This window comes from Vicia villosa, unplaced genomic scaffold (assembly GCF_029867415.1).
Source record: "Vicia villosa cultivar HV-30 ecotype Madison, WI unplaced genomic scaffold, Vvil1.0 ctg.000287F_1_1, whole genome shotgun sequence".
Lineage (NCBI taxonomy): Eukaryota > Viridiplantae > Streptophyta > Magnoliopsida > Fabales > Fabaceae > Vicia > Vicia villosa.
In genome coordinates, this window is record NW_026705123.1 from 240941 (window position 1) to 356653 (window position 115713).

The 115713-nt window shown below is 34.5% G+C and overlaps 8 protein-coding genes across 10 annotated transcripts; 3 read left to right on the forward strand and 5 right to left on the reverse strand.

The window, feature by feature from the left end:
* Positions 1-8103: 8103 nt before the first annotated feature.
* Positions 8104-10549, reverse strand: LOC131626423 (agamous-like MADS-box protein MADS9). The gene is made up of 7 exons (XM_058897233.1): positions 10172-10549; positions 10007-10073; positions 9601-9662; positions 9409-9508; positions 9285-9314; positions 9030-9074; positions 8104-8433 (listed from the first exon to the last, which is right to left on the reverse strand). The coding sequence occupies exons 1-7, from the start codon at positions 10357-10359 to the stop codon at positions 8380-8382; spliced, it is 546 nt and encodes a 181-aa protein (XP_058753216.1). The 5' UTR covers positions 10360-10549; the 3' UTR covers positions 8104-8379.
* A 29257-nt stretch (positions 10550-39806) lies between these two features.
* On the reverse strand, positions 39807-44045 carry LOC131626435 (PLASTID TRANSCRIPTIONALLY ACTIVE protein 6, chloroplastic-like). Its single transcript, XM_058897249.1, has 6 exons — positions 43494-44045; positions 43338-43406; positions 42435-42539; positions 41749-41868; positions 40194-40283; positions 39807-40118 (listed from the first exon to the last, which is right to left on the reverse strand). The coding sequence occupies exons 1-6, from the start codon at positions 43941-43943 to the stop codon at positions 40002-40004; spliced, it is 951 nt and encodes a 316-aa protein (XP_058753232.1). The 5' UTR covers positions 43944-44045; the 3' UTR covers positions 39807-40001.
* A 6425-nt stretch (positions 44046-50470) lies between these two features.
* On the reverse strand, positions 50471-52759 carry LOC131626446 (zinc finger BED domain-containing protein RICESLEEPER 2-like). Its single transcript, XM_058897265.1, has 3 exons — positions 52747-52759; positions 50946-52127; positions 50471-50817 (listed from the first exon to the last, which is right to left on the reverse strand). The coding sequence occupies exons 1-3, from the start codon at positions 52757-52759 to the stop codon at positions 50471-50473; spliced, it is 1542 nt and encodes a 513-aa protein (XP_058753248.1).
* Positions 52760-55240: 2481 nt separating this feature from the next.
* On the forward strand, positions 55241-63246 carry LOC131626436 (ubinuclein-1-like). Of its 3 annotated transcripts, XM_058897252.1 has the most exons (13): positions 55247-55810; positions 56348-56434; positions 56596-56688; positions 56800-56876; positions 57525-58083; positions 58731-58830; positions 58940-59046; positions 59128-59211; positions 59865-59990; positions 61230-61364; positions 61448-61495; positions 61668-61769; positions 62397-63246. In XM_058897252.1, exons 1-13 carry the CDS (start codon positions 55631-55633, stop codon positions 62841-62843), a joined length of 2145 nt encoding a protein of 714 aa, XP_058753235.1. In that variant the 5' UTR covers positions 55247-55630; the 3' UTR covers positions 62844-63246. The 3 variants fall into 3 exon arrangements, with proteins under 3 accessions (XP_058753234.1, XP_058753233.1, XP_058753235.1); XM_058897251.1 differs by having other exon boundaries at positions 55241-55810; positions 58940-59211; positions 62403-63246; XM_058897250.1 differs by having other exon boundaries at positions 55243-55810; positions 58940-59211.
* Positions 63247-73362: 10116 nt separating this feature from the next.
* On the forward strand, positions 73363-79610 carry LOC131626437 (NAD kinase 2, chloroplastic-like). Its single transcript, XM_058897253.1, has 8 exons — positions 73363-73652; positions 73830-75731; positions 76561-76682; positions 76789-76930; positions 77026-77250; positions 77393-77467; positions 78559-78660; positions 78972-79610. Exons 1-8 carry the CDS (start codon positions 73479-73481, stop codon positions 79173-79175), a joined length of 2946 nt encoding a protein of 981 aa, XP_058753236.1. The 5' UTR covers positions 73363-73478; the 3' UTR covers positions 79176-79610.
* A 1715-nt stretch (positions 79611-81325) lies between these two features.
* Positions 81326-82933, reverse strand: LOC131626438 (1-aminocyclopropane-1-carboxylate oxidase 5-like). The gene is made up of 3 exons (XM_058897254.1): positions 82734-82933; positions 82375-82601; positions 81326-82210 (listed from the first exon to the last, which is right to left on the reverse strand). The coding sequence occupies exons 1-3, from the start codon at positions 82833-82835 to the stop codon at positions 81613-81615; spliced, it is 927 nt and encodes a 308-aa protein (XP_058753237.1). The 5' UTR covers positions 82836-82933; the 3' UTR covers positions 81326-81612.
* A 10748-nt stretch (positions 82934-93681) lies between these two features.
* On the forward strand, positions 93682-94161 carry LOC131626447 (uncharacterized). Its single transcript, XM_058897266.1, has one exon. The coding sequence runs from the start codon at positions 93682-93684 to the stop codon at positions 94159-94161; it is 480 nt and encodes a 159-aa protein (XP_058753249.1).
* A 12712-nt stretch (positions 94162-106873) lies between these two features.
* LOC131626448 (uncharacterized) lies at positions 106874-107611 on the reverse strand. The gene is made up of 3 exons (XM_058897267.1): positions 107488-107611; positions 107264-107353; positions 106874-107169 (listed from the first exon to the last, which is right to left on the reverse strand). Exons 1-3 carry the CDS (start codon positions 107609-107611, stop codon positions 106874-106876), a joined length of 510 nt encoding a protein of 169 aa, XP_058753250.1.
* Positions 107612-115713: the final 8102 nt, after the last annotated feature.

Sequence of the window (115713 nt, forward strand, 5' to 3'; positions counted from 1 at the left end):
ATCTCTCCGTTCGGTCTCGATCGCTCTCACTGTGTTCGTTTTGCTGAAGTTGGTGTGAAGGTGTTGTTAAAGATCGTATGAAGCTGAGTCGATGAAGTTTGAAGGGGAAGATTGAAGCGCGATTGGTGAAGATGATGTCGTTGCGTTCAGAGATTTATGAGCGTTGTGAAGGTTTCCGATTGAGCTCTTGATGATCGGAGACGAATCGTGCGACGATTGTTCAAGGTCGCGAGTGATGATCTCTGAAGAAAAATGCCAAACCAGGATCGATTGACTTCTTCAGGTCTTCTTTTCTGCGATGCTCTTTCTCTGAATTCTATTATTCTTTTCTGTTAGCTTCTTCTTCTTCTACTCTTTCTATTCTGTTTTCTTTGGAATTGAGTGTGAGCGTTGTTGTTTGAATTGAAGCTTATTGAGACGAGAGATTGATGTGTTGTGAGGATGAGGATTGGAGAATCGAGGGAGAAAGTGGTGGTTGTGGTGAAGACGGTTTAGAGATGATGATGAATGTTCCGAAGTAGTGAGGAATGGTATGCGATGAATGGAAGTGAAGGAAGAGAGTGATTGAAGAAGTGAATTATGGAGAGAAGGAAAACAGAGTGAAGGTGATGAAGAAGATGATTGAGAGAGGTGAAGGTGATGATGAGCGTGTGAAAATGGCGTGTGATGATTATGGTGTATGCAGAGGGTGAAGAATGAAAGTGGGGGAGAGTGGCGTGAAGAAGAAAACAAAATGGTGGGAGGTTCTGTTATATAGATGAGTTGTTTGTGAAATCAGTTAGAGGGAGAGAGATTAGAGCCCTTGGATGATGATTTTCGGTTATGAATTGGAGGGTGGATCTGAGGGTTAGTTATTTTCTGTTTTGGTTGTTATAGGATAGTTACTCTAGTTGGTTAGGAAAGGTTAGTTATATGACAGTTAGAAGTTGTTAGCAACTGTTTGGATGAGCTGGAATTAGTTAGGTTGGTTAAGTGAATGTATGTATGTGTAGTTAAACTGTTAAAATGAAGTGACCGGAACTGTCATGAGACTAAGTGTCGGTTATGCTTAGAAACTTTCCAACTGATACACCCTCTCTTGTGCAGGGACTGTTGTGACAAAGCCAACCGATTCAGGATCAGTTTGAGATTGATACAACGCTGCCAGTTTTGCTGCACCCAAGCCTTTTATCAAGTTGCTAGCTTTGATAGTATACTAGCCGATAGGGAAGCGCGTCTGACTGAAATTTCTTCAAGTGGAACAGAAGTACTGAACTGGTATGGACTTACATGCTTGAAATCTCTTTTGTTCTGAATTGGTAGTTAACATGATAAGTACTGCATTGCGCGAATGTCCCCCGATTTTCATTTGCATGCTGAACCGTTTTTTCAGGTGGTTAGTTTGTAGATGAAATGCCTTTTTATATGACAAGAATGGCTGCGGTGAACTAATGATAGGAACTGAGAAGCTATGCGATGTACTGCGTTTTTGTTTGTTGAATGAGTTTAGGATGGTTTAGTTTTTGAAGTGGCTGAACTGTTGGTAAATGTGAATGTATGTAATGAAGTTGTATGGTGAAATGGGACTGAATATATGACTGCAGTGTAGGTTTATTCTGGATTTGTGATAGGGTGCTTGTCTGTATTTAATGTATGTATTGGGAATTAATTTTTGTGAATGGTTTTGCAGGCTTTATTTTGACTTGACGCAGGTTTGGAAATAGCGGGTTTGTGATTAACGAATCAGTTTGGTAAGGGAATGTGGTTTGGATTAGCTAATTCTGTTTTCTTTGTTTTATGTAGGATTGGGACTGGTTTCATTATGCAGGATTTTGGTGAAGGCTTTGTGCAAGTTTGGGCATGGATATGGTGCTGTTTCTTACTGATGCAGAGTTTTGGTGCCAATTTAAAGTTGCGTTACGGTTTACGGTTGGCTTGGAGTGGTATGAATTTCACTGGGTTTGAAAACATATGGGGGAGCTCTATTAGCTAATATGAACTTTGAAAGATGGAATTGTAGTGTAGGAAAAGGCCTAGGACTAGTTTATGATTTTTTGTGTTGTAATTTTGTAATGGAGTTTGAATGATGAATGATGTAATTGTATGTGGATTTTGTGATGGGGATTGGACTTTGGAAATGTAATTTGACCTTTGAACCTTAGAATAGCGGAGTGTTGACTTTTGATTTGAATGTTGATCTTTTCAAATAAACCTTGACTTTTCCTTGTACTTGTAATGAATTTGAATACATGACTTCACTCTTGTACTTTAAGTAGTATATGATTCTTGCATCTTCTCTCATGCTCATTTGAACTTTAAATTCAAAACATATATTTTCTTAGATTTCCATCTTTGCAAACTTAGTGAAGCAATCCAAGTGGAATAGTAACCAAAGATATGGATCAACATGAATTTAGTCGAAAGGTCAACTTTGTTTGATGTAGTCAACAACCTTGCAAAATAATCTCCACATGTCTTTTTTCCTCAATAAATCAACATCTTTGATTGACTTGCAAGACATTCTTAAGCATGTCGAGACCATCAAATGCCTAGGGAAATAAATCCTGGGTCACAACATTCCATGTGAGTAGAATTCCTCTCATCAAGTGCCTTTCAAGATCTGAACTAGTCATAGTCTCGATCATGTGCAAGACGCCATCCTTGAGGAGATAAATAACTTAGCAAAGACCTAAGTGAAACCTCAACTTGCTTTATGACCTTTAATCCCATGCTTTTATATGCTTTATTTAATGAATGAATGCAAAGCCGTGCAAATGCCCTGATGAGGGTATGCAGATGAAATGGGAAGCTTAAGCCAGTTAAAAGTAACGGGGTAGGACAAATTTGGGGTATGACACACCCCATTTGTCCTCCTGAGGAGGAGTTTGGTTTTAAATCCCGGTTCAAACAAGAGTTATTCCTCCACATTCTCATCCTCCATCTTCCACATTGTAAAATAGTTTTATCATTACTCTTAGATAACTGATCATACTTGCAAATTCTCTATCATGTTCATCAAACATAATCATGAAAATTTCGTTTTATATGTGCATGTTTTTTACAAGATTTATTTATATGTGTAGATTTTAGGGTTTCTCACTGTGAAATTATATTTTAGAGAACTTTTCAATTTTTTTATTGTGGGTGATTTTATTGTTGGATTTGGGATTATTTTTATTCATGTATGCAAGTTTTTGATTTTGGAATTGGTGTGTTTCAAAAATATTGTTATGGTTTCATATCTGATTTATGTTATTTGCACTGGTTTTGGTTTTTTTTGTTGTTTTATTATTTTGTTATGTTTCATCTAATGTTTGTCCAACAATTACTTGGCTTCTATAGGCCAACAATTACATCATTTTGCGTCATTATCCTTTCTACCTTGGTTGCGAGGTTGTTTTCTTTTACCAAATCGTATTGCCGCATTTGATGGACCACTTGGTTAGAATCTTGGTTTCGATTGACTACAACGAATGGTGGTCATTCAACTTCTCTAGGCCTTAGTTGTTCGATGACATGGGACACAAATTGTTGGCCCTAGTTAGCCGTGTTTTCCCCAAGGATTATTCCTTCCTTCTGAGTTGGCCTAACCACTGACAAGTTAGGTCGAACTTGTGCCTGAGGGGAGCCGAAAAAATCAACATTTCGTGTCATTTGAGTTGCTAAATGCTGATAACTTTGAGTTGAATTCTGAATCAAAGGGTTAATTATGATACTTATCTGTCGCGTGAGCAAATTAACCATATCATAGTTACTCTCATCCATTTTCTATCTTAACGCCATCACAAAGTTTGTGGTGAGCGCTTACATTGCTTGGGAAGAAAATCTCATGCCTAGGGATTTCCACCACAATTGTTTACGGTTGATCCCGACCCTTCTAGTGGCAAATGTGTAATCATCGCATTGTCAGCGAATGTCGACGTGTTCATATGCAAACCTGTCATAAATGAAGTAGGCATACCGTAAGGCTGTTTGCAACCATTCAAGGGCATCATGAAAATGGGCATATAGAGCCTAATATCACTAGTCGTTGTTGGCTTAGGAATTAAAGGACGACTCTACGTTGTTGTCGGGAATAATATAGGCCCACTTTGCACTGTCGACGGTATGGCTACCGTACTGGCTGTGGAAGTAAATGCTTCAGTCAAACTCACAGTGACTGTATCTTCCCATATTGTATTAGTTGGTTGTTCTCCATTATTGTTGTTTCTTGGATTCACCATTCTAATATATTTTCTTTTTGTTCTATTAGGCTAATCTGTAGAAATCCTGCTACTCCTTAATCTTATGCACACTAAGACACAGAATTTTCACGAACAAAGAATTTTATAAGCAAATACTAAAAAGAAGCTGGAATTTAAACCTTGACACAAAGGGTCCCATTGGACGTGCCAATTTATTCGACGAGAAATTTGGCAAACAAATGCTAGTCTTTCCAAATGGTTACTTGCAGGATCGACTAAATGAGCCTAGGACATATGTGTACGAAGTTTCTAGTATTTTTGTATGGTTTTTTGTGTAAATGAAATAGATTTCGACATAGGCAGAATCTTTAGGATAAAGTGAAAAGAAAATGTAAATGAAGAGAAAGTAAAGACTTCAATAGAAAGTAAAAGTGTCGGAAAATAACTTAATGTAAAAGACTTTGTATAAATAAAATATGGTGTTTGAACACATACATTGCATGCAGTTGAACTTTTTCTCACTTTCGCTCGGATACTTTGAGTATAATGAGTTTTTGTAATAATTGCAACACCCAAAATCTAACACCAGGATTTCCTAATTATAAAGAAATCTAAATAATTTTTGCGAACACTTCTTTCTTCAGCAACATACACGTCTTCGCTTGCATGTTTTTCGCCATTCCCTTGCTTCCACGCGTCTTTTGCATGCAGACAAGGTCAGAAAACAGTTACTTAGGATCTTACATTTCAATTTCCTCAATCGAAAAATCCTCCAAATCAATCAAGAAAACTCACTGAGTCCCCAAGACTAATGAGCGCGTGGGAACTTCGACACGTTCATTTTAACCAATATGCTAAACCATCCATTTAACATCTCGTTGAAGGAATAGCAACAAAATTGGCTGAATTTCTTCAATTGTTTTACCTTTTTCTTGACTTATTGATCATTTGGGATATGTCAAAAAATTCAGCTAACATAACCCTAATTGTTTTAGGAGAGAATGACTACTTTAATTGTGCGTAGCAAAGAATGATAATTAAATTTGGACAGAGTAAGGGAAACAAATGTCTCGTTTATGATTTGGTGGTCCACTTGTTATCAGGTTTCTGCTCTCGAGCCACCCACCATTTATTTCCACGTTTTAGACGTCCAGTCCTGGACGTGAGGGTGAGGGGTGTGTTAAGAATCTCACATCAAACAATATATAACTTAAACACATGCTTATAAGTAAGGACACTTTTCACTAGGGGTGACAAAACGGGTTTGATCCGTCGGACATGCTTGTTTTGACTGCACTTTTTGCGGGACGGACCAAGGTTTTAGATTCGAATCCTCTATTATATTTGTCCCGCTCCCTCATTTTTGTAGGATTTTGCGGGCGCAGACATTAACATGAAAATTTGCAATTTTCAAGTTTAAAAGGTGTAATGCCCGCGAGCCTAACTCGCCCCACACTCAATTATTTGCGGGGCGGGGCAAAATTTTAGCCCACATCTTTAACAAAGTCCGTATATTTTTTAATGATCTTTTGTGGGATGAATCTAAACAAGACAGAGATGTCCGTTTATCATCTCTTATTTTTACCCTACAAATTAGTTATATAGAGTTGAATTAGTTTCGGCCACATTTTTTTAAGTGTTCAAACCCCATGAAATGCTTCTATTTTGAATAAAGTCATTTTTGTAATTGGCCAAAGTATTCCTTATTTTCAATTAATTCATTTTGCTTATTAAAAAAAAAAAACTTTATCCCACGGAAAGACTCCTCAAATCCGTGCCACCCGCAAACCAAAAGAAAATTTCTTTACCCACCTCCCTATGGGTGGTCACCTCCTTCGAAAAACCAAAACTACCCCTGCTTCGGAAGTTCATTTCTGAAAGCGTGTTTTTTTAAAAAAATTGACTTACTTCGGAAGTTCATTTCCGAAACAATTATTTCGGAAGTTCAATTCCGAAATACTGCGATTTCTGCAGATTTATCAAAACACCCCCCCTCCCCCAATCATTTACCCTAAATCAAAACAAAAAGTGGCAGAGGCGAAAATTTGTGCAAACAGAATTCCAAAGCTGCATCAAGGCTCCAATCACACTGCTAAACAACATTCAAAAGCCCTCAATCCTAACACTTTGTAAGTTTTGAAATTTTTAGATCTATTATTCAAATGCATGTTATATAGGGTTTTAATTGCATAAATGATATATGGCTAGGTTGTTAGTAGTATTTAGGTTGTTTAGAAGCATTTTGATTTGGTTTGAAGGTTGATTTAGGGGTCTGCCATGGAAGTTGCAGGAAATTGCATCGCAGGGGTGTTTCGGAAGTTCATTTCCGAAAACACCTCCATCCCAGTTTTCGGAAATGAACTTCCAAAATATATCAGAAGTTCAAATTTTTTTGTTTTTTATTTTGTCTCGCATATTAATCGATTTCAATTGTTTACAGGAACATGTCTTCTAGAGAGGGCGCTAAGGGAAGAAAGGATTCTTCAAAGAAAGAGGTGAAAGAGGTGAAGGAGGTGAAGGAGAAGAAGAAGGTTTCGACCGGCTCTACTTCTCGTTCCCAGGGGGCCCGGGGCCCGGATGCTCAAGCTCAGTCTTCAGGCGTGAGAGTCGTGATCAACGCTGATGGTTCTGAGACTGAGTGGGATGAGGATTGGTATAATTATCTTCATTCGGAGGAGTTCGCTCGTCGGGAAGAATAACGTGTTTTTTTTTTGTTTGATGTGTATTTTGTAACGCTCGTCGGGCAGAATAACATGTTTTTGTTTTGTTTTGTTCTGATTTCGGATTGTATCGCACAGTGTATTTGTATTGGATTTATCATGTTAGTTTTTGGAAGTGGTAACCGGGGTCGGAACATATGACGGATGAGGTGGATGTCTGGAGGAAGTAGAACTGGAGATACGTCCACCACGAGACAAAGTAGCCAATCAATGTAAGCTATAGTTTATGATTATCATCTGGGGAGGTCATTTCTAAAAAATCAAGATTAAAAATAATAAGATTTTTTTTCCAATTTTTTGTAATGACGTCCCCTGATGATAATGATAAATTATAGCTTACATTGATTGGCTCCTTTGTCTCGCGGTGGACGTACCTCCGGGTCTTCTTCCTCCGGACATCCACCTCCTCCGTCATATGTTTCGGCTCCGGTTACACCTCCTCCGTCATTTGTTACTTTCAGTTGTACGTATTTTTATTAAAATAATAAATAAACCTTTTGAAATTTGGAAGCCTTTTTTTCTCCCCACCACTCTCTCATCCCCACCTACCCGTGTTTAACAATATGTAACTTTAATTTTATGTAATATTATCGTTGTAATTTTCACCCGATTAAATAAAGCGAATTGTTCATTTTCTTCTGTCCAGACCTATTTTCGGAAGTGCATTTCCGAATTCCTCCAAGGGGGGTGCGCTCGGAGATGAACTTCCGAAACACCACATTTTCTGAAAAGTGACTTTATTTCGGAGATGCATCTCCGAAATCAATATTTTATATTAAAAAAAAACACGTTTTCGGAAGTTCATTTCCGAAAACACCTTTTTCAAGAAAAAAAGTACAGTTTCGGAAATGAACTTCCGAAACAAGGGGTATTGTGGTAAATTCACCGGAGGTGGCCAAGAAGGTTGGGAGGTGGGTGAAGAAATTCTCAACCAAAATACTTTGTCATGAATAGCAAGCATTCTTATCTCTACTTCTATGTTACGAACATGTCCCTTAAAAGTGTGAAAAAGTTAGTTATCATCCATTTAGAAAGACATTTATGAAACGACAACTAATCACTTTCTATACCCAATAATTTTTTTGACTAACATTAGTCCAAACAATAGTGAATTATAGATATTCTACGGTTGCAAACCATATTCACCTTAAAAACCATATAATATTGATATCATGTGCTATTAGGAAAATTTTCAAATCTCACATTGCTTACAAATAGAATTCAAAAAACACACTTATTTAGTAGTGAAATTCAAAGCCAATAAATTTCACTTCAAAGACAAGTTTTTGGATATTGTTTAGACTCATTGGTCTCCATTGATACATAATTAGCAAACACTACTGAAATCAGAAATGAAAATTACAATTAAGTTCACCACACAAGACTTAGAGCACACTAAATATAATTAGATATAGTAGCAGCCATTAATTCAACATTCATTCGATTAATGGCTATTTAGGCATAATATTGAGCAAACTATCTCCCTTATGATCTAGTTAAATCCATTGTCCATGCATGTTTCCCACACCTTCCAGTGCCAAATGTTGTTGCTGTTGGAAAAAAGAAAAGAGTGCAACATTTAGAAAACATGATCATAGACAAGTTAATCTTAAAAAATAATTAAAAGTTAACATTAACACAAACAAACATAAGTTTTATACATCATTAGCAATATCTTTATTTATAAGCAAAAGAAAATTTACAAGAGATACTCAATCCAAATTTATTACCAACTATACACCAATACAAAGAACGCACAAAGGCAAATTCGGAAAAACATCTCTCCGGATTAATACACCACTCCAACTAGATATGGCCCTTATTATCTATGTTAGCGGCAAGAAATGACTCCGAAAACACTAATTTAATTATCCAAATCATATATACATTTCTCAAATTCGTAATAGCTTTTGTTCCATGCAAGAATAACATGAAATAAAAATTTTGAGGACTAACATTTCTATCAAGTAATTGATGTAGCGAATCCATCATATTTAAATGATCACTTACTAACCATATAGATTTTATCTTGTTGAATGGCGTAACTCAATTGATTTGAGTTAAATAAGTGTAATTAGTTAGTTTAGGATTCAACTCCTGAAAACTCGCGCATCATCAATAAAAATACATAGATTATCACACTTACCAAAAGAAAGTTGAGTTCCTTGTTTTCATCTTCCAGAATCTTTCCCTGAGCATTATCAAAGAAATTAACGAGTTAAAAAAAAGAATTAAACTAGTATTTTATGTTAAAATACATGATTTACTAGTTTTTTTAACCATTATATCAAAAGATTTAAGGTTTGTTTGACATATTATATTAATGTTGCTTATGTATTTATGCTCATACATTAATTCATACATATAAGTTATATGTATTCAACAACAAGAAAACACTTACATTTCTCTTGAACATCCTATGCACTTCCATCTGCATCACAAACAAAAACAAAACTATGAGGCAACATTTTAAAAACAATTAATGATAATAAACTATAATAATAATTCTCAGAAAAAGACTTTGCCTTTTTGTCTCTAACACCAGTCAGGCCATTTTCAAGGGCATCCTCAAGAGACATAAGCTCTTTGTAATTCAGTGAAGTAATGTCCTCTCCCTTCAAGTGCCTAAAAATGTAATAATCAAAGATAATTAAAGTTTATTTTATCATATAATATACAATTAGGGCACTTAATATATATAATAATAAATATAATACCTGAGTTCAATTTGCATGCTGTCATTCTCCTTTTTGATTCTATCAATTTCATTGCTAAGGTTCTATAAGTTCAATCCAAGAAAAAAGAATAATGAATGAAAAAATCTCAACAAATGAAGATTTTTGTATAGATCTAGTTCTAAAGCTGGTTATTACAGTGTCAGTGAAAAACATGAAATATGTTAGCAAAGAAAAGGAAGGTAATGAATATTGTTATATTTCTAGATCTGCTCATACATAAAGACATTCATTCACTTTTTCATCTTTCCTTTCTCAATAACAATGAAATATCTATGTGTTCCAAATGTAGATCTGGTCACAGAATTATTGGTTCTTGTTCCTCATCATATTTTTAGCAAAAACAAATAACTATATATTAATATTTTTTGTATGAAAACAAACCTACCTCATGTTTAGCATCCCAGAGAGTTTTTCCAGAAGCTCTCTGGTATCTGTCAAGAACATCAATCAACCTAAACCAAGAAAAAAGAAAACAAAGTGAGATTAATATTATAAGCTATTTTTGTGCTTTTACTTGAAAGGAAACAGAAGAAAAAGTGCTTAATATTACGTGGTGGAGGGACTGATGTATTCATGCATCTTCCCAGAAGCACCAAAGAGAATAAGAGAAACTTGAGCATCACAGAGAACACTTATTTCCTTTGCCTTCTTGAGGATACCATTCTTTCTCTTTGAATAGGTAACTTGTCTGTTGCTTGAGTTTTCAATCCTCTTGATCTCAATCTTACCTCTTCCCATCTTCTTGTGAAACTGGTTTTGGTTTTGGTTTTGGTTTCTCTATGTGTGATGTTAATTGGTGTTGGTGATTCATAGATGTGTATATAGAAAGCAAGTAAAGTAATAGATGACCATTCTATTTTAGGTTTGTGGATGAGTAACTTTCTGAGTGGCACAGAAAGGATGTGTTTGTTTAAGGGTTTGTGATAAAGCCAATTCAATGCTACTGCTTTTATTATTATTATTATTATTATCTTTTCTTAATTTGCTTTCATTTGAAGCTGTTTGTGTTTCTGTGTTCCATTTTCTTAACCCTTGGTTTTCTTTATGCATCTTTAGCTTAATTAGTTTGATCAATGCTTATATTCAAACACTCAAACTTTGATTAGGTTAGAAGATATTACTATCATTTTTTCTAAGGTTTTTTTAGTTTAATGACTAGAATTTCACTTTTTAAAGGTGAATAAGTAGCATATTTGGATCGTTTCTCAAGTTGACTGAGAGCGAGACTCGCTCAAGACGTTAGGTATTTAGAAGTACGATGAATGATTAATTTCCCTCCTTTTCGTTTGTGTTTTGTGCAGGTGGTTATGTCTTCCTTCCTTCAACTTTCTTTCTCCAGAGGTCCGTATTGTATGAATTTCAATATAGTTCGAATTGTTAGTTTGTCTGACTTGTGTTTTTTTGTCTGACGGATAGTCATTTTTCTTTTTGCTCTATAGTTCGTCTTGGACTTAAGTCAGACTTATTTCTCTTGCGTACATTTCTGATGTTTTTTTTGTTGTCTTTGTATTAATTGCGATTTTTATTTATTTTTATAGTAATAAATTATTAAAAAATATAATTTTTTTAAAGTAAGTTATTGAGTTTTTTGATTGGAAAGTAAAAGATAGTGTTGATTTTTAGGGTATGGTTATATATAGATAGGTAAAACAAGGTTTGAGAGAAAGGATATAACGGTGTTTAACTTGTATTGGTGTCCGTGATTTTGTTTCTAGTGTTGTCTAGGGTTTGAATGAGTGTGATGTGTAACTATAGTTATATCATATGTGTTTCACAGCCGCACAACCATCAAATCAAATCAAATGAAAAATGATTTCATTATTTCATTATTTCATTATTCCTATTTGTGAGAAAAGAATAAAAGGAAAATGAATGCCTAGTAATAGTATTCTACTAGGCTCAACTCAAGGTATAGTATTATCCATGAAATTGGAGAGCATGTTATGATATAGTATGTATTATTTGGAATTTGGCATAAGTACTTGTTTTGTTTTTGTTGTTCTTGTTGTTGGTGAAATATGGTGATGGTGGTGAATGAATCCATTGATATGATTTGAAATGTCTGCGGTTGGTAGAAACCAAAACCACAACCCTCAAATCACTCACTACCTATGTGCTATGGCCGGAAGACTTCATGACATGACAAACTATACTTAAAGATTATGTCTAATCTTCAATTCATAATGTGTCTCTTAAACAAATTCAGAGTCAAATCAACACAATCTAATTACCATGCTTGGGTTAGTAGTAGTATCCTATCAACTTTTTAAAAAGAAATCAAAATTTGAAGGAAAATTAAAGCAAACAAGTTTTGTGATTTTGATTCATTTTAAGATTAAAAACCATTTTTTAAAAAGAAAGTTTACCTCATTTTTTTTTAAAATACAAAAAAAAAAAAAAAATTTAACTTAAAACCTCATAAATTTTATTTTTAAAAATACAAAAAAAAATCATTTTTTAAAACTTAAAACAAATAGACCCAAAATTATACAATATTCATTGATTTGGATGATTCATTAAAAAAAATCGGAAATTTTACTCCATATCCTTACCATTATACTCCATCCCCTATAATTTATTTGATTTAGTCAAAATACTTTTATGTTTCAAATTTTTCATTTTTTTCCTCATTTTAATTTGAAGTTATCTGATCCACTAAAATAAAGTTGAGATAACTTGAGAATTTTGTGTGTCAGAAGTCTTACCTTCAAGTTCTCTCAAGCATAAAACACTATCAAACATCTTACCCTAGGTTCTTCGATTTACAAAACACTCCGAAGTTCTTACTTCCAAGTTTTCCGAACCACATAACACACCTAAAATTCTTACTTCCAAGTTCTCCGAACTACCAAATACAATCGAAAGTCTTACTTCCAAATTTTTTGATCCACAAATTTAACTCTCAAATATCTTACTTCCAAGTTATCTGATCCATAAACTTACTCCCGAAAGTCTTACTTCCAAGTTATCTCGTCCACAAAGTTACTTCCAAAAATCTTTTGAGTAAGTTCTTCAGTCTTGTTTTTTTAGCCACCGAATATCTTGGGTGATAGTCATTTGATTTTGTTTTTTTGCAAAGTTGATTAAAACTATTTTTATTAGTGTCGATGCGTCAAAGACGTAACAATAGAATTATTTCTCGTTGAGGTATAGGACAAAGAGCTCAATCGATGAAAGATGTACAAGAGTTGGTACGTGCACCTCAAGAGCATCCGCTTCAATACCGTGACGGGTCGTATGACACGCCTCTTCTCGTATAGTACGAGTATCATGTTGCTCGTCATTTATGGACTAGTGAGGTAAGTAAATCTGAGACACTTTATATTGAATAATGTTTTATTTTAATTATTATTTATAATTTATATTTAAAATTTAAAATTTTTAGGAAAGAGGTTCGAAGAAAGAACTAAAGTTTGAAGGGCAGGGAAGTAGGTGGATAGACTTGGTTCCCCTATATCTCCCACCAATGATTCAGAGTTGGGTGGATGACTTTGTTTTATCTTCACTCTAGAGAATCAATTTCAGCGGGATTGACTAAAACCTAGTATCAACATTTGTATAGAGATGACATTCAGGGACATCGTCCTTTCATATGTTATTTGATTAGATAACCATTAAGTTGGAAAGTGTTTCTTGTCTACTTGACCTTCCGGTCAAGGGTGATTTCTAGGACCCCCTATCAAGTATCACTGAAGAAAATGTTGTTTCACTTGTCGTTCAGCTGATGAAAGTGACTATAGAGGAGGCAACCCGACATGTCCATATGCTTGTAGTGGTGCATATTATAAGTTGGAATAGATGTACACTTTATTCATGTGTCATCTAGTTGTTGGCCGATTAAACTATATTGCTACAGCCTATATGATAATGCTGATTGGTTGCACTATTTTTGCAATCAATACTTTTACTCCCTCAGAGGCAAGATATATACCTCTTTTTAAGAGTGTGTCCAGATGTGGTAAACATAATTGTGGCACAACTGCATTGGTTACATTATACAGATATTTAGGAGATGATTCCATGTTTATCTATAAGCAACTCGACATATATGCCACTCAGCTATAAATATTTATTTTTATTTATTATTATTTAGACATATTTATTTTTATTTATTATGTTGTAACATTGTTGGATTCATGAGTATTTTCTAACTGTTGGCAAGAAAGGAAAGTCCTGAATTGTGACCTGTAGATTTGGGTGTTTCTTCCCACATAATCAACCATCAAGAAATCTTGAGCAATGCATCTCACAGTAGCTTTTGAATCTGATTCGTAGAGATTCCTATAAAATAGACTAGTGTGCATATGCTTAACCTCATAAAAATTTATTTTTAAATTACACTTTAATGTTGCTCAATTGTAACTTCAAGTTTTTGTTCATAGCCTCCCAACATTTGCACAAGTCAATTATATAGTTTTTCAACACCTGCTTTAATTTCCAATGAGCATACTCCACTCTAAAATGAAAGAAAACATCAATTAAGATAGACTAAAAAAATACAAACTAAAACTACTAAATGTATGTACCTATTAATTGTGGTGTTTACCAAATGTATCACTCGATTGATCCATGCTCTGATAAGTTTATGCCTGTGAGGAATCAACCATGTGCATTTAACATAATTAATGAATCTCATACAATCAACATAGGCTTGTTCAAGTTGTTGCAATTATTGATGATACTCCACCTCATCACTGGCCCATACAAATTCCATCCATAGAGTGTCTATCGCCTCCTACTTATCATTCACAACATATTACTTGCATCTTGATTGAACATTTTTGTTGATGTCATATCGACAAAGCAAATTAATTGTACTTGGAAACACAACTTTATTAAATTGATTTCGTTAAAGTAAGATCTCTATCAGTTATATTCACATGTGGTTCAAACCTTTCCTTCATGAACAATTGTTTCAGCTTCAAATACCCAACATAAGTTCTTTGTTTGCTCTGATTCCATATGAGCAAATGCAACAACAAATATCAACTCAATTGATGTCATACCAACTATTTCAGATAAAGGTTTTATGTACTTTTTTTGTTTTTCTGGTTTGTGTTATCCATAATAAGCACAGTAGGAAAAATATTCAACAACTTTACTAGATATAGGTATGCCCAAAAAATACCTATCACAACATCTGAGTCATATCTTATTCTACTCCAGTAAACATAATTTTCATCATTCATCATCTTAAAAGGATGTTGTATCTTATTTCTATGACATTTGATCTCTTTTTGTAATTTACTCTTATCTTTACATATTTGTGTAATTTGAGTAACATTCTTTGGATCTTGCTCTTGCAATGAAAGCAATATGTGTTTGGGTGGAACATGATGTATGTGTGTGTGTATTATTATTAAATGACAATAATTACTTTATATTTGAAAAATGTTTCGGTACACCAAGAAATTTCACATTGCTTGAGAATACAACATTCACACTTCTCAGTTCAAGGAGATGTCTTTTTTAAATGAAAAAACTATGACGAGCTCCCAAACTTAAAACAGACAATACGTCGTAGACACAATGGACATCAGACTTGAGGTCAGACGAAACATTAATGTTAGACTCGATGTTCTGATCCTTTAGCTCCTTATCCTTAATTAGGAAACAACTGTTTTAATACACCAAAAAGTTCCACATTGCTTGAAAATGAAGAATGAGGATAATTTATATACAACACTCACACTTCTAAATCCATTTATTCGTCTTTTGAGAAGTACAAAACTGTGACAAATTTCTACATTCAAAATGAACAATACCTCAGGTGGGTTATTCTAGAAATGGTTGACAAATTCAATTAGGGGGAAAAACATATGATAAATAGACGATCAATATTGTAAAAGAGCGTTCAGAAGGTCCTTATGACAAGACAGTGCATCACTATTGTCACCTTTCATAGGCCCGTTACAAATATACCAATACAATATCCCTAAGAAACGAAGGCATGGAAATGACTGAGTGATTTAGTATTGTCTTTGTTATCCGAATGAGTCCTTCAAGTGTAGGCGATTCTCTTATGCCAAGGGTTAGTCCATCAAGTGTGAGGTGGATTTCGTATATGGGTGACCTTGGAATGTGTCTCCAAGTGTCAATAAGGTGAATCGTACACTAGTTGGGGGAAATCCCCAAATGACTGTTGCAAGAGAAAAGTGTGTGAGACATTTAATTCTAACAATGATGATTTAACTCTAGGACGTCAATATGCCTTACTCTTTCACATGTGTAAACAACAAGCAGAGCCTTTTCACGTTCGATGGGAAACTTATGAGGCTATTGATTACTCCATTTCTTTTGTCGTTATTAAATAGATTCAATCCTACCCTTTTCGCCTTTCTACATACTTTTTTTCTTCTAAACCCTCCCAAAGCCCATTACATCTCCTCCAACAACTCTTGCATTTTCACGAGTTCAGGCCCATTCTTTTTACATGTACTGGTTTCATTTTTGCTTCCCCCATTTTCCTTTATGGAAATAATTAGGGATTTATCTGATAATGGAAAACTGATAGAGCCCCCGACTCATGATAAACTCATAGCCTTGTAGAACCACCATTATAGGAATGTTAGGCATTCCAATGGGACTATTGACTGTAATTTATTGGAACGGGGCATGTTTAGGAGTTACGAGAGTTCCATTAATTTTGATAGTGATAGTTATTACTTTTGTTGTTCTATTTATTAAGAAACAATCAAATAATGACCACCTCCGACCTTGATTTGAAGGATGTTAGAGAAGTTGAATTTCAAGTCGAATTTCACTACACCATTGGGAATTAAATAGCTTCTCTTCAAAACAAATTAACTTCCCTTATTTAGGTGACGAAGAACATGTTGTCTTAGAGGCGTGTTCTACAGAAAAAAGGCTAATATGGATGCTTCGAAAGATTATCCCACTCCTTCCTCCTACTTTTACCTCCCCAACATCTGATACATTGGGGTCCTCCTTCTTTTTTTCCTCCTTTAAGGTGGAGGTTCTTAAGATGCTCAATGTTACCCCCTCTAAAATCACCCTAAATGGCTAGAGTTTGATTAGGGCGTGTAATATTATATGTTGGCGGCTAGGATTCCTTTCTAAGACATGGATGTTCTTTCCTTTTATAGTACTAAAGCGTATGTTCGCTGAGGCTGGGTAACCCTAGGAACTTTGTGAAGGTTTAAGCACAAGAAATGGGGGATTTGAATTGGATTTTCAGATTAAACCTTTTTCTTGCACCCTAAAACAACACAAATTTAACAATGACAAATGAACACATGTATTTTTATCTTGATTCCCCTTTAACAAGGTTAGTCTAATCCATTCGTCAAGGTGATTTCTCTTTCACAACAAGGACTTAACCCACTGATCAAAAAACTTTATTGCAACCAAAGTGACAGAAGTCAATGTCTTCTCGAGGATCTTAATTATACCTTAGTCCCTTAAGAAAATACAACTCAAGGAAAATTTGGCAATGACTTCTCAAGTAATCTGACTATCATATATGTCATACCCCAAATTTGTCCTACCCTTTCACTTTCATCTGGTTTAGGCTTTACATTCATGTACATACTTCCATTAGGTCATCTAACATAGATCATGCATTCATTAACCAATAAGAAGCATGGGATCAAGGATTATTGAAATTAGGGGTCTCTAATCCCTTGTGCTTGAGCTTGACGTTATTTCAACTGAGGATCTCGTGAATTAGGGGTTTTGCCTCCTGACTTTTTCTCCTCAAGAGTTCAATGGTTTAGATTTGGATAAAGCATCCATTGAGTGCATTTCTCATCAATCAAGAGCACGGTTGGAAGCTTAGGTGAACTAAGGTTGACTCAAGGATCATATGGCTTTCTTCTTGTTAACTCAAGGGTTGCAAGAGGATGTATAAACTTCTTCTTGGTTTTGTATCAAGGATTATCCTATGGTGTATGGAAGTTTCATGGAAATCATCTTTCATCAATTCGAAGAAGCAACTTATTGTTTAGTTCACAAATCATATGGCTATGGTCTTCATATTAAGGAGAGTTACTTTAATCTTATTCACAAATTCGGTGCAAGGTTTTGGTTTATGTATGTTACCAATATTGCAAGAAGTCGTTTGTTCTTGAAAGATTAAAAGAGAAAAGGCGGAATAATCCTCGAGTGACATAGTTCAAGGTTCTCGAGCACAATTCCTCCGTGACACCAAAAGTCGTTTCAAATATGCAATAAAAAAAAAGATTCACTCATGGTGATTGTTTGGAATTCAAGATGCAAACACAAGACTTATTGCAAAGCTAATGTACATTCCTAAAGTCAAAAGTCGTTCATTACAAAAATATCTAATACAGTCCAAATACAAACAAATCCATTACAAAATATCCAAACATTGAGTCTTAGTGCCTTTATCCTAATCTCCAATCTTCAATTCAAGTCCAATAAACACTTGTTTCTTCATCTTCAAGCTCAACACTAGAACTCAGCGTCACTCTCTTTCTTTATGGACCTGTCAACAAAAAAATAAATACAATCAATCCCTACACATACAATTCAAAGGAGAAAAGCCTAACATCTTCTTCTAACTGTTTTTTCTAGCAGTCCATACATCATTAACTGATTACATTCAAGCTTCTCTGCACTTGACAGAACCGAACCGCACCATATTAACACCTGAACCCGCATATAATTCCAAACATCCATACCATACCACAAGTCAGCTTCATACCAAAATCAGAATCCACACATACAGCCCTCAGTCAATCATTTCCTAACCATAAAAACAAAACTCATACAATCCTAACAATTTCCAATCTTCACTAACCTTCACTTTCCTACCTTTAAACTTTTCCTAAACCTAACAGCAAATAACATCTCATAGCAGTTCCAACTAACCATCACTAACAACCTATAACAGAGGCAGAGAAGAAGGATTGGAAGAAGGGGATTATCAGAATAAAAGACTGAGTCATAACAGAAAAAATAAAAACGTAACAAACTTTGGGAAAGGGAGGGTACCTCATAACAGAACCTGTAACAGAATTCTCTGGCCATCATCTTCAATTTCTCAATCTCCTCAATCTATATAAAGCCATTCTTCACTCAGGTTCAGTTTTTTTTTGGGACGCACCATTCTCACTCTCTCTCTTCTTCAATCATCTTCACCATCGTATCCTTCAATCTTCGCTACAAATCATCATCTTCATCAACTCTGAATCTACAGAGGAGAACAAAAGGTTGAGAATCAGAAACATTGAGAAACATCATAAAGGAGAAAGAGAATTCTCAACTAACAGATAACAGCAAGAGGAGTCAGTATAACGGAATCGGAACTCACCTCATAATGTAACAAACTTTATCGTGATTCTTCACTCTCTCGAGTTCTTTCAGGATCTCCTCAGAAAATCATCAACATCACAAGAATCATCACCAGAACGAATCTTCATCTTCACTGTAGAATTCCCACGCGACAGTTCAACGTTCTGCGTCAATCTCCGATGCATCTTCATACGTCCTCAACAATAATACGCATCGTATCAATCTTCGCTTCACATAACAATTTGTTTCGCTGCCATAACCTTCAATACAACAAGAATCCTCAAGAACAGAGCAAAAGATTGAATCGGAGAGAGGCGAGGGCGGAGCGAAGAGTGAGAGAACCCGCGAGACGGAGAGGTTTGGAACGAGAGTTGAGAAGTGAGCTGAGCGAAAACACCGTTTCTCCGATTGCGATTGAAGATCTTGCTCGGAGGTGAGGGAGCTTTCCGATCACCGCCGCACCGTTCATTCGCGAGTGAGAGGAAAAGAGAAGCGAGAAGGAAGCTGACGCAAGAGACCGCCGTTGATCGGAGCAAGACATGTTAAAGATCCACTTGGAGTGATCCCTCCGCCGCCGTCGTTCATTCGTGAGAGAGAGGAAGCTGATAGGTCACATACTGAACCCTAAATCCTCTTTCTATTGAATTTTTTGAATTGAATTAAGTGACGTTTAATCGGGTAATTAGTCTGAATTAATTGGTGTAAATGCATTTTAGCATAAGGTTTAAGGTCTCATTATGTGCTGATTAAGATATGAAAACTATTCATTGGGCCATGTCCACCGAATTCACTAACACACCCCCTGGCCCATGGATTTCTTTCACAAAAAAAAAAACTGATAATAAAAACTTTGTTTGGGCTAATGTATCTGGGCCTGCATATCTGCTGTGTACACCATTATTTTCAGACTGAACCCCCCTGTTTCCATGTTTTTGTAATTAGATTTGATGCTCCTTTTAGTATTTTTCTTTCTAGATTTTTTTAGATATAAAGGACATATAAAAAATAAGATTTTGTTAAGTTTTAGAGATTAGATCATTACTCCTGTCAGACTTTAGGTAATACTAATTTCCCTTGTTAGATTTTAGACTATAGTAAAACTTTTGACATAGAAAATATGCAATAAAAATACTAGTTTAGGCTTATTAGGATTTAAGTTTTTAATACAATTTAGACTTGAATTAGAATTCCCTTAACACCAATAAATCTCATAAAAATAGTAGATCTTTTAGGTTAATTTTGACATTTGAGTTCTTTTATAAAAAACCCATAAAAATAGTAGTTTTTAGTCTCATTTTTGTACTAATGCTTGAATCTTTTTGTACTATTTCATGTTATTTTTGTATGATGTTTGTGTGATTTTATTGCTCTTATTCTTGGCCTTATTTTAAGCCTATTTTTTGTTAGTACCTTTTCATTACTCCCTTTTGAATCCATCCCATGTTAACAGTAGGAATTAGAACAACTTAGATTAGAGAATAGGTTAGTTCCCCTTGCATTCTTTTTTCTTTTCAACTCTTTAAAACATTAATAAACGGAAAATGCGAATCACATTAAGCAAGTGATAGAGAAATGAGTGGGATTCATTCCCTAATCTATTTCTCAATCACTTAGTGGCATAGAAACGAGTGGGATTCATTCCCTAATCTGTTTCTCGGTCACTACTTAATGGGAGAGAAATGAGTGGGATTCATTCCCTAATCTGTTTCTCAAACATTAATTAATGGGAGAGAAATGAGTGGGATTCATTCCCTAATCTGTTTCTCAAACATTACATAATGGGATAGAAGTGAGTGGGATTCATTCCCTAATCTGCTTCTCGATCATTATACATTTTATGTGATTCGAATCGTGAAGTAAATTCCCTTAAAAAATACACAACCAAAAGCACTTTAAAACATCTAACAATGGTTCAGACTAAAGCAAAGTAGAGAAAGTGGTGAGTGGCCCGGTATTGGGAACTGTTCATCACTCATCTACCCTAAAAGACACAAACCAATCTCTTTCTTCTTCTTAAGGGCATCGTTATCTCCGTTCCATTGCATCCTAGGCTGTCCCCTTGTGCAAGAACGCGAGCGTTGACTCCGCCCAATTAAAAAACACAAAAACAAACAGAAAATCTTTAGCCGAGCTACGGTAACTCTGATTCCTGAAAAGGATACGTAGGCAGCGGGGTAGGGCCCGTGCGAGTACAATTCTTTATTTTCCCTACATTTTGCATTCATTTCGCATTTAGACATAGACATAGTACACACCCTTTAGATAGAAACAAACATAGGTGGATACCATCGAGTACGATGGGCGCGAGGGGTGCTAATACCTTCCCCTTGCGTAACCGACTCCCGTACCTTGATTCTCTGGTCGCAAGACCCTGTTCCTTCCTTCGTAGGTTTTCTGATATTCCTTTCCCTTATGGGATAAATATATTGGTGGCGACTCTGTTCTTTTTTTCGCGAGCGTGCGACAGCTGGCGACTCTGCTGGGGATGTTGCTAGACCTGTTGCTGGTCCATCCATAGCGAGTCGATCCTAGCCTGCGTTTGTTTGTTTATTTACTGGGTGTTTATTTGTTTTTATGTCTACACATTGTATATACGTTTGCATATCATGTCTATTTTCCTGCTTGCATATCATGTTTATTTCTGTTTGCACATCATGCATATGGATTATATTCTGTGTTCCTTGGGGTCTTCTGTTCTGTTTTGCAGGTTGGGTGGGATGTTCTATGAGGTAAAAGGCCCAATACCCAGGCCATGAGTGATACCTTAGGAACTAGGAATAAAGTGGCCATGACGGACAGAAGACGTATGTCTGATTGATCCGATCATGTATCCACGGGCAGAGCTTGGTTGAAAGAGGCAATATCGTATGATTACGCCTACTTTCAATCCTCTGTTGGCTTTTTTGACCTACCCTGACCTAGATTCACCTGTGAGTGGGGAGGGATATACATGACAGGTACTGTTGGTGACTATTGGTCTTCCTGGTATTCAAAAGGTGTCGGACCTTTGATTCTGTGATATTTGACCTGTATCAGTTATTCAGAAGTTTGTACAGTGGTTACTAAGATTATATGGACCGAGGATCCCATGCTTTTGCATTGCATAACATCATTGCTTTGTCCACTCCATTTATGAAAGATCCTAAAGTCTATTTCCAAAAAAAAGAGAAAAGAAAAGAAAAGAAAAGATATGTAAAAGAAAAGGAAATAGAAAAGCAAAAAAGAAAGAAAAGATATTCTATACAAAAAAAGGGAAGCTTTAATTCAAAAAAAAGAAGAATGAAAGTGTGTGAAAAGACTTTAGGATCTCTCATAAATGAAACATGCATTCATACTATCATGCATTTCATGGTTCTTTCAAAGACTTATGAGACCATTTCTATCCAGATTTCAAGATCAACAACAGATTTGACTTCTCACTGCCACAACTCCAAGATCAACTATGGAACAACTCCGTGAGGAAATGGATGAGATGAGGGAACAAATGGGTCATCTTATGTTGGAAATGCAAGAATTGGTCCATAATCAGGGTGCACTAAAAGAGGAAAACAGTCAGTTGAAGACTCAAGTGAGTTTGGTCATGGAAGTTCTGAAAAAGGTACTAAGAAAGGAAGGGGATGTTGTTCCTACTGCTGCAACAGAAGTTGTTGATCCCTTCTCTTCAGTAGGATCCTTTCCCACTCATGGAATACCTCAGGAAGTTCCTCCTCAACTCCATGTGCCATTACCTCCATGCCAATCTGTTCTTCAAGGAGGCCAAATGTGTGGGAAAAAGCCTAAGATACCTCATAGAATTCTCAATCCTATCCCGATGCCTTACGCTCAGTTACTTCCCCGTTTGCTGGAGCTTCAGTTGATTGAGCTACGAGAATTGGCTACGCCTGAAAAGCTTCCCCCCACCTTTGATGCCAATGCTCGATGTGAGTTCCATTCTGGGGCACTTGGTCATGATATTGAGAATTGTAGGGCGCTGAAGCAGCAAATTCAAGATCTCATTGATTCAAAAATGATTTTGTTCACCCCCGAGGGTATGTTTGTTCGAGGAAATGGGGTTCCAACTGCGGTGGAAGAAAAGGTTGATTCATACTTCTATGTCAGATCTACTTCAAATCAGAAGCATAATGCACCATCTTGGGTTCCAGATTTCCCACCTCATCAGTCTCCATTTGTTTCACAGCCAAATCAAAAGAGGAAGACACCTGAACAGAATGGGTACTGGAATCATTGCCATCAGCAGGGTCCACAAATGCCAAGGAGACCACCAAGAAGGATTGACCCAATTCCTATGACCTATGGTCAGCTGCTTTCTCATTTGCTCAAGGATTCTTTGGTCCAACTAAGGGAGTTTAAGCCCCCTCCAATACCAATTCCTCAAGGATATGACTTAAATGCAAGGTGTGAGTACCATTCTGGGACGTCTGGACATTCAACTGAGGATTGTAATATTTTGAAACACAAAGTCCAAGATCTCATTGACTCCAAAGTAATGTCATTCACTCCGAATGGCCTGCGCATAAAACGAAGAGTTCATGCATAAGTGAATGCCCGTATTCCAGAAAGTATCACAAAAAAAAAGAAGAATAAGCCCAAATGGAGTCAAGGCTCCTCAACATTGGCAATCATCATTTCATTTCCGTATTCTCACTTCAATATTCCCTATTTTGTTGAAGACTACTTCCTTGTCTGAGTTGGTTGGTATGATAATAATAAAAGCACCACAAATTCTCGAGCAACTTCGTCATAATCTTTTCCAAAAAAAGAAATCAAGAATGTTTTGTAGAAGCATCTCTCATTCTCAAGGTTCTTATGCTCAGTTGTATCCGTGGAGGTTGGTGTTTCAGTTGGTGTTTGAGTTCTCTTTGCAACAAATAGCTTCTCTAAGTTTGGTGACTACGCAAGGTTCCTCCATGTTTGATGGCAAATACTTCTTCAATGACTATGCTTGGGGCTCCCGCACGAGGGATAAGCAAGACGCACTCTTATCTTGAGCATTGCATCATTCGCATTGCTCGAATCCCTAAAAGCATTACAAATTCCTGGATGACTTCGTCAGAATCTTCTTCCGTGTGATAATCAAGAGCGTTCTTCACAATGCTTCTCATTCTCAAGGTTCTACTTCATATATCAGTTGCCTTTTCTCATGATCTCCTTCTCAGTGGCCTTGCTAGTAAACAGAGACAAGAAGAGCATGAGAAACAAATTGATGTGATTCTATTGCCTTGTGCTCATTCGTTTCCTTGTTTGTTGGAATCACAATTGGTTAAGATTCTAGTATTGGGTCTTCTTCACCACAAGTAGCTCTCTTGAGTTGATGATCATACAAGATTCTTCCCGTTTATGATGGCGATTACTACTCTAGCAACTATGCTTGGGGCTCCCGCACGAGGGATAAGCAAGACGTACTCTTATCTTGAGCACCGCACCACCCGCGTTGCTCGAATCCCTAAAGCAAGGCAAAAGTTTACGACTCATGGGTGACTTCGTTGGAGTTCTCTTTTGGAGTAATCTAAAGTATTTGGAAGGAACTGCAGAAAGTATTCAAGCTCAACAAGTCCAGACGGAGTCAAGTCTCCTCAACAACGACACCCATTTAGTTTCTTACTGCATCCTCATTGTAATTTTTCATCTGTGTGTTTAAGCATCAATAGCATGTAAAAACTTGTTAATTTCTGAATGAAAATCATAATACATTGTCTATGTTTGTCTTGAAGTAATCCATTCGTTATCACTCATAAAATGTTTTGGCATTACGATACCAACTTTACTAATTGCTTGCTTATGCAAAAAGCTGAGGGAGAATGATGAAAGATAAAAATGAAAAATCTCTAATCATGTGTTTTCGAATAAAAACCCTACTGAGGATGTACAGGCATTGTTTCAAATCCCCAAACACTGGAGATATAAGGGAGATAGACCCTCGTTAACCCCTTTGAGCCTTGGAGAAGGAGTTTCTTTTCTAATCATAAAAACCCTTATTTTAACCTTGGGGCAGGGTAGTGTTCATTTAACTTGATCGAGTGTTCAGAACTCACCAAAAAGGTATAAATCTAAGGATACAACAAGGGTTATCCTTCAAAGGGCTGAGGAATGTCAAAACCGCAATGATTATCCTTATTCCATCAAGAGGTCAAAAGATGATAATACCGCAATGGTTATCCCTCATCAATCAAAGAATGAGGCAGTCACAATATTTCAAACAAATCGAGAGCAACGCAAGATCACACGACTTGTTCAAAAAGTGAATAAAAAAAAAGAGAGCCCGCTAAGTCAAAAACTTGAAATAAGTGACTTAGGCAAAAGTTAGGGCATCCCGCTGGACTCCAAAATAAAATTCAAGAGAATTTGTCCAGGCAAAAGTTAGGGAAAGCAGAAGCGAAAAATAAGGATTACAAAATAAAAATCCTTATCAAAAGAACAAAGTCGTGTGATCAGACACCAAAAATGCAAGATGAAGTGACTGCCATGTCCAAAAAAAAACCTCATTGACTCCTCAACCATTCCAAATTCCTTGTGAGGAATGAACACTCATGTCGAGTTAATTGAACCTAGGAATGGAGAACATCACGAAGGGGGTGGGTACCAAATAATTTTGAGCCTAAAATCCTTTGTTTTCTGAAAACCGTGAACCCGGCCAAGTTACAACCCTTAAAAGTCCTAATTGAAGTAGGGTTTATTTCGAAAGCACACTCCGATGAGATAGCGTTTAACTGACTCCCAATGAGGCGTGACACATATCCATGTTGGTATCGTATGCTTGCTTTATCTTCCGTATGCAAAAAATCGAGGTTGTGTCAACTAGTGATTCGGTCACGAGAGGTTGCAACCTCATTTCATAAAAAGTTTTAAACAACTTCAAGACTAACATAGGCTTTGCATTAGAATTATCATTCTTAGAATTAACATTCTTTTGCATGCCAAATATGCGCTTAACATCAAGGAAATTTTCAAAGATCAGAATCAGTGAGCAACTTGATCATGTCGAGGTACAAGAGACTTGAGAACTCCGAGGAGTAAAAGCCAACCATCCCAAATGCTGACCACCAAGGGGCAAGTTATCCAAAGAACTCCGTTGGGCATGAACAATTAATACTTTCTTTGATTACCCTGAGGGGAAGACTTTGAAGACTCCGTTGAGCGTGGTAAAATTTGTTTCCATGTTTGTATGACTTCAAAACAAAGAAAGATTGAGGATTCTAGTAAGATGTACCTAATCTGGGGCAATTGAGTCGAGGAATCTCTATCAAGTTCAACATATCTGGGGCAATCAAGTCGAGGAATCTCTCTTGAGTTTGACCAATCTGGGGCAATTACGTCGAGATTCGACAAATCTCTCCAAGGATTCTATAGTGCAAATTCCTTCATGGGTCGTGAAGCTTGGGGCACAATCTCTTGGGTTATTTTGTTCTCTCCCCAGTCATAGGAGTTTATTTCTCCTGGAAACTAGGTCTCTCCCAAGCGTAGGAGTTTATTTCTCCTGAGAGTTTGATCCATTCCCCAATCATAGGAGTTTATTTCTCCTGGAAATTGGTCTCTCCCCAAACACGGAGTTAATTTCTCCCGAGAGTTTGTTTCATTCCTCAAGCACAGGAGTTTATTTCTCCTAGGAGTTGTTCTACTTCCTTAATCAAAGTTCCTTACCTGAATTTCTCGTCCTCGACATGGTGAAGCGAGGGAATCTCCTCGAGCTGAAAAACCTCCAAGCAGTGGCATATGGTGAGGAGTCAGAAATTATTCTTCAAGTCAAAGAAGGTGTATTTTACAAATCAAAGTCCAATATCTGTTGGCACCTCCACATGGTCCTTAACACTAGGGGGATTCTCCCTGGTGTTTACTTCAATAATGCCTTTATTTGGCATCCTGCATATAGTATTCACTGCATATAGCATTGCATCCTCAAAGGCGTAGCATATCCATCAAAATGGAGCATTACGCCATAGAAAAATTCAAACATGCATACAAAGCATAAGCCAGATAATACAAATCAACACTCAATCAAGACGACGACACATCCTCACACAAAAGGTTGTCCTTACAAATTCCGATTGATATCTGCTACCACATTTCAAATCTCTTCCAACCTCGGTGCCGATGCGAGGTATCTTCAATCTCTGATGAGTGTCTGACACAATGTCTTCTTTTGTCCCTCGATGTCGAGTCGATGTTGAGTCATAGATCGCCACGAGGTCTTATTCCTTTCCAAAGTGTGGAAAATCGCACGAGATTTTCTTTCGACGTTGAGTCATGGATCGCCACGAGGTCTTATTCCTTTCCAAAGTGTGGAAAATCGCACGAGATTTTCTTTCGATGTTGAGTCATAGATCGCCACGAGGTCTTATTCCTTTCCAAAGTGTGGAAAATCGCACGAGATTTTCTTTCGATGTTGAGTCATAGATCGCCACGAGGTCTTACTCCTTTCCAAAGTGTGGAAAATCGCACGAGATTTTCTTTCGATGTTGAGTCATAAGATCGCCACGAGATCTTAGTCCCTTTTCTTCTGTTGACGAGTTGATCGCCACGAGATCTTCTTTCGATGTTGAGTCATAAGATCGCCACGAGATCTTATTCCCTTTTCTTCTGTTGACGAGTTGATCGCCACGGGATCTTCTTTCGATGTTGAGTCATAAGATCGCCACGAGATCTTATTCCCTTTCTTCTGTTGACGAGTTGATCGCCACGAGATCTTCTTTCGATGTTGAGTCATAGATCGCCACGAGATCTTGTTCCTTTCAGTCCTGACGTTGAGTCGTAAATCGCACGAGGTCTTTTTCTTTCGATCATTGTTTCATGAAACATTCTCTTTGAAAACCCTGTATTGGCACCGTTACCACGTTACAAGCTATCACCATTCAACCATTACTCACCATAAACTTTTCCACCAGAAAAAAGAAAAAAAATTTCTCTTTCCCCAGCAGATATCAAAACAAAAATAAGAATAACACTTACACCATCTTCTCCCTAGGACAAATTTCTGGTACTTTGGTATTTAATCTTCTTCTACCTCGAATGTTCGAAAGGCTAACGCCAATCTCACCTTCAGGTTTAAGACGATTAAATAGGGGCAGCTGTCATACCCCAAATTTGTCCTACCCTTTCACTTTCATCTGGTTTAGGCTTTACATTCATGTACATACTTCCATTAGGTCATCTAACATAGATCATGCATTCATTAACCAATAAGAAGCATGGGATCAAGGATTATTGAAATTAGGGGTCTCTAATCCCTTGTGCTTGAGCTTGACGTTATTTCAACTGAGGATCTCGTGAATTAGGGGTTTTGCCTCCTGACTTTTTCTCCTCAAGAGTTCAATGGTTTAGATTTGGATAAAGCATCCATTGAGTGCATTTCTCATCAATCAAGAGCATGGTTGGAAGCTTAGGTGAACTAAGGTTGACTCAAGGATCATATGGCTTTCTTCTTGTTAACTCAAGGGTTGCAAGAGGATGTATAAACTTCTTCTTGGTTTTGTATCAAGGATTATCCTATGGTGTATGGAAGTTTCATGGAAATCATCTTTCATCAATTCGAAGAAGCAACTTATTGTTTAGTTCACAAATCATATGGCTATGGTCTTCATATTAAGGAGAGTTACTTTAATCTTATTCACAAATTCGGTGCAAGGTTTTGGTTTATGTATGTTACCAATATTGCAAGAAGTCGTTTGTTCTTGAAAGATTAAAAGAGAAAAGGCGGAATAATCCTCGAGTGACATAGTTCAAGGTTCTCGAGCACAATTCCTCCGTGACACCAAAAGTCGTTTCAAATATGCAATAAAAAAAAAAGATTCACTCATGGTGATTGTTTGGAATTCAAGATGCAAACACAAGACTTATTGCAAAGCTAATGTACATTCCTAAAGTCAAAAGTCGTTCATTACAAAAATATCTAATACAGTCCAAATACAAACAAATCCATTACAAAATATCCAAACATTGAGTCTTAGTGCCTTTATCCTAATCTCCAATCTTCAATTCAAGTCCAATAAACACTTGTTTCTTCATCTTCAAGCTCAGCACTAGAACTCAGCGTCACTCTCTTTCTTTATGGACCTGTCAACAAAAAAATAAATACAATCAATCCCTACACATACAATTCAAAGGAGAAAAGCCTAACATCTTCTTCTAACTGTTTTTTCTAGCAGTCCATACATCATTAACTGATTACATTCAAGCTTCTCTGCACTTGACAGAACCGAACCGCACCATATTAACACCTGAACCCGCATATAATTCCAAACATCCATACCATACCACAAGTCAGCTTCATACCAAAATCAGAATCCACACATACAGCCCTCAGTCAATCATTTCCTAACCATAAAAACAAAACTCATACAATCCTAACAATTTCCAATCTTCACTAACCTTCACTTTCCTACCTTTAAACTTTTCCTAAACCTAACAGCAAATAACATCTCATAGCAGTTCCAACTAACCATCACTAACAACCTATAACAGAGGCAGAGAAGAAGGATTGGAAGAAGGGGATTATCAGAATAAAAGACTGAGTCATAACAGAAAAAATAAAAACGTAACAAACTTTGGGAAAGGGAGGGTACCTCATAACAGAACCTGTAACAGAATTCTCTGGCCATCATCTTCAATTTCTCAATCTCCTCAATCTATATAAAGCCATTCTTCACTCAGGTTCAGTTTTTTTTTGGGACGCACCATTCTCACTCTCTCTCTTCTTCAATCATCTTCACCATCGTATCCTTCAATCTTCGCTACAAATCATCATCTTCATCAACTCTGAATCTACAGAGGAGAACAAAAGGTTGAGAATCAGAAACATTGAGAAACATCATAAAGGAGAAAGAGAATTCTCAACTAACAGATAACAGCAAGAGGAGTCAGTATAACGGAATCGGAACTCACCTCATAATGTAACAAACTTTATCGTGATTCTTCACTCTCTCGAGTTCTTTCAGGATCTCCTCAGAAAATCATCAACATCACAAGAATCATCACCAGAACGAATCTTCATCTTCACTGTAGAATTCCCACGTGACAGTTCAACGTTCTGCGTCAATCTCCGATGCATCTTCATACGTCCTCAACAATAATACGCATCGTATCAATCTTCGCTTCACATAACAATTTGTTTCGCTGCCATAACCTTCAATACAACAAGAATCCTCAAGAACAGAGCAAAAGATTGAATCGGAGAGAGGCGAGGGCGGAGCGAAGAGTGAGAGAACCCGCGAGAGAGACGGAGAGGTTTGGAACGAGAGTTGAGAAGTGAGCTGAGCGAAAACACCGTTTCTCCGATTGCGATTGAAGATCTTGCTCGGAGGTGAGGGAGCTTTCCGATCACCGCCGCACCGTTCATTCGCGAGTGAGAGGAAAAGAGAAGCGAGAAGGAAGCTGACGCAAGAGACCGCCGTTGATCGGAGCAAGACATGTTAAAGATCCACTTGGAGTGATCCCTCCGCCGCCGTCGTTCATTCGTGAGAGAGAGGAAGCTGATAGGTCACATACTGAACCCTAAATCCTCTTTCTATTGAATTTTTTGAATTGAATTAAGTGACGTTTAATCGGGTAATTAGTCTGAATTAATTGGTGTAAATGCATTTTAGCATAAGGTTTAAGGTCTCATTATGTGCTGATTAAGATATGAAAACTATTCATTGGGCCATGTCCACCGAATTCACTAACACACCCCCTGGCCCATGGATTTCTTTCACAAAAAAAAAACTGATAATAAAAACTTTGTTTGGGCTAATGTATCTGGGCCTGCATATCTGCTGTGTACACCATTATTTTCAGACTGAACCCCCCTGTTTCCATGTTTTTGTAATTAGATTTGATGCTCCTTTTAGTATTTTTCTTTCTAGATTTTTTTAGATATAAAGGACATATAAAAAATAAGATTTTGTTAAGTTTTAGAGATTAGATCATTACTCCTGTCAGACTTTAGGTAATACTAATTTCCCTTGTTAGATTTTAGACTATAGTAAAACTTTTGACATAGAAAATATGCAATAAAAATACTAGTTTAGGCTTATTAGGATTTAAGTTTTTAATACAATTTAGACTTGAATTAGAATTCCCTTAACACCAATAAATCTCATAAAAATAGTAGATCTTTTAGGTTAATTTTGACATTTGAGTTCTTTTATAAAAAACCCATAAAAATAGTAGTTTTTAGTCTCATTTTTGTACTAATGCTTGAATCTTTTTGTACTATTTCATGTTATTTTTGTATGATGTTTGTGTGATTTTATTGCTCTTATTCTTGGCCTTATTTTAAGCCTATTTTTTGTTAGTACCTTTTCATTACTCCCTTTTGAATCCATCCCATGTTAACAGTAGGAATTAGAACAACTTAGATTAGAGAATAGGTTAGTTCCCCTTGCATTCTTTTTTCTTTTCAACTCTTTAAAACATTAATAAACGGAAAATGCGAATCACATTAAGCAAGTGATAGAGAAATGAGTGGGATTCATTCCCTAATCTATTTCTCAATCACTTAGTGGCATAGAAACGAGTGGGATTCATTCCCTAATCTGTTTCTCGGTCACTACTTAATGGGAGAGAAATGAGTGGGATTCATTCCCTAATCTGTTTCTCAAACATTAATTAATGGGAGAGAAATGAGTGGGATTCATTCCCTAATCTGTTTCTCAAACATTACATAATGGGATAGAAGTGAGTGGGATTCATTCCCTAATCTGCTTCTCGATCATTATACATTTTATGTGATTCGAATCGTGAAGTAAATTCCCTTAAAAAATACACAACCAAAAGCACTTTAAAACATCTAACAATGGTTCAGACTAAAGCAAAGTAGAGAAAGTGGTGAGTGGCCCGGTATTGGGAACTGTTCATCACTCATCTACCCTAAAAGACACAAACCAATCTCTTTCTTCTTCTTAAGGGCATCGTTATCTCCGTTCCATTGCATCCTAGGCTGTCCCCTTGTGCAAGAACGCGAGCGTTGACTCCGCCCAATTAAAAAACACAAAAACAAACAGAAAATCTTTAGCCGAGCTACGGTAACTCTGATTCTTGAAAAGGATACGTAGGCAGCGGGGTAGGGCCCGTGCGAGTACAATTCTTTATTTTCCCTACATTTTGCATTCATTTCGCATTTAGACATAGACATAGTACACACCCTTTAGATAGAAACAAACATAGGTGGATACCATCGAGTACGATGGGCGCGAGGGGTGCTAATACCTTCCCCTTGCGTAACCGACTCCCGTACCTTGATTCTCTGGTCGCAAGACCCTGTTCCTTCCTTCGTAGGTTTTCTGATATTCCTTTCCCTTATGGGATAAATATATTGGTGGCGACTCTGTTCTTTTTTTCGCGAGCGTGCGATAACATAGTCACTAAAGGGGTTACGGCTCAACGACAATTTATCAATGACTTCTCGAGTAATCTGACTATCACTTAGCCACTCAAGGAAGTTAACCACAAGGTTAAATACAAGAATGTGTGTTTACAAAATCACTTCTACAATAAGCAGATTACACGCAAATAAAGATCAAATATTATACTTAAATAATTTGAAATATAAAGCTATAAGTGTTTCTGTTTCTTTGTTGTTTGTTCTTGAAGATGTCTCACACTTTTCTCTTTTCTTCATGTGATATTCGTTTTTTTATTTATTTACAAAGTGACAATTTTCTTGTTCAACTTATTGTAATAATTCTTTCCTGAAATCTTATTCGTCACCTTTTTCAAACCCCAAGTCCTCCTTCTATAGATAATAACAAATAGATCAGTTGGAGGGTAAAGTTGGAAAATCTACATAAAATATCGTCGTTGAAGGTACTGTCCTTCTTCAAATTTTGTCAAAGTGGTGGAAGGAACATATGATGTTATACTGGTTGTATACTTGCCGCGTATTCTTCTCATTATCTTCTAGTAAGAGGCTTCTAGTATGAGTGGATGAAGCTTGAGTAGAGATCAGAGCTTGTCTTTAGATCTTGGTGAGAATGAAACTTCATAGTCTATAAGTTTAGAGTCCAAGACTTTAGATCATATCTTCGGCATACCTCTGAATCTCAAAATATTAGAGTTTTGAAGTAACAAATTCTATCTCAGAGTCCTTTCAGAAATTCTTCTTGAGCATTTTTTGACTTAACAATCCAGACGCTTGACCTTCATCAAAACCTCCTTTTTCCATTTCTTGATACAAAGTGCGTCTTTAGTTCAGAGTCAGCTTGCTTCAGATTAAGCTAATCTTCAAATTCTGAATAGGTTAGACTTCGGATGCGCCTTGTTAAGATCCTAGTTTGTCCATGTTTGACATCTCCAAAGTCAGAATATGATATTTTCAGATATGTGCACTTAACAAACTATTAGAGTACATAATTGTTCTCTATGCATTGTATGCTTTGTTACCATCCAAACTCAAGGATTAGTTGCAGAACCAAAATTATTCCAACACTTTTCCTGAGATAGACTTGTTCAAAACTAATTCCAACCACTTAAAAGGTTGGAAAGATAAGTTGGTCAGAGTGAGGGGGTGAGGTGGCTCATCATCAACCATTATAGGGACAAATGACACACCTAGGTTTCCTTTGCTTGGGCGGATAATCCCGCGGAAATCACCAATTATAACTTTGATTACCTCGTTGTTGATGAGATTGAAATATTTTGGAACTTTGTTGAGTTTAATGTCATGGAGTCTTGTACCATTATCATTTTGGATCAGGGGGACGATAAAACTATGGATAAATACTTGAGTAATTTTCTCGTATAATGTTCCTTAATTGGGTTTTTTTAACGGTTGAGTGCTTGTTTTTACCATTTTTATTTGGCATAAAAGATGTCGAAAATCACCCTAGATGAGAGATCCATGCAATTGATTGTACCAAGTGCAATAAATCGTAGTTTAGGTCCAACCATATTGTGGGGAATATTTTGTGGTGAAGAGCCCAATCAATTGGCACCAGCATTTTATGCGTATTTTCAAAAGTCAGTGAGTTTGCTACAATATATTGTGGTATTGGTACAACTGATTATTGCCTTACAAAAATTTCCATACAATTAATTGTAAATTTCATACAATTGATTATATCCACACAAAATCATTTTCCCCATTTTTCAAAAAGTGTCATGAATGTAAAAATGCACAAATAGCTTAAGACACTTAAATAATGTTTACATAAAGAGAGATTTGAGCATCTAGTGTATATTCATAAATCGATTATTACCGGTACCTTAAAAGATGATCAATTTCTTAAAACCCATGACTTAGCAATCTTGATACTTGATCCTAATATTTTTCTTCTTTGATATCTCTTCCAATATAATTTTTTCTTCATTAAAACTAATGCTTTACAAAGAAGATTTCTTTAAACTACATGAACAGACAATGTAGTTGAGTGCGTTAATGCCTTATGGAGCTTCATTTTAGCATTGAAGAAAGTTTGGCGCTCAAGTGGGTTCGTCTCTCCATCGTAGTTTTCAATTTTTAGAAGTCATAATTGTCTTGGTGTTAGTTCTTCATTTATCTCGATAGTAAACAGGAGTTCAATGATGTACCCTTTTACTTTCTTTTGTTTCAGTGCATCCACGAATGATACATCACTCTCTGGCTATCAGCTAGCAATGTTTCCTTGAGAGTCGTGTACTTGCCGTTTGCAACTTTAGGGCCTCTTGTTGTTTTCAATTAACTTTAGGCAATTTCTCTTTACACCCTTATACAATGGGGCGCACCTATGAAAACCCAAAAATATCCTCGAGTTTATTCGAAGATACATCTCCGAATGTATTAAATCTCAATTTTTGCTTAAATTTAGTTCGGAGATACATCTTTGAATTAACCTCAATAAATTTCAGAGATATATCTCCGAATTTTTCTCATTCCTATATTACCACCATATACAATTCATTTTTTTATTTGAAACATGAATGTTTTAAAGATATTGTTGGGTTTTATTGTGCATATAATCTCACATTCTCCTTTTTATCAGTTTGAAATTTGAATTGAAAATTAACATTACTAACCATAACATGTTTGATTTATCTACTTTGCAAGATCAATTATACATAAGAATTTTATTTTAATAGTCTGGATTTTTATCTTGAAAAGGTTACTTGTCCTAAAATGCATATCATTAGATTTTGTTTATCATTAATTTTTTGTTCTTGTCATCTATTTGTTTGTGGTATAACTGACTGAATGAGTAATCTTCTCCACCTTTAAATGATTAAGATGTTTTTGTTGTTGTCAGTGTGTGTATAACCTTTAATTGTACCATGTCATACACGTTATTCACTTTGTAGTTGTGAACATTTTTGAATTTCAAATAAAATTAATCAACTTTCATTTGTAGGATGGAACTGAAGAATATCGTAAACTGTGTGGCGGTCATGGTTATCTTACTAGCAGTGTCTACCTAAGTTATTTGTAGTTTATGTTAATGCATGCACATATGAAGGAGAAAATAACGTGCTCCTTTTTAAGGTGTATTTTTGGAGATGCATCTTCGAATTAATCTCAGAAAAATTCTGAGATGTATCTCCGAACTAAATTTTGAAAAAAAAGGATTTGGTGCGTCCAAAGCTATATCTAAAAAAATATAAGACATTTTTTACTTTTTGCCAGAGATCTTAAAAAACGTATAAGGGTGCAATCAGAAATTCCTTTCACTTTATCTTAATTATGAGTTTCTGATATGTGTTTTTATTACCTCAATCATGTTTTTTATGTCTATTCATGGTGCCAAGGTTACAAAGTGTCACATCCCTTAGATTCTTATTGAACAAGAACATGGAGGGGTGAGATTTCTCTCTCTTTTGAGAATATCTCATTACACCCCTTAATTCTCTTATGCACCTAGAAAAATTCCAAATATGCCCACTGCTTCCGTAGATGCACATCCGGAAGCACCTTTTTTTGCCAAAAGCTGATTTTTTTTTCCGCAGGTGCATCTACGGGAGTATTTTAAACTAGTGAACATTGGGGAAAATGGCAAATTAATTAAGTTTAGGGAATATTTCGTAGGTACATCTATGGAATGTCTTAGCGCCATAATGTTTCGTAGATGCACCTACGAAATTATCTGGTATATTTTGAACTAGCACGATCACTCCCCATTGTTATATTTCTTCTTCTACACTTCCTCTCCACAACCTAAAAACCCTACATCATCAATATCATTTTTCACTCAAAAACTCCAACTTTTTGGTGCAACAAATCAAAGAGAGAAAGAGAAGACTCAATTTCAGATAAATAATCATCTTTGTCCATTGCATTGCTCACATTATGCATCAATTTGTTGTAAAAAAAGTAACGTTACTTCCGTAGGTACATCTACGGAACGTGTAAAAGATGAACACATTCCAGATGTGAATCTACAGAACGTTTCTGTGCTGTTTTTTCAGAAGTTTTGTGATTTTGTGTTATTTATGTTATTGTTTACAAATAGATATGGTGCACCCCGATAATATCTCAAGAGAATTAGTTCCTTTAGTCGATGTTTCACTGAAGGTTGAAGGGATAGTCGTAAAGGCAGTTGATGTCGGCAGTGACTTTAATAACAAGCAAGAGTTTGATGATCGTGATAGCATGCTCACATGGATTAGTAGGAATGCAACTAACCTTAGTTTTGGTGCGATAATAGGAAGATCGGATATGGTACGACAAGAAGAAACGCGCTCGTAACAATGTTGTGTGAAATAAGCGGGAAATACCATGTTGGCTACCATGTTTGTAATAGAAAATGCAAGTGTCGATTAAACATTCGTGCTTACATGTTGGCTAGAAAGAAGTGGAAATTTAGTGTTATTTGTGGCTTGCATAACCATGACTTGTGCGCAAAATTACAAGGTCATCCTAGTGTATGTCGACTCAATCCGGAAGAGAAGACATGTATTAGTGACATGTCCTTGAATCTTGTCCAACCGAGAAATATACTTGCCACATTGAAATGAACAGAACCTGACAACGTATCAAATATAAGGCAAATGTATAACATTTGGTACCGCAATAATAAGGTGGTTAGGGGAGATAGAAGTGAAATGCAACAACTGTTGAAATTGTTGGATGATAACAAATACGTGTCGCGGTACAAAACCTGTGATGACGGGGTTACGGTCCGAGATACTTTTTGGACTCATCTGAATTCGATAAAGTTGTTCAACACGTTCCCGACAATGCTCCTTCTCGATTCTACCTACAAGACCAACAAGTACAGACTTCTGTTATTTGAGATGGTAGGTGTTACGTCCACCGAGAAGACATACATCGTTGGTTACACACCGGTGTCAAAATGGATGAAATTCCCGAAAATGAGACATCTTATTGCATGCGCGTATGATAGGGTGTGCATTGACTTGATGCGTTATAGTTTTTCAGAACTATTTTCCCCCTCTGCACCGTACCACCTACAAATCCAAATGATTGCATCATGTGTATTGGATGACTTTCAAAATCGAATCATTTGGTGCAAGTTTACTTGAACCCGGGATGCCCCATACCACCTACGTCACCAGAATGAGCGCTTCATCATTCCGAAGATTTCGAGACGTGGCCGAATCTTTTTGTTGATAGGATGCACGAATTCAAAAGATTAAACAACATCGAGAAGGAAGGGAATAAGGAAAAGTCAAAATTGGAACCACCAATAGATTTAGCCGGCGATAGTTCTTTTGATGTGTTTTGTAGTTTCAAAGAGTAATGTATGCACTCTTTAACATTGCAATATAATCATTTTTTGTCAATTATAAATTCTAATGGAAGGTTTAGTTTGGTGTTTGTCTTTTAAAATTTTGGACTGCATTATAATTCAGTTCTGCTAAATAAACTAACAGGGAAATTTTTGTAGATGTATCTGCGGAAGGATAAAAATTTGCAAAATATGGATATTTTTCGTAGATATACCTACAGAACCAAAATATATGGGTTCCTTCCATGGATATACCTATGGAACATTCTGTGGTAGAAAATGGGTGGTCCATATTCACTTAGGTTTTCTATAAATTTGGAGTTTCTAATGCTGTATTCACACAAACATAAAAATGTCTCAATTTGAGCACAACATTTGTTGGTATGTCGCAAGTGTCTCCTACTCCGACAGTAGAACACCTGGGTGGACATTCAAACTCAGCGAGTACACCTCGCTCGACGTTATCATTGACGAAATTCACTACTGTCTACCTTATGATACAAACGAAAGGTTGTGAAGCTCGAGTATCGTTCACCTTCATTTGACAACGGAGGGAACGTCGTTTACAACCACTTTGAGCTCCAGAACCGAACAGATGTTTTGTCGATGTGGCGAACGTATTTCGGTTTCGAAGAGAAAATCTCGCTCGAGTTCGTAGCTACTGTGCAAAGAACGGTCGAGCAAATCTTAGAGATGTGTTAGCGTCCACCAGGCTATTGAAATGTAATGTTTAATTTGTTGTTGCAATTATCGATATAATGCCGATTTTAAGCTATGAATGTTGTTTTTATCGTTGCAAATGTTATTTTTCTGGTATTCTGCATTTGGTTTATTCTGTAGATATACTTAAGGAAGTTTTCCGTATGTGCATCTACGAAAAGTTTTCACGTAAATGTAAAAAAGTGCTTTCAGATATACATCTACGGAAGAAGAGAGACAAATTTAAAAGCACACATGGTGCCTAAGAATCTCAATGGCTGTAGTAAGAGATTCTCTAAATTTTTATATTTAGGTCGATTGTTCTAGGAGTTATGCCTCATATGGTTGTACTTGCATTCAGAGCGTTTTGGTGGAGTTATAATTCCAGCTTCCTCCATGTCAGATGATCTTTGGGACTTGGAAAATTTTATACCATACCCAATATTTGGTGTCATTGTTCTTATGAACTTGCAAGATGGGTCACCTAAGCAAGTGATGTGTTTTGAATAAAAATAAAATTTGAAATAAGTAAATAAGAGTTAAATATAATGTAAAACCCTAATATAATTAACAACAAAATTAATGTCCTTTAACTTTTCAAAGAAAAACGTTAACATCACTTTTTTAGAGACTCATATTTTTGTGGTCCAAGATACTTGCTTTAGGCCCTTGTGAACATCATTTAGCTAGTCTTGAACACGATGGTTAGATAAGTTGGAATTGTATTCTGCCTTCTGTACAACAAAAAACTGTAACACTTTTGCCATAAATAAATGGTTACAAAAAGTGTCAACACTCAACACATAAGAGTTGAAGTATTTTTCTATGAAATTTTAATATTTGATTGGTGATCCTATCTTTTTTAATCATATGCTCCTAAAATATGCATATGAACAGGTTATGTACAAGAGTCTTGCTTGGCTCGGAGAAGTGACCAGTCAAAGCTGTAAAAACTCAAAGCAAATAATACATCAGAAACTGTAAGTAACAGTGTAACACAATGTTTTGGAGTTGAGGCTGGAACAAGTCCAATCCTAAGATTGTCAATATCCTAAAACCATATCTATCTGTCTATATGTGCATGCATATATATGCATGCAGGCTAGGTAGGAGGTAGGTCAGAGACATTGTATGAACTCAAGGATAGTTGACTACTACCACGAGTGTATGTGAATAATATGAGTGTAGCCTCCACAGTATGACCCCAGGATAAAGGAAATGTTCCTTGCTTCCTTTTTGCATGTCACAGTTTCAATGCATTTCATATGCATCTTATAGTTATATAGGCTAGATTAGATTATGGGCCTCTGTCCATTTATGATTCTGTATGGGTAGACCTAGATTGGTAAGAGCAGGAAACATAGGCAGGTCTTAAATTGGAATTGAAGTGGAGAAAAATTCTTGACAAAAAGAAAAAAAGTGAAAAAATTCTAGTCATACTGTAGTACTCCTCTGGCACTGTTGAATAATATATTAGTTCTTTTTCTTTTTTGACAAATTGAATATTAGAGTTTGTGCTTGTAGATGTGATTTTATATTATTTTTAAATGATTCTTTTTTGAGTAAAATCATTGGTTAGGAAAATATAAAGTTGTGATTAAACAACCACGCCAATATAGATCATTGGATTTCAATAAGCTGCATCTCTAACAAATTACAGCATAATACACACAAGATCCAGAAACTTGTACATAATGTCAAAAATGGAAGGTTGAATCTAATTGCTATGACATGTTAGATCGAGCTACCTATATAGTGTTTGAATAAATAGTTTATCAATTAAAACCAATTTGAGGTGCTGAAGTCTCTTAACTTTCTCAGATGTCTCTCCATTTCTTCTCTGGATTGAACCCACTCTCGTCTTTCTATGACAGTTGTTGGATCATCTTTTTCACTCTGCATATAAAATGGCATATCAGAGGTGTGTTATGTAAGGATAAATAGCAAGTGATTTAGGAAAGAAATAATTACCGCGTGTATTATTTTGAAGGAGTTGCCCTTATCAGCTATAACAAGCAAGTCGCTCTTTCTATCTCTAGTTCTCCCTCCTGGAGCTGTTACCTGCAGAAGGTTTATTGAGGATTAGTTCAAATTAGACTACTCCAGCTTGATTGACAATTTATTCGTAATAACTATGAACATAACAAATATAGCCCTGGATGATTGTGTAAAAGGGATTCCAGTGTTTATGAGAAAGCTATACAAGGCTGTGAAAATGAATCAGGGTGATGAGAAATTGCTAATGAGTTCTAACACATGATCAGCATTCTCCAGTTTCAGATGAACTCCATTTTCTTTTTGACACTATTACCCAAAACAAAAGTAAGGTCATTTGTTAGAAACACTTAAAATAAAAACTAGTTTTCGGGGCTATTTTCAGAAATAGTTTAGGGTGATAGAAACTTTTTAGTGAAAAATCTAAGTTTCATGCAATTACATAGAATAACAGCCACTCATAAACATTGGAAAGATTGTCTGGAGTTATCATGCTAATTGTAGTGTGAGAAATCACGTAGCAATCAATGTCCCAGCAAACAAAGTTGCGTCTAAAAAAATACTATCAACTCCCAAGCAGAGGTAGTGCGAGAGTTAAAGTTCTCTACTGGTATAAACCGATCCCTCCACATACAGAGAGATGGGAGAGGATGGGAGGGGACATTGTTTGTGCATTTGAGAATTATTAGGCGTGGTTCCAGCAAATTCAACTAGAGCGAGGTTGTTTGCGTGAACTAATGGAATCTTCAGACTCAACCGGTAAGCTTTTACTAGATACAAAAATAATGTTATAAAAATCTATCATAGTATCTAAACAAAATGTTCACAATAAATATTCTATAAGGAACTGGATAATTAAAACCAAACCATCAAGGTTCAAAATCACAGGATAGGGTCACAACTCAGCACACAAGCTCAAATAAGGGCCAAAGTCAAATTAACAAATTATGAGTTTCAGAGTTACTTGAGTGAAAGATGGCCAAACAGAGTTACCCTCATTGGAGCTGGATTAAGTTTGGAAAACATGGTTTAAAATCATCAAAGTTGGCTTCATTCAGATCCGTGGCCTGTTGGATGCATGCCAATATAAAGCAATGGGTGTGTTAATGTGTTCTAATTTGATATTATTGATATTGGGAATTACGTGGCTGTGAGACTCGGTAAAACACCATTTACCTCATTGGCATATGGGTTCGTGTTGGGATCTCAGATGCTAAGGAGTGGAGAGTTATATTATAACCGTAAGGTTCATATTTTGAGCTTGGACTTATCATTCAGCTTTTGTATTTTGGGTTTTTAAAAACATTGAACCATTATCATTTTAGACATGGGAAAAATAACCATTATTTAAAACTTGCTCACTTCTGTGAGTTAACTTAAATTTGACACTAGAGTCGTGCACTTCCAAAGATATTGTATAAACAATAAAACAAAAAGTAAATTCAAGGATGAAAATATGACTACCGAAAGAAACAAACAGCAGATATTTTCTAAAAGCAACCAGACTGAGAATTAGCTAACAATTCCTTACCAGAACTTTGGCTCTGGTTATTGACTTAGTTTTGGAATCAATAACATAAATCTCCTCAAAATCTAGGACAAACTCAGGGTCTCCCAGCCTCCGATTTTTGTAGTATTTTGTCAAGAATACCTGTAACAGAAAAACATTAAAAGTTGGTCACTGTTTCATGTAGAAAACATTCAAAACAGAAGCAAAGTGAAAACAATGCGGTATTTTTTAGTTAAATCTGAAAACATAAAATGTTTTATTAAACAAAAATGACCATTACTTTCTTGCAAATCAATAATACCTTATAAATTTTAATATGAAAAATTGTATTGAATGTGAGATATATTATATTATAAGCTCATTTTCCTGAGAATATTTCTAAATCCCGAAGAACAACACAGCCCTACACAGCCCTAGCAGTGTGAAAGATACAAAATACAGCTCAAGTAAAGCTATTTGCCTGGTAGGATTCCATAAGAGAATTGTTCAGTAATATTACACAATTCTTGAGACAAATTCTAAAGCATGTGATCTTTGAAGTAGTTACACTACTTATATACTCGTCCTTTAAACTATCCATTTATATCAATTGTCACAGATTTTCATCAAGACATTAACTAGATAAAGTTGTACAACAAAGTTGTAAAGAAACACAGTAATTCAAAGTTTACTTAAATGCCTCAAATGAGATAGCAACCCATACATACCTTCTCGATTTCCCTCTCATATTTATAAAGAGGATCTCGACGTGCATCAACAGGTGGTTCTGTAACATTGTCGACTCCAAAATCACTTAGAGCGCATCTAATATACTACAGATTCGTAGAAAAAAGAATGCAAACATTAAATTTGGAAGTGATACGTGTAGAGGAGGAAATGGAAAAAGAAATGAATCACTCTAAGTATGCTTAGCATAGCTTCCTAAACCGCCAAGCATAGTCAATATATATAGCAATTTGTAAATATGAATGGATTCCATCATTTTGGGCATATAAGCAAAAGCTTCCCCCAACACCATAGATACGATAAGATACCAATTTTATACTCCTATTTAGGTCCACTTTAGATAAAGAGTTAAATTAAGTACTTAAAGTATATGCACTTATCATACAAGTGTTTTATGTATAAGCTATTTAAATAACAAAAAATATAATAAAGTCAAACTATTTTCATGAAGTTGTTTGCACAGGCTATCCTAGAGATCTTATGAAAATAAGCTGAAAATCACTCGTGAACATGTCATAAGTTGTTTATATAAGCTCTCTCAAACACTTTTAGTAGTGCCTGTATCACTAAGGCCTGTTTGGATTAACTTATTTGAACTTATTTAATGGCACAAGTTTTATGATAATGTTTGGAAGAGCTTATTAGAACAACTTATGACACTTTTCATAAACTTTTTATAGCTTATTTTTATAAGTTCTTTAAAATAGGTTATGAAAACAACTTGTAGCATATATAAAAACCATTTAAAATGTCTTATACAAGCTTATTCATAAACACTTGTGTTATAAGCTGCAAATAAACTTAAAGATAAACTCATGTAAGTAAATCCAAATATGCCGTAATTAAACTAACATTATCAATAATTTGGGGATAATAAAATTTACCTTCTGAGGCATTGGTGCAAGAACCTTGGGGATTGAATACACATCTGTATCTGGAGGAGTAACATACATCTACAACCAAAATTCAACAATTAAAATACCAACAACTAACAACAACAAAAAATGAAGATCAAGATTGATTCAAAGGCTAACACCAACCTCTCTGAAATCATAGACATCATTATCAGGGTCAGGTGGTTTCCTAATGAAGAAATCACAATCCAACAAACTAATCTTATGAAACTCATCTTCATTGATTCTGTAATCAACAAGAGTATCCGGGTCCCAACCCTGCGTAGACACGAAGCTCATGCTCTGCGCTACCGCAATGTCACCGTCGCCGGAAGCCAGCGTGTCGTACTCGATGTCGAAGTCCTTCTTGTTGTCGACTTCATCCATTTCGTCGTCGTCTATCTCGTAGACGTCGGTGCCGGAGGAATCGATGTCGCCGTCGTCGGCGCGGGTTAGGAATGGGTTGCGGCGTGGGGTGGTTTGGAGGGAGAGAGGTTTGAATTTTGAAGCAGGGAAGAAGGAGGGTTGTGTGAAGGTGGAAAGAGGAGGGAGTAGTGGGGGTGAGAGGAAGAAGAAGGAGGTGGTGGAAATGGACATGGTTGTAGCAGGGAAGTCGAGAAGATAGCACTTGGCGAGTGCAGTAATTGAAATTGGATTAGATTACAAAAATAGTACTACTCCTAGTATCTAGTTGATTCAATTTCTTCACTTGTCATTTTTCTTCACCTTTATTTTGGTGGAAAAAGAAATTTGTTTCATTATGTATTAAACTAAACAAAAAAAATAAAAATTAAATCTCTATTCCACTCTCTACCATTTTACTTCTTCCTTAATTTTAAAATATTGAAACACAATATTTAATATTAGATCTAAGATTAGAAATAAAAATATTAACTATAGTTTAGAGGGTAGTGTCTATAGTTTTGAGACTATGAAAAAAATTATTAGAAAATATTTTGAGATTAATACTTCAGATAAAATATTATGGAGAAAGTTATTCATCTAACCGACTTCACTTAATAGGATAAGGTTTTGGTGTTGTGTTATGGTTGTATGAGTCTACGCAGCTCAACCCAAAGATATAATATGAATTATTCACCAAAAAGTTCATGTTTTAAAGTACAGAACATGCCCAATAGTGAGCTTTAAAGTTGCTTTATGAGATGTCCTCCTTAACGACAAAGGATGACATGTGTGATCTTGCACCCTCAAGGTCATTCTAATGAGCTACTATATATATTATTCATGTATTTGTAAGCATCAATGTGTTAACGCCATTTTGAGTTGCATGAAGCACATTTAGATTAGATAGGTTATACCACTTCTCTTATAGTCAATTACACTAACCAAACCACACATATTCCCCAACTATCTCGGAGTTCGCCTCGACGTGCATAGTAATATTCTAGAGCACATTAGAGTTATGTCAGTTTATTAATAGAAGTCTCACCCTCCTTCAAATATGATCACGCAATCGGTTCACTCATCTTCTACTTGCTAACATACTATCTAACTTAGGCATCAGGATGTTTTTTTTTACAAGTACCTTCCTTTTGTATTCAAAGGAGAGGTGAATCTAGAAACATGAAATGAGATCGAAACAATGTGGCCATTAATGCAAAACCTAAATCCACTGCTCATACGGTCTATCCAGTAAGTTAATACAGTAACATTAGTATCCATTGACATATAATCATTATTGTCTCAAATATCCAAAGAAAAGTGTTTAGAAGGAAAGTGCAACCATTAGACACAACACCTAAAACTATGAACCCAAATATGGATATTCACAGTCTTAAAGTCATGTTGGTGGATAATAGGGCCATACACCTTAACGATCTTGTTCAAAAAGTATAAACGAGACGAAAGGATCATAAGATATTAAAAGTGAGAAAACCCCGAGAAATGCTATTGGAATTGTGTTGGTTTTAAAATGTTTTCAATATCTTTTGGCGCAAAGCAGTAATACAATACAAAGTAAAAAAAATGAGGATAAGAACCACACACAAAATTTATATTGGTCCACATCGTTAACTCGATGTTAATCGCACTTGATTGCAAACTAGGCTTGGTTTTTCTTGTCTCACACTATAAGCCATCCTTACCTTACAACTAGTGGAAACTTTCTTGCCTCACACTAGAGGATTTTCTTATCTTAAGGCTTTAAGGAATTTTAGGTAAAGTATAGAGAATAGGCTTTGAGGGTTGTGGTAAGGATGGTGGAGGTTTAGAAGTTATAGAGGGCTCGAGGGTAAATGAATGAACTATACAAGGTTTAGGTGATTATTGGATCACTGGACATTGGTTGAATTTAATGCTGAGTTAAAAAATAATTTTGTGTGGATGGATGGATGAGTTATTTATTAGTAGTAGTGAGAGAAACAATGGTAGATTAGATTGATAAATTAATAATTTTTTCACTAGTAATATTACTAGAAAAGGAAGGTGTAGTTTTTTTAAGGTTAAATTACTCCCAATATCCTTTAAGTTATTTAATTGTAACAGTTTGGTCCTTCAAGTTTTTTTTGTAACAACTTGGTCCTTTTTGGTGATATCTGCCTCCTCTTTCTCTCATTTTAATCATTTAGAAATGTTGATTGTTGTGTTTTTGGAAGCACTTCATCATTTTTACATCCCTCAAAATAATTGCATCCACAATTAGCACATTTTCTCGGTTAAAAAAGGATAATGGTCCACTCATTTGATAACATAAAGGACCTAATTGTAGCGAAAATAACATAAAGGACCAAACTGTTACAATTAAATAACTTAAAGGACCTTGGGAGTAATTTAACCTTTTTTTAACTATAATTTGCCTCCTCTTGTTTAAAAGGACAAGAATTTTAGGGTCTTCTTCTTCTTCAAAATGCATAGAAATTGAATCTTTAACAAGTGTAACATGTTTTCTATTGGTTCATCTTTCATATAAGTTGGAGAGTGTATGAGGAAATTATGGTACTTCAATGGAAAGATTAATAAATTTATCAATTATGTTGAACTTGATGTATTCATGTATAACCTCTTCATTATTTAACTAAGTGGTATCTTGATATTTTGTTTCTTCATCAATAACCATTCTTAATTAAATTCTTTTAATTTAGTTATTGTTACCCTTTAAGTGTTAAATCTTTATTTTCCTCTGAATTTTCATTTAGGCAAGATTGTTGGAGTTGAATACTTGATTGCAACAAACAACTAAATAATCTCGATAATCCATTTTTATAAAATTCTTGATTATATTCATTTTCTTAAGCAGTGCAAAATCAATATTGAGTAAGAGATTTTATTATTCCTTCCTTTACGTGAATCAATAATGGAAAACTTTATGTGCTTAAAAACTAGATAAGGAAGACTATACTTAATCGTCTTAATCAAACACAACATAATATTCTAGTGTTCCCACCTGACGTGGTCTACATAACATTTCTTGTAAACTACACATCCTTTAATTGACTTTAATAGGACATTGTATTATTCCTTTAGATGTTTAGTATTATGAGCAACATTGTAGTCACTTAATAGCGCTTGATTAATATTCTTGAAACCATTTTTTCTCATACTATCGGTTAATTTCTACCTCTTCACTTGCATAACGGGTGATCTCATCAATTAAAGCTTTTGTGATAATAACGCCAACTCAAACAACTATGGAGGTGATTTCATTATATAGAATGTTAGAAAATATATAATTCTTTAACTAACTCGGTTTAGAGAGGCTTATTCATAATAAGGAAATATTTACACATACCCATTTTAACAAACATGGGTAGAAAATAGAAAACCCACATTTTTGGTTCCTTATCTTTTTCTCAGGGTTCATACTGGACTCTTAACTTTATTAAAGTGTTACACGTTAGTCTTTTACGTTCATCGACTAATGTATTGCATCATAAGGTTTTATAATCCAAAGCCGAATTTCTGTTGATCAAAGCGAAAGTACTAATAGAGAAAAACAAGGAAAATCATAGTAGAAGATTAATTGAAGAAACTGGTGGAGTGGGGCGGAAGTCTTGCTCATGTGGGTGGTATTACTGCAAAATCTCTAATTCTGTTTTAAATCAATCACTGAAGTTGTGAAAGTTTTTGCTTAGATTTTAGTTGGTGTTCCTGATAGTTAAGAGACTTGTTAGTTAGTAGTGGTGAGTATAAATGTTTTTTTGTCTGTGAAATTGGAAAAAACTTGTTAGAGATTTGAGAGATGTGTGTACCTGATGATGATGATTCTGTTGGAGAAGACAATGATTCCTGATGATAATGAAATGTAATATACAACTGATTTGTAAATTAAATCATCAAGTATGAAGTGGCTTAGTGGTGAACCATGATGTCCTTCAATCAAGGAGACCTTGGTTTGAATCCTAGCTCAAGGCAAAATTTTGAATTTTTCTTGAAGTTTTGATGTCCTTGATGATGAACAGATGCCACGCGTATGAACATGTGCCACGCCTGATTACACACATTCATAAATAAACGTCGTTTGTGAGAATTAGACGGAAATGACCTAAATGATGTCGTTTGAAGATATAAGGGACTACATTGACACTTTTAAAAGTTAAGAGACCAAAATGAACCCCGAGGTGATGTTAAGGGACTAAAAATGATATTTTTCCTAAATTTTATTTTAGAACAATCAAAGACTTCCAGAATCAAACCAACACGTCAAACATTAGGAATATTTTGTTGTTCGTACAAATCCAAACCAATAACGGAATCTAAACCAAACTATAGTGTATGAGTTGAACATTTGTTCATTTGAGACAAAAATCAAATCAACCCAATAAAATTTAATGTTAATTGATTTGAACAAAAGTTTCCAATACTCTATTCATATGTCCGTCTACTCAAACTAATCATAATTAATCCGTATATTTAGGGGTGGACAACGGGACGGGTTGGGCGGGTTCGGGCCCAAAATACTCACTCAATTCAACCCACGGTTCAATCATATAGGCCCATTTCCGCCCATTTTTTTTGTCGGGTTGGACGGGTTGGGTTATAACGGGTTGTGGGTTAATACGAACGGTTTAATCGGTTTAACTCAACAACATATTTTTTACTACAAATTACTAGAGCTTAAACCCAAAATAAATCCAAATTACCAAGAATTTAAATTCAACATTCAATGTTCTATCATCAACATAAATATAAATTACAACAAATTACTACAGTATAAATATTAATAGCCTTATAACTATTATCAATAGCCTTATAACTACTATCAATAGCCTTCCACGTATAACTCCAATCAAATTTCTCATGGCCTGGGCTCTTGTCTAAAGTAACATCCTTGCACTAGCAAATCTGTATATCAAACATATATATTGTCAGTTAGAGTTGCTCAATTTAGCACTTAGCATATGCAAAGAAATTGAAACAGAATTTAGAACTTAGCATAATACACCATTAGTAATACCATGGACATATATAGAATTTAATCTAAATCTAAGTCACACCAACAGATATTCCAAATTCAATAATATGGCAACACATAAGATTTCAAACTCAGTAACCAAGTTAATTAATAAGGGAAAACAATGAGATTAAGCTACTGTTAGCATTCTCGCTGATTTATAATGCAAATAAGGGATGGAAATATAAGGCAAAACAGTCCCTTACCATACTTACTAAAGATTTCATAATAGAATTTCAGAATAATAATAGTCCCTTAGTCAAAATAGTCCCTTAGTCAAAATAGTCCCATTCCCATTGCAAAATAGTACCTATTGCAAATAAATCAGAATTTCATAATATCAAACAAATTCTTAAATTAACTAAAGATTTACCATACTTACTCATCATTACCCATCATTGTTACAGAATTACAAGTTTGGGTTCTTGGAGATTGGAATGTCAAAGATTCACCACTAAAACACACCTAAGTGCAGCAGCATATGGGACTGTTAGATTCATATCCAGCAGCATCTGATTAATATGGGACCGTTAGATTCACCACTAAACCACTAAAACACACCACTAAAATACTCCTAAGTGCAACAGCAAAATTATAAGTTATGTTAAATTATTAATCAGATGCATAGTAAAACAGATGCAACATTCTAACTTACATAAGAGAATTAAACAGATGCACAGTTAAAGACCTAAGTGCAGCAGCATGTGAGACTGTTAGATTCATATCCATGTACTTCCCCGACAAGAGAAAAGATAGTCCTAGTGCCTGTCATTATAATATCAAGTTCAGATTATAGACATGGTGCCATTTTGTTACATAAATTCAGTCAAGAAAACATCATATTATCTAGTTTGAATCACCTGTAATGTCACTGGTAAAGCAAAATTGAAGCAAAATACGATGGATTCTTTTGCGTAATATAATAGCCCAACTAGCTTCTTCAAAATCCACGCGACAAAATATTTATTCTTTACTAGGCCATTGAGTAGTAATATTTAAGTCATGTATGACTTCAAAAAAATCAAAAAACATAGTTGATCTGAAAAATTGGATAAAAAACATTAGTATCAGTGTTATAGCATAATACTTGAGCAATATATAGCATAATAGAATACCTGAATTTTCAAGCACAACCAGGAGGTTGTGGCTGAGAATGTGATGATGAAACACTTGAATTCCCGGATCCTCCTCTTGCTCTTGCAGACATTTCTTGAAACTCTAAAATAATGACAACCAATTTTTTAGTAAGACACCTGAATTAACATCTTATTTATCTAATATAAAGTTAAATTTTTTACCTGTTATAATATCTTCTGAAAGCTCATAATCTTCCATGAGGTTCATGTCTTTGAAATATGTAAAAGAAGGCCTTAACCAATTCTGGGTGCAAATTAATGCCTCTGCCATTTCAGCTGTTAGAGAGGTCCTGTAGGTTTCTATGACTCTTCCTCCTATGCTGAAAGCACTTTCAGAAGCAACGGTAGACACCGGTGTGGCTAAAATATCTTTAGCCATTGTAGATAAAACAGGATATTGAGCTGAATTGTGTTTCCACCACACAAGAATGTCAAAATTAGGATCCTTTTTGACACACTTAGTAAAATTAAAACCCTCAAGCTCATTTTCTTGATCAATCGAGTCTTGTTCCTCTAAATGTTGCTCAAAAGCTTCGGCTCTAGCCATAACTGAAGAACATACAACAATAGCATTTGTTTCAGAAATTGGATGCTTGTCCACCACTACCAAGAGGCTGTCCAGAATTGAGTTTTTGGTCATAAGCTTGCTTATACCAATCATACAACTTTTGTAAACTCTCTTTTATAGCTTTGAGCAAGTCACTACCAAGCTTGGATCCAACTCCATACATATCCTTAAAAGTCCACTCAATAAATCTCAACTTGTATCTTGGATCAAAAATAATACCAAAATATATCATTTTGTTCATCTTATCAGCACTCCCCCAATACTTATTATACTTTTCCATCATATCCCCACCCACACTTGCAAAAATATAATTTAAGTTCATAGTAGCTTGCTGCAACTCACAATAAATGGAAGACACTTGGTGAAAACAAGTATGCAAACTCACATTTTGAGAGGTGGAAAAAATCTTAGTTGCGTCATAGAATAACTTTAGAAAATCGGAAAAAGCCCTAGCAATGTCCCAATCTTCACTACTAGGGGGTTACCTTTTCCAAAGAACTCCCTGTAGCTCGAGTCTTCATCCTCAAGTTTTTCAAATGCGAGTTGAAACTTCTCCGCAGCCTTTAGCATTAAATATGTCGCGTTCCAACGAGTTGAAACATCGAGACAAACCAACTTTTTACAAGTTATTTCAGCAAATCCAATGCATTCTTTAAACTTGGCTCCCCTTTGAGGTGATGACTTGACAAATCTAACAGCATCCCTAACACTAGTTACAGCTAAATGTTTATCTTTCAATCCCTCATTTACCACCAAGTTCAAAATATGAGCAGAACACCTCATATGAAAACATTCTCCATCCCCCATCAACCCATTCATATTTGCTATTTTTTTCTTCAGATATGTCACAACCACATCATTTGCAGTGGCATTATCAACAGTTATGGTTGACACATTCCTAATCCCCCAATCCTTTAACACTTCTTCAATCTTCCTACCTACAGTGCCACCCTTGTGGTCTGGGATTACGGCAAAGCTTATAATTCTTTTTTGGTACTTCCATTCGTTATCCACAAAGTGTGCCGTAAGGGTCAAGTAGTTGAGATTTTGTAAAGAACTCCAACAATCAGTAGTAAGTGCTACCCTATTGCAGTCAGACTTAAAAAAGGCCTTTAATTTTTCTTTTTCATCCAAGTGTAGCTGAAAACAGTCCCTAGCTACTGTACGCCTAGATGGGATGGAAAATTGGGGCTGCATTACTTTAGAATAAAATTTAAACCCTTCACGTTCCACTGCACTAAATGGCTGCTCATCTAGCACTACAAAAATTGACAAAGCACTCCTGCAAGCTTTCTTGTCAAATCTAAAGCTAACTTGAACCAGGTCACCATCTACAGTTGGGTATGTTAGAATAGTTTGTGTGGGGTCAGTTGACACAGCAAGGGGCATCTTAGGACATTTTTTAATATGATGGTTCAAGTTGGTGGTGCCGTGAGTCCTAGGGTCACACAAGTATTTTTTGTGGCAGTGTTTGCAAGCTGCAGTGGGAGCATCGACTAAGTCATCGGGTAACCTAATAAAATGTTCCCAGCAAGCAGATAATTGTCTAGAACCACTTGCACTAGATTTCCTTTTCTTTGAAGGTTGTGCATTAACTGATTCAGGTGCAACCGTTGCAGTTGAACCGACTTCATTAATTGGTAGATTTTGATTAGGCTGAACCCTCACTGAAAAAATGAAGGAGCCATAATCAACAACTACCAATCAACAACTAACAGATACAATATTTCAGTCAATGTAACTAGCAGGAGTAAAGGACTTTCAGTTGAGAATCAGAACTGTACTGCTAGGTGTGCATCCGAAAGAAGTCTTTAGTAACACATTTTGTAATTCAGAAACATATCCATTTCAATATATCATTTTTTAAGAGAAAAAGTGTTTTCAATTAATAGTGATTTCCAAACAGTGATGATTGAGTGGTTAGTACTAAGATAGTAAACAAATAAAATCTAATCCTTCTTTAAACCTTTACAAATTGCAAAAGAAAAGAGAGTATAATCTAATTCAACCCCAGTTTGCAAATAGTCTCAAAACAGCTAGCATACAGTTAATTCTCATATTAGTTTAAAAAATAACTAGCATACAAGTAGCCTAAGACATGTAGTTGATAATTAGTTTGCAATTTTTCAATTTCCAATTTATCACAATGTGAATTTAACTTAGGACATGTACTTGACAATCACAGTATGCAAAGTAGAATAATGGGTTAGAATTGTTACAATATTTAATACTAATTGTTACAGGATTCCATAATACTATTTATTATTTTATTTTCTTCCAAATTACCCCAAGATTCCATAATGTTTTCAATTATATGCAATGGCCTTTGTCAACTACGTGTGTCCATATTATTTTACTATTACAGTACATATATATATATATATATATATATATATATATATATATATATATCAATAATTAGTTATTATATGTTACTTTGAAATTACTTGGTTAAATTTTTTATTTACATGCTGTAATTATTTTGGGTGTGATTCAAAATGCACGACCTATCCTCTATTCAAATACAAGCCAAATCATTCAAACCAACAAGCCAAATTATCCAGTTTCAACATACATCAGTTTCATTTTAAACAACACAATTAAACATACACAGGTCCATCGATTAAATTGTTTTAAGTTAGTTTTCTCTTTATAGAAAAGTTGGAGTTTTAAATACTGATAATAAAATGGCAATTATTCTCCCAGCCATCAACACTCTTAGTAGTAGAAAACAAAGTAGAATATTTAGCAAATAACATACAACCCCAAATAACATATAGAATTAGAATATTTAGCAGTAGAAAACAAAGAAGAACCAACTGTAATCGAATTATGAACACAATACAAATGAGTGTGTGTTTGTGTACATCACTCAACAAATAACAACTATGAAGTAGAAATAAAACAGAACATTTGGTATGTATTTTCAATTTTGAAATTAGAAAATCAACCTAAGACAAACTTCAAAACACTTACAGTCACATTGTCCTTGCTCTAGGACTCCTTCCCTGCTATGTTGACCTTGATCCATTTACACACAATTGTCTGAAAGCCTGCAATTGGCTGAAATAAATAAAATAACATGCATAAGTTCAACAAACAAATAAGACATGAAAACTATGTGGTAGAGAAACAAAGCAGAACATACTTTTGAACAGGACGACAATATACAATCAGTTATTCCTTTATAAAATGCTTTTGGAAATACCTGCAATTTAAACATTATACCAGGATTAAAACAATAGAAAAGAGAAAAAGAACAAAAAAACAAAACAACAACAAAAAAACAATATCAGAAAACAACAATTTATTAGTCTAAATCAAAACAACATATAACAATATCCAAAAATTACAATTTATTTAGGATAAATGGTTCATGACAAACAGGGTACCAAAGTCTCTTTACCTTGTAGTCAAGAAGAAAAAGGATGAATGAGCGATCGATATCAGAAAATGTTCATGTAGATATGAGATTGTAGATGTCCAAATCGTTGTAATGAAATGAAACAATAACATAAAATATTAGAAAACTAACACACAAAAATGATTTGAAACCCTAAATCAAAAAATCTAAAACTGAACAAAAAGACCAACCTTGGAAACTTTTGAAGATCAAAGATCGGAACTTCAAGAAGATGGTGGTTGAGTTGATGTTCTTCGTGGCGGAATTGATGATGGGGAGCGATGGTTGTGGTCGGCGGTGCTTACGTGAGGCGGTGGGTGACGAGAGAGTAAACAAAAACATACATGTGGCTGAGTGAGTGAGTGAGAGAATTAAGAAATCTCATCCACTAAACATTACTCGGGCGGATCAGGGTACCTGCGGTTCAGTCTTTTCCACCCGGGCCCGCCCATCTAAACCTGTTTAACCCGATTACTACACCCGTGCAACCCAAAGGCCCATTTGAACCCGCCCAACTCAATTTTTTTCACAGTTTTATGCGGTTTGGATTGGGCCGCGGGTCCTTGTCCAGCCCTACGCATATTCATATCGTCATTATCATAAAAATTAATATAAAAAATTCAACTTCAAATTGAAAAAAAATTGAGTTGTTCACATATTATATGAAAATTATGAAGAAAAAAAAATAGAGATTCTACATTAAAGAAAATCTAATTCTAATTATTTTAGCTAATAAGTGATTAATTGTATACTCGAAAGTCTTTCTTTATGTTAAATATTTTTTTGACTATGCTACAGAAAAATTACTAATCTATTTATGAAAAATTGCATAGTTTGTAAGAAATTATCTAATGTAAATAAATTATTTTTTAAATATTATTTTACTGTTGTTTTTAATGTACTTACCAATTTAACTCAAACCGACCAACTATTTTACTAGTTGATTCAATTTGAACTTTATCATAATAATGTATAAATTCAATCAAAATCAATCGCTATATTTTTTATCCGTTTGAATATTAAATTATCTCAAAATCGAACCAGACAAACACAATTTTAAATGCTTCTTAAAATCAAATGTACACTACTAGTAACATTTATTAAAATCAAATGTACACTACTAGTAACATGAAATACAACCATGTGAGATGACACACTTTCCTTGTGCATTCCTTTCCAAATCCTACTTTCATCTTAATCACTTCCAAGTCCAAATCATATGACCAATTATTTTCCAATACAAACATCAAATCCTGTAAAATAAAGTAAAAACGTGTGCACATAACACAAAAATAAAACAGATGCTTGATGAGTCTCTTTCTTCATGCCTTTAACCTTGTCCTCTTTTGCCTATACTTTTTCTCACACTCATTAATTAGCACATATTTGTCTTTTCGATTGATTTAAAACCAAGTACAAAACCCGGTTCCAATTCGGTTCGGGTTTAACCCGGTCCATAAACACTACCCGCCTTGTTTCCTTCCCCCCTCTCGTGATTTCTCGGAAAAGAAAAACCAGGAAATTTTTTACAAACTAGCTCGAATTTCAGTTAAAACCACCAGAGAGAGACAGTGTCAAAAATTTTCAATTTTATTTTATCTTTTTTCCATTTTCTTTTATTTTCCCCGATTATTTTCGCAATCCCGCGCAATTTTTTTTCTCGTTCTCCATCTAGGGCTTATACTCAATGTTCTCCCAATTTTCAATTTCGTCTTTCTACATGTCACCCTAATTCTCGAAATAGCGGTTTCGGAATTTTCGGTTACGATGACCGAAGAGAAGAAACCTTCTTCGTCGTTCGTCAAGATTGGTGACCGGCAATTGTTTACGGTGGAGCTCCGCCCGGGAGAGACCACCATAGTGTCTTGGAAGAAGCTGTTGAAGGATGCTGCCAAGTCGAACGGATCGGCTTCCACATCGCAACAGTCCCGGCCGGAGGCTGTTCCGGTGAGGTTTTTATGATTTTACTGTGGTTCGTTCTGGATTTGATTTCTGTGTGCATTGTTGATTTGTATCAGTAGCTGAAGTGTTTTCGGTTTTTGTTGTTGAGATGTTTTGCATTGGAGTGGAGTGTGGTTTTTGGATCGAGTTTTGGGTTTCTGAGGGTTTTGACCTAATTTTTGTTGTTTTGATCGGTGCTGTGTTTTTAATTATCTGTTTAACTTGATGTATGTTATTATTTTTGTATTATTCTCGTTGCATAGATGTAAAATGATCTTTTAAGAGTACTACACTATGTTCATCTTCTTCGATGCACATTTGCATCTGTGAGCATTGGGATGTTGACAATTGAAAATTTTCTGAGATCAGTTGTATGTATATGTAGATTAGGTGATGATACTACTTGACCATCTGTGAGTGTGATTTTATAGAGTATTTTCGGTATTTGAGAAAGATGTAATGTAAGGTTTAGTAGTCAGTGTATAGCTTTATGTGCGGTCTAATGTTTCACTATTTTGACAAGTTTACGTTCATCTTTCTTAGGGACAACCTGCTGAGATTGAGGAAAATGATGAAGCTCAGCCACACCGTTTCAGTGCTGTTATAGAGAAGATTGAACGGCTTTACATGGTATGTGTGTATTGCTTGCTGAGATTGTTATTATATGCTTTGAATAAGCATGAATTTGTTCTTTAGACCACTGTTTTAAATGAATTAGATTTGTTCTTGAGATTGCTTGTTGACTTTTAGCTTCTTGATTGTTATTGAATTAGATTTGGAATTATTTTCAGGGTAAGGATAGCAGTGACGATGAGGATCTGCCTGATGTGCCTGATGATGATCAGTATGATACTGAAGATTCTTTTATAGACGACGCAGAGCTGGTCGGTATTTATGCTCCTTGACCTTGATATATAGGAATAGCATTTTTCCTTGGGGCATTTTTTCCTGCTTATATATTACTTTTATATGTTATTTAACTGTTCGTTCTGCAGGACGAATATTTTCAGGTTGATCATTCCAAAGTCAAACATGATGGATTCTTTGTAAATAGGGGGAAATTGGAACGCACGTAAGTATAATGTTTCAAAAATCTATTTTGAATATTCCATTTTTTTACTCGTAGAAAGGTTTATTTTCAAATTACTTAATTGTTGATATTGTTTAATTGCTGAGGTTGGTCTATTGCTATCATTTTGTAGTACTTGCTATCAAGTATTCTCTCTTTTTAGTTGTCTCAAATATGTCATCACTTGTAACATTTTGCAAATTTGAGATTCTTATAAAAAAAAATTGTTGGATAATTAACCAATAGGTTAGCTATATTTTTTGGTACCTATAACTTTTCAAATTTGTTTTTAAATCCTAAAAATACATAGTTGTTTGTTTTAGTCACTGATAAATAAGAGGGTGAGGCTAAACACACTAATTTTGTTAAATGTAAAGACTGAAACCGAATAAATTTTTCATAAATACCACCGTCAATTTTTGCCAAATTTATACGGATCAGAATATATTTATTTTAACCCTTAAATACTAATAGCATTTCACGTTCTTTCTTTGTGTTCTTGAATTTTCTTGGCTCATAGCTAGATACTCTTTCCTCGACACTTGTCTACAAATTTTTGTACATATTTAGTTGAAGATTGTAGTAAAAAAATTGAGTCTTACTATTATGAATCATTATTATTGATTCCTGTTGTTTCTTTTATACTACAAGTGATGAACCTCCTGTAATACCCAACCAGCAACCAAAGAAAAGGCGCAGAAAAGATATAGTGAAGAATCCAGGTGAAAATAATAATGACCATGGATCAAATAAACATGTTAAAGTGGGCAAGGCAGCATCTGGGAAAACAACTTTCGTACAGGCAAGGAATGTACCCGATGAACACTATGATGACTTGAAAATTCATAATCATTCCGATATCTATGGAGTTAGTTCCAAAAAGAAAATTGCTGATACTAAACCCATATCGGTCTCTGCCGTCTCTTTGAAAACTTCAAGTGATGATGTCCCTGCTGCCATGTCAGAAGCCAAAGATGCTGATAAGAAGAAGATAGGAACTTTGCAATCTAAAAACACAAGTGAATCATTTGATGCATCTCATCAGAAGTACCATGAAAAAGGTGCTTATGTACAATCCAAATCCCAACCTGGAAGAGGCTCGAAGAGTATTGATAATTTAGAAAATAACAGTCGGGTGAAAGAAAAAAATGGTATGCGGCAACTGCCGGATCTTAACCTGACTGTGGGAAAGTGGGCTACTAAAGCAGCAGTAAGTTTTTATTTCTTTTGCTTTATATGTTTTTTTCTTTCAAATTTGATTTAATAAATACTTAATAATAAATAACAATAAAAGAGGTCCTCTGTATTGTGGTTATTTTATCAATTTCTTTTGGTATTAAACAAAAAATGTTCTCCTACTCTTAGTCTCCGACCATAAGGGCCCCATCATGCTTGTAGGATCTGTCTTCCAAATACTATTTTGTCTTTTGCCGAACCACTTCGTGTTGTCATTGAGATATAGCTCTACTCTGACAGTGAAGGATTACATGCCGTGTGCTAGATGAATTGAATCAGATTCCCCCAGCAATTAGCCAATTAATAAAGAAAAAAAGAATATGCATTGCTGACTTCATTTCCTTTTTGCATTTGCACGAATCACAACAATCACATGATGTTTCTTTTAAAATGATAGGCACTTAATATTAAGGATACTGAACTGAGAGACACTGTACCAGGTGTGTTATATTTAAAAATAATAGAAAGGGCTAAGCAAATTATCCTCATGTTGCGCTCTTGGTAAACTATATATTTACCTGTTCCATCTAATTTGAGCAATGATGATGAAAGTTGTGCATGAAACTATGTTTGTAGTATTAGTTCCTGTCCGAGTAATGGGTTTATTTTAATATCATGCAGAAATCTGAATACATGCACCGGAAAGACGGGTCTAGTGTTAGGCCAAAATCTTCAATGCTTGAGAAGACTCTTGTCGAGTTAGAGAAAATGGTTGCAGAGTGTAAGTTTCAAATTTGATATTTCACTCACAGATAAGTGTAGGAAGTTTGTTGCTAACACTGTATTTTCCTTTCTTTTCTTCTTTTTGTGCATTTTGAATTATATTACAGCAAGGCCCCCTGCAGCGGACGTGGAGGCCGATAATACATCCCAGGCAGTCAAAAGGAGGTTGCCTAGAGAAATAAAGCTAAAGCTTGCTAAAGTTGCTAGAATAGCGGTACTGGCTGTATATATATATATAATTTTTCTCAAGGGATTTGAACTTTATAAGATTAACTGTATGTTTTTGTTGCAACAGGCAAGCCATGGAAAAGTATCAAAAGAGTTGATTAACCGCCTTATGAGTATTCTTGGGCACTTAATGCAACTCAGAACATTAAAGGTATTGCTGCTGTTAAATAATTAGCCCTTCAGTTTCAATTGTGCCCAATTCCAACTTCGGTCTCCCCTTGCCCCTCTTCCAGCTGATATATACTATTGCAGTCCAAAAATGATTGGTGTTAAGATTTGAGCATGTTTGTTTTTCTTTGAAATCCCCTTGTTTTTCTTTGATTGGAACATTCTTGACCTAACCACTTGCATTCTTAGTTTAGATTGTGGATTGGATGATTTTATTGTTAGAACGTGACTTGAAAATAATAGAGATATGTTTTCAATTTAAGTAATATATTCTTGACATAATCAAATGCATGCTTAGTTTAGGTTGTGGATTGAGTGACTTTTTGGAAAGAGTGCTTAGATTTTCCTTCTGTTTTGAGTACTTCAATATGATGTGGCTATGTGGCTATGACTACGACATTATTATCTGATAGTAAGTTGTAACATTTTTTGCGGATTTTCATGTCACTAAAAATGTTCTTTTTAAGGAATAAAAATCCTACCTCTAATGTACCTTGGATATTTTGAATTCTACAGTTATCTTAAGTAGTTTATCCGGCATAATTCATTGTTTCTACTGGTTGTTAGTTTGATATATTTAGGTTCTCTAAATTCCTAAAACTACAAATCTTCTCATACAATGTTTTCATACGGCAGAGAAATTTAAAAATAATGATCAATATGGGCCTGTCAGCAAAGCAGGATGATGACGATAGGTTTCAACGGATAAAAAAGGAAGTTGTTGATATGATTAAGATTCAGGCACCAGCTTCGGAATCCAAGGTTTATTTTAGTTGCTCTTGTTATAACATTTCCTATTAAACATTGGTAGCCAGACTTCAATGCGCTTTCTTTTAATTCATGTTCAATTCTTATGAGCTCATAATACCTCCAAAATTACTGCACGAGATAGCTGATATAAATTGGTTGTTGCATCAGTCAGCATCGTATGATACACTCACATGTTCCATCCCAGTTTAGCTTTGTTGGTTCTTCGTTATTGTTTTTATTCTCCCCATCATAATCATAATTTATACCATGTTTGGCTCGGTGCATTTTGTTGGGAAATAGTAAATCTCTTTCATGAAGCAGGAAAGAAAGTGTTTTTAACTTAGAGATGAAAGTTGAAGACCATATTACGCCTCACGTCACACGGTTTAAATATTTTGGGTCCGTAATAAAGAATGATGGAGAAATAAAAGGGGATGTAAACCATCGAATTCAAGCTGGATGGTTGAAATGGAGAAAGGCATCATATGTTTTATGTGATGCAAAGGTTCCGCTCAAGCTGAAGGGAAAGTTTTATTTGACTACGGTAAGAGCCGCGATTTTGTACGGGACAAAGTGTTGGCCGGTTAAGAATTAACACGAGAACAAAGTAAGTGTAACAAAGATGAGGATGTTGCGGTGGATGTGTGGAAAGACTCGCCACGATAAAATTAGAAATAAAATTATTAGAGAGAGTGTCGGGGTAACGCCTATAGTAGAGAAGATGGTAGAAATAGACATAGGTGGTTTGTGCATGTTGAGAGAAGACATGTAGATTCTGTAGTAAGGAGAGTCAGATGGAGAGAAGACAAACAATTCGAGAAAGAGGAAGACCCAGAAAGACTATAAGAGAAGTTATTAAGAAATATCTCGAGATTAATGATTTGGATAGAAGTATGGTCCTTGATAGAACATTATGGCGAAAGTTGATCCATGTAGCTGACCCCACCTAATGGGATAAGGCTTAGTTGTAGTTGCAGCTGTAGATAAGCTAGTAAAATTGCACTTAATGTTTTCTGCCTTTCCTTCTATTGGGCGCCCAACGCGATTTTGTTTTTGCAGTGCAAACACTACATATGGAAAGCTTAGCAATGAATTATTTCCATTGCTTCTTGTAATTTGATACCCGATCACATTTCCTTTTTTTATCTTTTAATGTTTTCACTATTTGATAACCGTTTTTCAGAAATATTTTTGTTTAATGAATGTTTTGGTTATTTAACCTGGGACGTATGGTGTTTTTCTAAACATCAGCAACAGCAGAAAGCTGGAGCATCAGGTGATGTTCAAGAATTTGGTCCTGATGGAAAAGCAATAACTAAAAGGAGTCTTAGTATGGACGCCGCTTTGGAGGACAAGATTTGTGATCTCTATGATATTTTTGTTGATGTACGTTTTGAGTTACAGATACTTATTGCGAAATTTCTGTTTTGTGATAAAACTTAATTGAACCATGCTTGCAATGGCTGTAGGGCTTGGATGAAAATGCAGGTCCACAGATCAGAAAGTTATATGCCGAGGTAAGTCAAATTTTTAAAACATATTTGCAATTTTGGCCTAGCAGTTCTATGTGGTTGCATGTGCATGCGTGTACTGAATGTGTAGTTTATGATATGTCTAAGTTAATCTGTTTGCATTCCATAAACAGATATATTTATTCTTTTTAACCTTTTTGAATTCTGTCTTTATCAGCTTGCAGAATTATGGCCAACTGGTTACATGGACAACCATGGGATCAAACGTGGAATTTGCAGGGCAAAAGAGAGGCGCAGAGCATCGTACACAAAAAATAAGGTATGTCTTTTGCAGTGAATAAGGATTTTAAATATTAATAAACAATTGTTTGAAGCTTATCTTCTTTCTTTTGAAGAAAAAAACCTTCCCCTGCTCTAAATTTTTTTAAGAAAGTTGAAAAAAGAGTCTCGACACTTGTTTTAGCTCTTGAGTCTGTTTATCTAAATGGGAGGTATTCTAAGTAGCAAAGCTTACCCAAGAACATATGTGGTCCAAGTAGTGAGTGGATTGTAGGATTGATACATGGACCATAAGATCATACCTATTTTGGAATCTTTGGAAAATAAGGTTTTAGTTAGACCTTCCCCTCTGTTTGGAAAATTGTATAGACCTTCCCTCATGGCGCCACCATTGTTGGTTTCAATTTTAGTCTTGCTTCACAATCTCTACTTTGTGCAAGGCAACATGTATGGTTACAAAGGAGTTAAATTATCTTGGTTTTTAAAAATAGAAAATATATTTTGATATTATGTTTTGTCGATAAGATAGCAAATAACGTCGTAAACCTAATTAACAATGGAAGAATGACATTTGACTCTTTTTATGCCCAGATGATAACCAGGATCTGGTATTTGTCAGGGCAAAATTGTTTTTTAGTTGATCTCATTGGTTTACTTGTGTTACTAGGATCAGGAAAAAATTAAGACGAAGAAGTTGCTGGCATCAAGGCAAGAGGATAGCGTTCAACTTGATACTGGCTCAATTACATCACAGCAGAACCAACAAGAGAAATTAGCTCCAGAATTAACCAGTCATGCTTTTACTTCAACAAACAAGCCCATATCTAATACGAGCACTGTCCAGGTCCCCATTCACATGAATGGTGTAAAGCCAGAAAAAGCAAAGGGAAGCTCAAGCAGTTCCCTGGACGATGTCCGTGTTGCGGATGGCATTTTGACAAAGAAGCTGAAGAGAAAGCCAGAACTTGAGTTTGAAGGAGCAAATGGTGGGCCTGAGAGGCTTGTTTCTTTGCAGGGAGAAGAAAGGCCCCGGCCCCAGAAGCCGTCTTCTGGTGTTCCCACCAAATCAAATGTTCAGCCGACATCCCTCCCAGGTCTTGAACTGTCAAGCTAACAAATACGAGTGGGATGTCCACATCAGAATGTCTGTCAAGATTTTTTTATTAGTAATTTCCCCACCCTCTCTGTGTCTATGGATTTGTTTCCTGCTTACTGTTACGGTTTTTGTAAGTAAATGTCCTTCAAGTGTTGGCAGTTAGTCAAGAGTTAGGCAGGCAAGTAGATTTGTTAGTTGTTGTTAGTCACGTTTAATGGTCTTTATGCCGCTTCTCTATGGTTGGTAGCGCCATCTATCACAACCATTAGATATGGTGTTATTTAGTTGAGCAAGTATGTTTTTATTTACTGGAACGAGTATTGTTATTCACGTGTAAGCTGCGACCTGAATTGTAAGGTTCAAAATTAAACATTGTCAAATTTCCATATATAACTAATAAAAATTATGCATCAGATGTCAATCTCAAGCCAACTTGTTGCTTCATTTATGTGTTTTCTATCATCCACTAGTCAGAGACCCGTGCTGTCGCACGGGTGCATTATTTATGGTGTAGTATTTTTTGAATGATACGAAAAAATGTGAAGTAAAAAAGTTTGACCAAATTGTATATATAAAATGGAAATTAACCATTAAAAAAATGTTTTATGAATAAGATTTTCATAGTCAATTTCACAATGTTTTGCAATTCCAACAACATATATTTTGAGGATGGGTAATTTAATTATGATATTGTGTAAATAACTAAAAAAATATCTAATAATTTAGAATCTTCAAATAATAATCATGAAATAAAAAAAAATAATAACAAAATATTTTTTAATGTGATAACACATGAATAATGTAATATCATTTAGATAGTATCATTTTGAGGATGGGTAATTTAATTATGATATTGTGTAAATAATTAAAAAAATATCTAGTAATTTAGAATCTTTAAATAATAATCATGAAATAAAAAAAATAACAAAATATTTGTTAATGTGATAACACATGAATGAGTCTTAATGTAATATCACTTAGATAATATCAAATACAAATGTAAAATTTTAGATATAAATGCAAAATTTGAAATGATTTACTTATTTTAAAAGTAACAGTAATCATATAGATTTAATTATATTAGATAACCATACACAAAGAAGAAAACATATAATTATGAGATGGAGAAAAAATTAATACTTAAAAATAAAGATTTTCTCTCTTGAATTAAAATAATGATTGATTAAACTAAAATAAATATTATCTTGTTAGTGACCCGTGAGATAAATACATTTTTCATGTTATTAAAATTAAAAAAAAAATACATTATACAAATAAATCTAAAATGAATTACTTAATTATTAAATAATTATACAAAGAAAAAAATTGATCCATGAGACAGAAGAGAAAAAAAAGAATTTTAACATTTGAAAAAATAAATAAAATATGTATTATATTGATAGTGACCCGTAAACTACAACATAATATCATGTAAATTTATTTAATATTGTATCAAATATATTTAAAAACATGTAAATTTAAAATGAATGATTCAATTACAAATGAATAATAATCATAAATATGCAACCATATTATATTTTCAATTGAAATTGTACTTTATAAAGAGAAAGAGAATGAGATAGTGTATTATATTTTTAAAATTAAAAAAATACATTTTACAAATAAATTTAAAATAAATTACTTAATTATTAAATAATTAAGTAGAAAAAAAATTGATCCATGAGACGGAAAAAGAATAAAAAGAATTTTAACATTTGAAAAAATAAATAAAATATGTATTATGTTGATAGTGACCCGTAAACTACAGCCTAATATCATGTAAATTTATTTAATATTGTATAAAATATATTTAAAATATGTAAATATAAAAATGAATGATTCAATTATAAATGCATAATAATCATAAATATGCAACTATATTATATTTGTAATTGAAATTGTACTTTATAAGGAGAGAGAAAATGAGGTAGTGTATTATGTTGTAGAAAGTTGGTGGACGAATGAGAGTGGAACACTTGGTGCAAAAGATAAAAAGGTGAAGGGTTATTTTGTTAGTTACCAAAATATTCATTTTGTAATGTAAATTATTTGTAAGGAAAGGGCAATTTAGGGAGTTTGGTCAATCTCTTAATATATGTTAGATAGTAGATAGTAGAAATCATAAATATGCAACTATATTATATTTGTAATTGAAATTGTACTTTATAAGGAGAGAGAAAATGAGGTAGTGTATTATGTTGTAGAAAGTTGGTGGACCAATGAGAGTGGAACACTTGGTGCAAAAGATAAAAAGGTGAAGGGTTATTTTGTTAGTTACCAAAATATCCATTTTGTAATGTAAATTATTTTTAAGGAAAGGGCAATTTAGGGAGTTTGGTCAATCTCTTAATATATGTTAGATAGTAGAAGTAGATTGTATGTGTTGGAGTCGTGACACCGGGTGACTGAAGTTTTTGTTATGATTTCCTTGGTGGATAATGAATCAGCTTAATCTCTAGCCATTAGAAGCACCTGAATGGACGACATTATGAAGATCTATGCGGTTGTATGACACAAGCATTTGTGGGGTGGTGCTGCCAGACGACATTCTAGTTTGTGTGTAGGTAAAACGTCTATTCCAGTTGTTCAATCAATGATGTGGTCACACCATGTTGTTAAGTATTGAATATGTGAGATTTTGGAACAAGTTTATCAGTATGGTGTGGCACATTAGTAACAATACATACTTTGACTCTATTAACATTTGGTAAATGGTTGAATCCCTAGGATGCATTTAAAAAACAGATGATCCTCTACATAGTTCTCTGCTCAATTTCATTCACTTATTGCTCAATCTCATTCACTTAGGTAGGAGAGAATTCATTTCTATATAAAACGCAAGGTTTCTACTCAAAAACTAAGGGTGATAATAAGTTAGACCGACTAAGAAATGCCTACAACCTATCTTACATTAGGCCCAAGCCATATAAGTTTTGAGAAATGCTCTTTTCATCTCTAGGAATTCTCCCACACCATCATGAAAAGATTAAAATGTCCCCTGTGTTTCGAGATGCATCTCCAGACGTATCTTTTTCACACATAACTGAAGTGGAAATGATGAGAAATTCTTATTCTGTAAAAAAAATTGATCCGAATATGCATCTCCGTATGCACAAATGGGTGATTGTGAGTTATCAGGTGATGCATCTCTAGAATATGCTTTGTTAGATCAAAGTTGAAACAGGTTGAAACAACAATGGCAGAATGGAATTGAACAAACTTAAAGTAACTCCAAAAATAAACATTACATAGATAAACATTATATAAATTTAACATTATATGTTACTAAAAACAGATGGTTCAGAATGTTGCAACATTCTTATAATATCTTTGGCTGATCTTTGAATTGTTGCATCCACTTCAATCAGAACCTTTGTTGAGTAACGGGAAAAGGTACTTTGCATCACCTTCAAATCATCATCTGTCTCCACTTCAAGCATTGTAAACTGTATTCTTCCTTTGTTATCTATCGAGGGTGAACAGTACTCGAGTTTGACAACTCTATGATTTTTTGAATATTACAGAGGAGTATTCAATTTGATTTTCATATCAACGAGAAGTATGTCATCGCAGATCTGAAACTGAAGTGAGGGGTCTTATGCCATTGAAATATATAAAAGCAAGACGGGGATATGTAGTCATTCTGGTTTGCGTAAAGAAAATAGATTGAAAGACCTTATTTATAGAAATTGTAGAGCAATAAGGACCTTACATACATGATCATGTATGCATGAAATACTTCATAGATACATCTTCAGATTCGCCTTATTTTTTCAAAAAATAAGGGTCTCTCCAAATATGTATCTCCGAATGATCCCCTGTTTTTTTAAATTAATAAAGGGGTATCCAGAGACGCATCTCCGGATCCCCCCAAAAATTATGCAGAACAGAACCATGCAAATTATGTAGAGCAAAATTTGAAAAACGAAAAAAGTTCAAAAGATACCATCCAATTTTATCATATTATGCATTGCGTTACTTACAAAATATGTGTTACAATGTTAGATTACAACTAAAAGACATAAAAATTAAGTCACAACCTAAATCTATTAGTGGCTGAATCTTCGACCTTTCCTTATTTGCTCCTCGTTCAATGTCACTCAACTTGGTGAACTCTTCCATTCGTTGAAGAAAGTGATCCGACCATGTTTCACCATCTTGTGTGAAATGTACCATCCACTTCGGTGATGTGTTTGGTATAGGACATCACATTTTCAAATAAACCTGAACAAAATGTTATTTTTTTTATAACCAATCAATATATATGATGCATTTAGATGAATTATGAGGTGACTTACTTCGAATTGGAAAAATGTTTCCAAGAAACCATATCGTGTCAAATTAATGCACACCCCATGATAAACATTTGTTATAAGATGTCTCATCTCCGAAAAGCACATCCATTGGTAAATTGGAGCCAAACCACTAAGACAATGAGCACGAGCATTGATAATTGTATCGTATTTTGCTTTGTTCCTGTATGGCTTTGTGTATGATTCCATATGTGTCGACATCTCTTATATAAGATGACGACAAACAAATTGGTGATTATCCTCTCCCTTACCGAGTAAACCCAAAACAACTCAAAAACCACAGTTGTCGTCACTTTCAACATTTATAATCCGCTTGATGTATTAGTGCATAAAAAACGACATCTCTTCAATGAATTTGATTTTTTTGGTAACATCGATGGATGAGATAGTTTACTAATGTGCACACCCTTGAAAACACTTTTTTTTTGGAATTTGGAGTCGCAGAATCCAAAAAATATGAGTCAACATGTTCCAAATATGAAGGAGACTATCTCGTGAAATCGTCATTTTGAGTCGGTTTTACCTTTTTAGGGGCACATTTTGTTTTAACCGATTCCAACGGTGGTTTCAAATTCGTTATTTTCTGGATATGCAATATTCCTAAGTTTCTCTTTGATGTGCAATTTCATGATGTCACCAGCTTTCATGAATCTCTTTTGGACCACTTTCCACTCAGTCATGATAAATATGTTTGATTTATCATCCTTCCTCATACCATCATGATCAAAATGGAGTTGGGTCCAATGAGTGCAAACTTTGTCTATACGTATTGGTTTTTCATGCTTTAGCTTCTTTGAAATTAAACAAGCACATGGAAGACAATAAGTCTTCCTAAGTGTACATCCACACTTTGAGCTATCAAAACCTATTTTATCCGCTCATTTGGCTTCGTGGAAAATAAAATTCAATGCCGCCCGAGATACATTAGCAACCTAGTGTGAATAAAGGATGTTGTCTTTGAATCAGTGTTCTAACACAGTAAAGCTCCAACCAAACAATGTTTGTATCTCAATATGTTGGTTTCAGAGCATTTGGTTCATGATGTCCCAATCTCGACATAAATCACCTTTACTGTTTCCCAACCAATTCTCCAGTCTAGCATGTGCATATCCAACTATGTTAGTTATTATATTGTCAAAGTGTCGAACCTGATCGGTTCATGCACAAACAATCTTCTTTTTAACCTGATCCAAAATCGTGCCCTCAACATATTTCAACAAATCTGGATATATTGCACCCACACTCCTAAAATGTAGAATATATTCGACATATAATTCTTTCGTGGAAGAATTTATTATACCATTCCATGCATCCATTATCTTTTTCACAACCACACCAGGTTTGGCGACTTTACCATCTTCACCTTTGACTTATTTCGTACCAACCACATGTTTTACTCGACTTCTCACATTTTTGGTTATGTGTTACTTACAAAGTAATGCCGAAAAGTAGGGAACACCGTTGCAACCAAATTCACCAGTGCGGTGTCGCAATCAATGATTATGACTTGTGGCATGTTTTCTCGGTCCTTTTACATAGTTTTGCACATTTCCAAAGCCTATGTAACTTTTTTTTAGGATTCCAAAAATGCAATAAGTCATATCTGTAGAAGTGACACCAACAATTTTCAAGAGTGGAATTCTATATTTGTTTGTTTGGTATGTTGAGTCAATTATGAGCACGAAGGGAAAGGAAGTCTATACTTGTTTTCGTTTCAAATACGTGAGTATACTTTTCGGCGTCACCATGTTTAATGTCATGTTCGAAACAAGTTCCCTCTCCTCCGAAACAAGGCGACATATAATGGGATGACAGACTAACTTGTCATCTAAGCCATGATTATGTATACTGGAAATCACATTAAATTTCCATGTCTCATCCTCCATATGGTTTCCACGCAATTTAAATAGACACTCACATTTCCTCGGTCCCATGTCATACTGTTTCCACTTCCTAATCTTTGGTTGGTACATGCTACTTATTTCGCATAACATTGTTACAAATGCTTGTCTTCTATTCGAACTATTGTCGGACCTTTCAATTACAATTTCAAACCTTAATTTTCTGGCCTCCCTACAAACCCATTGTAGCATATGTTCACGAACAAAAAACACTTCTTTATTTGTAAATTGTGCATGAACATTTACCTCTACAACGACAGGTCAAGCACCCGGTTTAACATCATCATTTCCTTGATGAAGTGATGAATTCACAATGAATCTAGCAAAGGAGATTAAAGCTTCAAGGATTGTGAAAAATATGAATCCATGATGAGTCTAGCAAAGGAGCTTGAGCTTGAGTATTTAGAGCATTGTAATATTATTAGATTAATTCGTAAATTACTAAGAAAATGCACACACCCACATAAAAGTGTTTTAGCCTCTCTAAATTTGATAAAACTTATTAAAAGTTTTAGAGGAGCCATTAAGGTGTTTTAGGGATTGATCAAGGATTTTCCTAATCTTTTAGGAAGCTTGTATACACCGCCCAATGATTGAGACCCTTAGCAATCAATTTGAACAAGACATAAATCTTCTTAACCGATTAATAACACTCCTAATCGATTAAGACATTAGCTATTGGAGGTTTTCCTATTCAAGAATTAGGGTTGTAATATATTTGAAGCTGATAATTGATTAAACCCATGGTATAATTGATTATGACATTAAAAGGCTCATATATCATTTTCCTTTTTAAGCCATATTTTTTACCTATAAATAAAGGGCTTCTCCTTACTTTCATAACACACTAGAAACATATGTCATAATAATTTCTCACTCTCCATTCTCCTTTCTCATTTCTTTCTTTTCACTAAATTGCCTTAGTGCTTTAAGAGTAAAAAAATATCAATGAGGATTTTTTTGTTTATTCTGGTGCTGAGGGTGTTATTGTAATTTACTCAAGAATTTTTTTTTATCTTTTGTGTAATATCTCTTGTGACAAGTTGCTATTTTGTTTGTGAACTTAGTAAATAAAAGCTCTCATTTGGTTTATGAGACTGTCTGTTATAATCTCCATTTGTTATAATTTTCATTTGTTATGAGATTGTCCGTCAAAATATTTGTTTGCTTTGTGAGCTTAGCTTGGTGCAAAAGCTCTAGCTTGGTTTCGAGATTAGCCTGGTGTAAAACCTCATGTTTGGTTTGAAGGATAGCTAGTGTAAAACTATGGTTTTATTGTAAGAAGGTTCATGGGATAACATGTGAAAAACTCACATCTATATTGGATAATATCAAGCACAAATTCGTGGGAACAGAAGTAAGCCAAGTGGTTAGGTCAAACCTTTATAAATATATGGTACAATTCTATCAACCATTATCTCTTTATATTTCTTCTATTTATTTATTTACACTGGGCTTACATATTTCCTTTACTATGATTTCCTTTTGTTTACTTATTTTGTTTCCTATTCTTTGGTTGGTTTAAAAATTTGTTTTAAACAATTGCTTTTAATAAAGAATTTTTAATTTGAAGCGGTTTTTTAAACCCAAACATTTCACCCCCTTCTTACGTTTGGAGTCACTTGTCCAATAACAAAAGTTATTCCCACATACATCATGAACTCCTTTTTGATTTCTAAACCCATTTGCAAGAAAATTGAAAATCTTATGTGCAATTTTTGGTGGGTGAAAATGATAAAGATAGGAAGATACATTGGAAAAAGTGGTATGAATTATACAAACCAAAAAGTGAAGGTGGATTAGGGTTCAAATCCATTAGAGATTTCAGTTAATCCTTACCAGCCAATCAATGTTGAAGACTCAATAATCATCCCAGCACCTTAATTTCCAAAATGCTAAAGGCCAAATACTACCCTAAATTTGACATACTGCAAGCCAAGCTGGGAAATAACCTTATCTATACATGGAGAAGCTTCCAACAAAAAAATTAGATAAGAAATAAAGGCATTTTTTGAAATATAGGAAAAAGGAAATAAATTTAATGTTTGGAACGACAATCAGATCCCATATTAATGTGGTTTTAAACTCCTGACATGGAAATCCTTGAGAACAAGGATACACGGAGTCAAGAACCTACTTTATGTGGAAAATAATTGTTAGAATATTAACATTATAACAACCTTTTTCTTCCAATTGAAATTGAGACAATGCTCCAAATTCCACTAATCAACTCTAAGGAAAGGGACTTATCTAGTTGGATGACTTCTAACAATAAACACTACAATGTGAAAATGAGGTACTAATGTTCTAACAACTGGCTCAAGGACACTGAGAGATAAAGCTCAGAGAGGAAAAGGACAATAACACATGGAAAAAGATATGGACATCTAAAGCCACTCCAAAACAACAAATGCTCATTTAGACAATGATTAAAAGTACTAGGCCTACTAGATAAAACCTTTCTTAACAAGGAATCATTGTGATCCTTTATGTCCTAGATGCAACTCTAAACTAGAGTCCATCAACCTTTATTTTATGAGATGCATTTAGGCATCCCGGGTTTGGCTTGGGTCTCAATTGACCCTAAACTTCAACAATAATCAAACTCAGTCCTTTTAAGACTGGTTACTCAACTTTATAACTAAATGAATAACTACAACATATCACTAACCATCAATATAATTGATAATTTATGGATGGTTATGAACTCCATGATATATGAGAACACGAACATAATAGTAGAATAGATAATCAATAGAGGCAACTAAGGGGTCTATAATTACAACAAGGCCAACAATCCTAGCAAACAAGATAAGAACAAAGATAATAAATAGGAAAATTTATTGAAAGAACCCCACATATATGACACATAAGTGATCAACATTGTGAACTACAATATGACAACATCAATAATGAAGTTGGAAAGTTGAAAACTAAAGATAATCACCTAATTTATAACATTGTGTGTAGTTCTGATATGAAGCGTTGTAACTTTAATAACAAGTACAACAAAGCTACGAAAAAAGTAGATACAAATGAGGATATAAATTGGATAACATGGAGATAGTGGACAATAGAAATTACTCTTACCACTATAGCCGGGAAGATAACAATAATTGCAAGCACATCAGAGCAACAATCATAAGGAGCAAAGCACAAAGAATAATGTTGACAAAGGGGATACAACAAATTATCAAAAATCCTAGAAGAATCATTACCTCTAAGTAGACATGCATGATAAGGAAAATAAGAATCTTCAGAAAGATGAAGACACGATGCCTAACGAGAATGATCCCCAAATGAGCAAGGTAATCATGAGAGAAAGATCAACAATCAGAAATATATTAAAAATTAAATCTACTATGAGATTAGAAGCAAATGTACTTATAAGAACATAAATCACACACCCAGTAGCAACAACAAGAAAGATGGAGACGAGCATATCGCGAACCACAACTAGAATATCATCAACCAACATGATAAATCGCAAATCAAAAGGAAGGATATGATAAGTAACATCAAGATCAATGATTTCAACGTAACAGATAAAGGAAAAGCTCATATTACAAAGATACCCGAGATCCATGACGACATGCAAAAAGATCAAACCAACAAGGAAGATAAGCTCAATTGAATGCAAAACAATAAGAATACCTCGCATACAAAATGACAACCTTTTGTAAATGAATCAAGTGTAATATTGATGCTTGCATGAATACGAAAAGCAAACAGGTTCTTGGTGTGATCTTAAGAAATGATAATGGAGAAACGATATATAAGTATTGAGTTCATAAACAGTGATGAAAACCACATATTTGCAGAAACTATAAGCCATTCATGTTGCTATATAATACTGCTACATAGAAGTGATTTTTGAGACGGACAATCAAAGAATCACAAAAATGATGAACAAAGATGAGAAATCGAGAATGACATTGGTATGTTAGGAAACACTAATCGGAAAAAACTTTAGAAGATGAGGAGAGCTAGGGTATGTTGTGATAGAAACCATATAGCTCAAATCATAGCAAAAAATGTAAATGTACCAAAAAAATCTTCATTTGGATTGAAGAGAATCCTACTTATATATAAGCTAAATCTTGAATGGACATGAGACCCAATTAATAAATTTTCTTTTGATTAATAAAAAACCAAAAAGAAAACAAAAGTTAAATTCAGTCTTAAATATAAATAAAAATTAAAATATGTTTAGTCTAAATTTAATTCAAAATATTTCGATTTTAATTATATATAATAAATAATAATAATATATATATTATTTTGAAGTCTCCCAAATAAGAGAAGAAAATGGAACAAGGATCAACAAAAAAAAACAACATAGAGATACTCTTACTAACAACAAGTACATCAAATCACAACAACAACAACAACAACAACAACGTGCATCAAAATCAAATCAAAGAACCCAACAAACCCCCATGTTGGCATGTAGTCTTTGCGCCTGCAACATGGCATTCTCCGCCACCTTCAACAATGCCACAATCTTTCCCTTCCGCTTCAAATTTCACACCAACCTCACTCCACGAACAACACACCTCGCCACCGCTCAACTTTCCAACTCCTTCTCCTTTCATTCCGCTTTCGATTCTCAGGTCAGCTTTCCCCTTCACACTACACTCTTTCCAATACTCAAGTTCCCGTTTTTACCGTTATTCACTAAATCCCTATTTTCATCCTCCAATTCAATAGGATTATTACTACTACGTCAAATTGTTTTTGCTTTCACTTCAAAAGGTTGATTTTTTAATTATTTTATGTTTTGTTTGTAGAATTTGAAGTCCATTGAATCCCATGATGCATCAAGGTTACCTTGGATTGGTCCACTTCCGGGTGATATTGCTGAAGTGGAGGCATATTGTAGAATTTTTAGAAATTCTGAGAGCCTTCATTCTGCGTTAATTGATGCTTTATGTAACCCTTTCACTGGTGAATGTAGTGTTTCAGATGATGTTCCGTCTCATGAGAAACCTGTCCTAGAAGATAAAATAGTTTCTGTACTTGGATGTATGGTTGCGCTTGTCAAGGGTGGGAGAGAGGATGTTCTTTCTGGAAGATATTCTGTTATGTCTCGCTTTCGTGCTTCTGAGGTTAGCGTCGCGGGGGAAACGCTCCCCCCACTTGTGGATTTTAGGAGTGAGATGAAAAGGTGCTGTGAGAGCTTGCATGTTGCGCTTGAGAACTATTTGGTTGCTGGTGATGATCGGGGTTTGGAGGTGTGGAGGAAACTTCAGAGATTGAAGAATGTTTGCTATGATTCTGGTTTTTCTCGCGGAGAGGATTATCCGTGTCCTGCAGTATTTGCTAACTGGTGTCCTGTATATTTGTCCAGTTCTAAAGAGGACTTGGAAGGAAAAGAATCTGAAGCTGATTTTTGGATAGGTAGCCAGGTAACAGAAGAAGGTCTTAAGTGGCTACTGGATAGAGGATATAAAACTATTGTGGATCTCAGAGAAGAGACAGTAAAAGATGATTTTTACCAAGCTGCTATGCAGGATGCTGTTTCCTCTGGAAGTATTGAATTGGTGAAAATCCCGGTTGAAGTTGGGACTGCGCCAAAAATGGAACAGGTTATGAGGTTTGCATCTCTTGTTTCTGATGTTAGCAAAAGACCAATCTATCTGCACAGTAAAGAAGGAGTTTGGAGAACGTCTGCGATGGTTTCCAGATGGAGGGAGTACATGGCTCACTCTGTATTACAACGTGTTTCGAATCAAGCAGTTATTTCCAATGACATGTTATCAGATTATACAAATGAAGCTGGGAAACTGCAGGATTCAAAGCCTGCTGAGAGATCCTCTCTGGAAAAAGATACTGATTTGTTGCAAGAGGGTTTAGGTGCGATTCATAGTTCTGTTGACTCATTTGACCCGAGTACCTCTCCAAATAAGATTAATGAAGAAACACAAAGTAATGGGACCATAGGTGGAAATTTTCCCAACGATAGGACTTCATCACAAGCCATGACTGCTGACGGGGAAAGTTACTCTCCAACTTTCTCCAGCAAAACTAACCCTTTGGAAGCTCAAGTTCCTCCTCATGACATCTTTTCCAAAAAAGAAATGTCCAGATATTTCGAAAGTAAGAAGATTTCAAAACTCTCTTGTTCCAGTAATCAAGTCAAAAGGTTGGAATGCTTGCCAGATTCTAGGAGCATGCATAATAGAAGACTACAGGGGCAAGTGATTATAAACAGTGGTCATAATCCTAAAGTTGTGGGTCCAGCAGGAAGTTCCAATGGGTCAGCTCAGATTGCAGTTGGTAACAAGTTGAAGTTAGTGAATATGAATGCATCCAGTTCTGTAAGGACAACAGTAAATGCTTTTAGTGAAAGAGATATGTATTGCATGCCTGATGCCAACGATATTGATAATACAACTAATTCTCAAAGGATTTTAGCCGATGAAGATAAGGCGGGGGAAGGCTTGGGATTCAGGGAAGGAGACATGTGTGCATCTTCGACAGGAGTTGTAAGGTTGCAATCAAGAAAAAAAGCAGAGATGTTCCTAGTACGAACAGATGGATTTTCTTGTGTACGAGAGAAGGTTACTGAATCTTCTTTGGCCTTCACGCATCCTAGCATTCAGCAACAAATGTTAATGTGGAAATCTACCCCAAAGACTGTTTTATTGTTGAAAAAGCCTGGGAAGCATCTCATGGAAGAAGCTAAAGAGGTAATATTTTTAAGACACCTATATAAGCGCCCAAGTTGTTAAAGTTTCTAACATTATTGTGTAGGAAAACAATTATATTTTAGTACACATGGTGGGATAGGTTCTGTTGTGGTGGCAAGGAGAGGTATTGAGGTCAGGCGGGTGCTAGTTGCCCTATAAAGACGCTGAATAGAAAAATCGGAAATTGATTTAACATCAAATTCGTGAGCTTTGGCACTGTCCATATAGTTTTGTTTATGCGTTTGTAATTATATTTTTAAATACGTTATGTATTTGTTGCTCCATTTAGATGAAGAACCATATAGCTGTAGGGTGAGTCTCATTTACACTCAAGCTCGTTTATACGGGCTTGGTACAATAGATGTGGGAAGGTTGAATAAATTGTACTTCAATTGGTACAAGCTTGCACTGGCTGTTTTGCTCAGCTCGGCATAATTGTAGTGCAATATATTAAATTTGTTGAATGTTTTGCTCTTTTTTTTTGGGTCTGTAGGCGAAGTGGTAATAATTGCTAGAAACTCACACACAACTGTGAGTGTCAAGGTTTGAACCCTGGTGATGGCGTCCAACCTAACAATATTGGCTTCTGCCAGTTGAAAACTTTCTAATTAAAATATTTCAAATAGAACTTTTGATTGATTTTTAGCTCTTCCATGTGTAACACATGAATTGAAATTTGGAATCAAATATATTCTGAACTATAACCGGTAGTCGAACAACACTTTTGGTACTTTTGTAGTTCTTACAGAAAGTGAGTATTTATTTAGAATTTTGCAATTAATTTGGCTAAATTCATTTTCAGCAGAGTTTCTTTATCTAATATATGCAGGTTGCTTCTTTTTTATATTACCAAGAGAAAATGAACGTATTCGTGGAACCGGATGTGCATGATATATTTGCTAGAATTACAGGATTTGGATTCGTCCAGACCTTCTATATACAAGATACTTGGTATTGGAGTTTATAAATTATGTGCAATGACTTCATTTTCCCTTATTTATATAAAATCTTTCCTTCATTAAATGATTGTGTTACTTATATAATCCCTTTGATTCAGTGATCTACACGAGAATGTAGATTTTGTGGCATGTTTGGGGGGAGATGGCGTTATATTGCATGCTTCAAATCTATTTAGAGGTGCTGTTCCACCTGTTGTGTCATTTAACCTTGGTTCTCTTGGTTTTCTGACTACTCATAGTGTATGTTTTTGAAACCCATAATTTATTTCACTATATAGAAATGCAGGTATATTTTTGTCCATTTGTTTGACTTCAATTCTGTTTTCTATTTTCAGTTTGAAGACTACAAGCAGGACTTACGACAAATCATCCATGGAAATAATAAACGAGATGGTGTATACATCACTCTTAGAATGCGTCTCCGATGTGAAATTTTCCGTAAGGGAAAAGCTATGCCAGGGAAAATATTTGATATTCTGAATGAAGTTGTTGTTGATCGGGGTTCTAATCCGTACCTTTCAAAGATTGAATGCTATGAACACGACAGGCTTATAACAAAAGTGAGCTTGACTATGTATTTGTTGTCTGCTCTGCAAATTTATATACATCTTTATTCTATGATGAGAGCTGTCACTATTCTAAATTTTAACACCTTTTTGAAGTAGTGTTGTGCCTTATATACGATGGTTATGTGTCTTTCAGGTACAAGGTGATGGAGTGATCATAGCTACCCCTACCGGAAGCACTGCTTATTCTACAGCTGCTGGAGGTTCCATGGTAAGCTTGTCCCAGAGTTGTATTTGTCCGGAGCCTGGTTGGAGTCTATACTGATTATTGAATTAGTTAGATGGATTGGCTATTTGGCTTATATGTGTCTTGGAATACTTTGAGAAACAATGATTACAAGGTTTAGCTATTATTGTTTATCCAAGCCTTCCTCACCTGTACGTTCTGAAAAAGCAGTTGAAAATTTTCCTATACTCATTATGCATTGCAATACACGTGGCATCTAAAAATAACTTGATAAGATTCTTTATTATGTTCTGAAGAGACTTAAACTAGCGTTTTGGTCCAAGTTGTAGACTAGCCGGCAATCATTTTTCTACTACTTTGCAAATGTAAGTGGTCAACAATGCTGAATGAGTTCCAAATAACTGCCCCTGAACATAGTTCTCCGCCACCCTCTTTTTTGTTTGCCCATTTTGTGAAATAAAGAACCCAAAGTACTCTTTTCCCTTTCTTCTTCCTCTAAAAGAGATTTCATATAACCCATACTCACATTATCTTATCCCTTAAAACAATTAAGTTTTTCTTCTTTTTATTCTAACTGTTAGAATCAAATCCAAATATTTACTATTAGGGTTAGAATTAGCAACTAATATCAATTAGTATTTTTTGTATTTATTCTACATGCTATTATAAATAGAGGTGAGTAGTATGGTTTAAAATCAACCACAACAATCAAGGCTTATCCCACTAAGTGGGGCCGACTATATGGATGACTTTCGCCATAATATTCTATCCAGGGCCATGCTTCTATCTAAATAGTTAATCTCGAGATCTTTCTTAATAACAAAGATCTCTAGAATAATCAGTCACTCAAAATATGTCATACTACAAACTCTTATTCCACTTATGGATTACCGAACAACCATCTTGAGGAACTTCCGTGCAAACTACAATGTTGTAGCAACTATTGTACAAGTCACCTTGCATAATTATTAATTTCTCTATTATGACTTCTTATGTTTTACAATATATACATCTTCCAATGTCATGATATATGCACAGTATCAGTGTTAAGTCGCACCAAATAAATCACTCCTTTCATCTGATGTTTTCTTTCTAACAACAAATGGAAATTGCAGGTCCATCCAAATGTTCCATGCATGCTGTTTACCCCAATCTGTCCACATTCACTCTCATTTCGACCAGTTATACTTCCAGATTCTGCCCAACTTGAATTAAAGGTGAAGTTATCATTCTCTATGCGGCATACATATCATGCTTGATGTTCTTGTTTCCACAATTACATGTTTCATTGTTCATTATGCATCTTCTATGCCAGCAAATGTTTCCTTTCTTTAGCTATATTTTGTTGTCACTCAAACATGTATTGGAAAAGGCTACATGGTTAAAATTTCAGTTATAAAAACCTCTCAATTTAGGGAGTCATTTGTTTCATATGACTTGGAATTTAGAGGTTAAATAATGATTTAATGATTTTGGGATTTATAATTATGATATCCGTATTGAGTAATGTACGATTTATTGTTTGCAGATTCCAGAGGATGCTAGAAGCAATGCCTGGGTTTCATTTGACGGGAAGAAAAGGCAACAGCTTTCAAGAGGAGATTCTGTACGAATATCTATGAGTCAGCATCCTCTTCCAACAGTTAACAAGTTTGACCAAACAGGTGATTGGTTTCATAGCTTGATTCGCTGCCTAAATTGGAACGAAAGACTTGACCAGAAGGCCCTATAAAGCATGCGAGAATGGCAATCAGATATGCGTTATTCTCTTGTATAGACTTGATTGTGTAGTTATAGTACAGATTAGTTATACATTAAGATAGCAGAACTTTAATATACAAATTTCTCACATTGGCTTCCCATGCCAATATAGGGTTTGTTAATGGTTTCCACACGTTATTGTAGCTAGATTTTGTTGTATACTGACATTGAAAGCTATAAATACTAGGTATTTAAAGCAGGTTATTGGCTCATCTCAAAGTTTATCAGTCTGCCAGACTGCAGACTTCCTTATCTCATATACTAGTTAGTAGTAGTTATAGTTTTTGTAGTTTGTATGATAGTTGTACTACTATTGCTATTTGGAATCTGAATCTTTTCTCTCTTTTTCAACCGTGTAATTACTATGCACCATTAGTGCAAAAGAAGTAATATGTGCCTCCAATCATATTTGACCGTTGTGTTGTATCATAATGTTATTTTCTAAAATATATGCAGAAATTCCTAAAATACATGCACATGTATCTATGTAGTGAGATATAAATTATAATTGGATGTCTATAAAACTCTTTTATGCTTTCAGTGCATAGTAATTAAATTGAAAGTGTACATTCAGAATTTGCTTTATTAATTCACTTTAAAAGAGAAAGGTAAAATATCTCAACTATTAATGAGAGGAACAATGATTAGATTTTAATAAATCTATCATCTATTTTTTTTATGCATACATGTAACACCTTACTTTTCTCTCTGTACTAAGGAGTTCACTTTCAAGGAGTCAAATTTTCATTTTCATGCAGCATTTTGTCCTGGTTTGAATAATGTCCACCTTACAGATTGTGTCAATGGACGTGAATCTTAAAACTGCTATCTAAATTTATCATCTTTTCCCAAATTTTTTAAGACTTATTAGTGTATCATTCTTGCTAGGATTTTAAGATTTAGTGTATGGCTATTTGAAGACATCTGTATTTTCTAGAACACAGAAGAGAGTGCCTCAGAAATTGTACAAAATGCTTTAAATTGACCACATCTACTGTAATGGGCAGCGTAGTGCTCGAGACTGTCAAGTGGGGCTTACGGCAGGGAGGGTACTGCAAATTTATTATCTATGCAACTTTGCCCATGCATGCAGAGAGGCAGTTTCAGGATTGGAACCCATAACTTCTGGGTCACAAGGGAGTAACTTTGCAGATCTGTCAACTGTCAAGGTTTGTCCTCTAGTAAGTCTACTATAATACTTCTAAAATAATACTGCCATATTAGTGTGCAGTAGTACCCATGCAGTATTAAATGCTATTCCCTCCGTTTTCGAATATAAGTAAAAAAATCATGTTAGATGGTATAAAAAATGAGCAAATATTCACTAAATATACCATATTTAATGATATCATTTCTGAATTACCCTTTATGTAATTTGAATTTACATTTTAATCATTCTTTTATTCTCATCAAACAAATTTCAATGATGGGCAATTTGGAGAATGCAATTACTTTTTTGATTACTTTTATTAAATGATACTACTAACTATGCTTTTTAAAGGATGTGAGATAGTATTTTTGTGTGCTTATATTCGAGGCTGGAGTAGGAATATTTAAAAAGATACTACAAGGGACTTGACATCTTTGTAGCACCGACACCTCTGAAAAAAAGCGTGTCCGTGTCAATGTCAGACGCAAACACGACACCGACACTTGTGATTACGTTGAATTTATTCATCTTTTCAATTTATTATTGACAGACCCTGAATTCTCTGTTACCGCAACTATTTATCTGCCTTTCTCTGTTACCGCTACTTATTTGTCTGCATTCTCTGTAGTCCTGGTTAATACTGATTCTCTTTCAGTTCTTTCCTAAGATAAGCCTTAGTACCTACCAAGGGTTTCCAATTGGAGTGTAGCTTCAGTTAAATATAATTGCTGTAATGCCTCTAAAGAAAAAAAGAATGTTGGACTTTGATATTTCCCTAACATTGCTGATAGTTAGTAATAGTTTCTTGTCTAAAAACTTCTAGTACTTGATCGTGTTGAAAACGGAAGTATTTGCTCATTCGTAGTGGCTTTTGAAGAGTGTATTTTTCAGAAAATCTTCCATGATTAAAGAGATATATGCATTTATTCTACTTCATGTGAACAGTATACAAGAGGAAGAGAGAAACTCACGAAGGATAACTTTAGAGTAGAATTTATGTAACAGTAGTATTATACAAAGCAAGCCCAGGTAAATGCATACAATCTCCCACCATGACAGCTAAAGATAAAGCCAAACATTCTAGAAAACGAAAATACTAATACCCACAATGGTTCCCATTATAGATAGAATGACAACCATGTGGTATTCTTTGCTATTGTCAACCATGTCTTATAAAACAGAGACCCGTAAATAAAATAAAAGGCAATTTTTTTTCTTCCAGATTTCTATATAAAAGCAAGTTTTTTTTTTTCTTCTTTCAAATGGCTTTAACAGCTCTAAACCTTGGTTCCTTGGGAAGGAACTTCTGCTCAGCATAGATAGACATGTAGTCACCGAAAACAAATTTAGGATAAGCATCGTCGACTTGTTGGTTTTCTTTTTCAGCCAATTGTGGTGCAGGACTTATGGTGGCTTTGAGTGGTGGGTTATAGAAGGAAGCAATTGACCTCCTGTTCCCCTCTGTAGCACTCAGAACCCTATGCCAACAACTCTTGTATCTGCCATTGCTCAGCACCTCAATCTGATCACCAGTGTTGATCACAATGGCATTTGGCAAAGGTTGGACATCAAGCCATTCCCCATCTTTGAGCATTTGAAGGCCTCCTGCCTTGTCATCTTGGAACAGTAGGATGACACCTCCTGCATCAGTGTGAGCTCGTAGTCCATTCACGAGTTCTGGATAGGGACATGGTGGGTAGTGGCTGACCTTAGTGCCAAAGAAAGCATTGTCTCCTTCTCCACCGTTCAGTGCTTTCTTAATGTATCCTTTTGGTAAGCCCAGATTCTCATCCATAACTTCAGTGAGCTTCTCCGCCAGTTTCTTTAACTCAGACCGATATTCTGACATGGTTTCCCTGTCATTTATATAAAAACTCAGACCGATATTCTCGTAAGACTAAAAGCAAGAATAACAGAAGACAGTATGTATGAAATGACAGACAATGTTCTAACTGATATCGATATGCCCGACTAGAGTGACTAGCTTTTACTAGGAAAAAACTATTGATTTGGTCTGTACCTGAAACTTGGTGTATTTTCTGGCCATTCATTATCATCCAGTAGAGTGATAACATCCTCCCAGTCCACATTCTCCAAATTTTCACTGCTTTTCTTTTCAGCTATATCATTCAGAAGCTTAACCGTTGCCGAGTTCTTGAAGTTCTCCTCTCTTTCCACCTTATAGAACTCAGTGGTAACCTTCTTCACTCTTTCAAGAAGTTCCTCAGAAATGCCGTGATTAATCAACTGTAAAACAAACTATAACCATCAACATACATATAAAGTATATCTATATGTAACACCATAAAACTAAACTCACAGAAAGAAGCTAAATCCATTCATCTTTTAAAATGATATTAGGTGCAATGGTTAAAGTACCTGGAAGAATCCCCATTCTTCACAGCCATTAGCAATCTGTTGCATAGTTTTGGCCCTTTCTTCACCATTCAGCTTTGAGAAATCAATGACTGGAACTGCCATTAGATCAGAAAAGTTATTATTATAAGAAAATGAGTATGCAAGTGTGTGAATATGAAAGGTTGTTTGAGATTTGTGTTTGGTGTGATTTGTTAGAGGTGTAGGTTAGGGTATTTATAAGAAAACATATCCTACCATATTGGATGTCAACCAATAAATAGTTATAATAAGTTACCTTTTAAAGAAAGCAGCCGTTAGAGTTAGGTAACGGACGGTAACAGATTTGATTAATTAAATTAAATTATCCAATGTCAATGCTTGCTTTTGTGATTAACTGCTTGTTTGTAGTGTACATGTCCACAACACAAAACCTCACTTTTCAGGAGGTTACATCACATTCATTTTCCCACCATTAATTTATCTCTCCCTCACACACATACACACTTTGCTTCTCTCTTACAACTTTTATTATTAGAAATTACTAATAGTTCTTGAATCAGTCCCTGTCACCCATTACCCTTGACTTCATTTTATTTTTTAAGGCAATATTTTAAAATGAAAGTGAGTCACCCACATCACTAGTCTTGATCTATACTACGATCCTACTTCCGCTCCCCCACCGAGCCTAACCATGACCATGATTCCGCTTGTTGGAGAGTTCGGAAAGCATTGAGAGCTATGTAGCACCGGCATCTTTGAAAAAAGGGGTGTCTGTGTCAGTGTAGGACACCTGTACCGACACTTCTGATTATGTTTAATTAATTAATTTTTTAAAATTGTTATCGGTGTTACTGTGTCAGTGACGGGGTCGTTTTCAGTGTGTCTGTGCTTCATAGATCGAGAGTGTCAATGATCTAAATGTTTAGGATTCAAGAGACATTGACATTACATGTTATCCAAAAACTTTTAAGTATCATATATGTGGCTCATTTCTCTTATAAATTCAACCTTTCTGTCATTTCTAATCGACATCGAGACTTAATCACCCACTTGATATTGGTAATGATTCACTCACATAAAGTATTATTAAGGAAACGGAAAGTTGCTATAAAATTATGAGCTATGCTATATGTCACGAAAAAATTGGTCACGAAATTTCACGAATACGCTTTTTTATATATCGGTGATCTAGCTTTCATATTTTCATAACAAGAAAGGGCTACGTTTATCAAGTTGAAATTCACCGCCATATAGCTCACTCTTATTGCAAGTCTATGAAAAGCTAAAAGCTAGATCACTTTAACTCTTCTCTAATAAGAATTTTAAATATTGATACATTTGTTCTTGAAATGTTTGTTTTGATATGTATCATTTTGAAAACTGAGGTTAATTAATTAAAGAATACAGACGGTGCATGCATATAATACATTCGCGAGAAATTCACGAAATGCTGTTTCGTGACATTAAGCATTTTTCTAAAATTATTATTATTTTTTCTATTTTAGGCAAATTATTATTTTTCTTAATGACACTATAATTAGTCAAAGCACCATTTTTTGTATAGTTTGAAAAATGATAATTTAGCGTATGGTTAAAATCTCTGCCGACTATTATCTAATCATAAGTTGACTGTCCTACATTGCTTTATAACCACTATAAAAAACTTTCACACATGACATGCTCTTCCTTTAAACTCACATTTTCCAATACTATAAACCGTTAATACACAAATTTCCACCCATAGTTATAGGGTCAAAGTTTCAATACTATATAATAATAACACAATAATTACCTCTAATTTAATACTAACATTGTCAACATCTCATTTGACATTAATTTCTTATTTCTATGCATAAGTAACATGGCAGCATTTTAATTAACTACCATTATTGCTTAATGAATACATTAATTAAATGAATTATTGAGTTTTGATTTGATTCCAAATGTCTGAATGTTAGGACACATTACTGAGAAAACATATGATCAAAGACTTGAGTTTTACATTGTTAGCTCATAAATTGCTGTACTTTTAGTACTTGAATTCAAATATATGTCTAAATATCAAAAATTGGTTGAGATTGAGATTGCATTACTGGCATGGCTTTTGTAGATAGAACATATGGGACCATTCTTAAGGGTTATTGCATGTATTATGCCACAGTCCATATATGGCATTATTGTATGAAGACAAATGACTTTTTTTGTGCCAGCTTTGAAGTTATGGTCCCTAACTTCAATCATTTAAGTTATTTTTAATGTGAAATTCAGTTGGTTTTCTTTTTTATCCCTTTGTTTTAAAATGTATGGGGAAGATATAATGGAAATCAAAACCTATTTGGATTGATCCATGACAATTTATTAAAGAAAAATAAATCAGATACACATAATATCAGATATAGAGATGGAGAGATTGCCTTAATTTCTTAATATCATGTATCAAGTGATGATATTGTGGAGATACTCCAGATTTCTTCTATTATGGAGTACCTTGTTGAACAAATTGCCACCTCTAGTACAGTATTCATGAGGCTCAGATTATGTTGATAAGAATAATCAAACACTTAATGTGGTTGTTCAACAGGATATTAACATCATTACACAGACTTGGACTATTCTACTGAAGGACAACAAGGATGGGGAGTTTCTTACTACACCTTATGTATATCTAAGAAGGGCATTACTTCTCTCACCTCTAGTGGTAAAAAAATATCTTACAAAAATTCGAAAATGCTCTTCAAATTTCGGAAGCATATCTTTGGACGTACTCATATACACAAAGTCAAGGTGTAACTGAGCAAAACTCTCATTTTGTCGCAACTTAGACCGGAGATGCATCTTTGTAATAATCTCATGTACACTCCATTTATTTGTAACTGAGCCACACTCATTTTATCATAATTTAGTCCGGAGATGCATATCTGTAACAAATACGGATATACACTTTCATAATCACCATTTAGGTAGTAAGTTTTAACATTTTTTAAAGAAATATACTGATGTAATAGACCATGTATTATAAGTATACTATCATAATAATTATTATCAGTTAAACCATACATTAATGTAATAAGATGAAAATGTCATAGATTAAAATCCATCCATAATCCATAATATTGTCAAAATAATAAATTAAAAACGATAATACTATTCATAATTCCTAATACAAATACTATCTTACTAGGTATATCAGACCCCTTATTCTTTCGCTGCATCCTATATTGCTATGTCGTCTCTGTCTCAGATAGATGACATCCACAATGACCCTCCCAAAAGTGCCTTCTCGCGCAAGATCCATAATACGACGACATGGAGGTAACACATCAATGACATGATTTGCCATGAGCTGCTCCTCCTATAATATTTTCTGATGAGCTGACCTAGGTGGATCTTGTTGAGCATCAGGTGTCATGTAAGGATGTGACACTCTAAAATACCACTGAATGTAGTCGAGTGCACTGCTCCATTTACTAGAGCTACGACACCTCGTGCTTCATCCGGTACCAAATGATTAAGGAAATCATCATACATAACATCTACCTCTCTGCAGACCATAGTAGGAAAAGCATACACAAATGGTTCTCTTGGAACAACCTGCATAAACGCGAACCCGTGCATGACTTGCTCAGGCATAGGTGGATATATCAGACATGATCCAAATGTCTCCCTCATTATTTCTTAGGTTGAAATCAATTGAAGTGTGCTAAAATTGAGCCTCTGACAAAAGTTAGTGCAAGATGGATTGAATCACAAAGTTGTCACTTGAAATTAATATTTTACAAACATGGTTCGAATAATGCAAAAACTTGACTTGAATCATGAGTAAGTAAAAATTTGAATTTGAAGCTAAAAACGTTTAATTCAATTCAAGGTCTCATATGACTTGAATCATAAGGCTAATTGACTCAAATCATAAGGCGCCTTGAAATTTATTTTGGAATTCAATTATGGAAATGTGACTTGAGTTATAGAGTGATTTGACTCGAATCACATGCCTTAAGTCATGACTTGAATTAAACAAGAAAAAATTATGATTTTCTCATCTTGATTCAAATCATTTCTTCACTTGATTTGAATCATCACGTATGCATTTGAATCAAATCAAAGAGCTTGTTTACACCTATTTTGTGCCTTATATCAAGCATACATATAAACCAATTTATTTCTCTCTATAGCATATACCATTATAATCTTTGAATTTTTTTGAATGTTTTGTCAATCACACAAGCTTTCTCTCAAATTAACTTTGAAGAAAAAATTCATTGAGTGTTAATTTCTTGAGTTGTGAACATGTGTTGTGATAAATTCTTTTCTAAAAACTCCATCTTCACTCTCTAACCAAAACCACCATTGTTGATTGTTGCTCAACTTTGAAAAAGACTGTGAGATCTAGTTGTGAAAGGATTCATAAGGTGTTATAATGTTCGTGTGAATTTTATTATGTTTTCAACTTGAAGAAATATAGTGTGGTTGTGTTTTTTAGGAGATTGACATCAAGTAAAGGAAAAGAAGAGTTAATCATTCAAAGGAATTTTGATAATATCAAGTGAAGATCGATGCAGACGACATCCTGGAGTTTCTAACTCCTCCAACAAGTTCAAAGACTCGTATAAGAGAATTTCAGTAAGATCGAGTGAAGATCGTTGCAGACAAAATTTTGAATGCTTTGGTTTTAAAAATACGGTTCCGTTCAAGAATGAAAATCTTGAAGGATTTGTAGCCTAGCAAGTTGTGTACAGCAGAAGAAGAATCAAGATTCATATATGTGTTACTTAGTAATTGACTTTAAGTTTTCAATTTATCTATGATTATCTATTGTATCAAAAGACACTTGTAATTTTCAAATTAGTGGAATACTATCAATTTACTATAGCTTGCCATTGGAGATTGGACTAAGTGCAGGAGAGGACTACACATTGAACCAATATAAATCCTGTGTACACTTTTTCTATCCTAATATTTAAGCTCAGGTCTGTGTTAGATCTAATATGCTAAATATTTCTTTTCGGTGACTATTCTAGAAGTCGGTAATTTTAGACAGTTGTATTAAGTAATCAAATTCCATTTAAACATATTTATTTGAATTTAATTAGCATAATTACCATATTGTTAGTGGATTGATTCACCATTTGTTTGCCATCATTGAATTCACATGTACATCTATTTAATCGCAAAATTCCTTTTAGACCTCCGCTACCGTCCATTTTTAAACTCTGATTTTTGAAAATATTTTGAAAATAAATTTTGAGGAAAGGTCTATCCAACCCTCTTTTTAGACCATTCTACACATATATTCAACCCAATATTTTGAGAAAATAAACTAACGACGAAGAAGAGAGAAAATGTATGTTATGGTTTTGCTGTGAGATACAAAGATACTGTCAAAAAGCGAGAGTTAATTCGCTTATATATCGGTAAATACCATACGTGGTAAAATGTAATACCTTTTACAATAATTGATTATACCAACCTTGGTGATAAGTGTTTTAACTATATATATATATATATATATATATATATATATATATATATATATATATATATATATATATATATATATATATATATATATATATATATATATATATATATATATATATATATATATGTGTGTGTGTGTGTGTGTGTGTGTGTGTGTGTATTGTTGGAGCTGGGATTCGAACCCTATCACTCCATGAATGTATAATCATGATTAATTGTTTTGACCGTAATGCAATGTCTTTTCGTAAATGTAAAAAATAAAATGCGTCCAAAAATGAGGTATTACCACAGTTAACTGTCAGACCATTATAATTTAGTTATACCAAATGTATATTTCGTAGTAGTGTTTAAAATATGAATGTGTGGATGAGAGTTTTATGTTGGGAAAGCAATGCACATAGTAAGGACCATTCTTTATGAAAAGTTAAATTTTCTTTTTAAGCAAGTACAATGAGAATTCTGGGTTGAGTTTAGGGATGGAAATAGGCTGGGCCGAGCTAGGCTTTGTCAAGCCTAAGTCTAACTTGTCAAAAAAAACAAAAGCCTAAGCCAGACCTGTAGTCTGTCGTAGGCTTATTTTTAGGCCTGAGCCTGACCTTTCCGAAGGCCTGGTTAGCCCATATAAAAGCCTATTTGTTTTAGACATATGTAAATAAGCAATTAACATAATGTTTAAATATACTAACTAACTAAAAGACCAAGAGACTAAAAATTTGTTTGCATTGACTTATATTAACTTATCTATTAGCATAAGTTCTGAGAGACTATTTGTTTAAGAGAACTTTTGAAAACAATGTTCATCAGGTGTTTTTATCTTATTTTCACAAGTTCTTCAAGATAACCAAGTTTAATTTATGTATTTTAATTAAAAGTACAAAATATAACATAATGATGATAAAAAATTATTTATATTTATTTAAATAGTTCGGCCTGATAGGTTTAAAAGATTTTTTATGGGGCGGGGCCTCAGGCCTAACCTTTTTAACTAAATAGATTTATAAATGTAGATTATTTTAAATTGGCTGCATTTTGTGGTAAAACATTCCTGTGTGTGTGATGTCTTGACTAATGTCATGACACACTATGTGTGGAATTGTGTAGGATTGTATGGTTGAGCTAATACAGGTTTTTGTTGGATGTCATGCTCGATGTCATGACATCAGTATCTGACAGCAGTAGGTGTTACTTTTTAGTTGTTATGTTTCCTTATTTATCTCAGGCTATAATTTAGGAAACTATATATTTTGTGATGTATGATTTGCGCTAAAATATCTCGTACTACAACATATGTGAATACCTCGATGATGTGGAAATTATGGTAACTTGGTTAACCCTAATTTATGTTTGGAAGGCCCAAGGCCCAAGTGCTGCCTATAAAAAGACTGTTAATCCTACTTTCAGAGGCAGAGTTTGTGAGTGTGAAGATTACTGTGTGTTCTGTATTCACGTGTGTCTTAGTGTTTTTCTTGCACTCCATGCAATTGTCTCTTTGATGATTGTATTGGAATAGGGTGTTTTTGAGTTGTAATTGTTTTGTCACTCTAAGCTTTTAAGCATGAGTGTTGTGTCTCTTGATTGAAGCTTTGAAGCAAGATAAATATTTGTTTGAAGTGTGTCTTCATTATGATTTTATAACTGTCTGTTTGTTATCGCTGCTGTGATTGAGGGGGAGTGAGTAGGAACTCAGGTCTAGCACTAGATTGAAATTGTATTGGATAGGTCTTAAGTGAAGAGTTGTAAACGGGTGAGTTTAGCTCTGAATTAATACTGCTTATAGTGGATTTCCTCCCTGGCTTGGTAGCCCCCAGAGTAGGTAGTTTGACCGAACTGGGTAAACAATTATCTGTGTTCCTTACTGTTTTTGTTTACTTTCTGCATAAATTTTATAATCAGTTCTGAAGTGGATGTCATAACATCCGACACGACATCGATCGTGTGTTACTAGAATTTTCAATTAAAAAGCCTAGGCCTTTTCTATTTCCCCCTAGTTAAGTTTGAAGGTATTGTTAAAGGAGGATGAATTTTCTAGGTTTGTTTAGAGTAAATTTGTAACCCTCGCAGCCTAAGGCGTTTATCAGATTTTTGCTAAGCTGTCTTTCATGTGGCGTGCCACGTCACCTTCTTTCAGACGTTGACAGTAGAGACTAAAATTGTGGATAAAAAACTTTAGAAGCACCATTGTTTGAAGGAATTTTTTAGAGGGATTAAAATTGAATTACGAAATATTTATAGGGACTCATAGATATTTAACCCATAAATTTATTATTGTTATGATATATTTTGTACTTTGAATTAAAATACAATAATAAAGCTTAGTTATCTTGAAAAATTTATAAAAAAATAAACTAAAAAACTTTATGAACAATGTCATAATTTATTTTCATAAATCTCTCAAATAAATATTCTCATAAAACTTATGTTGGTAAGTAGAGGTTTTGATAAGTCAATAAGGAAAAAATTTAGTCTCAGTAGTATTTTAATTTGTTAGTCTATTTAAATATTAATTGAATTGCTTAATTACAAATGTTCTAATAAAATAAGATTTTTAAATAGGTCAGAACGTTAACTAGACATTTGAAAATGTTAGACTCAAGTCTAAAAATAAATTTATGATAAGTTATAAATCAAATATAAACTTTAAATTTTTTAGCAGAATAAACATAAATTTGACAAAGGTTAATTTAAACCAGCCTATTTTCACCCCTCTCTACGACATAGATCTAAAATTGTCAACTTAAAAAAAAGTAAGAGGACAAAAGTGCAATTAAATTTTGTTTATAAAATCAACAAAATTAAATATGTTTAGAAAAAGAGGGAATATACCATTAATGTCCAAAGTAGAGTCAAGAGTTTGCCATTAATGTTTTCAAGTGATTATTTATTTTTGTATGATCCAATCTTTTCCGTTGATTATAGGCATAACTAACTTAGCAACTTGCAATAATTTATTAATGAGAAAATCTAGGAGCTAGCTTTGTTAGAACTAATTATATTATGAAAGTAGAAACTTTGAGACAAAGATTGGAAATCTTCAACCATTAAGAGCCAAAACTGAACTATCACAAATTAAAATAACAACACTCTTCCCTTCCAAATGTCCCAAGTGCATGCATCTTGATCATAATATATTGAAGGTCAACTCAACTAAGCAAAAACTCATGTGTAAGGAATGAGAAAGACTAAATGGAACACAGAAATTCAAGTATAAAACAGTTTAATAAAAAATAACCATAGTCATAATCAACTTATTTTTCTATGAAATGAAAGTGATTTACTTAATAAAACAAAATTAGGGCCGGCCTCCAATTGAGCAACTCAGTATATATAATAAACTAAACTTCTTCTATTTTAAACTAAGAGCCTTGCTATATGTACACCAAAAAACATACACCACTCATGTACACCGTATCAAACATAGCATAGGTAATTGAATTGTTGTGTCAGAACAAAAAAAAAATAATAATTAAATATTTGAAAGAAAGTAAAACCGTATAATACTACGGTGTAAATGTCACTTGTAGTGTACAAATAACATTTCCCTTAAACTAAGTGACGTTCAATATTTGTTCACAAGATTTTATTTTTTAAAAAAATATTTGTATCACGTGCATGCAACTGCAAAAATTAAGCCCTAGAGTCGGAAATGACTATAATAGACCGTAAGATTTTTGAAAAAGTTTAACATGACTATTTGTTTAAGAGGATTAGTTGGTTTATGAATGTATATGAGTTAAAATGTTGCATGCAATAATTTATTAGGGCAAAATGAAAATAATTCATGAGCTAAAATGACAGCTTAATTTAAAGGTAGCGTGTGTGCATATTTCTTCAATATTTTGGTGGTGCAGTAGCTTGATTTGATTAAGTACCAGAAGGCATGTGTGATGGAGACAAACAAAGAAAGTGTAAAAGAAAAAAACTCTTTCTTTCCAAAATAAATAAGAAAAGAAGAAAATCTCAAAACGATTTTAAAATTAAAACAGGAATATTTAAAGATGGTTTGGTGGCAAGTCGGGCTGGAAAATACGAGTTGAATTTGCCTCGGCTCAACTCCTTAAGAATGTGCTCATCTAAAATTTTGATTTAATAAGTTCGACACCATTTTTGTTAAGCTCAAATTCGACTTATTATAAGTTCACGAACAACTTAGTTCAACTCGTTGAATTCATCTCGTTAAAAATAACTTAGTTCAACTAAATTTTTCTCACTTGAGAGTATAAATTTTTAAAAATGAGTTATAACTTAGTTCACGAACAACTAAAGTAAGAATATTCTAAGTCCTACATTGATTTGACATAGAGCTTGAAAATAGTTTATATAGAGTGACACTTCTCACCTTACCAACCAATTTTGTAAGGATGAATTAGGTCAAACTCTAATATAGTATCAGAGCCTATCAATCAAAAAAGTGTTGGGCGTGAAGGGGTGTGTTAGGAAGATTTGAAGTCCCACAGGGTATGATGGTCTATTCCATCACCACTTATTGTTGGCCTTCTTCGTTAATCAAGGAACTGGAAACTTGTTTTAGAAACTTTCTGTGGTCTGGAGACGTCAACAAGCGGAAACTAGTTACGGTGGCATGGCACAAGATTTGTAGACCGACCCTTGAGGTCGGTTTAAATATCAGGTCCCTAGCAACGTTAAATGAAGCGTCAAAGCTGAAAATCTGTTGGGAGATGATGAATTCAAATGAATCTTGGGCTTTAATTCTCAGAGCTCGGGTTTTACGAGGTAACAGTTGTATTAATCACCACATTTCTTCTACTTTATGGAGCGGAATCAAAACAGAATTTTAGATTGTTAAAGAGAACTCATCTATGTTGATTGGTAACGGTCGAAATACTAGCTTCTGGTTTGATATTTGGTGCGGAAACTCAACTTTGGTTGATATTTTCCACATACCTGCAGCTTGGCATGTCCTTTTAAAAGACACAGTTTCAAATTTCATTCATGACCATAATTGGGAAATTCCTCAACAGCTGACAGATTATTGCCCAAATATTTATCTATTGTGAACAAAGTAGTGATACCAATTGAGAACAGAGAGGACTATTTGGTTTGGAAGTTAACTGATACGGGAGATTTGTCCTTAAAACAAGCCAATTCATTCAAATGCAAGATCAGCTCTCATCCACACTGGTCCAGGTTTGTATGGAGCAAAGATATTCCTCATGCTAAATCTTTTGTATCCTGGAGATTAATGCACAATAAGCTCCCCACGGATGAAAATCTTAAACTGCGAGGTTGCGCCATGCCGTCAATATGCAGTCAATGCAGACTTAAGGAAGAGACTACTTTTCATCTTTTTTTTGAATGTTGCTTCGCTGTGAATATTTGGACGTGGTTATCTGAAGTTATTAATAGAAGAATTGTTATCTCCCACCCAGCCGATCTTTGGAAGATATGTGATCGGAACTGGAGTCCGCAATGTAAGATAGTGGTTCAGGCTCTCATTATCAATATTATTCATACTATTTGGAATTGTAGAAACATGCTAAGATTTCAGAATACCTCAACAACTTGGAGAAACGCGATTACTCACATCAAAGCTCATGTGCAGCTTGTCGGCACCTGGACTAACCATACTTTCCGGAACTCCTCGGATAATTTCAGGATTTTGAAACTGTTTGACATTCCAGTTCATCCACCTCGCACTACATTGACCAAAGAAATTTTCTGGACTCCTCCGCTTGAAAACTGGGTGAAAGTTAATACTGATGGAGCAGCCAATAACGTTTCTTCAGCTTGCGGTGGTATTTTTCGTAGCAGTACATGTGATTTTATCGTCGGGTTCTCTGAAAATTTAGGTCTCCATAATGCATTTTATGCTGAAATCTCTGGAGCTATGCGAGCTATTGAAGTGGCACAACAACACCAATGGCAACATTTATGGCTAGAAACTGATTTGACTCCGGTGGTCAAAGCTTTTAACAACCAAGCATCTATCCCTTGGATTCTTAGGAATAGATGACATAACTGCCTGGCTTATACTAGACATATTATTTTTTTGGTTACACATGTGTATAGAGAGGCCAATTCGTGTGCTGATTTGTTGGCGAATGAAGGGCTTTCGGTAGATGGGTACCAGTCCTTCATTAATATTCCGCAATGGTTATTGTCTAGCGTGATTTCCAACAAGTTATGTCGGCCTAACTTTAGAGTTACCTCTTTTGAGTGAGGGTTTGGTCTGGTCCCCCCTCCTTTTTTTTGTAATAATTTCTTCTTCTTTTATGATATTTAACTTTATATAAAAAAAGAGTAACACCCCTCACCTTATCAACCGATTTATATAGAGCTTGAAAATAGTTAATATGAGTAAATCTTTAAATTTTACTTTTAAACACAAATATAATTCATCTTATATAATCCAGATGACTCATAAATCTAAAGAGTCGAACTACGTATAGTTTAAGTTCAACTAATTTAATTAACGAATTTAGTTTTTTTTCTCATTTAACTCATTTTGAATCATGAATCTAGTTCAACAATTTAATTATCAAATCAAATTCCAAACTATTTTTGAGTTGGTTCGGTTGAGTGCTCGCCTTAGCTAGTAATAAAAAGCTAGTAATAAAAGAAAATCAAAAGTTGAAGATAATTTGCTAAGCTATATTATATGAATACAAATAGTAAATGAGTTAATTATAATGGTTTGTCCAACTAATTCGATGATTAATTCGATTAGTTGGTGGTTTTTAATCTAACTAATTAAATAACCATTCTTATTGATTATATAATTATATATTTTTTATGCATTGATTATATAATTATATATTTTTTTATGCTTTACGAGTAATACTAATAAATAATATATTTTTAAAAAATATTTTCTTTTGCGTTATGAATTACTTTTAATTTTCCATCTTTTTAGTTGTTGTTATAATTTTCAAACTAGAAGTGTAGTAAATGTATTCTGGCTTAAGAGAGAATATGAGTTATAAATAATTTTAATGGCAAATTTAATTAATTAGTTGATTAGCTATTTTTAGTCCGACTAGTTTAATTAGTTAGTTAATTAATTATTTTATTGACAATAATGTTTTTATTTCTTTGTGTATCATCAATTTTTTATCATTATTAATTATTATTTTTTGGCTTAATTGAAGTCTTTTCCTTATTTTTAATCAATTTTTTAATATTGATCATCTTATTTTTAAATTTGCAATTTTAATTCTTTTTCAATTATTAATTTCTAAATTTTAATCCTGTTATTTTTAAATTTGCAATTTTTGTTCCCTATTTTACCAATTTTTAAAATTAAACTTTTATATATTTTAAAACTTTTATTAATTGTTCTGGAAATATTGTGCAATTTTTTTCCTTTAAGTGTGAGATAATTAAGACAATTGTAAGGCAAGTTAAGTCTTAGACCATCTCAAAAAGCCAAAGTAATTATTTTGTTTGCATCTTAGTCATTCATTTTTTTCATTTGCATAAAAATGATGTTTGTGATGCATTAAAATTTTTTCTAATTAAACTCTTCTTGCATCAAAAAAATTTCTCACTAAAATGTTTTTTTTTTGATACAAACTAAAATGTTTAATCATAAGAAATCACAAATTCATAAGGAGATTTTGAAATGTCATTGATGGGACAGCATAATGGTCACTACCCGTGCTAAGAAAAAAAAAACACCAATGAAGGAGGATGACAATAAAAGGAAGAAAAATGTGGTTGCTTTTGAAAATTCAAGTACAAAGAAAAAGGCAACCCCTAATTATTTTTTTCTATTGTAGAAGATATTGAAAACAACCAGGATGACATAGTGTTAACCCCAATAAGAAAATCAAGAAGATTGTAGTTGGAAAGAAGATATTCAATAATCTTCTTGTCACTCCCTTCGATAATGTGTCATTTCATTCAGAAGAGTTTGTTCTTAAATGGAAGTTTGTATACCATATATTCCATTTGAAAATCAGAAATGGATACAATTGGATAACTAATTATTTTGAATGGTGTTGTTGATTTTCTTCAAGGTGGCGCAGGGCATATCTGCATGATTAAAACTCCAACTCCTAAGTCAATTCAAGATTCAATATGAGAATAGTGAAAAGTAGAGATCAGAGAATGTACCTTACTATTTGCATGTGAACTAATTTTAAACCTTGGGTCAAATTAGGTGGATTTGAGATGAATTGGGCCTTAGTTATTTTGGCCCTTGGTCGACCCATAATAGTTTTTCCCAAGGCTTTGTCAGGCACTAAAGATGTTGAGGGAAACTTTAAGTGATGTTGGTCGTCCTCCAGGATGTCGTCTGATGTGAAATAGAACTGAAACGCCTAGAATCAATTGAAAAAGTAGTGGGGATTATGAATCCTATATGGTCACAATTACTTGGAACTTGAAATCATACCCTTATTAGACGAGTATGACTCATAAAAGGTATCTGGGAATTCCTTGGAGGAAGGAACTTCTTCATGTGACTCACTAGAAACCCTTTTATCAAATGTTGGTTGAGAAATTAATCACACCGAGGTCCCTTTACCCCTCCCATCTTAATCGAGGAAGATATACAAGCCAATTGGCAGAGAAGAGAACACGCTAAGGATTATATTTAGCTTCTCCTGAAGACCGGTGATTGTAAGCCCAACTACACTGATGTGAAGTTCTATTTAGACCTTCGAGCCTAGAAGGACCCAACGGAGTAGGATTGGGTTAACACAAAATAGATGAAAATTCATCGACTATGGGAACCGAGATTGCTATAGATGCAGTTGTAATTGTGGTCGGCGGTCCCTTGGAATGGTTAACTCTTCTAATGGAGCAAGAAAAAGGATATGTAATTCCTTTGGTGACTGTGTGATCCCGCTTTATGAGTCTCTGCTCACAAGAATAGGGATGTAGTAGCCCTTTTCTACCTTTGAGTTAGCCGTTCTAAAGCTATGTTGTTAATCTCGAAAAACAATGCGAAAGTGGGGAGCGGCGTTGGCATTATTTCAGTGACGCAAACACTAAAAAATAAATATTTTAATGGCACTTACAAGCTAAAAATATACTAGCAAATAGAAAAAAAACTTAAATTTCATGAATTCTTAGCAATAAAACACTTCCAAATACATAATAACATAAGTCTTAAGCAAAATATTGAAACATACTTCCAAATAACAATAAAATTCAAGAAAACAAACACTGAAATATCTATAACTTCATCCTCTTCATCTTCACCTCCACATAACCATGGGTTATTGGTATCAATATCATCCATGACCACATCAATCAAATCATCACTGTCAAAGCGCTCTTCCAAAGTTTGATCATACTTTATAAAAACAAAGTCTTGCAACATTTGATTATGCTTCAAATGTGCACTATACATACCAATAGCTTCAACAATTAATTTGAAACTTTTTAAATTTGCAACATTGAAAGCAATTCCATTCCGATAAAAGAAATAAGTGATGTCACAAGTTAGTTTGTGTAGCTTAACAGAAGAAGCAACTAATTGAGCATTAGAATGATGGTTGAGTAGAATTAGTAAGGAGGAGAAAATGACATGGCTGTTGGTAGAAGCATAAATTAAAGAAAAAAAGAAAAATATAAGAACAAGAACAGAGTAGTAGAATAAGAGAAATAAAGATGATGATGGTGAAGAACCAAGATACCTGAAGCAAAGTTGATGATGTGGGATGGAGAGAAGAGAACGATGGAGCAAACATAAGAGTTGATGATGGTGATGAGGGATTGAGAGAATAACAGTTGCGATGATGATGTGAGAAGGAGAAAAACATCGTGGTACGAGAAAACAAAACCAAACGAAAACGAAAATAGAATTATTTTTTTTATTATGTTTTTACTCAAAATTTTGACCCGACCCAGTTTGCGAAATAGAGAAATTGGACGCTCCGGACCGCATCTGAACTGCTCCAGGACCCGAATTCGTGACCACTCAAGCCGCTTCACCATTTCGCGTTATACTAGTTCCACCGGAAGCGGCCTCGCCGAATTTTTTGCACCGCGCCTCTATAGAGGCCGCTCTAGCCGCTTTTAACAACATAGTCCTAAAGCATTTAAAATTTTCTTCTTCCCAACTTCATCTAGGGTCTTGGACGTTCATGAAGGTATTTCAGCTGTGTGCCGAGCATAAATCTTGGAAACCTTCTCTAGGATTTTTCCTTGATCCGTTCCATCTAAGGAGCACTTCTCAAGACCAGTTCTGTAATCAGAGGCTCATTAGTTTCCATCATGTCAATCCTTGGTTTGACCCCTTTATTATGGACAAGGGAGACTTTATGGGGAGTGTCTTACTGGTAAAGTCCCTTACACCCGCGACCCATCTCGTTTTTTGCCACCTCCCTAGTGAAGTCAAGCCTTCTCCAAATTTGAGTTTTGATGAAGCCAAATTTACAAGCAAGTGTTCATAGCAAAAGAATGGAAAAAGCTTCAAGTTTAACTTATAGCATCAAGTGTTCAAGGATCATCATATACTTTGAAGACTAACTTTGATGTTTGATTGATCTTTCTATTTTGAGGTATATGCATGCAAATTATGTTGATATTATAGTGCTCAATCCTTAACATTTTTACTTGCATGCATGAAAATTTGGTTGTGGTAGCTACTGGTTTTATACTTCTATCAAAAGCATTTTTCATGTTTCAGTAGTCGTAATTGATTATAGCATATATGGTTATCGACTACGCCTTCTTTTCCTACCTTATGGAAACCTTTTTTTGCCTACCTAACCGATTACAACCTTTTACGGTCATGAGTTTTTGAATTTCTAGAGGCAACACTTCAGCGTAACCGGTTACAACCTTTCTCGTAATCGATTACCATTGAAGCAATGGCATAATTTCACTTTGAATCTGAACCAAACGAAGTTATTTTTGCACCCCTCAATCATTGCACTCTTTCATTGATTCATACACTTTCAGATGGGTGTTAAGATGTTATAAATACTCTCATTTTTCAGATTTCAAAACTCAACTCTTTAATTACAATTTAATATCATTTACTCACTCATTTTAAAACAAGTGTTTTGATACTTGAACTTTCATTGAGATATTTTTCTGCATATTGTTTTTAAATCAGTTCAGAAAAATTCCCCTTCATTCATAAACACTTGAGCACTATTATATCATTGTAAGTTGCTTGTTTAAAAGAGAAGATTAATCCTAGTGATTGATAAATATTCATCTACTTTCTTTACTAAAATAATGTCTAGAATTGGTTATAATACCTTGTTGTCCAAGATTGTTGGGAGAAAGATAGTTGAGTTTGAGAGAATTGTTTTCATTTCAACTTGGTTGATCACAAGAGGATTGTTCTTGTTGATTGTGTTAGTCTTATACAAGTCCTAACAATAGATATCTTTCGTGTTGAAAGTGGACTGAAGTACTCTCAGATTATGAGAGGAACCAAGATACATCATTGTGTTCTTTATTATTTTTGCACTTGTTGCTTTCATAACATTACCATAAATCAGAAAAATAATTACCTTCATCATTTAAATCATAAAAATTTTAAAGTACCTAATTCACACCCCTTCTTAGGCGCAATCTGAACTTACAATTTATACCTAAAGTACTGGTCTAAAATCCACTTTAATCGAGACATTCGTTCTTACTTTACCAATTTGGGTTCTCTTTCTAAAAAAGAGATGGAAATGAAGGAAGAAATATGATCTTGGTTTCAATGGCTTGGATATAAGGAAAGACTCAGCAACGATTAGGTTCCTTGTATCGAGGTGAGAAAAAGGAGGATTGACAACTATGCCATCGTGAGTGAAATTAGACAGGGAGATAGGAAAATGATTTTTGGTGAGAGCAAAGTCATTGTGTTTTTTGACATGCGTGATCATGTCTTCCAAATAACATGTAAAAGGTGAACAAGACGAAGTTTTTATACAACCATAAAAATGCTCAAGGTATTAAGGTTGTGGTGAATACTAGGACTACTATTTATGCCCTGTCTCCTCCGACGACCACTGCTTCTACTCTAACCCCTTCTATTATCTCGGCGATAGAGACTTATCTCGGGAACAAAGACTTCTAATTCTACTCCTAAGGTGGATCAACTTGTGGACGCTGCAACCACTTTGACTGTGTGAGACTTGTCTCCACCTCCAGTTTCAACAAAGAGAGACCAGGATGAAAATCAACGATTCCCTGAGATAAGGGTTTTCCAAAACAAACTCGTGTCACCGAGGATGTTGCTTCAAATGAGGGAACTCCCTTTATGCAAATGCCACATGTCTTATCTTCCCGATTTGCTCGCACTATTGAGGAGATTGCCACAACTGTTTCGACGTCATATCTATCATCGCTCAGAATCTCCTTGAGGGTTAGAAGATGGAACTCATCTCCAAGCTTACTCACGGTATGTTCAAAGCTGCTTCTATATTCTCCCTTGTAGCTGCTGATCGGGGAGACGTCTTGGCTCCAAGTAATTCCAACAAAGAAAGAGATACTTTCAAAGGGAAATGTGAAACTATAAAACTGAGGTGCTCTACTTTCATGGAGTCAACAAGGTAGTATCACAAAGGCAAAATTTTGTTTGGACTATAAGCAAAATAAAAAATATCACACATTATATTTTAAATATACCAAGGAGGAAAGAAAACTATACTTCTTGTTTATATTGACGATATTATTGTTAGATGAGATGATCTAAGTGCAAGACAACTACTTCTTGAGAATTGAGGTAGGTCATTCAAAAAATGGTATTTTTATCTCTTAAAGAAAATATGTGCTAGATGTTTTGTAGCAAATAGAAAAACTTGAACGTAAACCTACTAGTGTTCCTACTTAACAAAACCATAAGATGTTCTATAAGTAAGGAAAATGTCAAAGTTGACAAGGGTCAACATCAGGGGTGAAAGTTATACTTTGCACACACTAGGATGAATTTGGCATATTCAACTATTGTAGTGAGCCAATTCATGCATGATCCGAGGTTGAAACACTTGCATATGATTGACATTGTTCTACAATATCTCAAAGCCACTATAAGAAAAAGAATATTGTTTAAAAAAAGTGGAAGTCTAACTATGGAGACTTACACTGATGCTGATTATGTAGATTCATTGATTGATATATGATCTACTCCAGGCTACCTTCTTGTTTTAAAAAGCTTACAACTTGGAAGAGTAAAAAACAAAATGTAATTGCTCGACCATCCGCTGAAGCTAAATTCAAAGCTATGACATTAGGCATTTGTGAACTACTATGGATGAAACAAATGTTAGAAGATTCGAAGATACTGCGTGAAGGCCCTAGAAGTTATTTTGTTACAATAAATTGACTATCAGCATTGCACATAATCTAGATCAATATGACATGACAAATTGTGGATTGATGACTATCACTTGCTTATCTTTTGAGCATCAATTAGCAGATGATAACAAAGAATCTACCAACAAAACGATTCAACCAACTTCCTTGCAAGTTTGGAATGATTGATATTCACTCACAAAATTGAGCGGGAGTATTAAAGATATTAATATTTATAGTTATTTTATTTTATTAATATGTGACTTATTAAGTAAGTACATTAGATTAATATTTATAATTATTTAAGTTAATTTATTTTTTAATTGTAAATTACAATTTTAAAATGTATGAAATTACTTTTTCTACATTATTTTTGTATATAATGCTTTGAAATTTTGGATGAAGATACAAGTATTCTATTTTTTTGTACTTCTATAACATTGATCCATTGTTACATCTAACTTTTCCAACGTATAGTTACCACCAAAATATATTATATACAAAAATGTAGTGTGAAGCACTATTCATGGAAACAATTTGTCTAATACATTCCCCCGGGACAAAGTTATAAGAGATTATTATGAACAAAACGTGGTGTTGATGGTGTCTAGGGACAAGTGATTATTTGCATAATGCATTCCATTCCATCCATGCTACTTTAAAAATACTGTTCTGTTTATGATAGCAGAAAATAAATGAATATGATTAACACATGGTGCTGAGTAATGGTGTCTCTCACAAGCCACCAATGATGATTAGGATGACAAACAATGGGTCTAGGGTGCCTGAATATACATATAGATTTGCTTTATGATATCTTAATCAATTTACTGTTAAATTCTTCCATCAAATATATAGAAAATATTATCTCATCTTCATAATATATATGTCTTACTTTTATTGGTGAATAATGTCTTTCAATTTGTTTGTGATATTATTTATTAATGATAAACAATGAAACGTCATGGTAGCAAAGTTGTTGCCTTGTCGGTGTTACCTACCTTTATTGAAGGGAGATGATGATATACTAATCATTTGTGCTACTTGTCATTTGATAAGTTGATATCATTGTAACTTCTTAACTGAACATATGTTTAGGTATATGCTCATTGGAAATACAAGTTGAATTCATCTTCATAGGTTCAAATTTAATAAAAATATAGGTTTCTAATAAATATAATCTTTATGTGTCATATGCAAAGCATAAAGATAAGAGTTCAATAGTGAAGTGAGAAGAATAAAGTGCCGAGTTAGTAGACTCTCTTTTTCTTTTGAGCAAGTGATTATGTGTAAGAGAATTCTCCTGACTATTCAGATCAATTTAACGGCTTATCACGATTAACGTATCATTTTATACTTTCAGTTGTCAACCACTTCTCTTATTTAAGAGAGAAAGCGTGTTATTTCTCATGTATTCAAAATCATTCTCATTCACTCATTACGTTTTATACTCTTATTGACTTAAGCGGTGGAGTGCTAACCTTGCAGGTTAGCCCTCTCTCTAGCGCATCAGAAGCTCTTGAGCAGCACAACAACTATGGTTCCACTATAGAATATTGGTGTTGTTTGTGAGAATCGAAATCTAATTCCCGCTCATTTTAAAGTTTAGATCTTTGTTAGCAATTCACATCTCCTATGTTTGAAGTACAGATCTCTGTTCCCAATCATTTTCCTCGAATTTCAACTTCCTTTTCATAAGATTCTCTCTCAGATTCATGAACTAGGGTGGTCCCCAAATCCACTCGCTCTTTCATTAAACGGAAAGTTATCATCGCTACTGAAGCTGCCAAAGATCCACCATATTTTCCTCAAAGAGTGGACGATTTAATCTTAGTAACATCTTCGCCTGTTCCTTCGCGGCAAGATCTTGTTCAACTTAGAGAAGACTAGGGAGTATTCCAGCCTCTTCTATTTGTCGGATTCACACAAAAATTTCACTAAGGTGAGCCTTCACTCATACCTTCTCCACTGCTTGTGATACTTGAACATGAAATGCTTCTCGACTTTCGACTGTTATAGGCTAATCCCAGCGCGTTGGGACCAAACAATCTGCTAAAAAGTGTTTACAACATGGTGCAATAGCAAAACTCACACGCCATAGAAGAAAGGTTACTCATCATTGAAGAGAGCCTACAACATGTTAATACAAAGAAAAGTGAAACACAAGAAGCCTCCTCCCAAATAAATCAAGATGTCATTCCAGATCCGACCTTTATTAGGGTGGCGACACCGCGAATGGAAGCTCCTGGATCACCGCATCATCACCATCATCAAAAACACCATATTCCTTCCCTTAGTTGTGAATGTATAAGTGAAATTCACATCCCCCAAAGAGCCTCTGACCTCTTATAAGGGAGAGATATAAAGTGGATGCTCAAATCCCAAAGCAGGAGACAAATCCTCAGTTTGTCTCCATCCTCGAGAAACAAATCCCAAGGTTTCTAGAGAAACCTCCTAAGATTCAAAGCAATGATGAGACTTGGGGTGTAGACAAACACGTCGAGCACGTGGATAATCGATTGCATTATTGCTACATCGATAGGACCATATAGTGCAAACTCTTCGCACTTACCCTAACCGAATATGCAACGACGTGGTATAAAAGTTTCCCAGAGGTAAGCATAGATTCATGGAGAGACCACTGTGAAGCCTTTACCACCCACATTACTGCTAGTAAGAATCAACCCACTAATATGGTATTCCTCAGTGGGATCAATCAAGGAAATAAGGCAACTACATGAGTACATTGACTATTTTACTAATGTATAGTAGTCGTGGGGGACACATATGAAGGATTAAAGTGATGGATCATCAAAAGAGGATTGAAGTCACACTGCATGTTTCGAGATTAGTTAGAGGTTAAAGAAGCTCGTAGTTTTAAAGATCTAGTGAGTAGGTGCAACCTTACATTAACTATGAGGAAAAACACTTGGCCATAGGGATCAACCGAGGATCAAGGAACATCAGACCCACTCCGCCATTAGAGAAAGATGTTTTTCGGTATAAAGAAGAATGACAGTTCACTCTTCGGTCCAGATTTGGTGCTAATACTCCTCTAAACCCTTCACATGAAAAATTTTGGAAAGAAATTGAAAACGCATAGTTTAAATAAGACGGGATCATGAACACGTGTCCAATCAAAGAGTCTTCCTGGATAGAAAAGTCCAAGTACTTTCGTTTTCCACAAATTTCATGGCCATAACACAAATGTTTTCATTCAACTAAATGATGCAATTGAATGGTTGATTAATAAGGGATGGTTAGTTGAATACACTTGGGATAGAAAGAGAGACTGAGAAGACTCCTCAAAGAAGAAGCGTTCATCACAGAGCGGGAAACCCCTCAAGAAAACAGCTGAAACTATTGTCAGTGTCAAGGGAAAAGATACCAGCATTAGAGAAGAGGAATGACACAAAGGGAAATGGCAATATATCACTTCTATCAATGGTGGTTACTTTGAAGGCAATGAATTCTTCCAAAGGTTTTGATATCAATGTTGAATGAGCTCTTTGAAGGATTTGATATTGATGGAAGAAGCTTTGAAGTTGGTTGAATGATTTTGAGACAATGTGATTTGAGAGAGTTTGAGAAACTTTGGTTTAGAGTTGTTTTTTTAGAAGTGAGGAATAAAAAAGGATTTTAGAGCGATTTTGAGCAAACAACGTTCAGAGATGCATTTCCGTAATTTTTTCCCATTGACTTAGGGCCTAAATCAGAAATGTGTTGAAATGGGGTCCATCGAAGGTGCATCACTAAAATATAGGAGTATTGTTATCTTTTTCCGATATGCGCTAATAATTCATAGGGCACACTAAAAAATCTCCTAATTAAATTGAATATTGAATTTGATCAAATTCGACTCAAATCAACCGCGAACACTCCTAAGTCCATAATCACTTGCACTACTTTCTTTTAAATTTTGATGAGAAGAATTAAAAGGAACACGTTTCTCATTTGTAGCCCGATGCACCATAAAACACTGAGCCACAAAAGCTTCAAAATACGTTTTGTGCCATACCTAACCTAAGTGTCTTTTTCTAAGCATATAACTTTCGCTTGTTCCATTTAAATTCTCAATTAATGCACTGTTTGCTCCATCACTTGGATTGTTGTTTGAGATTTTTTTTCACCTTTTCTTTTATTACAACATTCCATTTTTCCTCCACTTATATCAAAGTCTTTGTTCATGAACCAAGTGTTGTGTCAATCATTCTGATTGCTCAATAGTATCACAAATACAGTGACATCAATAGTGTATAAAAATCTATCTTCATTCTGATTAAGCCTGATGACACATATATTGATAAGATTAATCCAAGTAGATTACTATAGGATAAAAAAAAAGTCACGGCTTACGAAATTATAGTTGCTTCTTCAACTTTTTAATTTAGTTGGTTAATAACAATGACATTAACATTCTTTATATCTTTGTCATTGCAAAAGCAACAAACTTGAAACTTGCATTAAAATGTATTTCATTTGGATGATGCGTTAATTTTGGCATGAAGTTTCATTTCAAAGTTGTTATATTTGATGGGTCAAATTCAGTGGTTGAGTGTCTGTCCCATCCACACTATTCATTCATTGTTTAACAAAGGAAGCAACTAGAAAGTCAAGTATATCCAAGAATCAACTTCAACAATCGACTTTGCAAGCCATCACCAAACAAACAAAAACCCACCAACACACACTGGCAAGGATGATATGAGAGTTTATGTTAGGATCAAAAATTCAGATTGGGAGTCATTCATGCTCACCTCTTGAGGCCGAAGATAATAAGTGAAGTAAAACATATTTTTCGTGAAATGTAATATTTTTGAAAGCAAAGTACTTACGATAGAGAGAATGATAACATTTATATCCTTTTCTGTTAAGAGAATAACCCACGAAGATACATCTAAGTCACGAGAATTCAATTTAATTCGGTATTGCTTATGGACATGAACAAAAGATACACAATCAAATACTCGAGAGTTTAGACCCTACAACATATAAGTTCATAAATTAAACAAGACTAGCGTTACCTATAATTAGTGGCGGAACAAGAATAATTATGAAGTCTGGACAAAAATTTAAAGACTGCAAATTTACATTGTTTATAATATATAAATAGTCAACAATCAAATAAAAGAGACCCGTCATTTTGTCAACAAAAATATTGTTTAAAATAAAAGAGATAAAACATAACCTTACAATAGTGCGTTAAATAAAATCAGGAGGCAAAATTCTTTCCGAGAGTTCTTTGCGGTGAATATTCGAATAATACCAATATCATTAAGTGACTTGAATATCTCCCGCTCGGTGTAACATATCATCAAGCCATTGAACCACACATTGTTGATCTTATAATGCAATTTAAACTTGATAATCTCCATTGCTGAAAAAGCTCTTTCAACGGATGTTGTTGACACCGGCAATATCAAAGCTAACTCAATAACTTTGTAAGCCAATGAAAATACCAAATGTTTCTCAGTTTAAACCATCTTCATAGCCAAACTTTGAACATCTACACAAGTTGAAAAGGAAACATGTCTTTTCACTTGAAAAACATAAGTTTCAAGTTGATCCCTTATTATTCCACGGTCATCGTCTAAAAATTTTGCATGATAAATATCAACAACAGCAAGGCGAGCAAGCTTATCAATATCAAACTTGGAGAAATAGTTCTTGGGGTTAAGACATGAGAAGCAATCAAGGATAATGCTACTTCCGTCACTAAAGCGATGATCCATCTCCACACATATTTTGTCAATAGCAACATAAAAAATCTCTGTACGATAATGTTAAAGATTAGTGATAGTCCTTCCTTCTATCCTTGAACGACCGAACCGGTATTTCGTCAACCATATTTGGCACCAGAATACCTTTAGCAACACAAAATTTTTGGAGATCGGCAAATAAATTATCCCGACCACTCTCCCTCATTGTGGCCAACCGAGCTTTGACATCATCAACTAATTCCACGACAATCACAATATTATGATCTTTTCTTTGAAAGACATTAGAAAGCTCATTCGTGATACCAAACAACTTTAACATTAACTTCAAAATAAAAGTAAATTTAAAGCTCTCCATTTTTTTATCAAACCCGTTGTTTGAGATGGTCCACGTTCATCTTCATCAACCATACTAAGCACCTTTAACACGGAGGACCATATTTGATCCCAATGAGGCAATGTAGTAATGATGTGAACCCCATCTAGTATCTCCATGTCTAGTGAGACTAGATGATTGGCGCAAGCCCTTTCCTCTAGATATCTCACCACTATCAATTTTATTCAAAATATCTTAGTGTTGTGCCTCCGTCAAAGCATTCATCCTCTTAAATGATGCACTTGTTGTGGTCACAATTAAGGAGATGTACTCAAAGAAAACATGAATAGTTGAGCAACTACTAGCAACAGACACAACAACCAATTGCAAATGGTGAGCATAACAATGGACATAGAAAGCATAAGAGTTTTCATCTAGAATCTTTCTTTGCAAACCATAAAATTCACTTCTCAAATTTGAAGCTCCATCATATCTTTACCCTCGTATCCTTGAAATACATAACGTGTACTTATCAAGAATACCATAAAAAGCATTCTTTAGTAAATTGGATGTAGTATCTTTGACATTATGTAGAGCAATAAATCGTTCCACAATATTATCTTTGTCGTTCAAAAACCTAAAACAAATTCAACAAGTTTACTTGGCGGCATAGAGAGTAGTAGGTAATAAAAATTAGAAATTGAAAAATACAACTAACCTCAACATCACCGCCATTTTCTATTTAACGGATATATCACATGACTCATCAATAAACACGGAGTATTGTCTATCACTAAGCTCTTCCATAATCACCTTGATAAGTTCATGTGCACAACACTTTGCAAGCTCCTTTTGAATGTCACTGGAAGTCATTGTGCAATTTTTCCACAACAGTCAAAAGCATCCCTCACTTGTTCGTTCTAAGATTTTACCCAATCTAACATCTCTCTAAAATTTCCCTTATTTAGAGAAGTAGAGGATTCATCATGGCAATGGAAATTCATGCCTTGTGCCATGAGATATCTAAAACCAAGCATATTGAGATAAAACATCATTTCATTAGAGACTATGTTCAAAAGGGTGTAATTGATATTCAATTCATTAATACTGAACATGGTGTTTACCAAATATTAGTGCTTGATTCTGAATGGAGTATTAGTCTCTGAAAATGATCAGGGGTAGCTATATCAAGAAGCCATTAGAGAGTCTATGATATCAGGAAACCTCTAAATTATTTTAGTTTATAAAGCTCTGGACTTTATTTTTAGTGTTAAACTCTGATACATTGATTGAGATTAAACATTTAACTTCTGGTAAATCAAAAATCTTATTTAACTCATCTTGATATTAAATCTATTATAACTGAAGCTAATAAAATTTCTTGGTCTCAAACTGAGTCTATTACAAGTAAAGCACAAATTTCTGGCATCCCTATAGGAAGATCACATTTTCTATCTCTCCTATAGTTGCTACGGTTAAAACCCCTCAATGATTGATCTTGTTCCCATCCATCAAACCTTAAGAAGGACTTTCAGTCATCATCTTCTGCGTTCTCTTCTTGGGTGAAATTTCCTTCTTATTTCTTTTTGTGTTTTGAGTAGTGTTATCAGTTGTGTTGACACTCTCATTTGTAGTTAGCTCCTGAGTACTTTCACCTATTTCAGTTTCTTTGTCCTCTTCAATTATTTGCTTCTGATGAAGACTTTTTATTGGTTCCTTCTCGTTTTCTTGTGTTTGCTTAATTAGTTTTTGATAAGCTAGTGTTTTGTAAACAAGTTGGTTTGATAGTCCTTTTCAACCACTCATCATTGGTTCTTACGTCTGTGCTCTAGTTGTAAAAATCAGTTTGACTGTACTGAGAAGATGTACTTATTTTTTGTCATAATCTGTTAGGATACCATGAGTTAAGATTGATTTTATCACATTCACTTACAATTATTTTTTTCCCATGCATTTTATTGAACAGTACTATGAAAATTGTGGAAATTGGAGTAAATATGCGTTAATGGAAAAAGATTAAACCTTCATTAAATTGAATAAGTACATAAGTTTTTCAGATACAACATGTCATACCCCTATTTTTTACCATAATATTATCCATTCATTTGCATTCTAATTATTAATTAAGATCACAATCTTGAGGGTTGTTCTTTTGGTGTTGTGCTTACCTTATCTTTAGGAGGGACCATCAAGCACATATATTTTAGCTTGTATATATATATATATATATATATATATATATATATATATATATATATATATATATATATATATATATATATATATATATATATATATATTACAATAACCAAAATACAAAAATATGTCTTTGTCTTTCAATGTTTTTGATGCAAGGTAGGTGTTGAATCAAGTGCATCCTCACCACTCCTAAAATTAGGATTTTGAGGATGATTCTCAAGCAACATGGTATTCATGAAAGCTAAATGAATTGTAGTTCAAAAGAATCTTCGTCATCACCATGGATCGTGTCTTAAGCGTCTCTCCACTTCATTTGGTCTAGTCCATCTCAAGATTATATGGTTTGATTCATCAGGAAACTTCATAGATTCATGTGTTTATTTCCATGCCTGCTTCATAAGTTTCATCAAGTTATGAACCTCAAAATTAAGTTTGATTCCAGAGAATATCATTTCAAGTACATATGTACCTTCCTCATGCTTTATTATGCAAGAAAAGTTCAAAGTTGATTCAAGAAGATAGACCTAATTGGACAAGTTCTTGATTCTATGATTAGAAGGGCATAACTTTCTCAATTTTAAACTTTTTTGAGTGCTTCCTTTTTCAAAGTACTCTCCTTGACATCACCAACAACTTCTCTTCACAAGTCAAGAATAAATTTTGTGAAGAAAGTCATCAAAAGATAGAAGACATTACAAGTCTCCTTTGAAATTTAAGGAATTGTGTACTGACTTCAAAGGATCTTAACTTTACCAAATTTCATCATCTTGAACCCATTATTTTTGCATAGTGATCTTGAGTGAGTCTACTTTAATCCATCTTTGAAGTCCAAAAGCAAAATATAAGTCGAAGATCATGTTTGAAGAAAAAACATTATAGGTCATGTTGGTGTGCCTAGGGTTCCAAGGCATATTGGTGTATAAAACTGGCCTCAAGGCCAATTGGTGCAAATTTCACTTTATCCTGCACAACTTTTATACTTATGCTTATTTTTCTATTTTCTACAACTTTCATGTTGGAATTTTTGGAAAATTCAAGCTCTAAGATGCACTTTTGGCATATACATCAAGGTGTTTTATGAAATGACTCTGGGCAAATGCCATGATTTTACCTAAGTTGCCAAGAGCATATCTCTCTCCTCAATTTCCTAATTGATCCCATTACTTTTGCATCATGTTATATGTAATGAGAATAGTATTTGGCTCAAGAAAGATTGGAAAATGCACGAGCCAATTGTTAGAGGCCTAAGGTTGAAGTGAGTTGACCAAGATTGTCAAAATTGCTAAATCTGGCCAAGTGTTTTGTGCATCTTTTTCCTCCACTTTGAGAAGCTATAACTTTTGATTCAAGACACCAAATAAAACAATTCCAAGCATATTACAAAGCTTGATCCCTCATCTTTCCAAAGAGCCTAAGATTGTATCATAAAGGTCCCTACACAAGTTGCCCCATGATGGTGAAGTTGGTACCTTGAAGTTGAAGAAAGCTCATGATCAGTTTTGCAAATCTCCAAATTACTCAAAATTAATCCAATATGGCACGCTTTTTTGCTTCTAAACGTGATTAGCAACTTCCTATAAGTAATTTAGTGCATTAAAACGCAAGCTTTGGTGGAGTTTTGATCAAATGAAGTCACATGTTTGACATGGCATCAGGCTCACACGAATTCACTCATTTCCAATTCCTTTTGCACGTATGAGCTCACCAATCACTTCCCCTATAAATAGAGATCATTCCCCATTCGTTTTCCTCAAGTTTTGATAGCCAATTGACCCCTGCTAAGATCCCATTTGAACTCTTAAGCTTGAATTTCATTTTTGCTCTTCTACCCTTCAATCACTCAAAAACTCCATTCAGTTAGCTTCACCAACATCAAGTGAAGCTAACCACATCATTTGCACCAAGAATCGTGACCTGAATCAAGCTCACCATGTTCAGTTTCAGAGCTCTGAAGTTGGACTTCTACATGTGAAATCCTCCACAAGTTCTCTTCAAATTTATGGCTATAATGTAGCACTTGACTTGCTGAAGCTCGTGGTATCTTTTAATTTTAACTGTGACTGAATTTGATACGTCTGTTTCTAAATCCCTTTTCAAAACTTTCTCTGATTTTTCTCAAAACGAGTAAGATGTAGCAAATATATATTTGGCGCGAGGATGCCATTGAGATCGTCTTAAAGAGACGAACACAATGGTATCGGTCTGGTTTGCTAATTTTACAGTTTGAATATCATGGTTTAAGGTTGGCTAGAGGTTGAAGACAACCTACGTGGACGTCTCCAACCAATGATCGTGTGCCACGCATCTTTTTCAAATTTGGTTTTATTTTGTTTTAAACGTTTTGATTCAGTGTGATGTTCACTAAAGTCCATGATATGCTCAGCGCGTATGATCCACTAGATTAGCTTACTAACGTGTTTTGACACTATCAGATGGCCCATATTTTTTTGATTTTTATTTTCTTTGTTTATTTAATTTAATTTCAAAATTTAATAACTCCTTCATTTTAATTCCAAAAAATACCATTGTTTTTGCTAAAATCTTCTTTTATTTTTCTCTTTCTGATATATATTTTTCCATATATTTATTTTTGGTTTTACTATTTTTCTTAATTTTTGTTTTATTAGCTTTGTTTTAATTGGTTTAAAATTATTTCTTGACATTCAAAAATTATAAAAAAAATTGTCAACACTTGTTGACTTATGTTTGAATTATGGTTAATTTTTGGGATTTTTTTTATGTTATAATACCATTTATGTATTTCATCACAAAATTCCAATTAATTAATCATTTTCAGTCACTTTTAAATAATTTTAAGTTTCTGGAAATTATGAAACCTTTTTCTAAAAATCATACATAGTTTTTCTGATTTTATTATGGTCTTGTGAGAAATTTATTTGGTGTTTGGATACCACTTAAGTATTTCATCAATAATTTCTTATTTTAGACCATTTTAAAATCTCTTTTATATGTTTAAAATTAAAGTTTTTGTTTCCTTATATTTTGATTATGAAATTGTGAATATTTTGTGATACTTTGACCTGACTTTATTAATATCATTGGATATAGGATTTTGATAGGTTTAAAAGAACCAAATCCATAATATTAGATGAATGATATTAATTATAGTTTGAGTTTTCTTCCAACTTCTTTTTTTCTTTGATTAGTGGGTGTAAGTCTTGTTTGAATTCATTGTGTAGAAGTTTTGATTCTATCAATCCTCTGATGAATCATCAAGATGAAATCCCATAAAAATTAAAATAAATTCATCGGGACATTATGATTCTAATCTACTTCTTCCCCTTTCTTTTTCTTTGTCTTGTATCGGAGAATGATCATTCGTGGCCTAAACTTATGTTTACAAGCCTAAGGATGGTTGACTATTTGACAATTGATTCAAAAACTTTGAAAGCTTGTTGTGTGTAGGCTTTGATTCTATCAATCTTCTGACAAGTTTTCATAAACTTTAACCTAAGTTCATTGGTCATCTATTATTGATCATTCAAGCTAACTACTAATTTTTAACAATTAACTTCTAACTTTCATTCTTATGCTTCTTTTATTACCTTCTTTATTTTTATGCTTTATATTATCATCTATCATTCATTATCATGTTTATGTTTATGCACTTTTCCTTTTGTCCACTTCGACCATTCTTTTATTTTGTGCTTAAAACACTAATAATCAACTTGAACTACAAAAGACTTAATGTGGACTTGGACTTTGGCTACCTTACCGTAAGCTTGGAGGATATACCTATGGACTTAAAATTAGGGTCTTGACCCTAGCACTTTGGAGTTTCATCTAATTTGTTGATACTTTGATTGTATTGTGTTTGTTTGTCTGGAAGTCCTTGGAGTTTAATCCAAGGCATTGGGTTATTTCTCTTTGTGTATGCAGGTGATTCTTTAAAATTCCTTGATGGTTAATTCCAAGTCATTGTGATAAGGAATTTATCTTAACACAGTTGTTACTCTGTCCAATTTTTGCCTCAAATTCTCATGGTGTATTTCCAAGGCTTTGTGCAAGTTATACATGAAGACATCAAGTTCATTTGTCCTATAGTTGGTATTGTGCTTCCTTGGTTATGGTTTAAGTCCAAAGAATGGAAAATCTACATTGACTCTTTAATGTCAAGTGTTGGCTTCTTGTTTGGTTAGAATATTTTTGTCCTTAGATTTTTACTTTATTCTTTAGGATAGTCCCTTCATCTCCTCCCATCTTCTTTAATTTTTAAAATTTTCTCCCTTTTTTCAAAATCTTCTTATGTTTGCAAACTTCTTTTATAAACTTTATTTTAAAATCTTTTGCCCTTAATGGCTCTTCTTTCAAAAGTTTAGACATGACTAATTGTTATGGTGGAGTTGTAATCCCCTAACCTCTTGATATTGATTGATATGATTGATCATTTTCCACTTGAAAGAGCTAGTGGCATACTTGTTGATTTATCCAAGTTGGATCCCTTCTTTTATTTGTGATGCAAAGGATCTATCTGTTCTCATGTTCAAGTATGGTTGGCTGAGTTTTCTCTACAATGATGACAAAGTGTCTATCCAGTTTTAAAAAATATTTTGTTTCCCTTTTAAGTGGAACTACATTTGCTCTGACTTCTCCATTGCACTGAGGAGGTATGTAGGCACAAGATGTTATGTCTTGTCGAGCATCATTTTAAAATCAAACAAACTCTCTTTTCCTTTTGCGCACAATTTCTTTTAACACACATATTCTCAAAATGGTCCATGTGGAGTACCACAGATATAAGGGGTGCTAACACTTTCCCCTTGTATAATCAACACTCGTACCTAAGATCTTTTCTTTTTGTTGTTTTTTATTTAAAAACTTCTTTTGGGTTTATTTCTTTATTTTCTCATTTCCTTTGGAAACAATAAAGCGCGGTGGGGACTTTCACTAAATATGAGTCAAGTCAATCAATGGCTTCGATCTCAATTTTTTCCGCTACTCAACACCCTACAGAGAATAACTGAGACGTTTGGACTTCATAAAGTTTCCCCAGTTAAAAATCTACCCATCTGAATCAGAATGATCTTCTTTCACGGGGGACTTCCTCTTCTTTGACTTCTTTTTCTTTGATGCCTATAGACTTTCCTTACGCATCAAAGCTTTAGAAGCTATGCTTTCTTTGGAGTGCTTGATCTCTCCTTGCCTCTAATAAATGCATTGCTTCACTACCTTTGTCTCCTTGACCATGGTAGTCTCTAAAGTGATTGAGGTCTTGGAGTTTTCAGTTGAAGTACTCATTTTTGGTTTAGAGGAAGTTGAAAGATAATTTATATGGTTTGCAATTGAGGAGGTCCGCTTTTAAAATGGCTCGTTGGTATATTAATCATGTTGCGTGTTGTTATCTTTGATTCTTGGAAGTTTAAACACCAATAGTCATTAACGCATGTCACCTACTCATATTACATCTTTTCACTTCTCAAATTCCATTTTGTGGAAGTTTACAAGATATTGATTTGCTACCTTGGGAAGTAATTATTTACGTTTTTCTTCCTTTGGTCTCTTTTGTTTCTAGGAAGCTTAAATGATTATGGATTATTGTTTAGTAGTTTTAAACTGTTTATATATACTTCCTGCTCAATATATTTTTCTCTCTCCACTCTTTATTTTTTTGTTGATGACAAAAGGGGGATAAATATGAGAGTATTTAAAGAGTATATGATAAAAAAATATTTTCTATGTTTTTATTAGCACTTTAACCCATTAAGTAACTTATGTCATGTGATGAATTATGTTGATTAATTACTTTTAATCAAATTAAATTTAGATAACTTGGATAGAATTTAGGGGGAGCTTACAAAAATCAACCTAAGGACTATTACATTTGGGGGGAGCTTAAAAACCTCAGACTCTGAAGGTGTCAAGTTATTAAAACTGATCAACCATTATTATCAAATACTTATGTTTGTCATCATCAAAAAGGGTGAGATTGTTGGAATAAAATCTATTCATATGTCTTGGGTTTTGATGATGACAAATTATTTAAAGAACAATAAGGTATAATAACATTTTTTTAAGTGTGCGGGATCATTAAGTAAGTAATTAACTTTGTTCTGACTCAGTC

What these genes read in the sequence shown, in the direction of transcription:
- LOC131626436 (XM_058897250.1), top strand. Translation starts at nt 55,631, where the DNA reads ATGACCGAAGAGAAGAAACCTTCTTCGTCGTTCGTCAAGATTGGTGAC. An exon ending in AGATTGAACGGCTTTACATG is followed by an intron (nt 56,435 to 56,595) that starts GTATGTGTGTAT and finishes AATTATTTTCAG; the next exon opens with GGTAAGGATAGCAGTGACGA. An exon ending in TTATAGACGACGCAGAGCTG is followed by an intron (nt 56,689 to 56,799) that starts GTCGGTATTTAT and finishes TTCGTTCTGCAG; the next exon opens with GACGAATATTTTCAGGTTGA.
- LOC131626423 (XM_058897233.1), bottom strand. Translation starts at nt 10,359, where the DNA reads ATGGGAAGAGGTAAGATTGAGATCAAGAGGATTGAAAACTCAAGCAAC. An exon ending in TACATCAGTCCCTCCACCAC is followed by an intron (nt 10,074 to 10,171) that starts GTAATATTAAGC and finishes TTCTTGGTTTAG; the next exon opens with GTTGATTGATGTTCTTGACA. An exon ending in AGCATGCAAATTGAACTCAG is followed by an intron (nt 9,509 to 9,600) that starts GTATTATATTTA and finishes TTACATTTTTAG; the next exon opens with GCACTTGAAGGGAGAGGACA.
- LOC131626435 (XM_058897249.1), bottom strand. Translation starts at nt 43,943, where the DNA reads ATGTCCATTTCCACCACCTCCTTCTTCTTCCTCTCACCCCCACTACTC. An exon ending in ATGTCTATGATTTCAGAGAG is followed by an intron (nt 43,407 to 43,493) that starts GTTGGTGTTAGC and finishes TTTTGGTTGTAG; the next exon opens with ATGTATGTTACTCCTCCAGA. An exon ending in TAACCAGAGCCAAAGTTCTG is followed by an intron (nt 40,284 to 41,748) that starts GTAAGGAATTGT and finishes AACCTTCTGCAG; the next exon opens with GTAACAGCTCCAGGAGGGAG.
- LOC131626447 (XM_058897266.1), top strand. Translation starts at nt 93,682, where the DNA reads ATGCTAAGATTTCAGAATACCTCAACAACTTGGAGAAACGCGATTACT.
- LOC131626448 (XM_058897267.1), bottom strand. Translation starts at nt 107,611, where the DNA reads ATGGAGATACTAGATGGGGTTCACATCATTACTACATTGCCTCATTGG. An exon ending in TGGACCATCTCAAACAACGG is followed by an intron (nt 107,354 to 107,487) that starts GTTTGATAAAAA and finishes TCGTGGAATTAG; the next exon opens with TTGATGATGTCAAAGCTCGG. An exon ending in AAAATTTTGTGTTGCTAAAG is followed by an intron (nt 107,170 to 107,263) that starts GTATTCTGGTGC and finishes ATTATCGTACAG; the next exon opens with AGATTTTTTATGTTGCTATT.
- LOC131626438 (XM_058897254.1), bottom strand. Translation starts at nt 82,835, where the DNA reads ATGGCAGTTCCAGTCATTGATTTCTCAAAGCTGAATGGTGAAGAAAGG. An exon ending in AAGAATGGGGATTCTTCCAG is followed by an intron (nt 82,602 to 82,733) that starts GTACTTTAACCA and finishes TTTGTTTTACAG; the next exon opens with TTGATTAATCACGGCATTTC. An exon ending in GAAAATACACCAAGTTTCAG is followed by an intron (nt 82,211 to 82,374) that starts GTACAGACCAAA and finishes TATAAATGACAG; the next exon opens with GGAAACCATGTCAGAATATC.
- LOC131626437 (XM_058897253.1), top strand. Translation starts at nt 73,479, where the DNA reads ATGTTGGCATGTAGTCTTTGCGCCTGCAACATGGCATTCTCCGCCACC. An exon ending in TCATGGAAGAAGCTAAAGAG is followed by an intron (nt 75,732 to 76,560) that starts GTAATATTTTTA and finishes TAATATATGCAG; the next exon opens with GTTGCTTCTTTTTTATATTA. An exon ending in CTGCCCAACTTGAATTAAAG is followed by an intron (nt 78,661 to 78,971) that starts GTGAAGTTATCA and finishes TATTGTTTGCAG; the next exon opens with ATTCCAGAGGATGCTAGAAG.
- LOC131626446 (XM_058897265.1), bottom strand. An exon ending in CAGGGAGTTCTTTGGAAAAG is followed by an intron (nt 50,818 to 50,945) that starts GTAACCCCCTAG and finishes GTTTTCACCAAG; the next exon opens with TGTCTTCCATTTATTGTGAG.